Below are 122,258 nucleotides of genomic sequence, written 5' to 3'. Positions count from 1 at the left end.
GGAACGTACCGGCGATACAATGTGCACCTCGGTTGCGCCGGAATTCGTTTTCAAAGGTAGTGACGAAGTCACGCCACACCATCTTCCTTTTGATCAAACTATTGCATTATTCATTCTATTATTCGTATCCTTTGAAACACATATTTTACAACACTTAGTGTATGTGTATGAAAGTTATCCATACTAGTTTTCTCTAAATTAATGATCTTTGGATTAATCGACTTAACTTGACTTTGATTATAAGTTAATATCGATAGAATATGATGTCGTTATATTCCCCTTGTATATCTTTAAGTAGATCTTTCTTTTTACACTCTATCCTTAGTTAATTAACTATAAAATAAGAAAGTCAAAGTTTGTTTCCATAATGTCAGGGATAGATGTTGTATCTAATCTTTTTAGTATTGATTTTACTAATTATGAATTATTTATTGGCTAATGTTTATAATTGTATTTCAATAAATAGTTAGAAATTTTGGAAAAATCACACACGATTGTTTAAATATGGATTTGAGAACAATCTCTTACTTTGTTACTTAGATGAGGACGGAAGATCGAGTTGATTCATGAATATAATTTTAGTTTGTTATGATGATGATGAATATTTCATGAGATATTTATTCTTTCCTATGAAATAGATAAGATGAGTAGCGTGCTATTGATAACTTAAAGGTTTATACTCTATAACTGCATTTTTTCCAATTATTATTATTATTATTATTATTATTATTATTATTATTATTATTATTATTATTATTATTATTATTATTTGTACTATAAGTTTCAGTTTTTTTTTCTTTTCACATACATGAATTAAAATTACAATTGACATGAACTTAGTATCATGGTCAAATTATTAGTTAAGTTGATAGTGTATTTTGAATCACATTGTCATGCTGATTGATGTACCATTGAATCCAATTGTATATACTTCCTCCGTTCTTTTATTATTGCACCACTTGCCTTTTTAGGAAGTTTCACAAATATTGCACCATTTCCTCTTTAGGAAAAAAATTATTTGTGTTCACACTACAAATACCCTACATACCCTTGTTTTTTCACACTTACTTTTTAATTTATCAATATGTCAGATGGGCAATTTTGTAATTTTACCTTTCTCTCTCTTACTTTTTTCCACAACCAAAATATTTGTATCCAACCCCTATGGTGCAATAATAAAGAAACGGAGGAAGTATTTAATACTGTACATCTACTTGAAATCAAATCAGATTATTTGAATAATATTTCAATTGAACATAAAATCCTTGTATATATATGGACTTGAAGTCCCTTAAATTTTAGACGGACCAAAAACCACCATTGATAAAACTAATGTGTTCCTATATACACAATGTTATGTATAATATATGAATTTTTTTTTTCTTTAGTTGTAGATATATTGTCTTTTGGGTGGAAATTCTTGATACCATAGGGTGAGATTTGATTATTCGTAACTAATTAATTAAATTTACTAACTCATTTCCAGAAGTGAATGACAAAGTACATAGTTGAAATAACAACAAACTAACACTTTACATGATGTTTTCTTAATTATATAATATTCCTCGAAAATTTATAAGAATTGTAAACATTCATAAGATTAAAATTATGAGTTAAAGAGATTCTTAGTTGAAATATGTATTTATTATGCCCATAGTTTTAAAAATTTTCAATACAAGGATTAATATAATTGGGCAAGAGTTACGAGTACAAGTTTATAAAAAATTATTATGTTTGATACATGTATTGTTAAAAGAATTTATGGCTTAAAAGGAGCAAGAGATTTAAAGATTGTTGGACTATTTTTATACCCCCATATGCAAGGATTAAGGGGAGATAGTGTTTATTCCATTGTTTTTATGTAATCCTTGCACATGAATAATTAAATATGTTGATGGTTAGTTTGGTACATACACTAGTAGCCTAAATATCAATAATTTATTTAATAGAGGTAGCCACATGATAATCAAATATGTAGAATGATACCATCCTGAATATGGATATGAATAAATGTCATTACCTATATACTAGCTATAAATATACATATTAAGTTGATGTCCTAGATGGACAAGATCATTTCCTATTGAAGTAGCACACCTGAAGTGTGGAATCCTTGGAAGAGGAAAGGTGCACTAATTGACAATGACAAATTTGAGAAAATGACACATTTTGATGTATCTGCTGTAGAGCTCATTTTTAATACATTAAAATGTGATATGATTATATAAAGTACTCCAGAAGAGTATAAAATGTTGTCCAACAAGGTTAGCATGTATCAAGATTACAATCAATGCTCCAGTGGAGTATGAGTAATTGAGTATTATTAGTTAATTGTCTTGCCAGTTGTAGAAAGAAACTCATTGGTGTACTTATATCACATCATATTCATGGCCATGCATAAAGTATATCTAATAAGGTGATCACCAATATTATACAACTGACCATAATTTAAATACTAAAGGAAATGTGATTGGATGTGATAATTAATAATTAGGCCATCCGGGGTTTAATAAATTCCCGTTATGATAACCTTAAGTTTCATTTGATATGAAAGAAATAATGTGCTGACGCTCTCTTATGTTAAATATATGAAATAAATTGAATGGCAAGACATAACATTGAGATTGAGCTATTGTGATTTTTAATAGTTTGTGTTAAAAGAAAAGTTCAAGAGATAATATATTGGCTTTTCTGAATAATTAGTTCGCTAGAATAAGGAAAATTTGTCAAAAATAACACCACCTTTAAGCGGTCTTCCCTAAATAACACCACATTTTGATTATTCCACAATAACACCACCTTTGACACACATCTGCCAAAAATGAAACAAAAAATCGGTCACCTATTTTATAGGTTACCCTGGGACACGTGTCCTAGTATGATTTGTTAGTTTTATTTTTAATTTTTGATTTAAAAAAATAAAAAAAAAAAACTAAAAACTAAAAAAAAAAATAAATAAAACCCTCTTCCCACCCCCTTGCACCGGCCTCCACCACCCCCCACCAAGACCACCCACCTGAAACCACCCTCTCCCCGGCCCACTTCCCAATTTCCGGCACCCCTCCCCTTCCTGACCCCTTTTCCGATACCCCTTTCCTTCCAGACCCCATTTTCGACAACAATTTGGGGTTAAAGTTTGATGGGGGTGGTGATTCGGGAAACAAAAACCACCACAACAATTTGGGGTTAAAGTTTCGGGTGGTGATTCAAGGGGGAAAGGGGTGGAGACGGTTGTTGGAAGGGCGAAATTGGTTCGCCGGAATAGTGGAGGTGGTTTGGCGCCGACCGGTGAGGAGAGGAGCGTTTTCGAGGGAAGGGAGGAGGGGTTTTGAGGTGAATGAGGAGGGTTTTAGGGCGGGGGGAAGGTGGTTCAGTGGAAGGAGTCGGTGGTCGGGGTTAGGAGAGGTGTCGCCGACGCCGGGGTAGGATGTTGGGGCTCTGGCCGCCGGCGGTTATGGGGAGGCCCAACGGTGGGGTGGCTGCCAAGCCGGAGGTTTTTTTTTTATATATTATTTTTTTTTTTTAATTTTAAGTAATGTTTTTTTTAGGTTTTTTTGTTTTAAAAAAAATATCTTAAAAAAATTGACTAATGATATTGTGACACGTGTCACTAGTAACCTTTTTAACAGGTTACCAACAGGTTACGTTTCATTTTTGGCAGATGTGTGTCAAAGGTGGTGTTATTGTGGAATAATCAAAAGGTGGTGTTATTTAGGGAAGACCGCTTAAAGGTGGTGTTATTTTTGACAAATTTTCCCTAGAATAATTTATATGTTGACAAATATTAGGTGACCAGAAACTCACCACGTACAAGTTATATGTGGAAATTTTATGTAACTAATATCATACTATCAATATTTCTAGTGATCCCGAAGATCACAACCTAGTGAAATTACAAGAAAGTTTATGTTTGTTTAACAATTCTCTTGGTTTGGGCTATTGTATGTCAGCACATAATAATTTGAATAAGAAATTAGACAACTGCACAATTTATTATCACCCCTCTATTAATATTGATATCTAGAAGAGAACAAAAATTTAATTATTCTCCAGAAGAGATAGAAATTTATTGAATATATATTATTATCCTACGAGATGAAATTTGTTGCACATGAAATTAAATTCTAAGTTGGTGAAGAATGAATTCCCCCAATATTTGAGATATTTTACCAACTTAGGGGGGAAGAATTGAAGTAAGTTGGCAAAATTATAAAATTATAATTAGTTGATCTCTCTAATGATACTTTGTAAAGTTATATATATGCCAATTTTTTTTATCAACATATGTTGCACATTTATGATTTGTTTTGTATACCGTTATGACCCATTTAGAGGCATAAAGAGATATATATTGATTATAGTGATAACGATATTATGTGCATACATTAAGATAGATCTTGCCAATTTTTCATTAAATCACTACACCTGAAGTGTAGTTTATATGATCGGTTCCAATATAAGTATTCGATATATGGCAAGATAGTGCAGTTGATACTTGTAAAGTATAATAATAGTATATTAATACCATAGTGTGAGAAATACCCTTGATATGTGGTATAAATATCTGAATTATTATAATAGATGGCCTATTATGAAAGAAATGTTATGATGCTACCAACAATGAGAAATATATTCAGATATCATTATAAAGTAGTATGCGAAATGTATATTAAAGTAATTTTATGATACCGGTACACAATGGAACCGATGAATAATATGCTTATGCATGATAGAATGAACTATTTAATAAGGGATCTAAAAAATATGTCCATTATGATGTCGACATAATGATAATCATTAAAAGTTTATCATGGCCAGAAGTCCAATGAAATATGGATTTTTTAATCTACACTGTAAGTGTCTTGTATTAATTTGAGTCTTATACCCATGTGCATGTGTGTGTCATAGGTTAATGGATCGCTTATTGCATGTTTAGGAAGTTATTAGATGCATTACTCATTGTATATTTTGTTCAATATTTTATCATGATTCCTATATCTCATATTTTATGCACTAGCTAGTTTCTATATAATAATTGTGGTATGTATAAATGTCTACCCAATATATAGTAAGGCGTACATATAACATTGATGGGAGCTTACAAAGAAATATTTATATTCTAATGGGCTTACATTAGTGATGAAATTATTGATGACGTTGTTTTAATAATAGCTTGTTATGATTCATGTAAGAATAGTTCCTGAAGAACTTATATACGACGTATTTAAATACACAGCCCTACATATTTTATATCTTGAATAATGCAATTATTATCAAACTCATGAAAAGTCAATATGACTACATCATCGATATCTCAACCTGAGGTTTGAGTATGTGAGATTTAACAAGTCTATGTATTCATTGGCGAATTTTCATATAAAACATGAAATGTCTAATTAAAGAATAGAGTTGAGATACCATCACTAGTAGAAAATAAGTGATAGGAAGCCCCAAATGGCAAGCGGTTTTTAAAATCCGCTTGCCAATAACCTTTTTTTTTAAAAAAAAATCCTGTAATTTTAAATGGCAAGCGGTTTTGGCGCGAACCGCTTGCCAATATATATAATGACAAGCGGTTTGGGGTTGAACCGCTTGCCATTAGATATATTGGCAAGCGGTTCAACCCCAAACCGCTTGCCATTTAAAAAAAAAAAACCTAAATGCGCGCATTATTTCACCTTCCCCTTCTTTTATTTCTCTCTCTCCTCTTTCTTTACTCAGCTCTCTCTCTCCTCTTTCATTTCCGCCGAGTTCCATCTCTCTCCTCCTTCATTTTTACTCTCGTTTTTCCTCTCTCTCCTCTTCTCTTCCCTAATTCGCCCCTTTCTTCTCTTTCACTTTCTCTTTGTTCTTTCTCATCTCCTTAAATTCGAACCATAACCAGGTAATTTCGAGCAAAATCGAACAAAACCCCAAGTAAAATCGAGCAAATTTCGAACAAGATCGAGCAAATTTCGAACAAGATCGAGCGAATTTGTGCATGTGTTGGTGTTCAAGTTTTTTAGGTCAAATTCGACCATGAAAACCCTAGATCTAGAGTTTTTATGGTCGAATTTGACCTTTAAAACCATAATTTCAAGCCCAAATCAGCTTTTTCTGGTCGTTGTGGTTAGATGGTATGTTTTTTAAGGTGGGTCGAATTTTTTTTTGTCCAAATCGGCGTTTTCTAGTCGTTGTTTGGGTGGGGGTGTGGTCGTGGTGGGCGGGGGTTGTGGTTTGGGTTAGGGTCGTGGTGGCTGTTGTGGTTTGGGTTAGGGTCGTGGTGGGTGGGGGTTGTGGTTTGGGTTTGGGTCGTGGTGGCTGTTGTGGTTTGGGTTAGGGTCGTGGTGGGTGGGGGTTGGTTAGGGTCGTGGTGGGTAGGGGTTGTGGTTTGGGTCTAGTTGTGGGTGGGGGTCTTCTTTTCTACTAGTGTTGTGGTGGTTGTTGTTTGGTGGTGGCTGTTGTTGTGGGTGGTGGCTGGTGGTGTTTGGTGGCTGGTCGTATTTTTTTTTGTTGTTGGTGGTGTGGGGTGGTGGTTGGTGGCTGTTGTTGTTGTGGGTGGTGGCTGGTGGTGGCTGGTCGTATTTTTTTTTGTTGTTGGTGGTGTGGGGTGGTGGTTGATGGCTGTTGTTGTTGTGGGTGGTGGCTGGTGGTGTTTGGTGGCTGTTGTTGTGGGTGGTGACTGGTGGTGTAAATTAAATAATATTATAACAATTAATTAATAAAAATATTAATGTTTTTACATTTGGATTGATTATGTATCAATTTAATTGAAAGAAACCCAATTTTTTTTTTTAAAATTTTTAATACCCCTAATGGGCAGCGGTTTGGCGCCAAAACTGCTGCCCTTTCTTTACAATTGGCAAGCGGTTCTGAACCGCTTGCCATTTTAAAGGCCAATTGGCAAGCCCCCTAAAAGCATGCGGTTCATAACCGCTTGTCATTAGGGGGTTTGAACCGCTTGCCATTATGTATTTTCTACTAGTGCATTGAGTGAGAATAATATTCTTATGGTCCAGAAGAGCCATGAGCAAAATATGTAATTAGTTTAAATTCTTAATTCATATGATACTGGAAAATAAAATATATATAATGATATCAAGTGTTTCCATGCAATTATGTTTGGATAATGTGATCAATTATTGATCATCACTTTGTAGTATATATGACCTCCAGAAGAAGGCATACATCTAATTGTTATGATAATTCGAAACAAACTATCGAATGAAATAGTGGTAAACACTTGTATTATTTCCACAAGTATGAAGAAATGAAGACGCCTCAATAAGTCCATGTGAAGATTTGAAGATTCAAGTTCAATTTGAAAGGATCAATCATCAAGAAATGGTGTTTAGCTACATGGAAGAAGTTACCCAACCATATCGCATGAGATTTATTGCACTGGAAGATTTCACGTTAATACGTTATGCATTCATCGGGGAGAGCAAATACGCGCTGCACTCTTTTTCCCTTAAATGGTTTTGTTCCACATTGGGTTTTCCTGGTAAGGTTTTTAACGAGGCAGCATCCCAAGCGTATTACGAAGAATGTTGTACTCTTTTTCCTTCATTAGGTTTTTATCCCACATGTTTTTCCTAATAAGGTTTTAACGAGGCACATTCTTAGATAATGGACATTCAAGGGGGAGTGTTATGAAATATATATTTGTGGATGCCCATTATACTCTTGTATCATTCCAGAACTTTCTAGATTTTAGGGTTTATTATTCTTCCGGCAAACCCTATCAATTGTATTGTATCTATATATATCTATACCTCCACTATATGAAAGACAAGTAGAACACACAGATTAATTCTCTCTATCTCTTATATTTTCACCTTATTTTATAACAATCTGATAATATTATATTGTAATAACTAAAAAAAAAAACTAAGATATATTTGTTTTGAGCTAAAAACATATGTTTGCGTCAATAATTTTGCTTACAGTAGAGAGGTTTTGATTAATTTGTTTAATTGAAATGATTGATATTGTTATTTTTTAAGTGATCATGCATTGATATTGCAAAATGTTTTAAAACTTACTAGTATATTATTATGATTATATATCTATATTCGATAAAGAAAATTAGAGGGAAAATTTTTAATTAGAGTGCGCCATGTGACACTTCTAACTTGTTAGGAAATTAGGGTGTAATTGTGTTTGATTAATGCGGAACAAGTCAATGAAATTAAGAACGAGAAAAAAAACAATAAAGAAGATAAACAAAGAACACAAGGATTTACATGGTTCGGTCAAAATAGACCTACATCCACGGGTGGGGGATTCGAGAGCTTCTTCACTATAATGGAGAAAGAACGAGAGAATAATACAAGGAGTCTTAAATCTAATGGCTCAATAAGGTATGATCTAATTGATCAACTAAAGGGTCTTTTTATAACACAAGAAAACCCTAATAAAACCCTAAGATTGTTCCCCAAGTATATTCAAATAGCCGCCATAGAAAAGATATAATTTTAGGAAATATTCCATCAATTATCCTAGAATAACCTAACTACCGAGCTATAGCTCGGCAACTAGCTCATGCCTGCCGCAAGTCCTCATAGGGCCGAGCTATAGCTCACTCGCATAGAGCTATAGCTCGCAGCCTCGTTGCAAATTTCCAGCTTCGTCAGGTTTTTGTAAAACAGTCATAACATTCTCGTTTCTTATCGGAATTGGGCATATGACCGGTCGTTGGAAAGCTCTTGAACCAAGCTATCACCTCCAACTTGAATCATCTCAAAATCAATTGTAGTTTGAGAGATATAAGCATTCAAAGTCAGCCCTACTAGATTTCGAGTCACAATTTAACATAACTTTTATTTCCGTTTCACAATAATGGCTACACTTATAGTCGGAACGGGCGCCTAGGAGAAATTTGAGTGGGATGATTAAATGGATATAAGGGTAAGTAATTAAGTGATATATTGAGTCTCATGTGAGGTATTTATTCTCTTAGTAAGGGTAAAATGTTAACTTCACACTCAAAAACTAACTAGACTAAAAAAAAATATGGAGTGTAGCGAGTAATGAAACATACCAAAAGAAAAAAGTGTAGTCAGTATTATGAAACGAAGGAATTACTGTAGTTTAGATTGATGAACATCTGTTACCCTTTAAAAATAGTTTCAATTATCGAGAATACCTTTGGTCCCCTCACACAGTGCTTTTTTTCCCCTTATTAAAGGGAAAGACGATACTAGTAGAAATCTTCAAAGAGTTCAAAGTTCAAACCATCCATTACAAGCAAGGAATTATACATAAATAAAGCAAAGAAAAAGCCAAAAGTACCTAAAGCTAACAACAATACACTTCCTCCGTTTATTTAAGCACATATGAAGTAGATGTTACACTGTACTAGTATGTTCTTCTTTTTATCTTTCTCCAATTGCATGGATTGCATTTAATTTTTTCTCCCTATCTCTTTTATACCCTTAAATTATATAAGAGTCTGCAATTAAAAAACTGTAACATCTAATAAACAACAGAGGAATTTTTTTTTGAAATACAGAGTACTCCATATCAAAAATTATTTATTACAACTTTTTAAAAACTGAAGAAGTATTTTTTATAATATTATCTTAACCATGATATTTGGGGTGAAAGGGAGTAAAATTTTAAAGAGGCAAAAAAATTCAAAAGTGAATAAAATTTAAAATAAACGAAGGGATCGAATATATATACAACGGCCCTTGAACTTTAGAGGATCCCACCTGCAACACGAGGGTCCATAGAAGGGTCCCATGACAAGAGTCTATGAGGCAAGCCTTCCATTGTCATTTTTGACAAGAGGCCGAAACTCACCTTATTTCTGAGTTGCAAACTAACTTCTGATCCTAATAGTGTGGACAAACTTAATACCCCAAAATCGACACTGGAATTTGGCAAATCAATGGGAGATGTTCAATACACCTTATTCAAAGCAGCAGTGAAAGGCGATATGAATGAAGACTTTGTTGCCATATATGAGAACGAAATGTTGTGGTTCAAAACACCTGATGCTGGCAATAGCATTGTCCACATCGCAGCTCGACACAGGCAGTTGGAGGTTGTCAAGAAAGCGGTTAGCTTATTCCCTGTTCTTCTCCGACAGAAGAACAACTTGGACAACACCCCTCTTCACGAGGCTGCTGCTTTCGGAACTGAGGAGACTGTGCAACTCCTCATTTCCCTGCTTCAGAATAATAGCAGTAGTACCACTCCTGTGTCGCATTTGTTGGAGGTGAATCACGATGGTGACACCCCGTTCCATGTCGCATTTCGATACCGTAACATGGCTATAGCCCAAGAGTTGTTTTCATATGTAATTAAAGACCACCCAGAGATCTTGGTCATGAAGACCAATCTGCACAAGGAGACTCCTCTGCATCTTTATGTTCGGTGTTGTCCAGGTAATTGCTCCATTTTTTTTAAAGTCATTTGATTGAGTATATTCTCGGGCCTCAAACATCAGCTTAAGCTTTTGGTTGAGACCTGGGAATAATACCTTATGTGAGAGGCCCTTGGGCTTGAAATGACGATGAAACAGGGGCTCTCAGGCTCTCATACTCATACTCATACTCATACTCAACAGTTATGTTTACAGATGATGATTTCCTAACCAACAAAGAAGTGATCAACACAGGCAGCAGTGAAATTTCCAATAAACAAGCACTTGTATTTAAATTAATTGAAGCGAATTTCTTTTGCATATTTGAACTTGATTCCGAGGGATTTAACCCTCTGATGAGGGCAGCCCAATATGGCCGGGTCTTGTTCCTTTATGGGTTGTTCCTTAAACACCCACTTTCAATGGAATGTCGAGACTCGAAAGGAAAGAGTTTTTTGGACCACTTGAGCCTGAGGATGACTAACAAAGCACAAGACAGTAAGGATAATACAATGCATGTTTGCAAAAAGATACTACAACTACAACCAGTTGATGATATCCTAACATGCTCTCGAGACCAAGATGGGAATACCCCATTACATTGGGCTATATTGAATAAAGATTTCGATCTCGCTTCCTTGATCCTTGAACGGCATGCTGCGGCACACTCAAGTGCAAGGAAGGAGTTGCTCATCAGCGTTAAGAATTTACAAGGGAATACTGTTCACGATTTGATTACATCCAAGCCTGGAATTCCTCAAGTCCTTGTAAGTACTTTTAGTTATTGTCTACAAGACTATAATTGATTCATAAACAAGTTTTTTTTTTTTTTTTACCCGACCATTACATCGGGTTAATTGACACATAAATTATATTCCTTCCGCACCACAAAAATTCGGTCAGTTACTATTCATATGCTTTCCAATGCATGTTTTATATCGTTTATACGATCTTCAGTTACATATTTGTTCTTCAGTTACATATTTGTATAAATTGTAACAATCCTTTTTGTTTTGCAGTTAACCTGTTTCACTTTATTTTTCACAGAGTAATAACTGTTACTCTAAATATGTCCAATCACAGAGGATATAATTGTAAATATAATAAAAGCTACGAAGTATATTTTAAAAAGGAAAATTTGTCAAGAATAAGCCAACCTTTACATGATTAGCTCAAAATAAGTCAACTTTTTGATTAACTAAAAATAAGTCAACCTTTATAGGGTATCTTCTCAAAATAAGTCATGACCCGTTGAATTTTAATTTGAAATTACCGGTTGTTCGGGTTAATTATGCCACATGTCATTATGTAATTGGTCCTTTTATATAAAAAAAATTGATTAACATTTAGTTTTGATTAGTTATGTCAAAAAAAACTTTTTATTCAGTTAACAATAATATCAATAAAAATAAACTAAAAAAAAATTTCAGCCACCTACCCACTGCCAGCCTCACTCCCCAGCATCTCCCTCACCACCGGTCGCTGCACGGCGGTCAACCCCCTTCCCTGGCCCACGCGACCAACCCCTTTCCCTTCCCCCACCCACAAACACACCTATCCCTCCCAGCCTCTCATTCCCCTTTCCCCTTTCCCCTTACCCAAACCCAAACCCAAACCCCGACACCTAATCTTCTTTCGCTCTGCAGTTCACCAGAAATTCGCCGCACAAAATGTCAGGGGGTTAACTCACGGTAGGGGAAGCGAGAAAGGGGAAAGAGGAAAGGGAGGCTGGGAGGGATAGGTGTTTGGGTTTGGGTGGGGTGTTGACATGGATGGGGAAAGGGAGGGGATACAAGCACCATGCCGGCAGACAGTGGTAGAGGGGAGCTGGTGGAGATGGGGTTGCTGAGATTTTTTATTTTATTTTTTTAATTATCGTAATTATAATTAACATTTAATAAAATAATAAGTTATTTTAATTAAAGAATGACTTGTTTAATAGGTTTTAGGTCATTGGACCTATTAAAAGAAAATACCTCTGAAAGTCGACTATTTTGAATTAATTGAAAAGTTGACTTATTTTGAGTTAATCATGTAAAGGTTGGCTTATTCTTGACAAATTTTCCTTTTAAAAAAATATGTACCAAGTAATATAATATACTTACATAAGTCAATTACTCCTTGTCCTTGCTCATAATATGCATCTATGCAAGCACTGAGTGTTATTAGTAGATATGTCAATAAACTCTTGATCCTACCTAAATCCTACCCTTCCCTACCATAATTTTAGTGCATGCATCTTAAAGGAGTAATTAGTATGTACTATTTTGGACTGAATTGAACTAAATATAATTCAACTAAAATCAACAGAAATGAATTGTAATTAGGATTGAGCTGCAATCAGCTGATCTGAACTGAAGTCATCTAAAGTGAATTGAAGTCGATTAAACTAAACAGAAATTGGTTGAACCAAATTGAGAACATAAGGCTATATCCTAATAATGAAGTACCCCATGTAGGTTTAGAGTGATTTTGTGCAAACACATTAAATAACACCCACAGTAACTCCATAACTCCCAATTTTTCATTGGGTTGGTTTGGGCCCTCATTGATCGACCATGTGCCTAACTGTTGCGCATTAAAAATCCCTCAATTATTGAAAACACCTTATCATCTCTTTAGTCTTGTTTCCTCACTCATTACTTCCTTACTCCTTAGGCCTTGTCTGAATTTGGTGAAAAATTAAGGAGGTTGATTTTATGGGTGGAATCATTATTAGGGGACTAATTTAGGAGGAAACTTTTTACAAGAGTATATTTTAATGGGGTTTGAAAAAAGTAAGACCATCTCCAATGATGAGACTCAAGTGAGTATTTTTAGGATAGAGAGAGTATTTTTTGTAATGTATACCAATAAGTTGGTATCTAAACTACAACTCCAAAAGAAAGTTGCTAAGTATAAATACTCAACTTTGAGTCTCATTTGACAAAATGTGTGAGCCATTGTCAATATTCTATTATATTTTGTAATTTATTTAAGTTACCTTTTTTTTTTTTTTTTTTTTTTTTTTTTTTTTTTTAAATTATTGATGGGTCATAAATTGAAAATGACAATTGTATATTCTAGAGAGTCTCACAATTGAGAATTTAGACTTCATATGAGTTGCTAAATTGAGAAGTGAGTATGGTATCACCATTAGAGAGGTAAAAAACTAATTCATTTTGTATTTCACTATTCAAACCCGAGTCTCACCATTGGAAATGGTCTAAAGATTGCGATTTTTTTTATATTAAAAAAAAAAATAATTAAGAAGCAAAAGACAAAGTCATGGGCCATAGATGAGTGTCGGTATTTATTGGCAGAAAAAAGATGAGAGAAAGGAGGTAGAAAAGGGTTGCCTTGTTGGATGAAAAATAAACTGGGTAATAGGTGTGGGGTAGAGCTGTTTTGGGCGGGGTTTGGGTAGAATTTTCCGGCCCGGTTCGATTTTAAAAAAAGTTTGGACGGGTTTGAGAAATGGATTTGCATTTTAAGTTGTTTTTTTGGCCCGGCCTGAAAAACCCGTATAGCACGACTAGTTTGGGCGGGATTGGGCACACGTTTTCCGACCCGAAGCTTGGCCCAACCCGGCCCAACCCGAGAAATGACAATTTTTTTCCTCGACCTGGCCCGACCCGCCCATTGATCACCTTTAGTGCGGGGTTGGGTAATGTATTACTTTTTTTTTTTTTTTTTTTTTTTTTTGAGGAATAGTCATAGGCTTGAAAAAGTCTCTCCAATCCAGGCACGCCCAGAACACCTAAATTTATTACCATCCTAACTTTTACAGTTTTACCCCTTTACCCCAAAACAGACGGGCTCTTAGTCTTCACAGTGGGAAGAGCAAAATTAGATATTGTCCAGGAGAGGGGAAGTTTATTTTATTGACATTGAAGAATTCTCAAATACAATGATATGCTAGGTTACAAAAAATAGGATTTTATATAATACCCATCATGGGTTATACAAAGGGGACCGGCCACAAAGAAAATTAAAGGCACAAAGTAACAATAAAAAAGAGTGACCTTAAACCTATTTTTCAGTTCAGTCACCAGTGCTTTTAGAATGGATATTTTGATTTCCTATTTCGGATTTTTAAATTGTTTCAACGGCCCTACTTTGTATTTCCTATGTTTGAAAAATCCTAGTACTAGTTGATTAATCCCAATGTCCTAACTACCCTTCATGAATTTAAAAATGAAGTAAATGATTTCCATTTGTTAAATATGAGTGAAAGTTATACAACCCTTTCTCAATAATATTTAGTAGTGGTAACAAGTGTGATTAAACATGATTTGTAGAAGAACCTGTTGGAAGAAGCTACTAGGGGAATAATAATGAATGAGCAACTATACAATGCAGCTAAAAACTTAGATGTGGGTGTGTTTATACAACAAGCAAATGATGATGACGACGATGATTTTTTTTCTCATCAAGATGTGGATGGAAAGAACATACTTCACATACCCTTACATCTTCAATCCGCTTACAATTTTACGGCCGGCAATTTAGGAAGTTACCGAAGGTTTTTCAAGGAAGCGATTAAAAGATGTCCGAAATTGATGTACCAAAGAGACTGTAATGGTGACACACCACTACACATAGCTGCTAGGACTACATTGCCTGAAGCAAAGTCATTGTGGACAATATCTTTCCGAACATGGAACGGCATGAAAGAGGATGATGAATGGCTAGCTGATCATCAAATTCCTCCATGGAGGATGAAAGATTCGAGAGGTCATATGCCGATTCATGAATCTGCACGCAACCAAAATTTGGGTGTCTTTCATGCAAATATTGAACACTTGAACAGCAGGTATAGAACGGAAGCAGTAGAAGCACTTTTGGACGTTAATGATCATGGCGAGACCGCTTATCACTTAATTGCTAGATACGCACAGCCGCAATTGGATACTGGTCAGTTTCCATCTCTTCTTTAATTACATACTTCCTCCGTTTTTTTAATTGTTGTTCCACTTCTCTTTTCGGGATGTTTTTAATTAGTCCTTCCTCTCCTTCTGACATGATTTACGTATAAAAATTACAAACATAACCTTACTTTTTAGGGATCACATTATTCTTTCACTTACTTTTTGAGGGGTTAAGATCCTCATAAGTTATGACAAAACTCTAGAGGGTACATGTACGAGGAAAAAAATATAACTTGTGATGCTTCACTTGTAGGCTACATATTTAATCCGGATTCGAAAACTGCTGCATACAAACGTGACTTAGAAGGCTTAACCCCTATCATAAGAGCGGCACACTATGGTCGGAGCATACTAGTTAGGAAATTTAGTGAATGGTGTCCTAAATCAATAAACATGATGGATTACAAAGGTAGAAATGTGTTGCACCATCTTTGTACTTCACCCTCAACTAAGGTGGACGAGTTGGAAAACTTGTTACAACATTGGGAAAGCAATCGCACACAGTATCCTGAATCGATACTGTTAGTATTATCGAAAGATGAAGATGGTAACACGCCTTTACATCTTGCCGTCTTGCATCAGAACTTTAAGGTTGCTGATTCTTTGTTCACTCATTTTGATGTGGGCGATAGATTATACACAAAACACTTAATGGACCTCAACAACAACCAGGGGGAGTCATTCAAAGACTTGATTACATGTGGATCAGGCATTCCTCCAAAACTTGTATGTATCGTACGACTTTATCGATTGCTTACTTCTAAATTTCTTTCTACAACTACTAATAATGCTTTTCATCTTTTCTATTCTGTTCTGTTCGCAGAAGGAACTAATACAACAAGCAGATACTCGACATCTGCTAACCACAATGGATGACCATCTTTATGAGGCAGCAACAAAAGGAGATGTGGATTATATTGAGCGTGAAAGTGGTTCTTCAGTATTGTTTTCTCAATCAAATGACGGAAGTAATGTCCTTCACTTAGCCCTCCGGCATCATCAATTACCCCTCATCGAGTTTCTACTCAATGATGATATGTATTTTATGCTTATCTACGGGAATGACTACAAAGGAGACACGCCTTTGCATCTTGCTGTTAGCCTTCAAACAGATGAACCATCGACCTTAACTTTCTTACAACTTTGTCTCCATCGTTGGAAGACGTCTCAATCTTTTAAAGGTAAAAATTACCCTCCGCCATGGACAGTGAGAAATTCCAAAGGAAATACATACCTTCATGAAGCTGCACGCGTGTGTAGCTACAAAGTTATATTTTCAGATTTTCTAATTGATAAAGACATTAAGGATGTGAATGACCATGGTGAGACTGTTTTTCATGTCATGGTCAAATATGCCACTGAAACAGGTCAGTTTTTATTTTAATTCTATTCGGGATTCTTTATTGATAGAGTATAAAACACCTGGGCCTCAACCATCAGCTTAAGCTTTTGGTTGAATTGGTGCTATCTATAACATTTATCTTCCACTACAGTTTGTACTTATTTTGCTATGTTATATAACACTGCAGCAAAAAATTACCTAGAGAATTTGACAAAACAGATGCAATCGCTTGTCTATATTCAAGATTCTGAGGGCTTCACTCCGGTATTAAGAGCACTGCAATATGGTCGGCTTGGAATGGCTTTGCTTCTTATCCAACAATGCCCTCGTTCAGTTGAGATTCCAGATAATAAAGGTAGAACAGTTTTGCACCATTTAAGGGCTTTGGTTGTAGATCTTGTTGATCAAGTAAAAGATATACTGCCGGTGTGGAACGAATTTTTCAAACGTCCCGGTGTTGATGAGCTTCGAATTGCACAAAATGAAGATGGAAACACACCGTTGCATCTAGCCATCATTGAAGGTGATTTTACCAAATCAAAATTTCTCATGGAAAAATGTCTCCAATCGGAGAACAGACGAGAATTGATTATTGTCAACAACGATGGTCACTTGGTTTTTGAACTAGTCTCTTCACAAGCGCATATACTTGCCATGGTGTGTACCCCTTCTGCTCTCTAATCCTTTAATTTTTGCCTCATAATTGTTTGAAAATTGGCTTGGTTGTGTCGATTTATATATTTTTCAAAAGTGAATTTCCTATTTCCTCTGTTGTCACTAAAATAAAAAGGGTGAGTTTGGGTAACTAAATGGATCTCATTTCCCTTTTTGAATACTTTAATAGAAGGAGCTGCAATCAATGGTTAGCAGAAGCTATGTTAAAGAGACAAATTTGATTGACAAAGCGATGGATGACGAGCTTTATCGAGCAGCAATAGAAGGAGACATAAAAATATTTGATTCTATGATAGTTGATGATGTTGCAGTCGTAAATGATACTGAAAGTAGGCCACCAAATCTTCCTGAAGCGTACTTTTGTAGTCAAACACCAGGCGGAAGCAATATAATACACATAGCCCTCCGACATGGCAAAGAAAACAAGCGAGTAGAGAAATTTAAATTCATTGAAATTGCTCTGGAAAGATACCCAATTTTAAGCATGCAATTGGAAAATAACGGAGACACGCCGCTTCATCTTGCTGTTAAGTGGAAAAGTGGGCTATCAATAGTGAAATTACTTATAAAAGCATCCCAAAATTTTCTACTCGATGAGAGCAAGAAAGCTTTTTATGTCGCCCCATGGGCTATGAAAAACTACAAGGGCTGTTTCCCGATTCATGAGGCTTTACAAAATGGCAACTTGAAAGCTGCTGAGGCTTTATTCGATTGTGACACCGAGGCTACTATTCGTGTTAGCAACCTTGGTGACACTGCACTTCATTCTTTTGCCAAAAATGGTCTTCCTATAGGTATGTCTCTTAGGCCTCTTCTTTTCAACTTCGATCAATTAGCATTTTGTATTGCTCAGTTTAATGTTTTACTGATTTTTGTTCATATTACTTGTAACATATATGTATATAGGCGACCATGATGCACATAACTTTGTGAAAACAATGTTTGAAAGAAGCAACCGAGCAGCGTATATGCGAGATGATGAAGGTCTCACACCGTTACTAAGCGCTGCAAGATTGGGTCGTGTTCAGGTTGCACGAGCTATACTCAAGTATCGTCCACAATCAGCATACCTCCAAGACCCCAATGGTCGGACATTTTTGCACCTCTTGCGATTTACAGGTGAAGATGTTGATGAGAGTTTGGATGGAAATTTTAAGAAAACAGGGAAACAGTTATTTGAAATCCCTGAAGCAGATGCACAGAGATTGGTTCAAGATATTGACGGAAACACACCCCTCCATTATGCTATTATAAATAAGAATTCTATTGCTGCAATTGTGTTAACTCACAAGTGTCTAGAAGATGATGAACAAAGAGAGCTTGGATTGGTGAATAAAGAGGGTCAAACAATTCCAGATTTACTCGCATTGCATGACGTCCCATACGAGGTACATTCTGGATCTATTATGTGCAACATAATTCAATCAAGTTCGATTCATTCTTTCAATTAGTTAGGTACAATATAGAAAAAAAAAAAAAAAACCCAATGAATTCCAATAAATTAAATCTAATAAGGTCTTATCTAGTGGAATTTGAAATCATAGTTCTAACAAGTTGAGGAGCTTCAAGGGAAGAGTTTATATGCATTATACGGACTATAATACTAAGATTTCGTTTGAATTTATATGCATTATACGTACTATAATACTAAGATTTCAAATTCTAGTTAATTAAGTTAGTTATTGATGTAAAGAATAATGAAGTTGTTGCTTAGCTTATATATGTTTTAATTTTTTGATTAAATGCAACAGATTATAGAGCTAATTAAAAAGAAAGTACCGAAGGCAGTTTACTTAGCTAGAAGCTCATATGGTATCCGGAAGACAGAAATGAAAGAGTCGGCGAATGCTCTATCTGTGGTTGCAGCTTTGTTGGCAACCATAACCTTTGCAGTCGCATTTCAGGTACCAGGTGGATTTGGTGATGACGGATTCCCTATCCTATTGCAAAAGCCAACATTCATAATATTCTCAGTGGCAAACACGGTAGCAATGTGCAGCTCAATGCTTTGTCTGTTCTTACTCCTTTGGGTGATGGGAATTGGCAAAATTCACGGATCCCTCAAGGTATTAGATATCTCTATAATCCTGCTTCGTTTGTCCTTCTATCTCACCGTGCTCACATTCACAACCGGTGTGTTTGTGGTTACTGTCGAAAAGAGTTTATGGTTGGGCATCTCCGTTTGTGTTCTTGGCTTCCTTACTTTCCTTCTCACATTCAAAATGTCAATCAAGGTTGTTGCCAAATATGGGGGATATGTTAATAGTAGCATGAACAAGTTTAAAAAGAGCGTCAAGTCCCATTGTGAGCATGCTACTCATTTTCTACCTAATACAAAAAGGACTACTCATCATACAAATTCTCAAACAACCGAACAAAACGATTGACTGATCAATACATCTTAATTAGCCTACATATATATGTTGTTTTATTACTAGGTTTTGCAAATGATTTGGACTTTGTGTAGTGGTAACATAATTAACAATGTACTCATTATATTTAACTTCGTGCACGTAAGAGCTTGCTCCAAAAGTCCATGTATTTGATATTTCTATTTTTAATACTCCCTCCGTATCATAATGTCTTGTGTGTTGTGTTTTATTTTATTTTATACTCCCTCCGTTTTTAAATACTTGCTCCATTTCTCCATGCGCGGAGTTTTAGGAGAAATTAGAGAAAGTAATAAAATATGGAGGTAGTGAGGGAAGTTGAGAAAATAAAAATTATAAAAAAAAAAACAAAAGTAGTGGAAGAATATGAGAAGAGATTGTATTATGTTAGGTCCACTAAGTATGAGAAATGAATTAAATATTGTAAAAGCTTTCCAAAATAGAAAATGAAACAAGTATTTAAAAACGGCCGGAAAAAAGAAAGTGGAGCAAGTATTTAAAAACGGAGGGAGTACTAGTTTCATCCTGTGCAAATGCACGATTATTGCACGAATTATAATAATCTAATATAAATTGAACTTTTTTTTTAAGCCAATATACATTAAACTTTAACTATTAATTAGTATTTAAAACATAAATATGCTTCTTTTAATGAACCTTGACCTGTTGGTGACCGAGTTTTAGTAGGTAATATGCCACGTGTCAAATCATAATTGGTGCATTTCATTTAAAAAAAAAATACAAAAAACAAAAAGCAAAAAAAAAATTAAAAATAAAAAGAAAAAACTCCAGCCACCGTGAAACTAAACCCTAGCCTTTACTCCATCCACCACCAAAACTGGCCGGCCTCCCTCCTTAACCTCTGAAAACGGTCGGCCGTCACCTGTCCACCAGGGAAACCGAGGATCTTCGAGGGTTTCGGTGTTTTTAGGGTGTTAAAGAGAGATTTCGGGGTGGTTAGGGAGGTAAGGTAGCGTCTTTCAAGGTGGTTAGGGAGGTTGGGTGGTGTTTTTCGGTGCTGGGATGGAGGTTTTGGGGGTTTCCGACGGTTAGACAAGGGTTTTCGGTGACTGTGATGGTTTTAAGGGTGGCGGTTGTGGTGGTTTATGGTGGTTTCGGGGGTAGAATGTAAGTAAGGAGTGAATTCTGGGGTGGCTTTGGTAAAAGGGGGTTCCGGCCGGCCGTTTTCGGGGGTTTAGGGTGGCGGCCGACCGGTTTTTGCTGGGGCTAGGGAAAAGGTTGGGGTTTTGCGGCGGTGGCTTACTTGGGGGGTGGCTATTGGGTGGTGGGTTTTTTTCTATTTTTTTAGGATTTTTTTGAAATAACATCACAAATTTTACAAAAAAATGGATTATAACACCCCAAATTCTCAAATTTTAATATAACACAACCAAAAAAAAAAAAAAAAAAAAATTGATTTCACCACCATCTAACGGATTCTCGGATGGAATCCGTTAGTGGGGCTCACTATAAACACGTATCACTCAGCAATTTGTTTAAAAAATTAAAGAAAAAACCCAAAATTCTTACCCAACCTGTTTGGGGTAATTTTACCCTGGCACGTGGTCCAGTAAGAAGGTGACACGTGTCACCTTAGGGTTAGTCAAAATTAGACCAACCCTTGTTTGACACGTGTCATCCCAAAGAAATGGAAAAAAAGGCAGCCTTAATGGCCCATATCCCGAGAAAGCCGCAATGCGGCGCAACCCATAAATGATTAGGGCTTGATGACCTAATCAGGGGCACAATTCACGAGGACCCTATAAATAGGGCGATTTCCTCCTTTTGGAGACACGTTTTACCATTTATTACACAATTTACTCTTTGAAAGAGACATCTCGAGCTTGGAATCCGAGCAGATACCCACCTAAATTTCTGCACCTTTTTACTCCTATTCAAGTTACTAACTTGATCGTCGGAGGCGGAGCTCCAATCACCCAGAGTCTCCGTTATTTTGCAGGTACAGCTCACGCCGGACCAGACTTTGTGACGTAACTCTCCCGAGGGACAAAAACACCCAAAGCATTTGGCGCCGTCTGTGGGGAGAGTACCTCAAAGATGGTTCAAGAGTCTATACCACCTCCTGATCCAAAAAATCCTCAATCTATTACCCAACCGGGTAATACAAGCATTTCTCAACCCGTCAATAAACCGGGTAGTTCAACCGTTCCTCCACCGGTACGTCAGCCGGAGGTCTTCACTGACCATGATGACGATGATGATGTGGAGACGTATGTGGCCAAAGACGGTTCATTTATCTCCAAATACACCCGTTCCAAAGATCAGCTGGAACGTGAAGAAAACCAGGCGGGTCGAGCCCGACCCACTGGGAGGCCAGAAGGGGAAACCCGGAAGGCCAGAGGATCAGCTCTGGTCACCCGGGAAGAGCTCATGACTTTCATGAACACCTTCAAGGGTGAAATCAAGGAGATGATCAGCAAAAACAAGGCTAGCTCCAGCAAGGGTCAGCCAGCTAAGAAGACACCTCCCTCTGGGAGGAAGAAGCCGGTCAAGGACAGGCAGCCTACTCCTCATCCCAAGGAGAAGGAGAAGGAGAAGGAAACCGCAAGAATTGACTGGACCAAGATCCTTATGCCTAAGGGTCCTCAGAGGCACACCCAGCAAGAACAACCGGGGGCCACAAAAAAGACTGTTTCTGATGCTCGATTGATCTTTGAGCGAAGGAGACACCAGCAACTGTCTGAGTTAGCCTCCACCTCGAGCTTTCCAGACAGCTTCAAACAAACTTTTGTGCGAAACTCACTCTCCATACATGAGAGTGGGACAGGCGGCAAGTCCGTCAACACTGATCCTCAAATGATGATAGGATCTGTCCCGTTTGCACCTCAGGCGCAATACGGACAATATGGTTTTCCATACATGCAGCCGTTTTCCTTTGGGGGACAGGCGACATTCAACAGTGTCCAACCTTTGGACTAGCAACTCCGACTGCTCAAACTTGGTGAACAACCCTCTGCGATCACCAGGAATATAACCGAGGCAGCTTAGCTGACCAAGGTTAAGAATGTGTTGGTAGGTACTTACAATTAGGGCTGTGCACAGGTCCAAAATCGGACCGAACCGGACCGGGACCCCTTGGACCTGAAGACCTGAATATGGAAATTTTGAGGACCGAGGACCGGACCTGAAAAGTCAGGTCCAGACCTGTTAGACCTGTTTGAGCAATTTTCAGGTTTGGTCCGGTTTTTAGACCTGTTAGACCTGTTTGAGCAATTTTGTTGTTTTTACCCTTGAAAAAATTATTAAATAACAACCTGTTAAAAAGGCATATATATTAAGTTATAAATAAATTACAAGTCAAAGGTCTATAAGTATTACAAGTCAACATGTCTTACTACACGTTTAGAAATATCAAAGCTTATTATATAATCATATCCTCAGATCTAATATATTTTAATGCAAAGATGATAATTGTATGATGCTTTGTATTATTTACTTAACCAATTGAAGAATTAGCAGCAAACAAAAACAATTCGAGCCTTAATAATGAAAAATCCATGTATTTCTTCTCTGAATTCACCATTAATGGGCCGTTTAATAGGTACTTTGTATATTTAACTTGTAAAATTGCAATGCAAAAAGTAATTGAACACAATAGATGTCAAACAACGAGATTTAAAGTCCAACAATTCAATACATACCTTTAACTCAACTTTCAGAGTTCCGATGTCGAAGCGGCGGCACACGGTGAATCGGAGATGCTCAAAGTCGCCGGATTAAATGGATTATGTGTTACAGTGTGAGGGTGTATGTGTTACAGTGTGTGACTGCGTGAGAGTGGAGAGAATTTGTTTGAGTTTGGAATAATATTAGGGTTAGGGTAATAATGGGTAAGTCAGTAAGTGAGAAAATTCCCAAAAAATTTATAATTAAATTGCTTTTTTTTTTTTATTAAAATTCGGGTTTCATGTCCAGACCTGATTATTCCGGGTTTAGACCGGACCGGACCTGAAACCCGGAATCCACTTTTTCCTTGGACCGAAGACCGGACTTGAATCAGCAGGTTCGGTCTGGGCTGATCCAGGTCCAGTCCGGTTCAGGTCCAAATTACGGTCTGGACCGATTTTTGCACAGCCCTACTTACGATGGTACCTCCAACCTAGAAGACCACCTGATGGCATACACCAACCTCATGTGTTTACAGGGGTGGGACGATGCCACTTGGTGTCGATGCTTCCCGGCTACATTGAAGGGTATTGCCCAATAATGGTTTGGCAACCTGCCAGCCGGTTCCATTAATTGCTTCAAGAAGCTAGCCTTCTTGTTTGCCACAAACTTCTCAATGAACATCTCTGCTAAGAAAACGAGCCTTGATTTGAGCATCGTTAAGTAGGGTGAGAGAGAAGGGCTACGATCATACGTCAGGCGGTTCAACCTGGTCAAAATCCAAATCCAGGGGATGTCTGACGAGGTAGCATTCACAGACTTCTTCAAGGGTCTGAGAGACGGGTCGAACTTTAAGTTTGACCTCGTCAGAAAAGGGGCATTTACGCTACAGGCGGCCCTGAGGGAGGCGGAATGCTAAATTCAAGCTATCAACCTTTGCACGCCTAGAAGCCAGTCATACTCCAAAAAGTCTGACAAACAAAAAGAAAACCGGACTGCTCAGCCGGCGAAAAAGAAGGAAGAGAGCAAAAAGAGAAAAGAAGTCTGGGAGGTTAGTGATTTTGACCAGCCGTCTCAAAAGAAAAAAAAAGAGTTTAAACCGTACGTCCCCAGGTACGAGTTTAACAAGGACTCTAACTCCATCCTCATGGAAATAAAGGACTGGCTGACCATTGAGAAGTCGAATCCAATGAAGAGTTTCGTCCAGTCACGGAACAAGAGCAAATTTTGTCAGTACCATGAGGAAGTTGGCCATGACACCAACGACTGATTTAGCCTACAGCGGGCGTTGGACCGTTTGGCTGATAAGGGGATGCTTAAGTCCTACATTTCTAAGTCCAAAGGGACTAAGAGCAACAAGGGGCAGTCGTCCAAGACTCCCCAGCCTACTAGTAGTTCGGACACCGATAAGGAGCCGGTCTACACCATAGCAGGCAGTTTCTCATGTGGTGGCCCCACCATCCGGGGCACCAAGAGCCATCTTCGAAAGATGGATAGTGATGATGATGAGCAGGCGTCTGCTAGCTCCACCTTCCCAGACGTTCTAATCATTGAGAAGGACAGGGGCAGCGTTCGCTGTCCGTATGACGAGCCGGTCGTCATTGAATGTAAGGTTTCCAATCAGCTGGTTGGACGAATCCTTATTGACACCGGCAGCTCATCGGACATCATCAGTCTCCGGTGCCTGCAAAAGCTGAAATACAACGTCAGCAGCATGCATCCGGTTACCCACCCCTGGTTGGTTTTGGGGGTGGAATGGTTTACCCAGTCGGAAGGGTTGATTTACCAATCCGGCTGGTGAAAAAGGAAAAGGACGACACCTGGTCGTCAAGCTATTGGTCGTCGAGGAACTGACCGCCTATAACATTATCCTAGGCCGGCCAACCCTCAACGAAGCCAAGGCTGTAATCATCCCTTCTCTCATGCTTATCAAGTATGAGAGGGATGACGGCTCTGTTGATTCCTTGAATGGGGATCAAAAGACGGCCCGGGAGTGCTACCTCTCAGCCGTCAAAGATACTGTGACCCCAGGCGACCAAGGCCCAGAACCAATAGACCTTGAAAATGTCAAGGAGGCCGCCTCAGCCCCAGCCTCACCAGCAGCCGGGAATAAAAGAAAGGCCCCTCTGCTAGTGGAGGTGAAGAAAGAGAAAAAATAGCAATCACTGATCGGGGAACGGTCAGATGAGCTCCGTCCCTAACCGACTGGAGAACATATTGATATACCTCTGGATGACAGCTGTCCAGAGCGTACTGTAAAGGTTGGGACGGTTGCTTATGCTAAGTTGGATGCAGATTTGCACCTTCTGCCGAAAGAATTCAAAGACATTTTTGCCTTTGAAGAGGAAGAGATGCCAGGCGTCAGCCTGGATCTTGCTGTCCACAAGCTCACCGTGGATCCTAAAAAGAAGTCCGTCCGGCAAAAGAAAAGAAATCACGGCGAGGAAAGAAGTCAGGCCGCAGATGCCGAAGTAAAAAAGCTGTTGGACGCTAGGTTCATTCGGCCATGTAATTTTCCTGACTAGGTGGCCAATGTTGTGCTTGTAAAGAAGCCGAATGGGACTTGGCGTATGTGTGTTGATTACACAGACCTCAACAAGGCGTGTCCCAAGCCTGGTCGACTCTACAGCCGGCCACGCCTAGATGAGCTTTATGGATGCCTATTCCGGCTTCCATCAGATTCACCTATGGAAAAAAGATCAAGAGAAGACGGCCTTCGTCACTGATCAAGGGTTATTCTGCTATACCGTGATGCCGTTTGGCTTGAAAAATGCGCCTGTCACTTTCCAACGGATGATTAATACGATCTTCATCAATCAAATCGGGAGGAATGTGGAGGCGTAAATTGATGACATGATAGTCAAATCCACGCTACAGACGGATCATCTTGATGATCTCCGAGAAACATTCACCACCCTTAGGCGGCACAAGGTCATGTTGAATCCTAAGAAATGCGTCTTTGGTGTTGAGTTTGGGAAGTTTCTCGGATTCCTGATTGATCAAAGGGGGATAGAGCCTAACCCCGAGAAGATACATGCGGTAATTGACATGAAGTCACCCCGTATTGTCAAGGAAGTTCAGAGATTAACTGGTTGTCTGGAGGCATTGGGGAGATTCCTCATCCGGTCAGGCGACAAATGCCTTTACTTCTTCCAAGCAATCAGGAAGAAGACCAGATTTGAATGGGGGGATGATGCTGAGGTGGCCTTTCAAAAGCTGAAAGAGCACTTGCACTCCTTGTCGAGGCTTGTTAGTCCTTTTCCCAGAGAGACGTTGTACATGTACTTAGCCGTGTCAGATCATGCCCTCAGTGCCGTTCTCCTTGCTGAAAGAGACGGCGTTCAGATCCTAGTCTATTTCATTAGCCATGTCCTCAAAAATGCTGAACTCCGGTACCCCATGGTTGAAAAATTTGGCCTTGCTTTGTATATGGCATTCAAGAAGTTGAAGCATTATTTTCTGGCACATCCGGTGGTGATATACACCGACCAGCCACTCAAACGGCCAATGTCTACCTTGGAATCATCCGGTAGAATGTTGAAATGGGCTACAGAAATGCAAAGTCTTGAAATCACTTTCGAACCAAGAAAGGCAGTGAAAGGTCAGGCGTTTGCTGACTTCATTGTTGAAATGACCCGTCCGGTGGCTCCGGATAATCTTGATCAGGTTTGGAAAGTGTATGTAGACGGGAGCTCAACAAATAACGGCTCTGGTGCAGGCATAATCTATGAATCTCCGTAAGGAGACAAATATGAGTATGCACTACGGTTCAAATTTCAGACCTCAAACAATGAGGCGGAGTACGAAGCCCTGCTGGCTGGAATCCGCATGTGTAAGGCAGCAGGGGAAATCAAAGTTGACGCCTACTCTGATTCTCAATTGGTCGTTAGCCAGTACGAAGGTACATATGAGGCTACCCATCCGGTAATGATCAAATATCTTCAGGCGGTCAAAGAAGAGGTTGGGACACTCGAAGGGTTCACTCTGAGCCAAGTGCCCAGGTTCGGTAACAACCAGGTGGATGCCTTGTCCAAATTAGCATCTTCCGCCTGTTGTGATACGCTTCGGTCAGTCTTTTGGGAAGTTATGGAAAAAAGAAGCATTTTTTAAGAGCCCATTGGAATTCCGGACCGAAGCTCTTCAAGGCGGGATTTTTGAAGCCCCTCCTAAAGTGTGTGACCCCAAAAAAGGGGAAGGAAGTTCTCGAAGAATTACATGCGGGGTACTACGTCTCTCACATATGCGGCAGATCCCTAGCCGTCAGAGCCAGACGACACTACTTTTGGCCTACCCTTGAGGTAGACGCCAAAGAGCTGGTGAAGAAATGTGACAAATGTCAGAAATTTGGCAAACTCATTCACCGCCCAGCTACTGATCTGACGGCCATCCACAACCCAGTCTCGTTTGCAAAATGGGGCATGGACATTTTAGGCCCTTATACGCCTGATCCAGGCGAAAAACGTTACATTCTAGTGGCTGTGGATTACTTCACCAAGTGGGTGGAGGCGGAGGCGGTCAGGAACATCAAGACTAAGGATGTCATCTCTTTCATTTGGAAGAACATCATCACCCGGTTTGGGGTACCTATGTCTATGGTGTTTGATAATGACCCTCAGTTTGAGACGCCTCAGCTCAAGACTTGGTTGTGGGATCAAGGGATCTCCAACTGTTTTGCATCAGTCGGCCGACCCCAATCAAAAGGCCAGGTTGAAGCCTTCAACAAACTCATCTCAGACGGCATAAAAAAGAAAATTGAAAGAGCCGGTGGTTTATAGGCAGAAGAATTGATTCATGTCCTATGGGCCATCCGGACAACAGCCAAGGGGCAACCGGTGAAACCCCATTTCTCATGGTTTATGGTGCTGAAGCCGTCTTGCCCATCGAACATTATGAGCCTACCCTCAGAGTAATGCTTTATGATGAGGAGACAAATTGGGAGGCCATGCGCCTGGCTTTGGACTCTCTCCCAGAACGCAGGGGCAATGCCGTCTTGCGTCATGAGATATATTGTCTGAGAATGACAAGAGCCTACAACAAGAAAGTGCACAAGCGCCCGTTGAAAGTTGGCGACTTCGTGTTACGAAAAATGGAGGCAACCGGTAGGGCCAATGAACTTGGAAAGCTGACTCCAAATTGGGAAGGTGTCTACCGGATCTATGAGGAAGTTAGAAGCGACACCTACCGCGTGGAAACCCCAGACGGCAGGCGCCTGCCTAGGACTTGAAATGTAGACAATTTGAAAAAGTACTACTTCTGAGCTGTAAAATTTTGTAAGCAAAAAGTCTATTAATGAGAAATCGCTCTTTGTTTTCAATTATGCATGTTTCCCTTTTTTCAAGCTTTAAGGCTGCCTGAGGAACTCTCAGACGACCCAATTGTTGAACTCTCTAAGTTTGAAACTTAGTAAACAATTCAGCGTTCATTTTACATGAGGCCGCTGGCTGGATAACTAAACTAGGCACAAAACCTCTTAGTGGCTATACAGCCAGTCTCTACCTAGACAAGAGGCCGAAGGCCGGATGGCTGTCTGTTTTATAAAATCGCCTGTCCCAACATGGACAAAGGCGTCCGGCGACACCCCTCCGGGTGCGATCATCGCAGAGGGAAGCCTACCTTTTTGCTCTACGTACTTATGCAGACGACAAAGATTGAACGACTAAATTGGTCAACTCATAGCAGTCTGACCAGAAAAGTTGAAAGAACAATTAAGTCTTCGAAATACCAGATGTCCTCAGACAACAGCCGGTGACCGACCGAAGTTCCTAAGCTTTTCATTCCAAAGTTGCACCAACCCCCCCTACCGGGGCAACAAAAGTTATGCAACAGCTACGCAACCTTCAAAAGGACATGAGGCCAATGGCCGGATGATTATTCGAATTTCGTCTACTCCAATGAGTAATAAGGCGACCAGCAACACCCCTCCGGGTGCAATCATCACAAGCACTACCAAAGAGTGCACTTGTACATACAGGCGGCATGGTCCAACTCATTGCCGCTTGGCCTGGGTGAAATGAATCACCCTTCGAAATTACACGTTTTCCCAAGCCGGAAAAGCATAATTGGGTTGCAAACCCCCCAAGCGGCCATTTTCCTCCTGACTCATGACAGGACAGACGGCTGTAGACACCCATTTGTGTCTCCCCAAAACCAAACCCAGTGATGAGTACCTTTCACGTCGAATCATAATCGAATGAAGCGAAAGTGTGGAAAGTCTAGTGTTGCGGAAAGTTTTATTTTCTTTTCTCTTCTCTCTGTTTTTGAAAACTTATTTTAAGAAAACAGACAATCCAGTTCGTTGGTCCATGATATGGGTCCAATAGTAGTGTAGTTGGATGGGGCTTTCAAATACCTTTCCAACGATATATTATAAGCCCAATTCCGATGAATATTGAGGAAGTTATGGCCAATTTACCAAACTGGGCCCGGTTTGAGCTTTATATGCGGCCCAATGATCTAGGGGAGGGCCTAATATGATTTATCATTCCTAATGCAATTAGGAATGGTTTTAGTCTTCTAGAATCTTCTAGAAGGTTCTTTTCATTCCTAATCCAATTAGCATTGATAAATTGACTTTTGTTGACTTTTCAGAGTTTTAATCAAAATCAAATAGCATTTTTGAGGAAATTATATTATTTTATCCTCCAGTACGGTAAACTTATCGGATTTTCGAAAACGCGTTGGAATCAGGCTTGGCGCCTAACCCCAGGCCTTGGCGCCTGGAACCAGGCCTGGCGCCTGGCGCTAGTGCTGGTATCTGGCGCCAGCTAGCCAGGGTTGGCGCCAGCCCTGTTTTCTGAGCGTCAGACTCTGTTTTGTTAATTTATCTTTTTTGGCTGATTTTCTCTATAAATATCCTATTAAAAATTCCGTTTTCATTCACCATTAATCATCTACATCCATCAATCATCTACAATCATTAATTCTTTAGCATTCTCTAAATCATTCATCTCTCTTAAAACATTCAATTCTTTCTAAACCTTTGTTTTCTCAAATACAAAATTCCGCATTCGCAAGATCTAGAAACACCTAGCCATATTCGAAGTTGCCTTCGCCCTAGACGTGAAAGGTTTTAATTTTTGAGGGTTTGGTCCCAAATCTCTATTTCCATTATTTAACTTGATTGTTTTGTTTATTATTTTCCTTGAAGTTACTAACGTGTGTATTTTGTTATTAGAAAGAGGTACGAGGCATCAAAGTAAGTACTTTTATGGTTTTTATTGATGTTATGATGTAGACATCATGTTTATATTGTTATTATGATATTCCTAGTATCATGTCTAGGGTAATTTTAATATTAAATATGATTGTTACGATGCTTCCTACGTTCTTCCTAATATTTATGATTGTTAGTATCATGTTAGGGTTAAAGATTTGATTTTTATTGCTTAGTGACATGCTAGGGTTTGTTATTAATCTTATTAGTATCATGCCTAGGATCTTGCTATTTTTATTATGCTTTAATATTAATATGAACATGATCATGAATATTATTATTGTTGTTATAATTATAATTATTATGATTTTATTATTATGTTGCTTGATGCTTATTTATTATTTATTGCTTGATCACACATTTTATTGCATGTTTAAAGGGAATCTATACTTGTAATCACGCTTAATAAGATATTTAATAATCTTGTTAGGGTTAATATTGATTATAATTCAAGTGATCGCCAATAATAGATTTATTTGTGCATTAATATTCAACCAACATAAATAAACAGGTTTAGGGTTAATCCTATTGATTGCATGTTAATTAGAAAGCGCACATGAATACGAGCAGAATAAAGTAGAGGCCTATTATTAGGGCAGGTTCGATCTCTTTTAGGTTGGATTTGTACCTTCATCCCCGAACCCTTATTTGGTTCTAGACCTTATGAAGTTGACGATCTCTTGGATTGTTAAGGGGTGTAACCTTCACCTCGTGAACGGTTTACAAGTTCCTAAAAAACTTGTTGGCGACTTTTTTGCTCTATCTTCTTCCCTTTTGGACGCCACCGTACTTTAGTGTATGATCACAGTGGGGTTAAAGCTAGTGGGATTAAGGCTTGAAATTATTCCCTACAACGACCCTTCGCCTTTTGTCTGATATCCAAACGGCCTTTTTCCGTCTGATCCTCAGCGCTTGAGGGGCTGATCGGCCTTTTTCCTGGAGCGCCTGTCATATGAGCGGTTGCGTACTTGGTTTGGGGCAATCATTGTTGTGATTGATTGACTAGCAAAAATATCATGCTCTTTAAAGCATCAGACGTTTCCAAGTCAATCAATCGATTTAAAGGTGAAACCAACCACACAACCACCCAGGGGCAAGAGCAGCTGGATTATCAGTTGCCGCATGCTTTTCATAATTTAGGCAAAAGCAAAAATTTCAAGCATACAACCAAGTGATAAAAACCGACTCAGTCGGCGCATTCATTAAAAAACTACCCAGCCAAACGGCTATGGTAGAAAATTGTTAACCGGACCCCGTCCAGGAAAGTGAAGCAAACTGTTAATTAACTCGGCTCCTCAGCTGGTAAAAACAACATATACTCTGCACGCAGGCCGGAAAGAAAGTAATCTGGCATACAGCCGCTGAAACAGAAAAGTAATAAAAATGGCATACTACCGCAGAAATTCATTGTTGAGCCGCAGACGGGTCCACCTGGTCATTGCCTCCTTCATCTTCTTCGTCAGAAGGAACCTCGTGCTCCTGAGTTGGGACGGGGTGACCAGGTTCTGGCAGCTCAGCATGCGCCCAGGCTTCGAACGATTCCGGCTCTGGCTCGCCCTTCTCCCTGAAATATACAACTTCTTCTGCATATTTGTGAGCCAGTGCCCATACGCCATACTCTTTGTTTGGATACAAGGTGTTCCAGGCAATCCTTATACGGGTGTCGTTGTCAGCCTCACTCTCGGCAACCAGGCGCTCTTGTTCTGCCTCCAAGGTTGCTTTAAAGTTCAGCTGTGCCTGGGTCGCCGCCTCCTCCAGCTCCTTGACCTTGGCCTTGAGGTCGCTATTCTCTTGGGAGACTCCCTTGAGAGAGTACAACTCCGTCTTAGCCTTGTGAAGCTCCTCTTTAGCCTTTTTGAGCGTCGTCTCAGCATCCCCGGTTTTCTGCTTGAACGCCTCCAGGTCCTTCTCGAGCTGTTCAATCTTGGACGCCTGCGTCATTACTGTGGCTTTAGTCTCAAGTTCATTTATTATACAAGAGTATAGAGCAACGTTTTCAGCGTCTCTGGCTAATTTGTTGGATCTCTTTACTTCTTCCCGCTTGCGGGAGTATGGACGTTTGAGGTCGTCTACCCGCAGAAGAGCCTGCATAGAACGAATCAGGTTAGATCTGCAGGCGGGACAGTACTTAAAGTTTACTTCTGTTACTTTTTTTACACCTTACCTCAGCCAGAAGGGATAGGATGCGTTCTAGATTGAACGTCTCTATCCCAGGAATGTTGTCTCTATCCCTCTTCCAGACGTCGTCAAACATGGCCTTGGCATTCTTCTGGACGTCTGGCCAGCGGGGAGAGACATCTGCACCACAATCAACATTTGATGAGTGCGAAATACAGGCGACACCAATCTGTTGCCGGCCGTCTGAGGAAGAAGTTTGTTGGGAGTGGGATTTCACTCACAAAGGCTACCCTAACTCAGGCGGGGACTCAAATGGGTTAGCCTTAACTTCAGAGACAGCGTGGCGAGAGCCACCCGCAGGCGCTGTAACCCCTCCTCCAAAGTCGCCGTCTACCTCCTGCATCCTTCCCCCGATGCGCATTTGATTTTTCCCGGCTTTGGCTCCAAGAGTCAAGGAGGAGACAGCCCTTTTCTTGGGGGGGTAGAGGCGGAGTCATCCCTAGCCCGTTTGAGAGTCTTCTCAAACATTTTTGGGATTTTGCCTCCCTGCAAAGCGGATGCTAGTTAGTCATGCATCCGGAAATAAAGCTTGCAAAGTTAAAGTAAAGGGGGGTCAGGCGTCTTACCTTGGCCGTGATAGCAGCCGCCTGCTTTTTTGCAATATCTTTGCGGATGGCGGCGGAGGACCGCTTGGGTGTCTTCTCGTCTGGGAGCATGGCTAAAGCTTCCTCTGCAAAAATAAAGAGCATAAAACATCAGTAATTGCCAATTTGACACAGAAGTACCCCAGACGGTCTTAAGGTCAGGCGCATACGTTTGGTAAACATTGTGCTGAGCCCGCAGGCGGATAAAAAGGCCTCGTCTCTAAACCAGGCGCTTTTTGGAATCCAGTTCTTTGGAACCTTTATTGTTTCCCCGGTTGACAGGGTAGCATCTTCAAGACCAAAAATGTTGGTCTCAACTATTCTGTCGTAGTCCTCATCCGGAATTTGAGGAAGACAACACTTCCAGACCAGAAGGTTGGGCTTCTTATTGTACCGGCGCAGTTCAAAATTTTCTCGTCGGCTAGGCGCAGACAGCAAGTAGAAGCGGTGCTTCCAGCCTTTGAATTTGGACACCTTGTCCAAAGTCATCATGTACTGAGGGAGGGTGGTCAATGTGTACCACGCCCTCCAGCCGCCTGGGTTACGACTCAAGTAATGCATATGGGCAAAGGCCTCCCAGCCGGGATGCAGCCCTTGGAACTCACAAGCGGCAACATACCCCAGAATGTTAGCCCAAGAATTAGGGGTAAGTTTCCAGACTCCTAGGCCATAGGCTCTTAGAATTGCCTTCACCGCCTCGTGAAGTGGAAATCTTAGCCCAACCAGGAACGCCGCCTCATAACAGCCGAAGTAGGCATTGGCGTTCCTATCGTCATCTTTCCAAGAGACGGTGCCTTCTGCATGCGGAACCCGGATGGTATAATTTCCGGCTAGGGGGCGCATGAGTTTGAAGTTTTCCAAGTCTTTGTCCATGTTTGCCCTGTCTTTGGCAGAGACATGGATTTGGAAGGGGTCGTCCTTCTCACTCCAGTTTTTCCTCTCCTCCACCTCACTATCCTCAAGCGGCGACATAGGCTCGTCACTGCTCTCGGAGCTGGAGGCGGAGCTTTCCCAGATGACTCCTCATCTTGCAAGCAGGGCATAGAGACGACCTCCTTACCGTCTCCCTGATCGCACTCATCAAGGAATGAATCCCTAGGGGTTGAAGGGGCACCCGGGGAAGACCTCTCAGCAGCCGTCTGGTTTTCCCTACCTGACGTCTCCCCGTCAGGCGATTGCCCGCTGAGCCCTCGCTCCTATAGTTGGGATCTCTTGTCGTCTGCATTGTCCGAGCCATTGTGTCCTGCACAGACACATAGACGGTCGGATTCCAAGCATAAGGGTGGTCCCAACACCCCGAGGCGGCACTCCCAGTCCTAGATTTAGCCGTACCAGGTGACCGGCTGGACTTTAACCTAGGTTGTGCCATGTGTGTTAATGATGCATCCATTTATTGCAAAGAATATATACAAGCGGGAAAAAATGAAAAGAGCTGAGAGAGACAGATGCGGTACCTTTAAGAGTTGATATCTGAAAGTTAGGCGGAACCGTCTGGGGCAGGCGGAAATGAGCTTGATTGCGTACGCTTGACTCAGACGTGAAAGCAGACTCTCTCTCTCTCTAAGTTTATCTCTCTTAAAATTTTTTGTAAACGTACAAAAAATGAGGGTAAACGGCTACATATAGGGGGTAAATTCAGGGGTACCTCCATAATTTCCGCAGAAGGTGAACAGTAAAAAAATTGGCGGTCAAATCACCCCCAATGGAAGAGTCACATCTGTGAGGGGCAAATGTTTGGGGTAATTTTACCCTAACACGTGGTCCAGTCAGAAGGTGACACGTATCACCTTAGGGTTAGTCCAAATTGGACCAACCCCTGTTTGACACGTGTTATCCCAAAGAAATGGGAAAAAAGGCGGCCTTAATGGCCCATATCCCGAGAAAGCCGCAATGCGGCGCAACCCACAAATGATTAGGGCTTGATGAACTAATCAGAGGCACAATTCCCGAGGACCCTATAAATAGGGCGATTTTCTTCTTTTGGAGACACGTTTTACCATTTATTACACAATTTATTCTTTGAAAGAGACATCTCGAGCTTGGAATCCGAGCAGATACCCACCTAAATTTCCGCACCTTTTTACTCCTATTCAAGTTACTAACTTGATCGTCGGAGGCGGAGCTCCAATCACCCGGAATCTTCGTTATTTTGCAAGTACAACTCACGCCGGACCAGACTTTGTGACGTAACTCTCCCGAGGGACAAAAACACCCAAAACACAACCCAGCCCCACCACCAGAACAACCTGCCATCCGCCGGAACATCCAGACCCCACCAATAACCGCCGGCTCCACCACCTTCCCCCCTCCCCCTTCCCCCTCCCCGAAAACCACCCTAACCACCTCGTGCATTGGCACTAACCCACCAACCGAAAGTAACTGCTGCAACCACCGAAAACTCGATCCTACCCATTTCTTCCTCCCGAAAACCACACTAGCCACCAGCTTCACACGTAAAACAACCGAAATCAACAAACTTAAACCCAGATTTGCTGATTCAAGGACGGAGAAAGTGCGTGATCTATAATCCCTCGTATTTTTAAATATGTTATAAATGAAATTTAATTTTATTTATAATATTGATTTGTATTTTTCCGTAATTTAATTTCAAAATATTCAAATTATTAATTTGGGTCAAAAATTATTTTGGCACAAATTATTTTATGAACCTTCATTGTATAATTTATTTCAATACAACTAAAGCTTAGTCTATTTCATTCATTTGGCCCATTAATTTTATGAGGCCCAATCTTTCTATTTACCCTACAACATTCCCCCCTATAAATATCCCGTTAATCTCCAAAATTTTCCCACAATAAAAGGTTAGTCTTATTTTCTACTTTATTTTATTAATTTGTATAATTATAATTATTGATTTATGGGTTTTGATTTTATTGTTTGTAATTAATTCAATTAGTATCAAATTGTATTTTGATGATTAAACTTTATAATTTCAGATTTTATAAATGTCATAATTTTCAGATTTTGTAAATTTTATAACCTAGGGTTTTTAATTATTGAAAATCATGATTTTTAGGGTTTTTATGAACAATTGATTTAGGGCTTTTATAGTAATGATGTTTTGAAATTTTGGTGATTATAACTACTGATTAGTTTAACTTAATTCCATATTATTTTGAACACGTAAATTCGTGTTTTAATTTTTAGATTTCCGTTCGTTAATATTAATCCCGTTTTAATCCCGATCAGGTTTTGAACTCATCCGATTTTGATAAAAAATAGTAGTGTTTTCCATGTGGAAATAACATTTTAAGAAAGAATCAGCTCACTACCTTTGGTAATGAGCACCACCCTCTCGTGGCCAAATTCAGCCTCTAAAATATGATTTTCGGGCAGTTTTTGATTTTTAACGAAGTTTTTTTTTATGCTTAAAATTTTATCCTTGAGTTTGATTGATAAAATTAATTATGTTTAAAGTTTATCAAGCATAAATATATGTTTTTATTGAAGTTTAAAGCGGTTTAATTTTTCATCATATTATATTGTTGGGAAATACTTGGGTTAGTAATATTAATTGTTGGTTGTTTTTTTTTAGGAAGTGATTATTTCCTAGGAGACTTTTAATTGAGTATTAAAGTGATGTGTTGATAAAGTTTTGAACGGTTTTTAATTAATCTAAAGTGCTGGAAATAGTTTCCAAGTACTATTTTTGATGTTTTATAAAGAGGGTTTAATCACCCATTAAAAAGGGAGTTTATTAGAGTTTTTAAATAATTTTCAGATTGTTATTAAACTTTAAATTTGCTGTAATTTCATGTATAAGAGTGTATTTTAAGGTTTTTATGAAGAAAATTTAAAGAACTATATATAAGCCTTTAATTTTAACTAAAGGGAAGGTTTTAAAGTGTTGTTTGATTTGGATTTTGAAGGTTTTAAAGTAAGTTAGTATTGCTGTAAATTTGATTGATTGGGTATTGATTGAGATATTATTGTTTGGTTTAGGAGAGGAGTTTATTGAAGGTGATTTCTAGATAGTAAAGTGGCCTACCAATTCTTTTATTCAAGGTACGTACTGTAGACACCTATTTGTGTCTCCCTGTAGGGAATATTTCAAGCCTTAATCCCACTAGCTTGAACCCCACTGTGATCATACACTAAAGTACGGTGGCGTCCAAAAGGGAAGAAGATAGAGCAAAAGAGTCGTCAACAAGTTTTTTTTAGGAACTTGTAAACCGTTCATAGGATGAAGGTTACACCCCTCAACGATCCAAGAGATCGTCAACTCCATAAGGTCATGAACCAAATAAGGGTTCGGGGATGATGGTACAAATCCAACCTAAAAGAGATTGAACCTACCCTAATAATAGGCCTCTACTTTATTCTGATCGTATTCATGTGCGCTTTCTGATTAACATGCAATCAATAGAATTAATCCTAAACCTGTTTATCTATGTTGGTTGAATTTAATGCACAAATAAACTACTATTGGCGATCACTTGAAATTATAATCATAATTAACCCTAACAAGATTATTAATTATCTTATCAAGCGTGATTACAAGTACCAATTCCCTTTAAACATGCATAAAAGGCGTGATCAAGCAATAAATAATAAATATCAAGCAACAATAATAAATAATAATCATGATAATAAAATTATAATCATCAAAATAATAATCATAATAAATTATAACAAATATAATAATAATCATGTTCATGTTAATATTAAAGCATAATAATAATAGCAAGATCCTAGGCATGATACTAACAAGATTAATAACAAACCCTAGCATGTCACTAAGCAATAAAGATCAAATCTTTAACCCTAACATGATACTAACAATCATAAATATTAGGAAGAACATAGGAAGCATCGTAACAATCATATTTAATATTAAAAATACCCTAGACATGATACTAGGAATATCATAATAACAATATAAACATGATTTCTACATCACAAATCAATAAATCAATTAAAGTACTTACTTTGATGCCTCGTACCTCTTTCTAATGACAAAATACACACGTTAGTAACTTCAAGGAAAATAATAAACAAAACAATCAAATTAAATAATTGAAAGAGAGATTTGGGACCAAACCCTCATAAATTAAACCTTTCACGTCTAGGGCGAAGGCAACTTCGAATATGGCTAGGTGTTTCCAGATCTTATGAACGCGGAATTTTGAATTTGAGAAAAGGCTAGTTTAGAAAGAGAGAGAGAGAGAGAGAGAGAATAATCAAGAAAATCTTGATGAGAGTTGGTGAATATTGATGTAGATGATCCATGGTCCATGAAAACGAAGTTTTTAATACGTTATTTATAGAGAAAATCAGCCAAAAAAGATAAATTAACAGAACAGATTCTGACGTTCAGAAAACAGGGTTGACGCCAACCCTGGCTAGCTCGCGCCAGACACCAGCACTAGCGCCAGCCGCCAATGGCTAGCGCCAGGCCTGGTTCCAGGCGCCAAGGCCTGGGGTCAGACGCCAAGCTTAAATTTAACGCGTTTTTGAAAATCCGATAAGTTTACCGTACTGGAGGATAAAATAATATAATTTCCTCGAAAATGCTATTTGATTTTGATAAAAACTCTGAAAAGTCTAGTGTAGACACCCATTTATGTCTCCCCAAAAAACCAAACCCAGTGATGAGTACCTTTCACGTCAAATCATAATCGAATGAAACGAAAGTGTGGAAAGTCTAGTGTTGCGGAAAGTTTTATTTTCTTTTCTCTTTTCTCTGTTTTTGAAAACTTATTTTAAGAAAACAGCCAATCCAGTTTGGTTGGTCCATGATATGGGTCCAATAGTAGTGTAGTTGGATGGGGCTTGCAAAGACCTTTCCAACGATATATTATAAGCCCCATTCCGATGAATATTGAGGAAGTTATGGCCAAATTACCGAACTGGACCTGGTTTGAGCCTTATATACGGCCCAATGATCTAGAGGAGGGCCTAATATGGATTTATCATTCCTAATGCAATTAGGAATGGTTTTAGTCTTCTAGATTCTTCTAGAAGGTTCTTTTCATTCCTAATTTAATTAGCATTGATAAATTGACTTTTGTTGACTTTTTAGAGTTTTAATCAGAATAAATGAACGTTTTTGAGGAAAATACGATTTTATCCTCCTGTACGGCAATTTCTATCTGATTTAAGAAAACGCGTCAATTTCTTAGTCAGCGCCAAACGCCAGCTGTAGCGCCTGACGCTACGCTTGGCGCCTGGCGCCTGGCGCTAGCCTTAGCGTCTGGCGCTAAGGTCAGCGTTTGGCGCTAATCTGGCTTTTTGCGTCAGAACTCTGTTTTTGATGTTTTATCTTTTTGGCTAATTTTCTCTATAAATAGCTTCCTAAAAACCCCGTTTTGATTCACCAACTCTCATTAAGATTTTCTTGATTACTCTCTCTTTCTCTCTTTTCTAAACTAGCCTTCTCTCAAATATAAAAATTCCGCATTCACTAGATCTAGATACACCTAGCCATATTCGAAGTTGCCTTTGCCCTAGACATGAAAGGTTTTAATTTCTGAGGGTTTGGTCCCAAATCTCTCTTTAAATTATTTAATTTAATTGTTTGTTTATTATTTTCCTTGAAGTTACTAACGTGTGTATGTTGTTATTAGAAAGAGGTACGAGGCATCCAAGTAAGTACTTTAATGGTTTAATTGATGTTATGATATAGAGTTCATGCTTAGGTTGTTATTATGATATTCCTATTATCATGTCTAGGGTAACTTTAATATTAAGTATGATTAAAAGTATGATGCCTTTTATGTTCTTCCTAATATTTATGATTGTTAGTATCATGTTAGGGCTAAATATATGATTTTTATTGTTTAGTAACATGCTAGGCTTTGTTATTAATCTTGTTAGTATCATGCCTAGGATCTTGCTATTATTGTGCTTTAATATGATCATGATTATTTCAAATATTGTTTTAATTATTATTATTATGATTATTGTTATGATTTATTATGTTGCTTGATTATTTATTGTTATTGCTTGATCACACCTTTTATACATGTTTAAAGGGAATTGGTACTTGTAATCACGCTTAATAAGATAATTAATAATCTTGTTTAGGGTTAATTTGATTATAATTCAAGTGATCGCCAATAATAGTTTATTTGTGCATTAATATTCAACCAACATAGATTAAACAGGTTTAGGGTAATCCTATTGATTGCATGTTAGTCAGAAAGCGCACATGAATACGATCAGAATAAAGTAGAGGCCTATTATTAGGGCAGGTTCAATCTCTTTTAGGTTGAATTTGTACCTTCATCCCCAAACCCTATTTAGTTCAAGACCTTATGGAGTTGACGATCTCTTGGGTCGTTAAGGGGTGTAACCTTCACCTCGTGAACGGTTTACAAGTTCCTAAAAAACTTGTTGGCAACTCTTTTGCTCTAGCTTCTTTCCCTTTAGACGCCACCGTACTTTAGTGTATGATCACACTAATACATTACCCCTATCTTGAACCTCACTGTGATCATACACTAAAGTACGGTGGCGTCCAAAGGGAAAGAAGATAGAGCAAAAGAGTCGCCAACAAGTTTTAGAAACTTGTAAACCGTTCACGAGGTGAAGGTTACACCCCTTAACGATTCAGGAGATCGTAAACTCCAATAGGTCTTGAACCATGACTGGTAGTTCGGGGATGAAGGTATAAATCCAACCTAAAAGAGATTGAACCTGCCCTAATAATAGGCCTCTACTTTATTCTGATCGTATTCATGTGCGCTTTCTGACTAACATGCAATCAATAGGATTAACCCTAAACATGTTTATCTATATTGGTTGAATATTAATGCTCAAATAAAACTATTATTGGCGATCACTTGAATTATAATCATATTAAGCGTGATTACAAGTACAAATTCCCTTTAAACATGCATAAAAAGGTGTGATCAAGCAATAAGTAAAAATCATCAAGCAACATAATAATCATAATAACAATTATAAAAATAATCATAATAATCATATTTAAAATAATCATAATATTCATGTTAAAGTATAATATTAGCAAGATCCTAGGCATGATACTAACAAGATTAATAACAAACCCTAGCTAGCATGTCACTAAGCATTAAAAAATCAAAGCTTTAACCCTAACATGATACTAACATGCTATTAGGAAAGAAAATAGGAAGCATCACAGGAAACACAATTGTCATGTTTGATAATAGAAATTATAATTGTTACCCTAAACATGATACTAGGAATCATAACAACAATCTAGACATGATTTCTACATCATAATAACAATAAATCAATTAAAGCACTTACTTGGATGCCTTGTACCTCTTCCTAATAACAAAATACACGAGTTAGTAACTTCAAGGAAAATAATAAAAAATAATTAAATTAAATAATTGAAATAAAGATTTGGGACCAAACCCTCAGAAATTAAAACCTTTCACGTCTAGGGCGAAGACAACTTCGAATATGGCTAGGTGTATCTAAGTCTTGCGAATGCGGAATTTTGTATTTGAGAAAAGGCTAGTTTAGAAAAGAGAGAAAGAATAATCAAGAGATTCTTGATGAGAGTTGGTGAAAATTGGTGAGAATTGATGAATGAAAACGGAGTTTTTAGGAAGCTATTTGTAGAGAAAATCAGCCAAAAAGATAAAAAATCAAAACAGAGTTCTGACGCGAATAAAACCTGATTAGCGCCGACGCTGGCAATTAGCGCCTGGCGCTAACAGGCGCCAGGCTTAGCGCCAGGCGCTAATGTCTGGCGTTAGGCGTTAATCCTGTTTTTGACGCGTTTTCTAAAATCAGATAGAATTTAACCGTACAGGAGGATAAAATCGTATTTTCCTCAAAACATTCTTTTATTCTGATTAAAACTCTAAAAAGTCAACAAAAGTCAATTTATCAATGCTAATTGAATTAGGAATGAAAAGAACCTTCTAGAAGAATCTAGAGGACTAAAACCATTCCTAATTGCATTAGAAATGATAAATCTATATTAGGCCCTCCTCTAGATCATTGGGCCGCATATGAGGCTCAAACCGGGCCCAGTTCAGAAATTTGGCCATAACTTCCTCAATATTCATCGGAATTGGGCTCATAATATATCGTTGGAAAGCTCTTTTCAAGCCCTATCTAACCACACTATTATTGGACCCATATCATGGACCAACCAAACTGGATTGGATGTTTTCTTATAATAGGTTTTCAAAAACAGAGAGAAGAGAAAAGAAAACACTAAACTTTCCACACTTTCACTTCATTCGATTATGATTCGACATGAAAGGTACTCATCACTGGGTTTGGTTTCGGGGAGACACAAATGGGTGTCTACACCCCTTCTTGCAGCCCTAGCCTCAAACAAATTATCAATTTACGACCACTCCCTGCCCCACTTCCATTGAATCCGGCATCCCTTTCCTTTCCACGCCCTTTAATTTATTGCTCATCATTCCCCCGAACACCTTGAAACCCTTCCCCTTTCCCTCGATTCTTGATTTCCGACCAACCCCTCAAATAAATTATCAATTTTCAGTCAAATTTCATCCCACGCATCAAAAACCCTCGAAATCCCGCCCACCCTCCTTCGACCCCCTCAAAAACCAGATCTGCCTTCCTTTCCTTTCCTCAATTGAGGAAGTTATGATGTTGTTGCTTGAGGGTCGCGGAATTCCGGAGCGATTGAGGGCTTGTGTTGGATTCGATGGGGTGGAGGCGGTTTCAAGTGTGGTGGGGTTGGTTTTGGGATGCATGTGGGCGATTGTAAGGGAGTTTTGAGGTGGATTGAGGTGTTGTGGAGGTGGGGCGGTGGTGAAGATGGCGGCAATGCTGGTGGCGCATGCATAGAAAAAAAAATTAAGATCATGTGACCGGCACGTGGGTGGTCAACGCCGGAAAAGGGAGTCAACGGCCAGATTTCGGCAAGTGGTAGTCCCTTACAACATTTTTTAAAAAAGAGGTAGTCATTTACAACAATTTTTTTAAAAGGTAGTTTTTCACAAAAAGTTGTATATAAAATGTAGTTTTTCAAAAAAAATCCAAAAAAAAAAAAAAACGAGGGATCAAAGTATGCTCTCACTAATAATTTTGTCTTTCATCAATTGTACTCTACCTAAACAAAAATTGATAAATTAAAGACAATATAACATTATGGTGCAAATAAAAAAGGATGTGGATTTATTTATCTTTAATTGTGCATTCATGATTTGATTTGGTCACATTATTTGTTCTTTTAGTTGGAATTTTAGGAGTCTTAGCCTTAGCCTTAGGGTCTGTTCTCATACGTGTATTTTCCTTTTAGTTCAGTTCAGCTCAGTTCAGTTAAGTTCAGTTCCTAATTTCCTTCTCTTATAAAATATTCATTTCATTTCAGTTCATTTCAGCTGATTTCAGTCTATTAGAACGGGTCCTTATAATGCTTTTTTTTTTTTAGAAATTATAATGCTTCTATAAGTTAGGCAGGAGTACATCTTTTCATAATGGTGCTAATGATATGATGTCTACTGTCTAAGTGTCTAGTAGTGTTCATTTAATTTAGATTATATGAGGCTAGGTGCACTGTTAATTTGTTGTGTTAGTTTCAACTTAATTCAAGTTGAATCTTTAAAAGGGTTAGGCCATTAAATTAAATTAGGTGTTTTTATAAAAGTAATTACCGGTGATTTGTATTTGTGTTCATTGGAATTTTAATTTCTTAGAAATTGTTTGTAAGTACTTTTTGATTATTTTTTTATTAATGAAATTATTTTTTTTCTTATTAAAAAAAAATAGTACAATACTCAACACCTCTTTGGGCCTTTGGCGGATTAAGGTCATACAAGAGCTATGGTTACGAGTGCAAATGCAAAGGGGATGTGGATAATACAGATTAGTGAATTACACATACATTAAACTAGAGGGTATTTAATTTTGTTTACTAAAATCTATTCATAAGTACATCGTATATGATAATTTTCGTGGTGATAAATGAATAAATAATAAAATCTTTTGATATACGGAGTATTAATAAATAACAAGAGCTATCGTATTTAATTTTGTTTACTAAAATCTTTTTTTTGATATATACGGAGTATTATTCAAATATTATGGCATGACACATTTATCTTGTGAAAAGTTTCACTAGTATCATATCTTCTCAATTATAACCCCCACTTCTCGATGATGGAAAAAATCCTCTTCTCGAAGCCAATTCTTGTGAGGGAAAACCCCCACTCAACTCCCCCAAATCCTCCTGAAATGATAGACCAATTGGTCAGATCAAATAAAAAACCTAAAAGAAAAATCAATCATTTGATTTTTGGGAAGGATCCTTCGAATTCTGACCAAATCATGGAGTTTGAGAATGAGGGGGAAATTCAAGGTATTACCCCCCTACAACGGAGACAATTGGACGGTTTCAACCTCCTCATCAGAGTGGTTTGGCTGCAAACCAGAAGTCCTTTAGAGACTTGTTAAGAGACACTCAATTGGCAAACCAAAATGGAAATTCCATCCAGTTAGGTTTGGATGAGGAAGACGAAGTCTCGGATGATGATGAAGCGCCGGAGGGTGTTGAGGATAATGATAGATTCCCTATCATCCTTCTTACAAAGGAAGAAAAGAAGGCTATGCGGAAACCTTGGAGGAACACTCTAATCATTCGAATGTTTGATGGTAGCTTGGGTTATATGGGATTAATGAAGAGATTAAAGAAGAAGTGGCAACTGAAGGGTGACCTGAGTCTGACGGATATTGGATGTAAGTATTTTATTGCAAGATTCACAAATGCAGATGATTATAATTACGTGTTAACACAAGGACCATGGTTGATTGATGACAAGTACTTAACCATTAGAAAATGGATGCCAAATTTTATTCCTGAAGAGGCTTCATTAAATGTTCTTACTGTATGGGTTCGAATTCCAAATCTATCTGTTGAGTACTTTGATAAGGAATTTTTGAGGAAAATTGGTACAAAAATTGGCAAGGTTGTTAGAGTTGATAAATTTACAGCCTATGCCGAAAGAGGACAAATCACACGGTTAAGTGTGGAAATTGACTTGTCAAAACCACTGTTAGCAAAATTCTGGCTAAAAGGGAAGATATGGAGAATTCAATATGAAGGAATTAAGATGGTCTGTTACAAATGTGGTAAATTGGGACACTCTGAGGATCAATGTGCCTCAACCAATCAAGCTGGGGATATGGTCATTGATAGCATTAACAAGGAGTTAGATACTGTAATGTAGAATAAACCAATCCCTGTAATCCGACCTAAAGAAAAGGATGAATATGGGGACTGGATTTTGGTTAAAAAACCTGGCCGGAAGAAAAATCCAAGGCCGGAAAAAACAGGGCACACAGGGGGTAAGAGTGGTACTGGAAGTCAAAGAGAACAAAGTCAACGTCAACTAACTGGAAAGGAAAGTGGCGGGTCCCGTTTTGAAGCTTTAAACCAGGAAATTAATGAAGATTTTATTCTAAAAGATAGGGAGTTAGCAAAAACCTTGGAAGAGATTGATATCACAAAGGAGTCGGGGGGGTTTGTTAAGGAAGCAAAAGATAGCCTTTCCAAAGACCAATCTGGATATATGGCAACTATTAATCTTGGAGATAATTCTCAGAATCCCCTTGATATAATTCAAAAAAATATCCCTTTTGCTGTTGGAAAAGATAAGGAAAAGAAAAAAAACTGCCAATAATAATGATAGTAAAAAAAGAAAAAAAAAGATACGCAAAATATTTTCAAGCAAAAAGAAGTCCTTAATGCCCCTTTACAGCCTATAGTCAATATAGATGTAAGTGAAAAAGACTCTCAAAAACGCTCTTACCAAGGGAAAGAAAATCAGCAACCTTTTAGCAGCACACTTGAGAATTCAATCCATAAAGAAGCAACTCAAGAGGTTTCTATTCCAGTGAACATAAAGACAACACCAAATGACAATTCCGAATGTGATCAAACTGTTGATGCCACCGGAGAAGACCCTATGTGTTGGTCAGACAATGGAGGACCCGTACATGGGCATCTTAAACCCCCTGATCCATGTGATGGAAGTCAACATCGAGACATGGGTGGAACCAGTCCCGGAGCCGATGGAGTTAGTGGTAACTCTAAGAATTCCCAATGAAGTCAACAGAATCTTGAAGTTACTTCGAGAAGCTTATGTAAGTTCTCTACCTCAAATACCTATTTCTATGGAGGATAGTATACCAAATTTAGCCCCGAATTGCTCGCCTATAACTTGTATGGTCTGGAACGTAAAAGGGGCGGGAAGTAAAGAATTTATTTCAATTCTAAAGGAAGTAATTCGAGTTAATAAACTTAATGTTGTCGCTCTAGTTGAAACTCATATGGGTGGACAACAAGCAATAAAAATTGCAAATATTTTGGGGTATGCAGGACATACTAGAGTAGATGCCCAAGGTTTCAGTGGGGTTATTTGGATTTATTGGAGACCGGAACTTGTTACGGTTGAACCGATTATTAAACACAGGCAATACATAACGATGGATATCAAAAGGGTAGGAGCGACTCCATGGTATTTCACGGCAGTATATGCTAGCCTAGAACCTACAAAAAGAAATGAGCTTTGGCAAGAACTGAAGGATTTTGCAAATACTAATAATAAACCGTGGTTAGTTGCGGGGGATTTTAATGAAACGAGGTTCTCGTGGGAGAGAAGCTCTAGCTCTTCTGAAACCCATCGTCGGGCAACTTTATTTAATGAATGGGTTCAAGACATTGGACTCTTAGAGATTGAGTTTAGAGGCCCAGCTCATACGTGGTCAAGAGGGAAAAATATTCACACATACACAAGTGCAAGACTGGATCGTGCTTTTTGTAATGGGGACTGGAGTCTACAGTTTGCTAATGCTGCTTCAAAAAACCTCCCAGCTATAGGATCAGACCATTGCCCGGTTTTAATTGCTCCTAATGGCTTTGCCCCGATTTCAAATGTTAATAAACCTTTTAAATTCCAAGCCGCATGGTTGACCCATGAAAATTTTCGGAGCTTTATTGAGGAAAAGTGGGATAAGAATGCACCGTTGATCCCTCACCTAGAAAAAATAGCCAATGATCTCCAAGATTGGAATAAAAAAATATTCCATAATATTTTTAGAAAGAAGAGGATCCTTCTTGCGCGTATTGGGGGTGTACAGAAATGTTTGGCACAACAAAAGTCTAGAGACACGATTAAATTGGAAGCAAAGTTAAGGAAAGAACTGGATGAAGTGCTAGAGCAAGAAGAACTTCTTTGGTACCAAAAATCCCGGGTGGAGTGGATTCAAGATGGAGATAGAAATACTACTTTTTTCCACTTGAGCATGATTTCAAGGAGGTGGAGGAACAAAATTAGTGCCATTAAAGAAGAACCGTAGAGTGATTGGATTCATGATAAAAACCGAGTGCAAGAAGTAATCGTTAAATATTTTCAAGACTTATTTTCGGCAGAAGGGGAGTTGGAACAAGGATCCCTGCCAACTGATATATTTCCTGAGTTCACCTCTCGTGACTGGAATAATTTATTAAGACCATTCACAAGGTGTGAAGTTGATAAAGCTTTGAATGAAATGGGGGCACTCAAAGCCCCGGGACCTGACGGTTTCCAAGTGCTCTTCTTCCAAAAGCATTGGGACTTAGTGGCAAACAATGTTTATGAAGTAGTACTGAAATCTTTGGCAGGAAAGGGTCTTCCTGAACATCTGAATGATACTTTTTTGGTACTTATACCGAAAGTCGAGTCTCCGGAATTAGCTTCGCAATTCCGGCCTATTAGCCTTTGCAATGTCATATATAAAGTAATTACAAAAACTATTGTTAATAGAATTAAACCAATGATGCCTCACTTGACGTCATGTACTCAAACAAGTTTCGTCCCGGGGAGGCAAATTACAGATAACATAGTAATTGTACAAGAGGTGCTTCACACAATGAAAAACAAACAAGGAGCAAGGGGTTTAATGGCTATTAAAATTGACTTCGAGAAGGCGTACGATAGGCTGCGTTGGGAGTTTATACACGATACACTCCTTGAGATTCGTTTCCCTCCAGTAATTATTGAAGTTATTATGGAGTGCATTTCAACGTCTTCGATGAAAGTGCTTTGGAATGGGGAACCAACTCATGCTTTTAGCCCGGGTAGAGGAATTAGGCAAGGTGACCCTCTATCACCTTACCTCTTTGTCCTATGTATGGAACGGTTAAACCAAGTTATTGAAGAGTCTATTATCAATAATAAATGGCAGCCTATTAGAGCAAGCAGGAATGGACCAAAGCTATCAAATTTGTGCTTCGCGGATGACATAATTTTATTTGCGGAGGCAAATATTGATCAAGCAATGATTATTCAGGGATGTCTAAACACCTTTTGTGCAGCTTTTGGCCAAAAGGTTAGCCACGCCAAGTCTAGAGTCTTTTTTTCTCAGAACATGGAGCAAAGTTCGAAGGCTGCCATTGCAAATGCGTTACGCATGGATATGACTGATGATTTGGGGAACTATATGGGTATGCCCACTTTGTCAAGCAGAGTGACTAAAAACACTTTTGCTTACTTGTGTGACAAGGTGGATAGACGACTTGCGGGGTGGAAGTCAAAATACATTTCACTTGCTGGAAGGATCACTCTAGCTAAATCCTCTATTGAGTCTATAAGCACATACGCAATGCAAACGGCTAAAATCCCAAGAACCATCTATGAGGAGTTGGATAAAAAGACGAGAAGGTTTGTTTGGGGTGGGAATGAAGAAAAAAGAAGAATTCACTTGATATCCTGGGAAACGCTTCAGCTTCCAAAACAGCAAGGGGGATTGGGAATGAGATCAGCGAGAGATGCCAATGCTGCTTTCCTCACAAAATTGGGATGGCGAGTTCTAACGGAACCTAACTCCTTGTGGTCTAGTGTTCTTCGTACAAAATACTACAAAGGACGGTGTGATGTAGATATGTTTGAACCTAAGTCAAATATGTCGAATGTGTGGCGTGGTATAACCGAAAATGCTAGAGTCTTGTGTACGGGAACTCGTGTTGCCATTGGTGATGGAAGACACACTCTGTTTTGGGACCATAAGTGGGCTACCTCTTCCACCCTTAGAGAGCTAGCCACGACCCCTATCCCTCAAGAGATTGACGGTGCAACTGTTGAAGAATTATGGGATGCTGTTACTGGATGGAGATGGAATTTATTTGGTGATCTCCTTCCTGGAAACATTCTTCAAGAAATAGCTGCTCACAATCTGAAGAATGAAGATTCAGTGGGAGACCTATTATATTGGGGGGGTGGCTCTAAAGGGAGATTCTCAATTAAATCTGCCCTTAGTATTATCCGTAATGAGCAACCTGATCAAATTGATGGTAGCTGGGAATTAATTTGGAAAATCAGAGTGCAGCAAAGAATTAGAGTCCTACTTTGGCTGATTTTGCACGATAGACTAATGACAAATGTTAACCGTTTTAAGAGGAATTTGACGGAGGACCCAAAATGCAAGAATTGTCTAGAGCATGATGAGACAATGCTACATATGTTACGGGATTGTAAAGCAGCTAGGGAGGTTTGGAGAAAGGTGGGGGGACCAGCAAATGCGAGTAACTTTCGATCGAGGTCATTGAAACAATGGATTGTGAGGAATATAAAAGTGCAAGATCATAGTGACTTAATGTAATCCCCCATATTTTAATTAATTATAATTTATTTATATATTATTCTTACAATTATATTTATGGCAATTTCATTAAATAAATTATTTTTATGAAAGGATTTAAAATAAACTAGTGTATTTTTATTAATTTATAAGTAATTCTAACATAGCCCAAAACCCAAATACTACTCCTACTCTAATTAGAAAACCCAAAGCCCTATTAAAACCCTCAAAAACCCTCACTTTCCTCCTCCTTCTCACGTAAAAAAAAAAAAAGGGAAAAGCCTTCATATTTTTTTTCTCCTCCTTTCCTACTGTTTTCACGAAGAGAAGAAAAAGAAAAAAAAAAAAAAAAAACCTGCTGCCGTCCAGCACCACCGCCCTGCCGCGCCGCCCAGCACCACCGCTGCCGCCCCTGCAGTTTGCTTCCTCCCCCTCTCTTTTCCCTTATTTCTCCTTCTCTTATTCTTGTTATTTTTAATTAAAGCTTCAATTTTTATTTGTTTTCAATTATGAAATTATTGTTATTAGACTTTAATAGTATGTATAAATTACAAAAGATTATAAATTTATGGGTTTTGTATGTTTAAATTATTATGTTAATTTTCAGATTTGGTTATGTATAAATTTAGGGTTTAAAGTGTTGATTTTTCATGTTTTAAAGGCTTGATAACGTACTAAGCAAATTACTTAATCATTCTATGTTCAAAGTATGTCAAAATATGATTATTTTGGTTGTATATTAATTTTCAGATTTATAAAGTTTCAATTTTTATGGATTAGTAGTGTTAATTTCATGTTCTTATGCTTCTAAACCTATAAAATATTTATTGTGGGTATTTTGTGATTGAAAAACCTTTGAACTTTATATTCTAATCTTAATAAAAATTTTCAGATTTTATACCTTTTATTTTGAAGCCTCTAATTACATTGAATTGATATATTCTTGGGTTTTTAACACACTAACTTGCTATATAATGATTATTTCAAACAATTATGCTTATGGGGTTATTTTATATATTTAAAACAAAATTCCAGATTTAATTACCTATTTCAAAGTTGCTGTAATTTGATACAAAACACTATATTTTCATAATTCTAACATGTAAACTTAAAGTTGGGATGTTATATTACTAACTTTGATTTTTGGGGACAATCTAAAGACTTTGTTTTGGTAATTTAAGAGGTTTTAAAGTAGTTTAGTATTGCTGTAATTTTAATTGCTTTGGTATTGATTTCTTTTCCTAATTGTTTGGTTTAGGAGAGGACTTTGTAGAAGGCGACTTCTAGTTTTAAAGTGGCCAACCGGATTGTTTACACAAGGTACGTACAAGATACGAAACCTTGCTAGTAGGTGCATGTTTAAGGACGGATCGAGAACTTAGTATCATGTATAGGATTGACTGGGTTAAATTGTCTGGTTATACATTGTGAATTTCAAATGATGTGCACTAGTTTAAGATGCATGTATTATTTGTGCTTTATTTATGCAATGTGCGCTTAAAGGCAAAGGTATGTGTTTGGTGTAAAGATCAAATTATTACTCGTTCAGGATTATGTAAACAGGATGAGTAAAGGAGAAATTCAAGTCTTGTAAGACGAGGTTAAGTTTTTGGGGTGCCTTATGCACTCAAGGTGTTTATACACCGAGGTAGTAATGGAATAAATAATAAATGTTGCTTACCACTAATAAATCAAGAATTGAAATTGAAAAGTTGTTTTACTTGATTGTATAGTTATGCATATGAGTCATCACCAAGTTTAAACCTGTAAATCACGTAAAGCGCAAGATGGATGAGCAATAAAACTCTGGATTGGTGCACTTCTGGAGTAATGACAATCAGGGGTTGGGGTACATGGGGTATTAGCCGTGTACTTTTCTCGAGGCCGTCTGATCTACGAGTCTCTTCTTTCAAATATTATTTTTCTAAAACTAGGAGTTAGGTGAGATCTCATACTAACTACGGTCACGGAGTCGCGCCCGTGGTCGTTGGATGTTTATTGATGTTTCCGAAAGGAGGCATGGGGTTTTTCTTTATTGATGTCCCAAATGGGACATGGGTTGGACAACCTTGTCTATTGCTAAATCCAATGAAATAAATAAACGAGTCAGTTAATATTAAATAGTGAGGTCTTAATTAATTTGTGAATCGAGTCGTGAATTGAGTCTATATTTAATGGTGCTTGTGCTTGAATATTAGTAGCATGTTAGGTATTTTCTCAATTCGTTTTCGCAGCTTGTATGTACTCAGCTTTGCTGACTGCGTGCTTTTGTGTGTGTCTTTCTTTGGTCATGGCCTTCGCCTTTCAATGACCCTGTGACGATCCAATTTTTACACTTGTAATATTGGGGAGCAGAATAACCACAGGTTCTTACACATGCAGCATTCATCAGGGTTGTGGGATCTTAAGTAGAGAGTTGGTTGTTTCCATATTATTTATTTTGCAAAGCTTGAATTTAATTTAATTTGTTTTTAGATGACGCTAATTCTTTGAATTTGAAGTTATTAGGACTCTGAATTTAAACATTTACTACTTTTATTGGGTTTTGAATAAGGGCCTTAATGGTTCCAACTTGTAATACTTATTTTGATTTAATTCCTTTGTTTTGAGGTTTATTTAAAACTGTTTTGGTTTTCCGCTGCTAAATTCTGAGATAGCCTTAACGTTTGAACACGTGGCGGTAGCACACCAGTAATTCTCTTGAAATTGTTTAGGTTAGATACAGGTTTCTCACAGGTTTTTAAGAGAGAATTATTGGGGTGTTACACTTAACTCACGAGAGCTGGCCAACGTATTTTGCTATTGCTATTTGGTGGATTTGGAGGTGGCAAAATAATGTAGTGTATGGTAAAGGAGATGACAATCCCATTGATATAAGGCTTTTTCTCCTAGCAAAATTTGAGGAAACTTGGAAATCTTTGGGTGACCTTGATCAAAGTTCGAATCCAAGCAGGAGACAAAGGGTCGAGGCAAATGTGAGATGGTTAGCACCACCTTTTGGCTGGCTGGTTCTAAATACGGATGGTGCAGCGAGGGGTTCTCCTGGCCCTGCAGGGGGAGGAGGACTAATCAGGGATAGCACTGGTAAGTTTATGTATGCTTACTCACTGAAGTTGGGGTCTTGTAATGCTTTTGTTGCTGAAGCAAGAGCGTTAGAATATGGGCTGGAGCTAGCTGCCAGATTAGGCCCAAGTAAATTACAAGTACAAATGGATAGTCATGCAATAGTGCTAGTATTGAGGAATGATCAGGCGTATGTAGGAGAAGCTGTTCACATCATTTCGAGGTGTAAGAAGCTGCTAGAGGAATCAAATTGGCAAGTCGAGGTTCATCACATCTATAGGGAAGCAAATAGAGCTGCAGACTGGTTAGCAAACCAAGGAGTCGTTCAGAACAACAATATAGAGTTGATTCAAGTCCCCCCTTTAGCTTTAGGGAGAATTTTACATGATGATGTAGTGGGTGTGGCTATGCCGCGTTTCATCCCACCTTAATTTTTGTTTTTTTTTTATTTTTTCTCTCGGGGTCTAGCCCCTCATTTGCACCAAAAAAAAAAAAAAAAAAAAAAAAAAAAAAAAAAAAAATTGAGTCTTTTGAATTTATTTATATAAAAAAAAAAACAAAAAAAACAAAACAAAACTAGTCTTTTGAATTTTGTTTGGCGTGGGTTAATTACTTAGTCAATTCAACCATATTCAATTAAGATATTCCCTTGTTTTTATTGGCAAAATAAATAAATAAAAAACACATACACAAAAATGAGATTCAAATTTCATAAAAAAAGGTTTCGGACTTTAAATTGTATGGTAGCATGTATATATTTTTGTAATTTTAGAGAGAAAATGCAATTTTAGGGTTTGTAGTAGGGAGAGAAAATTTATCAGTTTAGAAACTAATATACCAACTATGAATTTCAAAACAATTGTGAAGTCAATTTTGTCATTCCAATAAATCTAGTAATAGAGAGACGAAATTGACAAATTCATCAGTGAAAGAAAATAAATTTCTAGATTTGATTCATTAAGAGAAAGCTCCAGTTAATCAATTTGATAAACAAAATTTGTTTATCAAATGGCAAAATGGTAAATAAGACAACATAAATGCCTTGTCATCATGGCATTTTCAAAAATATATCAATAACAGTGGGATCCATATTTTCTAAGAAGTTGTTGATTTATTTACAATTTTTCCATTTGATAAACAAATTTTGTTTATCATATTGATAAACTTGTATTTTCTCATTCTTGTCAAAAAAAAAAAAAAAAAAAAAAAAAAAAAAAAAAAAACCTTGTATTTTCTCATTAATTTCTAGTGTTTGTATTTTGTGTATTTTATGAGGTTGAAGATTATGTTTATCGGATTATGATATATGCTCTTTTTTCATCATCTGTACGTACTTCATACTCTGATCTATATTCTTTTTAAGAAAATTGGAATTGAACATGCTCTTTGAGATTGATCAACTTGCTCTTTAATTAATTACAAATTATGTTCTTAAAGGTAGCTATGCGGGTTTAAAAATTGTTTTTTTGGGTCTAAATATTATGTTCATGTTACATGAATACATAGTATATGTTCTTTTGGGTTCTTGTTCATTTGCTTTAACCCTATGTTATTTTGGGATTTATAATCTTCATATTATTTTCTTTTACCCCTTATGCACTTTAATTTCGAGTTCATGTTTATTTTGTTTAGCTAGCTTCTATGATCATAATGATCCATGTTCTTTGAATTTACCCTCATGTTCTTTAGGATAGGTATTGAGGGACGCGTGTTTATGTTTTAATTTATTGAGTGTCATTCTTAAACAGATGCATGAATTAATTTTTAATCAATCTATTGATGTTAGGTCTTTGATTTGGATTCAAACAATTAAATTGGGCATATTGTTAATTAGTTTATTTTGGAAATCAAATAAATTTGGTATTTGACATACAACATACATTTTTAACAAACATAGTGTTTTCAATCCGCTAATTAAGGGACTATTCTCTACACTAACTAAACCTTATAAACTCAATAGCCCTAATTTCCTTTTAAGATGAATTAATCGGTTTATGGATGGAATCCCTTAAGAGTGATGGTAAAATCCAACTTTTTAATTCATTTTTGGTGGTAAAATAAAAAATTTAGAAGATTATGGGGTGGTAAAAGACAATGCAATTTTTGTTTTTTTTAGAAGATTAAAATGGTCAAAGTTGAGAAAAAGTCAAATATGTCAATTATTTATCAATAAACGGAGTATTTATTTTTAAAAATAAAAGGTGTAATATACTACTTCCGTTAAATATTAGTTGCAATGTTAGGGTGTTTTTATGAGATATAAAATATTTTTAAAGTTTCGACTACGGAGACGGAGTAATATTTAACGGTAAGTAGTATCTAAATGACTAAATCTTACGTTCACAAACATAATTCTTCATAAGCTTGACTCACTGTTTCTCATTCAAATAATAGTCTATCTTGTACTTACTTACACACGCTATAGCTTGAATATTATTCTTTAACAAACCGTGTCATCTAAGAGTACATTCAATTTTTTTTTAACACATCATAACTTTTTTCTAAGAAATTTCCACACTTCTTCTCTGTTGCCCCTTTGATTGACTGATTGTGTTCCATTATTTATTCATTCTTATCATCATCATTATTTCACTTGATCTTCGTCTATTTTTATTTGCTTACATTTTGGTCATTTGTTGTTTATTTTTATTTAAAAAAAAAAAAGTGAAGTTGATGAAATAATATATAATTATTTTTACAATGGAAGCACCAGGGTTTCGATTTTATCCTACAGAAGAAGAGTTAATATCATTTTATCTTCAACAAAAGCTTCAAGGACGAGCAACACAAGATATCGATGGTGTTATACCTGTGGTTTATATTTACGACTATAATCCATGGGATCTTCCACGTATGTTATCTTCGATCTCAGCTCAACCCTTCGATTTTAATTTACTTCGTACATTTTAATTTGTTTCAAGTCACTTAATTAACTCCCGTTTTTATATACTTCGTTCTATCATTTGGAATTGTTAGTCACATTGTAATCGTGATTTAGTCAAATCACATTAACATTTTTTGTTACATAATACATATATGAGCATTGCATACCAACAAGTTGGAAATAATATAAACTTTTAAGTAATACGGAATGGATAATCACAACTAAAAATAAAATGTACCGTATGTTAAGGTAGCTAGCTAGCAAGTAAGCTATCTCATCAAGTGACAATATATACGTAGTATATTAATTCCCTTTGTCCGGTACATAAATGTAGAGTCGGACCAATTTTATTGGGGTGGCTAGATACCTTTCTTAGCCATTGTTTTCATTCTGCTAAAAAAAAGTGAAAAAAAGTTTCTAAAGATCGATCATCAATATCATATTACACTCAATTTTGGAGGTATATATGTATATTTATTTGTATTAAAAGAGATATAGATAGAAAGTAGCAAAGCCTAAGGTTTTTTTTTTTTTTTTTTAATAAACTTATGATCGAGAAAAATTGTTAATTTAATCATCATTTTAAAATGGTTCTATTTTGTCAAAAAAAAAATAAAAAAATAAAAAGGTTCTAAAAAATGGTCCGTATACCACCTACCTTAAATTTTAAATTTCTAACGTTTAACAAAATTGAACACAATATCACACCATTAGGTTAAACCTATGACCCCTAAGGTTAAACCTATGACCCCTACACATTTTTTTCCTATTTAAAAAAATTGTAATTTTTTTTTTGGCAACTTTAATATATTATCTGTGAGATATAAAATATTTCAAAGTTCAAAAAAATATGAAACGGATGTAGTATATATAAAACCTAACAACTTGTTTTATGTAAAATAAGTTATATATTTTGAATAATTTTTTAAAAAAATTTAAATATGTAAAGCCCGACTGGTCAAGGGTATCCGATCGGTTAGGGGTACCCTTTAATAAGTAACCATGCATCAATGCATGGTTGGTCATGGATTACTCGATTGATCAGGCCAGTCGGCCACAACCACACATAAAACTTTGTGAAAACCTAATTTATATCTTCGTTTGGCATTGCTGTGGTTTTCTGTTTTTTGGTTTTTTTGTTTTCTAAAAGTATATGATATGAGTCATATAATGAATCAAAAATTATATAAACTTATTAAAATTATGATAATTTTGAAAACTGACAACAGAAAAGTAGAAACATTTTTTTCTTGTTTCGTGTTTTTGGTTTTAAAAAAAAAGGAAACTGAAAATCAAAACTGATGCCAAACAAGCCCTTAATTATATTATTCTGCATGCATTGCAGAATTATCAGGGGAGCGATGTAGGAATGATCCACAGCTACAAGAATGGTTCTTCTTCATACCAAAGCAAGAGCGAGAGGCTAATGGAGGACGGCCGAACCGCCTCACCACCCTTGGTTACTGGAAAGCCACCGGGTCTCCTAGTTACGTCTACTCCTCAAATAAAATCATAGGAATTAAGAGGACAATGGTTTTCTACCGTGGCCGAGCTCGCAGTCGATCAGGCTCTAAGACTGACTGGAAGATGAATGAGTACATAGCCATTGATGGTCAATCCTCATCTTCTACTAATCCTGTTCCATCTGTAAGTATATTTCTTTTTTTAAACTATAATAGACTTTTTTTTTTTTTTTTTTTTTTTTTTGTAATAGACTTTTTTTTTTTTTTTTTTTAAAAAAAAAAAAAAAAAAAAAAAAAAAAAAAGACTACGGAGTAATTAACAAGCATATGTCATTTAGATTTCAATTCCTCTCATTAGTCATTAGGGATTTATCACGCCATGATTAGCTCCACAAGTTTTTTTTTTTTTTTTTTTTTTTTTTTTTTTGAGATGTGTCGTTAATTTAAATAATTTGTGTAAGGTCAACTCAAATTAATTTCCATAATTTAAAATACATATAATAATAATAATAATAATAATAATAATAATAATAATTTTTATTATTATTAATTTTATAACTTTTGTAATGTCAAATCCTAATAATTTATAGAAAATTTTAGAAAATAACACCATACTTTTTTCAAAAATGAATTATAATATAACACCATATATTTTCAAACTTTTATAATAACAATAAGTTTTTATTTTCTTTTATTGAAATTAATTAAGTGTCATCCTAGAATATCAGAGAGTACGTACTTAATTATTTTGTAAATTTAATAAGTTAAACATGTCAATAATAATCCTTAAATATAATTCATTATTATTCTTTTGGCGCTATCCTTAGCCTAAAATTTTTAATAGAGAATTTCACTGATGCATGGAACATTTTTTTTCTTCAAATATTGATATATTAATTAGAAAATAATTTTAAAAAATGAAAAATTAGAGAGATAAATTATAGAAGTGAATTTGTTGAAAAATAGATCTCCAAAGTATCATCACATACAAGTCTCCTACATTGGTCAAAAGTTAATCATTTTATAAGCTAAGGCTAAGGGGTTACTTCTCTTATTGTCGTATGGTTTTTGGATGAAACCTCATTTGGACTTCTAATGTTGACTCTCTCTTTTGGTTTGCGGGTGCAACCCAATCTCGTGTTTAATAGAATGTTAAAGTATCCCAAAGATATTGCTCATAAATCATTAGAAATGTGAACAAGCCTAACATCATTACATTCATTAGACAAATATATATCGTTGATGGTTTGTGTTTATATACTGTTGTTAGTTATTTTATTTTTTTAATCAAATTAAGCACAATATAGAATGAAGGTCATTTTCAAAAGTGTAAGATCTTGTTATAGATTAATTTGAATATTTTAGTAATACTTTTGAAATGGTGGTCCGAATATATATTACTGGTATATTATAATCAACCTCTTTAATGAAATAAATTAATCTAATACGAAGTACGTAATTACCTATATTAAAGATAATTTTTGAAGGAGATGGCACATAAAACGTGAAAATTTATAAATTGAATTTTAAATTGCAACATCATAATCATAAGATAAAAATAAATAATTGTTTAAAAGTATAAATTCTATAGGTCTAGTTGTATGAAAAGACAAGCAAAAACAAATTTGCCTACTCTCAGCACGACCGGAAGGCGAGCATAATTTTTTTGTACGAAACTTGAACGTTAGTCGAGATAGAATTATGGAAATTCTATTGAAATCAGTGGCGGATTCAGGATTTCCGACTTGGTGAGTCACTATCAATTATTGATTACTTGTGAAAGTACAAATAATTTTTCCAAATCTTGTTCATAATTAATTTCAATCCAAAAATTATATATATATATAAAAAAAAAATTATATTTCACCAAATCGATTTCAATCTAAAATAGGACACAAAAATCCATAATACAACCAAATACTCCGTACTACTTAAAAATTCAATCTTACAAGTTGAAAATATTACAAATAACATGTTACAAACAAATAGTAATATAAAACTATTACATTAACTTTATGATTTTTTACTTAGATTTGTGGAAAAATATTAAAATTGGTTGTACAAATATAGGATATAAAATTATAAATAGAAGTAAAAATTATTAATAATTGTTAAGTAAAAAAATGAGATAACTTAAGAGACCTGTTATTAAGTATAACCGGTCTCTTTAATGAAGAAAGAAAGCAACTCCAAAATGTGAAATGCAATAGCAGCATCAAAGAGACCACTTACATTAATAGTTGGTCTCTTTGATATTTTTATAAAAGGAAACCTGCGGTAGTCTGTTAGCAGCATCAAAGAGACCGCCTCTCTATAAGAAGAGGTCTCTTTGATATTGTGCTGCGAGTGCACCAACACAGATCCGCCATTGATTGAAATTGGTCGGGGTCGTTTTTGTTTTTATTCGACTTTTAGCAAGAACCCACCTTTGTAATTACTCCAAGATTCCAAATATTTTTTTGGCTTCTTTTGTCAACTTACTAATCTGATTAGTCTCCTACACTTTAGGAGTTGTTCGGTTCACCTATTTTTATTTGTTTCAGTTCTAATAAATTCAGATAAGTTAATATAGGTTCACATAAGTTAAGTTTAGGAAAAATATGTTTAGACAAATTAAGTTCAGGAAAAATAAGTTCTAATAAAGGTTTTTCAAGTTCAAATTACAACTATAATAAGTTTTAATAAAGTTCAGATAAGCTCCTCAAAAAAAAAAAAAAAAAAGTTCAAATAAGTTAAGTTAAATATAGATAAGTGAAAATCAGGTGAATAGAATACACCTTATTCCCTCTATTTATAATAATCACAATACTTTAACCAATATACAAGTCAATATATAAGTTGGACCACTAATGTTTATAATTCTATAATACTCAGAAGCATAAATTAATATAATGAAAAAAAAACTTAAAAACTAATCCAAAAATAATTTAGATGTCAACATGTGTTTTTGTATATTTGTAAAAAAAAATATAGTCAAAGTTAGCATATAAATAGTGTAAAAATCAAAGTATTGTGATTATTCCGAGACGAAAGAAGTAATTTATTTTTGGAAAAAGAATAATCTTCACTTTTTATTTCAAAAATGTATAGTCACAATCTTAATTTTTTTTTTTTTATTGTAATATTTGTATAGTTTTGGAATTTGAGAAGATAAAAAATTGGGAAAAAATATAAGTCATTCTCTTCCAAAGATGACACATGCTGATCAAAAGTGATTTTTTCCCTACATTTTATCTAAAAATTTTATAATGATCATTACGTAACATTTCTGCATAAAAACATGCATTATCTTGCATGCTCATCTTCGAGCTTACATTCGTAATGTGCAATCTCATCATTTTTATTTATATATATATACGAAAAAATAATAACTATCTATTGACAAACAATTGATACATACAGCAAAAGGGAGAGTTTACGGTATGCCGAGTTTACATTAAATCAAAGTGCTTACGAGCATTCGATAGGCGGCCGGCTGCACCACCACCACCACCACCACCACCCATGAATAGACCGGTATTAGGTCATCAAGTTGATAATGACCAACCAAGTTCATCGGAACAAGCTCGATCGAGGGTCGAGAATAGAAGGTGGAGATCAAGTGAGAGTTCTTCATCCTCAGGGGATCATCATCATCATCAAGCTGCAGGCAATAATAACACCAATAATGATCCTTCTCAAGGAATTAATAATCATGAATTCAACATTTTATTGGACATGGAAATTGATGATCAGCATTTGTGGGAATTGGATGATTCATGGATGAACAACTTTTGATCTCAATTAAAGTTACTCCGGCCCACCTGCTAATCTCCGTTTCAAATTATTTGCAATAATTAAACATAATTTAAATAGTTTTTTTTTTTTTTTTTTTTTTTTTTTTTTTTTTTTTTTTTTTTTTTTTTTTTTTTTTTGTGAGTAGAAAGTCAAGAAACGGAGTAGTATCTGATTTGAGCACATTGACATTGGCAATTACTCCGTACTTCACGTGCATTATGGTGGATGAGAACGAAAGATGTGGATCGATTTCTAACCTAAGATTTTAATTAGTAGCATTGTCAAAAAATTCAATTCACTAGTTGGTCTAAATCAATTAATTCAGAATTTTTTTCAACATTCCCTATTTGTATATCCTATGAACTTTTTGTTATATCACTTAGCTAACTAGCTAAGTTTGATTATATATATATATTTTTTTTTTAATCAATTTAAAATTATTTTAATTAATATTTTTATCATTTAAATGGAGAGAACATGGTTTAATTCGTCTTTATTGAAAATTTTTGTTCCTTAAATATTTTGTATTAAAAATTTTTAGGGTAAAAAGAACATAACAGCTAGTTGAATGAATTGAAACTTATTGAGATCGCCTCTTCATTTTTTTTTTCTATACCTCTGATTAAGCAATACAAGGTTAAGGAAAATCATTTACACAAATCTTGGCATAGTATTGGAGCTCTAGCAGCCTAGCAAACCTATACAATCTCAGTTTTTTTTTTCCCCTCTCTGTGGGCATTATACTTCCTCCATTCCTTTTTAATTAACAAATTTAAAATTTTGACACTATTCATAAACTTACTTTGACAGGCTTTATTTTGTGATTATTTGATATAGTAAAACATACTCGTTAATATTTGTTACTTGTTAGAACCTTTTCAAAATGTATTTTTTAATATTATCAACTTTTTTTTTTTAAAAAAAAAAGAGTTTTTCTAAGCTATACCCCTAAGGTATTCGAGTTTCTAAGGTCGGTGTACCCATACTTTTTCAAGTTTTTAAGTTGTGCCCTTCAACTTCTTATCAATACTAAAATGTATCCTTATTAGTTGTTTAAAAGTTATTTGAGAGAGTGATTTCATGGCTTCAGTTTTCATTATTAGGGTTGCGGTGGCTAAGATTTCTTTCTCCTACCATTTCCTTACCTTTTATCATCTTTTTATTAAATTTATAGTTAACTTTAGGTGACATGGAAGTCCCAAGGAGGGTACCATTCATTAATGGTAGTGAGTTGAGGGGCATAACTTAGAAACTTTAAAAAGCATGGGTACACCTTAGAAACTCGAATAGCTTAGGGGTATAGCTTAGAAAACCCCAAAAAAAAATTTATTTATTGGCAAACATAATAATAAAAAAACGTACAATATCAACTAAAAAAAACAAAGAATGTACAGAATACTGTATAAGCTAAAAATCCCGCGCTCCCCCTATCTTCTTCATTGCATGCATTCTCAACCACGCATCATTTAAGAAATGGCTATCCGTTGAAGCCTTGAAGGTGAATTGTCTTTGGTCATAAGGGTGTTCTTGAAGGTGTTCGAAAAAGAAAGAAAAGTAAAACGTGACATTACAGAAGAATTTAGGATAGATTTAGGTATCTAAGTATCTTTTTCATGCATGTGAAAATGAAAACTTGGAGTCTTGGACCATCTATCACTCAAAAGAATAGCCGACAATGTAATCCGAGAAAATCTAACTAAATTCTAGTTCTAGTAAATATTCAAGAGTACACCATTTCTCAATCAAGCGATTATGCATTGTAGAATTGCACAAACATACGGCTTGATCTTTCATTCATTGAGGCAAAAGTATATATACAAAGCTAATTCCTAGAGTTACCTTAATTAGGTTACTAGAAATTAGGAAACACAATAAAAGATAATATCAAATATTCCCAAAATATATCCTACCAAAATATATCCTTAATACCCCCTCTCAAGTTGGAGCACTAGGATCATAAGTGCCCAACTTGGACAGAACATGGTCAAATTGTGACTTTCCAAGAGCCTTCGTGAAAATGTCAGCCAATTGAGTAGTCGTAGGAACATAAGATGGAGAAATCAAGCCTTCAATAATTGCATCTCGAACAAAATGACAATCGACTTCAATATGTTTGGTCCGTTCATGAAAGACCGGATTCTGAGCGATGTGCAAAGCTGATTGCCTGTCACAAAATAACTTGATAGCCTTAGGATGATGCACACCCAAACTCAACAACAAGCCCTTAAGCCATTTGAGCTCACAAGTAGCTGCATACATAGCCCTGTACTCGGCATCACAAGAAGACGTAGCCACAGTTGGTTGCTTTTTAGTCTTCCAAGAGATAGGCGAATAACCTAAAAATACCAACCAACCTGTGACAAAACGGCGAGTTAATGGACAAGCCGCCCAATCCGAATCACACCAACCTTCCAAGGTGAGGTCACTAGTAGCACTCAACAAGCTACCCTGACCCGCAGTACCTTTCAAATAACAGACAACACGAAGAGTTGCTTCCCAATGCTCAATGCGCGGCTCTTGCATAAACTGAGACAAGATATGAACGGAGTATGCTAGATCAGGTCTAGTTACCCCTAGGTAAATCAAACGACCAACCAACCTACGATACCCTTCCGGATCTGCAAGAAACTCACCTGTGGCACGACCAAGCTTGTGGTTTTGCTCCATGGGAAAACCACTTGGCTTAGCCCCTAACAAACCTGCTTCAGAAATAATGTCCAACGTATATTTTCGTTGACATAAAAATAAACCTGAAGCACTACGAGCAACTTCTATGCCCAAAAAATACTTCAAAAAACCTAGATCCTTCATCTTGAAACAATCACTGAGATAAGCCTTGAAACCAACAAGTGCAGCGGAATGATTCCCAGAAATAATAAGATCATCAACATATACTAAGACATTAATTTGAATTGTGCCTTTGGTATACGTGAAAAGAGAATAATCAGAGTAAGATTGAATGAAGTCATACCCTTTTAAAGCCGTAGTTAGCTTTACAAACCAACACCTTGGTGCTTGCTTCAACCCATACAAGAACTTCCTCAAGCGACATACTAAAGAAGGATCTTCACCTTCAAACCCGGGAGGTAATTTCATGTATACCTCCTTAGCAAGATCACCGTGCAAGAAAGCATTATGCACATCCATTTGATGGAGTTCCCAGTTCTTTGATGCTGCAATTGCAAGAAAGGTCCGAACCGTTGTCATCTTTGCAACTGGAGCAAACGTTTCACCATAATCTATGCCTTCCTGCTGATGATTACCAAAAACAACCAATCGAGATTTAAGTCATTCAATATCACCAATAGACAAATATTTTGTCTTATACACCCATTGACTCCCTAGAGCACGTTTACCAGGGGGAAGGTGCTCTAAGGTCCAAGTACCATTATCTTCCAAGGCTCGTATTTCCTCTTGCATGGATTTCCTCCAACCTTCATGTTTCATGGCCTCTTTAAAGGATTTCAGATCATGACCACCAACAATAGCTGCCAGAAACTTACAATAATTCACAGAAAACTTGTCACAATTTATATAATGTGCTAAAGGGTAAGGAGTACCTGAAGGAGTGTTGGAGGACAGAGAGGAGGGAGACGGACTATTAGCAAAAACGGAGTGAGTCACATAATCTCGATGTCGTACATTTGGAATTTTTTCTCGAAAACCGCGCCCCAAGAGATGAGGAGCTGCTGCCCCGGCACTACTGTTGTCATCACGAGAAGGAGACGGCTGCTCTGGACGTTGGCAGCTAGCAGAATCAACCCCAGACTCGGCTGCTGTCCCCGCACTCGCGGGTTCTTCCTGCGGGGAGGCAATAGCTCCGTGCTGCTGGGCTACCTGCGATCCCGTGCCCGCAGGTTTCCCCTGCGTCTCTAACCCCGTGCCACCCTCAATGGCACCATTAGACACCACATCAACTTAAGAGCCCTCAAACTCAACAAAATCATCATGTACATCATAACCCGACTCAAAAACGTAAGGCTCAATGTTAACATCTTCCGGAGTAGCAAATGGAAACACATCCTCAACAAATTTAACATCACGAGACACAAAAAACACCTTAGAGTCAAGGTCATACAAACGCCACCCTTTTTTCCCAAAAGGGTAGCCCACAAAAATACACTTCCGACTTCTACTTGCAAACTTATCTCCGTTAGTCCTCTGATTATGTGCAAAGCATAAACACCCAAAAGTACGAATGGCATTAAACATAGGGGGTTTATTAAAGAGTATTTCAAATGGGGTTTTATTTTGTAGCAACGGAGTAGGAGTACGGTTAATTAGGTGAGCAGCGGCAAGTACACACTCACCCCAAAAATAAATAGGTAACTTGGCTTGGAATCTTAAAGCCCTCCCAACAGACAAAATATGTTTGTGTTTTCTCTCAACCCTCTCGTTTTATTGCGGAGTACCCACAAAAGAGGTTTGGAAAATAATACCCGTAGTATCAAAAAAATCACGCAAACAATTAAACTCCGTACCATTATCGCTTTGCACAATTTTTATGGTTTGTGAAAACTGTCTTTCCACCAAAGCAACAAACATCAAAAATAAACGAAACACCTCCGTTTTATCATTCATTAAATAAATCCAAACGGCTCTAGAATAATCATCAACTATTGTCTAAAAATAACGAGCTCCGCATGACGAAACATGTCTATACGGGCCCCACAAATCACAGTGAATTTTCTCAAAAATTCTAGATGCATTATTGTCACTCAAAGGAAAACTATCTCTAGGATGCTTAGCACGCATACATACTTCACATCCTTTATTTAAACAAGCTTTATTACTAACTGTGGGAAGCAACTTAACTACTTTCTCGGAAGGATGACCCATACGACGATGCCACAACTCCAACTCTGAATCTGCAGTACTCACATGATGTAGAGAACCCGTTTTGCTAAAGTAATACAATATGTCCCTCCTAGTGCCCGTTCCAATCAGCTCCTTCGTTTGGTCCTGTATAGCACAAATATAAGAGTTAAATTGGACAGTGCAATTAATATCATCGTTTAGTTGCGAAACAGAAATCAAGTTGCAACTCAAATTAGGGACATAGAGTACTCCGGTGAGAGTAATCTTGTCCGATAAACAAACAGAGCCAATAAGAGATGCCGACACATTGTCTCCATTAGGCAATCCAACTGGGCACTCAAAGCTTTTTGTGTCAAAAAGCCAATGTTTTTCTCCTGTTACATGATGCGTAGCTCCTGTATCAATAATCCAAGAGGTATCATCGAACTTACCACTCAAACGATTATCAGAAATTGTAGCATTACCCATCAATCCCGTAATCGCCTTCCACTGTTCACTAGAAAATAACCGACCCGAAGCAAAAGAACTTGTGTCGGCTGTACTTGAGCCACTGCCTGTGACCGCATTGGCCTTCACCGGACCACCGCGACCACGGCCTGCCGAAGGTTGCCCCCCCTGACTGCCGGCAGCCCCTTCTGGCCAGCCATATTTGTCATAGCAACGGTTCTCTTCATGCCCCCGTTTTTTACAAAAAGTGCATATTTTATCTGACCAACATTTGGTGGTCTCGTGTCCCACCTTCTTGCACTTCTCACACATCGGAACCTGCTGCCTATCTAAACCGCCACGACCCCTCCCTGCACCAGTCCGTACAGCAAAGCCCAGTGCCGGAGGAAGGTCCTCTTTGAGGCGGGCAATGCCTCGTACTTTCTCATCTTGTGAAACCTGTTGATATGCCCTGTTTAAAGATGGCAGAGGGTCTTGGGATAGCAAAGTAGATCGAAGTGAGGCATAATAGTCAGAGTATAAGCCTAACAAAAATTGTTGGAGACGATCCCCGTCACGTCGATCGGCATGCTGTTTCCCCACATTACAAGAACAATTTCCACACTTGCAAGGAATTAAAGGTTCGAGTCTATCAAGTTCATCCCACAAAACACATAATTTACTATAATACACCGCAACAGATATACTCTTCAATTGCTCACATCGATTTATGTCAGATTTTATTTGTTGAATTCTTGGTCCATTAACAAGACAAAAACGTTCATGTAAATCATCCCAAAGTTTCTTTGCATCATCATATTGAGAAAGCATATATTTTACCTCTAGGTCAATAGTGTTCATTAACCAAGAAACAAGCATACAGTGAATGGTAATCTAATCATCCTTCGTACACGGTGGTGAGAAGGTGGTAATACTGCCATCAAGAAAACCGAATTTCCTTCGAGAAGACAACGCAATACGTACGGCATGAGACCAATCATGAAAGTTATCGAGTTTGAGGCGTTGAGAGGTGATGTAATCCCCGGGCCGATCTTGCGGTCCGAGGTAGAAAGGTGAATTGGGTTCTATTTTTTGAGGTGGCGGAGGTGGTGTCTCATCACCGCCGGCCATTGTTTATCACAGGAAAGAAAAAAAAAATCAAACCTGCTCCGATACCATGTAGAATTGCACAAACATACGGCTTGATCTTTCATTCATTGAGGCAAAAGTATATATACAAAGCTAATTCCTAGAGTTACCTTAATTAGGTTACTAGAAATTAGGAAACACAATAAAAGATAATATCAAATATTCCCAAAATATATCCTACCAAAATATATCCTTAATATGCATGCACTCAAAATTGAATTGGGACCAACAATTTCACTTATTTTCTATCCCTTTTCGTAGAGAGCTGGTAGTCTGGTACGGTATGTTAGTTTCTCCGTTTCACTAAAATTGCAAACATTCTAATTAATTCCATTTTACGTCCTTTGTGTTGGTTTTTGCCTTTTCATTAAGTGTTGGTAGTCTGATATCGTCTGTTATTTTCTCCGTTTCACTAAAATTGCAAACGTTCTAATTAACTTCATTTTACGTCCTTTATGTTGGTTTTTGCCTCTATGGGAACTTTTGTATGCTGATGTTTCAAACTTACATTTTGGATACTTGCATTGAGTCATTGTCAATACTCAACATCATCACTTTACCTCACTAATACACTTTTTTTTTTTTTTACTTCACTAATGCTAGATATAGTAGTTGGTTTCAAAACAAAAAAAAAAAAAAAAAAAAAAAAGTAAAGTAGTTTTTATTTATTATCCCTATCTACTATATTTTGTTATTCTAAAGCTTAGGGCTTGTTCTGTTTATTGAACTGAGCTCAACTAAATTGAATATTTTATGAGAGAAGGAAATTATAAACTGAACAGAACTGCAATAAAAATAAGCCGAAGAGAACAGGCCCTTAGTCTTTATGAAAATTAATTTGTTGGGATTATGAATTTAGAATTTATGAGTAATATTTAGCGTGAATCCTTGTATGAACTTGTAGGATTTGGATAGATCAATAAATTAAATATCACTATGTCAAAAAGATATACTTATATAGAGGTAATTATTGTTTCGTTCATGGTAAAATATATTTTCTCAGTTTTTTTAGTTGACACCGTTTGACTTTTACATTATTCACATAACATGCTTTGACTCACTTTTGTGGTTTATAGATACGATAAAACATATTCATGTGGGATCTTGTTTGAACATCTCCCGCTTATATCGCTAGAAAATACAGCTTTGTTAGAGAGACAATCTAACGATTCTTTGTCGTCGTCAGGATGTGATGATAAGTCGTGTATAATACGTGTTTTTAGAGTCTTTTTAGGTAGTTTTCGAGTCTAGATTAGTTGTTCATGGCTTATTTTGGCTTGATTTGGTTTAGTTGTGATCATACGATGCTTTTATGGGTAGATTCGTTGTTTTTGACGTATTTCAGGATTTAACGAAGATTTTTGGAAGTTTTACGGAGTTGCGGATCGTGATCATATAGCTTGCAATTCACCTAGAAAGCCAAAGTTTGAAGTTGAATTCACTTAAGGGTAATTTCCATCCAGACACGCCCATGTCACTCAAAGACATGGGCATGTCAATGTACGTATTTTGAGAAGGCAGAAAGTTGGAAGTTGAAGTTTCATATGAGGCACGCCCATGTTCATTTGAGGCACGCCCATGTCGAGTCGAGTGTTTCGAGCTAGCAGCAGCTACGTGCTAAGGGAAGCATGGCCATGTTGAATACGGGCATGCCCATGCCTCGTCGAGTGAAGTTGGCCCAGCGAGACATGCCCATGTCAAATTTTGACATGCCCATGTCTCGCTGGAGATTGAAGAAAAATTAATTTTGACTTTAGGCACGGGCATGTCTTGTGTGACATGCCCATGCCTGGACGAATTTAGTCGGTTTTAATCCGATTTCTTTCCTTATTCTATCCTATATTTTAGCCTTCTTATAAATACTCTTTAGCATTATAATTTCATTATCTATCATCTTAGAACCCTAGTTTTCTCTCTAAACTTTATTTTCATTGTAATTCAAGATTATGCACTCAAGTTTCTTCATGTATCTCTCATAATTCAAGATTTGGTATTTTCTTATTCTTTTTAATTCCTTTTATTATCAATTATGTTTTCTGTAATTCTTGTTATTGTTTTCATTAATATGTGCGAGTAGTTTCCCTATTCCAAGATCTAGCAGAACCCGAATATGATTGATGCATGAATTAATTCTTTAAATTCTCTAATGATAATTGCAATTAATTTGCTTAATTGATTGTGCTCATGCCAATACTAGATTAGGGATAATTGATATTGTTATTAATCCATGGTTTTAATCGCAACAAGAGTTGGGTTTTGACGAATTTGAATAAATCAATTAAGGGTTTGAAGTTCATCACGAGAGTAGTTGAATGGATGATTAAGAAGTTAGAGTAATGTGCTTAAGGTTTTTAATTTACATGATTCCACTGAAGTAGGCTTGATTGTAATTAGAGAATTGAAGCCATTGATAACTCGGGAGAGACCATTGGTACTATTCAGGGATTACTTTTCCTCTTTAATCAATTGAATTATGTGTTAGGGGTAGAACGACTATTGCATTAATTGTATTCGTGGTGATGCTTGATCTTGGATGTTTTTAGCATTGATTTGTCATATTGTTTAGATTTAATCGTTTTAATTAGTTCTTTAGAAATTGATTCTTACTTATTTGAATTCGTTACTTGCTTAGTAATTGCTTGAGTTGATTTAATTAGTTGAACCATAGTCTCTTGGGATCCGACTCTTGCTTGCCTGTCTACATAGTAGTGGTATAGTTAGGTTTATTTTTGTTAGGCACGCGACACCCCTATCAGGATGTTTTCCTTCTAATTCATCTATCTGTATTCGAAAACTTGATAACTTTTTCACCAACGAAATAATTTCACGACAATCCATTAGATCTAATATCATGGATTCAAAACTAGGATTTTTTTCCTTCGAAAAGAGGAGATAATCCTTGTCTTTCGAAGGAGGTCGAAAAACCCTTGTCTTTCGAAGGACATCGGAAACTCTTTCTTTCGAGGGAGAAAAGTTCCTCCTTTTTAGGAGGAAGCATTATTATAAACCTAAAAAAAACTTTAAAGAAACAAGAATTGGGGCTTTCCACCGGTTAAAACCGATGGAAGCCCGTTCAAAATTCAATAATGGAGGCTAGGGTTTTGGAGAGAGGGGGAAGGAGAGAGGAGAGAGAATTTTTACTCTATTCTACATCTTGTAGGCGTACTACTTGTTTTTATTGGTTGACTTTATCATAAATTTTAATTTTAAATAATAGATCAAATTTCATTATATACGAGTAATAATCAATGCAAAAGAAGTGGCACGCATATGGTACACAAATGGTAAGAATGAAAATTCACCCTTCAAAATAGGAAAAATGGAAATAAATAATCTCACCTTTGCGTGGTCCGACAATAATATCCTACCTTTTGATTATTACGAGACAATATGTCATTTTCTTTTTACATACCATGACTTGTTGGTAACCGTTTTTTTGTAGGCTATATGCATGCCACGTGACAATTTTTAATAGGTTTATTTCATTTTTTTAATAAAAAAAACAGTCAACAAGCCCCACCGTGAAACCCTTGTCCTACCCCAGCCACCACCAAAACCGGTCGGCCACCCTCTTCAACCTCCGAAAATGGTCGGCCGGCAGCAGGGTTGAGTTTATAGGGTGTTTAAGGGGGGTTTTCGGGGTGGTTAGGGAGGTTGGGATGGAGTTTTCGGCGGCTGGGATGGAGCTTTCGACTGGTTTTCGGCGGCTGGGTGGAGTTTTTGGCGGTTTTTCGACGTCTGGGTGGTGTTTCGGCAGGTTCACGGCTACTAGGTGGGGTTTTCGGGGTGGTGGATTTGGCCTATGGTGGTTATGGTGGTTTTGGGGGTGATTTCGGAGGTGGGTTTTGTTCGAAGGGGTGGTTTTTGATATTAGGGGGTTTCGGCCAACCGTTTTCAGCGGTTTAGGGCGGCCATCAGTCGGTTTTGGGTGGAGCTAAGGTTAGGGTTTCACGATGGCTGGTGGTGGTGGGCTTTTTCTTTTTTAAAAAAAAATTACATGTTTTTTTTATTTTATTTTAAACTTTTTATTTATTTTTACCAATTATTGTGCAACACGTGGCTTTAAAATAATAATTAAAAAAATATATATTTTAACATGTTTAACAGGTTATTAGTAAAAAGGTTTGTTAAAAGAAGATGATGTACAAAGGTGAGATTGTTATTGTTCGACCATGCAAAGGTGGAATTATTTATATTCATTTTTACCTTCAAAATATACAAATCTTAAAAATATTTGACTTGCCTATATCTTGCTTGATTTTTCTAACTATTGTGGATTTATTTTCTGGAGAAAAAAAGTTCCTTTTTTTTTTGGTGTGCTCTCTTCTTGTGTCATTGTTGTAGATTCAAGACCTTATATCTTCCATAACGTCTAATAATAATTAATTGCTCCATATTAAAGATTCAAACTTAGAGCCTGTTCTTTTCAGTTTAATTGCAGTTCGGTTCAGTTTCCAATTTCCTTCTCTCATAAACAATTCATTTCAGCTCTATTCAATTCAATTCAATTCAGTTCAATCCCAATCAGTTCAGTTCAATAAATCAGAACAACCCTTTAATTGCTCCTTATTTAAGATTCAAACTTGTACGTGAAAATAATAAAGCAAGTGAACACTGACTTGTCTCTTAGTTAGTTACTCCCTTCGGCTTTTTTTTTATTATTATTTGCATCTCTTTCCTTTTATGGGTGTTTTTTTATTTGCATCACTTCTATATATAGTAACTTTACACTATATTTTATTATTTCTCTCTCTTATTTTAAACCCTACTCAAATTAATTTATCATTTGTCAATCTCATGGTCCCCACTACTCTCTCACATACTTTTACTTTCATGGTCCCCACATTACTTTTACCATAATAAATTATTCATCTACTTACATTATTAATTCATTCTCCTAAAACTCCGCGCACTTGCAAGTGATGCAAATAAAAAAAAATAATAAAAAAATAAAAAATAAAAAAAAAACAAAACAAAACGGAGGGAGTATTTAATAATCATGATTAATTGATTTTTAATAATTTGCATCTCTTATAGTCACTTATTTTTCTATATTTATTGTGTATGAATTATACTTTGTATGAAATAGTGCAACAATGTCTAAAATAATCTTATTAAAGATTATGAACTAGATAAATACGTCTAAAATAATCTTATCAAAGATTATAAACAAGATAAATATTGTTGGAGATTGTTTGAAACTTTTAATAATGACCCCATTTCTTTAAGAAAAAATTACAGTAGTTTAAATGACGGTATTTCACCAATTTACCTTCACAAATCTTAAATAGAGTTTAACCCCATTTAATTTAAACTTTTGGAAACTACTACCTCCGGTTCATTTTACTTGCAACAATTTTCATTTTGGGGTGGTTCAAATTACTTGCAACAATTTTTTTTTCCTTATTTGGTAACTTGTGGCCTATAAAATGACATATATGCCCTTACTTTTTTTCTTAAACACCCTTATTAAATTACAAATCTGATTTCATTAAATTAAACCCCAACCTTAATTAATTAAACTCTCATCCCATTTAATATTCTCTCTCCTCCCCCAACCCCATTTTCATGGTGGCTTCATGGTGTTACGAGCGGCGGGGGGTTGTAGTGGGTCGGGTAGATCGGCGGGTTTCGTGGGTTAGTTTTGTGGGTTTGGTTTCATGGGTTTGCTGGGTTGGTGAATCGACAGTGCTGGGTTCGTGGTTGCAGATCGGCGGCGGGGGGTTGCAGAGCGGCGGCGTCGTGGGTTTGATTCGTGGGTCAGGTTTCGTGGTTTCAGATCGGCGGGTTTCGTGGGTTGGTTTCGTGGGTTTGGTTTCATTGGTTTGGTGGGTTGGTGGATCGGCAATGCTGGGTGCATGGGGTGGTGGTGGTGGGTCGGCAGGTCGCTGGGTTCGTGGGGTGCTGGGGTTCGTGGGTTGCTGGGTACTGCCTGGGTTCGTGGGGTGGTGGTGGTGCGTCGGCGGGTTGCTGGGTGCGTGAGGTGGTGGGGTGCGTTCAACGGTTTATTGGGTGTGTGAGGTGGTGGTGGTGCGTCGGGGTTTGCTGGGTGATGCTTGATGGTGTTGGTGGTGGTGGGCTATTTAATTTATTTAAGTTTGATTTTTTTTTTTTTTTTTTTTGGTTAGATTAATATTTAATCACATACCCTTATTTTTCCATAATCATGTTTTCAATCTTTTGCCTTGGTTTCCGAAAACTTGTACTTTATTGCAAGTAAAATGAATCGAAGGTAGTATCAGAAAATATGTAAGAACTTCAGAAATTAAGTTAAGTTGACTAGTTCAAAAAAAAAAAAAAAAAAAAAAAAAAAAAGGTTAAGTTGACTAGTTCAATCTTGGTAGAATGAGAAATCTTACTTCAATTAAATACCACAACATTGAATTGATACATTAGTTGAACTTAACAACTGAAAAAGGTAGGAAATAAGTTTATACATGAATTAGTATGTTACTTTAATAAACACCACAACCCAAAATATACATTTGCTTGACATGATAGCGTAAATTACTAAAGCTTTTTATGTACTAGTGTACAGTCATATCACACCATTTTTTCCAACAGCTACCGACGGATACCAAAAGCCTCCTGCTTCTATCAACTCCAGACAGCTCAATATTTCATTCATTCCTACCAATCGTCATCAAGACTAGCACGGTGAAAACACAAGACAGTACAGACAAATAAAAAGAAAGATGCTAATTCAATGAGCATCGCTCCAGTCTCTATCAGATGGGCATGTCTAAGAATCATAGGAATTGCAATGCTTCCCACGGCGGAAGCTCCCGTCAAGAACTTGGCAGCATCTATCCAACTGCAAATAAACACACATAGAGAATAAAAATGGAACTCTAGCAAAGAGTCAAACAATATGCAATATGCTGCCAGGCATCTAGCATGTACCCACATATAGTGAAAACGTAGACAACTGAATAACCAACAATAATTCATGAAATATACATAATGCTCACAAAAACATTTACCTATGGGTCATATAGGCACATAGCAATGTAAAACCTATCATATTTAAGGCTAGCTATAAATTTCATTCCGAGAACAATAAAGGCTAAAGGAAAATAACATTGGCTTCAACATAATTGCGGTAAAATATTACGAAGCTATTCCCTCACTTAATTCTAAATATCGACACCTTAAAGAATAGGGCATGCTTGATTTCTTCTTATCAAAACAAAAATACACATTATTCACCCTCATCATCTTAATTACTCTCCATACATAATTGCAAAGCATCGAATCTTATTGAGTCCAATTCTTCTATTCACAGTGCAAAGGTGTTCTAGGCGGATTATAGTGATACAATTACCAAAGTGTATAACATAACATTTTTTGTAAATATTGTGAAATTGGAAATAATACCATTAAGAAGTCAAAATATAACTTTCCCTCTATCTCTCTCTCTCCTCATGTACCTTTCCGTCAATTGATTTTCTCTCTATCTCTATCTTCCCTATGCCTTTCCTTCTGCCGAGGCGCCAATGAGTCCCATCTTCTCCATTGTCTCACACCCACATAGTTAATAGTGTTTACAAAGTATCTGACATGATTTACTAGTTTGCCCATTGGTTTACATGTGCAAGTAATGAATAACTGTAATCAATCCAGGTTTTTTCATAGTGTAAACTAAATAGGGCTTTACAAGGACAATATACGTTATCAATTTAATTCTGAAAAGGGGACAGACAGACAGCTCATTATAAACACAGCAGACTCAATTTAGTCTTTCATTACAAGATGAAGACATTCAAAAGTTCTGTAAAAGTCATCTTGCACACCATGAAACCACCAATGTCTACAGGCTACAAGGCTCTGGTAAAATATCTACATATCATCAATAACATATTAAGCTATCAAAAACAATATGCTACATGAGCTGAAGTTAGTCAATTCACCATATATTCTAGGCTTGCCATACTTTCACACATACTTTCACCTAACACAGATACAGGTATCCCAAACCACCACTATCTGAGCAGGCATATATTGGACACCATTACTACAAAATGCCAATTGATGATTTGATGTAATATAAAGTGATAGTCAGTCTTACCCTCCACCATCTCGACTTACTAAGAATTGCGTGGAGCCACCTCCAAAGAACATGCATGGCATAGGAACTACCACATACATTAGAGCTACAAGAAACATAACAACCTAGTCATCAAAATGCAATGCAAGTATAATCAAATTCTGTTCTATAATGTACAGACACCAGAACATACCTGACAACAAAGGCCACCAGTTACTGTAAATTGCACAAGCCTGCAACAAATAAACATTAGTCAAAGAATTTTAATATATCAAGCAGAGACTGGACAAAGTGCAGTTGCACAAGACAGATCTGGAAAACGTGTATAAACTATCAGAATAGAGCCGTCCAGTCAAAATTAAAAAGCTTATCAAATCATGACTAGTATCAGTGGAACTGATATAGTAGCTAATCAGCATCCTCTCAATTTATAATACAATGGACCAAACCAAACACCCCACTAATAATATTCCAATTCATCTCGTGATGAAGTGACCTTTTCAACCGAGGGTCAAATAAACTCCCAATAAAAGCTGAATATTTATTAGTAGAAAATCCCAAATAATATGGGATACCTTAATGAAATGGTACTAACACCACAAAAGGGCATCCCTAAAGCACAATTTGGATGGACAAATCTAATGATAAGAATTTGAACACTTTTAAGAACTGCATCATTGTTGAGACTTTGTAACTATCCAGATCGCTGAAATCTAATGATAGAGAAATCACTCTTAGTTTTAAGATAATAATATCATACAATTACAATAACACAGCTAAAGAGGCTTTACAAAATATTCTAAATTGACCTTTATATTTTTTATTTATTAAAAGAATAATGATAAATTGAAAAATATATTCTTAGATCAATCTGTGGCATTCAATAAGATGAATGCAATAGACAGCTCATATTCACTTGTATGGAAATGTTGCTCCCAAATTTGAACACAGAAGATATAAGCATTGTATACTGTAGACGTAGCAAATTCATTTTTCCCTTAAAAACGATCAACGGGGCATAAAAAATGAATCCAAAAGCAGCGACCCCCCCCCCCTCCCACAAGAGAAGAACACGTTCTAGGTGAGGCATAATTGGGGACGTACTATTGATCTTTGAAGATGAAAGATGACCCATTCTGACCTCATGAAGAAGTAATACTTATTTTTCATAGGCACGATGCATCATACCTAAGCGTGTTTAGCATCTTAATGTATTTGGCAAACAATGTTAGATCTAAGTCGAAATATCTAAACTTTATTGTGAACTTCTTAGCAATTCAACAAAAAATTTATTTTTGTTATCTTCAAGGAACACAAGATGTATAGTTGTTCATTTATAAAAATAATAATATATTAAACAGATTCCGCTACATCATCAAACCATACAAAAATGAGCCTTTTATGAAGCTGGACAAGAGTATGTATGTCTCAAGTCAATAAAGAAAAATATACATGAGGATTAAGGGATAAACAAAGTAATAGAATATATGTTTATGGAGATGATATTGGTTGTATAAAGTAAATAAAGGGTATATCACAGGGATAAAACCAAAAACCTATAACAAAAACTCTTGTTCACACATAACTTTCACATAAGACAAACTTCCAATATTTTCAATCAAGTGAATATAGTTAATTAGGTTCATTTCATCAAACTAAGTAATTGGTACAGAAAACTGGGATGTGTCGTCATCATGATCTATGTTAACTTCAAAGGAAATATTATACGTATTTTGCACTCACTAAACTCTTTCCCTTTTCTCTAGACAAAATTTAGGCAATATACAAGAGCATAAAATAGATAATAGCACTTTTTTCCCAGCTATGGCTTTATATCATAAGGTTTTACCTAGCAAGGATTTTAATAAGCAACTAGTTTTAAAGGACCCAATGGTCGGACCACCTAAGCCGCCAATACGCTTCCAATATCAGAGAAAGGGAAAGCACGGCAAGCAAGTCTTTCAAAAAGCCACATCACAAGCAGTGGAGGCAAAAGTGGCGCAACTGCGCAAGAGGACAATCCAATTAATGTCTGATTTTCTGAAATGGGAGGATGAGTGGAGCAGTGTAGTAGCATTGTAATGTTGAATGAGACGAAAACAATCAAATGTAAGTTGCTTTTGGTAGTTTTGCATTGGATATATATTGAAAGTTGGGTAGTAAGAAAGGCATGTGACTAGACTTGTGTATTTGAGATTTGTATCCTCAAGAGTCAAGATACTTAATTAGAGAGTTGTAACCTAAAGTTACTATAAACCATTCAATCAAACTATTATCTTTTGCTAGCTGATTTTCTTTGTTCTATCTTAAACTCGTGTGTTTGTGATGTGGATTGTTGAATCTATCACACCACTAGTACCTTATTAAGGATGGACATTCAAGAGGGAGCACTTTTGATAAATTGGACAGTGAAGTGAATGTCAAATATAGCACAATAGTGTGAGATGTTTTACATAGCATAACAATAATTGAATACGCTAGTGATGCATAGTAGTTTATTTACTTTTTGGAAAACTATTTGAAGAAGGTATACAGCCTACCTAAGATTCATAACTTGAAAAGGCAATCTCCCAAGGATAAGAAATTATATTTAAATCATAAAACTCCTTGTAGCCCTTTCACAAGTACTCCATTCCAAGATAAGATCTCAACAATTGCAACACCTAACCTGACTAAAGTTATTGACATCAAAGGACATTTTTTTTTTCCATTTTTAAAATTAACTTTTAGTTTGCTCATCAATGTCAGTATCTCTTTATCTATATTGCACTAAAAGAAATGAGTCCAAATTCCACACATTCTTCTATATGTCACCAAGAGATTTCCTTAGGATAGGAGTTGCTTTTAATTTAAAAAAGAAAACCTACAATCTCCTATAATATTTCATACTCCTTATGCTTTATTCCCTATGATAATTTCGATGTTCTCAAAGTCTCAAGAGTTTCCTCCCTCCCCTACACACTTCCCTATCTATATAGTCCTTTAGCCATGCTTTTGCTTACCAATCCATAAAGCTCTTCCCATATTTACTTCGTTTCCCTTTTTTTTTTATTATTATTATTTTCTCAAAAAAAAAAAAATATTAGGGATAAACTATTATTTTACCCCGACTTGACCAACCTTGTAAGGGAAAATTTATTATTAAATGCAATCTGTCTCCTCAAAAAGTAGTTACAAGTATTATTTAATATTACTTTTTCCGAGGTATGTGGATCATAGAAGGTGAGAAGAGACTTCATGGTATAGAGGAATACATTTAGAATGCAAAAAAAAAAAAAAAAAAAAAAAATCTTTAAATAATAAATTCCAATATTAAAGAAAGACCTATAAAAGATTTTTTTCTCACTTTTTTTTTTATAGGGACGACTTTTGAAAGTAAAAAAATATAAAGTTGAAGTTGATTTACCCTCCCATTACAAGTAATCGATCTCCCCATGGCTTGCCTACTTAACCCACCTTTGACATCATTTCAACTCACAAAGTTGGTGTCATAACTCAAAACTCAATTTCCAAATCCTGGGAGCACATGCTATTCTCTTTTTACCTTCCAATTTTTCATTGTTTTTCTGATAGGGTTGTATGATAACATAGTTTTTTTTTTAAAAAAAAAAGGCACATCCATATTCCGCTTATTTGTACAAACTAATCAATTTAATCTTCAAAGCACCAAATAATAGCTCTCAAGTCTCAACACGCAGTGGATTTTCATAATACGAAACCACAAAAGAAAAGTACAAAGGTAAAACTATGCGGAAATGATAGTTCAACTCTACATTTTAACTCAAGAACCCTCAAAACTCCTCTCTAGGTATGACACTTAAACACATTATTTTGGACCAAAAACAAGCAAAATTTTATAAATATGGACACACGTGACACTTGGACACAGACATGTGTGATGTGTTGAACTTGTATGGTCGCATACTATTTGCTTACAATATCTTACTAGGATGAGCAATTCTTAAAATTGCAATCTCATATTAGTAAAAAAACTGTGGCATATGCACCAAAGGATACATTGGATCCATCCAAACTGAAAATTGATCACCCAAAACTAGAAGAAATAAAGCAAAATTACTTAAGACAGAAACATCAATTTGAAGCAAGAAGCGAGAACTAAGTAATGTCCACAAAGCACTCATCTAAACCCAAAACACAACTAAATAGAAACTAGTCATGAAGCCATACCAGTATCTGCAACATGATACTGACGGAGAACGTAAAGGCAAGCCCACAAAGCCTGCAATTACGCAAACTAAGTCAAAATCTTCGCTTTAAACAAATACAGATAATACAAAACAAGCTCCTAATAAATTGGCACTTACACTGCAGGAGAACGCAATGATCAATAGCCAGCAAGCCCACAATAATGCACCAAACAAGAAACAGTCAGCACAATAATCATCAGCTTTTTTTTTTTTTGGAAATATCATCAAGATAACATAGTACAGTAGTACAGTACAATATTTCTCTAATTTCAATCGAAACAATCAAGAAAATATATTCAAAATCTACCACCAAACTCTTGAAATTCGATGAAGAAAGAGAAACCCTAACTTTCTTCACCACCAAACTATGAACAATTCACAACTCCAACATTATGGTTCAACAATTCAGAAACGAAATAGCAAGCATATATGACCGAAATTTGAATTAATCATGCAAAAAATTTAAAATTGGATCAAATTCAAAAGAATTAAACAGGAATTTAGGAGATAGAAAACGATTATAAAGGAAAAGAAATGAACCTTCAACTGTCATCGCCATAATTGAAAGAATCTGATCAAATTATCAAATTGAAATTCCGTAAATTGTGAATTAAAAGGAGATCAAATTGTTTCAAGATTGTAATCGGGAAATTGTTGCGGAGTGAACTGTGACATGGAAAGGTAAAGTCACCCCCAGCTTTGTTTGGTTCAATTTTAGTCGTGAAAGGAAAGGGCATGGAGATGGAGAAAATAAAGGTTTAACACTTTAAAGTTTGTTTCTTGAAAGGGTATTCTTGTCTTTTTGGTCAAACAAGTAGGGTTACTTGTGTCATTTCAGTAAAACAGAAGTAGGGGTGTTCATAATTTTGATTAAAACCGAAATTCAATTCAATCCAATCCGAATCATCAATTCATATCGGATTCGAACATTAAATCGAATCGGATTGAATTGAAATTTTTTTGAAAATTTCAAATAATTGATAATTAAATACATGAAAATAATGAATCAAGAAAACATTTATTTATCTCTTAATTACTTAATAATCATGAGTAAATGATTTTTTAATCATTTACATGTCTTTTAGTTACTTATTAGTCTTTATTGTGTTGTTTATATGTGAATTATTGTATGAAGTATAAGTGCAACAATGTGTAATCTTATCAAAGATTAGGAATGAGATGAATATAGTTCATATCTAGGCCTTGCCTGGAATGAGGGTAATGGAGCTGAAAGATTAAAGGAGAAAATGTTACGGGGTTGCAACAGGTGCCTGGAATGGGGTTAAATATTTGGGCCTAGACTTCCCCCCCCCCCCCCCTCCCCCTTTTGGGGGTAATACATTACCCATGAGATTTTTTTCCATGGAGGCGGATGCACAATGCTCCGTGCATTCGTTTTCTTTTAAAAATGCGGAATGAACATTTAATTGTTCAGTAAAGAATATACAGTTATTTTTATAAAGAACACCTTGTTATTTATTTATTTATTTATTTTTTGAAAGAAAGAACACCTAGTTATTTTATAAAGAACATCACATATAGTTGTATTGTAATGATTAATGAACATATAGTTGTTTTGTAAAAAACATATAGCTATTTTGTAAATAAAAAACAAATTTTATATTCTTTATATATATCTAAAGAACATCGGTAATATTAATAAAGAACATGATAATTAGAGGTGGTCAACTTCAGCCCGACCCGATACGACTCGAAAATAAAGCGGATTTGGGCAACCCTAAAAATGCATTTTTAGTTAAAAATCCAAACCCGGCCTAAAAAAAGCCCAAAAAGCCCGCTATATTTTTCGGGTTTGGGCACGAGATATTATGTTAAGGCCCGACTCGACCCGAATTTTTGATTACCTATAGTGATAATTTAATGTAATGAACATTATTTTTTTATTCGACCACCATAATCTAAAGACAAAATTCAAAGAACATTTCAAAATAAACAATTAACATTATGTCACAAATAAAATTACAACAATAAAAGAACATGAAGATAAAGAACATTATTTAACATTGTAAAACATGTTCTTTTCACTTTAACTAAATGTTCTTTACATTTCTATACAATGTTCTTTACAATTCTATAACATGTTCTTTTCACTTTAACTAAATGTTCTTTACATTTCAATACAATGTTTTTTCTAGTAAATAGGTTAGATTTTTCTCAAAACTCTTTGATAACAAAAAAGATGCTTCTCTCTCTAGTTTGCAAAAACGCTCTCAAGGGTCATCAAGGACTCCCCTCCTTGCTTTGGCAAGGGGGCCTTGGGAACCTTTGTTAGTAATTTTGTAAGCTTTCTTTCTCAAATTGTTTTTCTTTTTACAGGTATTCAGTCGTCGAGTTTCGTTCGTTGTCCTGTCCTATTACCATTCTTTTCTTTTCTTTTGTTCTTTTTCCCTTTCATTCTGCAATATGGATGGCTCTATCCATAATGTCCGAATTCAAAGTTCAGATAACCTTGATGTTGAAATATTGGAGGATAAGGGAGAGCAAGGTTCGCTCTCTAATCATGCTATTCTCCCTATGGAGGTGCACGATCCTGTTAATCGTGAAGGTCTCATTAGTGATCTAATGATCCCTACTAACTCAAACTTGAGAGTTTCTCAAGAAGCGTCTCAAGAGGTGTCTCAAAGGGTGTCTCAAGAGGTATCCAAAGACAAAGATGTAGGGACACCTATGGAAGATGTTATTATGCTTGAGGAGGACAAGCTTACCTCTCCTCCTCTTTTGATCAAAAAGTCCTTTTGTGAGGCTGTTACTGCCTCATCTCAATGGTTTTCGGAGGCACAGAAAATTATCATTACTTCTTCTGAATGGGAGGATGAAGATTTACCTCCTCCTGATCCTTTAAAAGTTGTTTCTTTCCAAAAGGATACTTTAGCAAAATTAAGAAAGCCAAGGAAATTAACCTTAATGGGAAAATGCTTGGGCATATCGGTTAGACCTTCATTTATCACACAAAGGGTTCGAGCAATGTGGAGACCAAAAGGTTCTCTTGAAATTATTGATCTCGAAAAGGATGTTTATTTATTTAGATTTTCTATCCAAGATGATTATGAAAGAGCTATGTTAGGAGGTCCTTGGTTTATTCTAGATCATTATCTAATGTTAACCAAGTGGAAACCTAATTTTCGACCTTCGATGAACCCCTTTGATAGAATGACTGTTTGGATACGCTTTCCGGAATTGCCGGTGGAATATTACGACAAGGAAGCTCTCTTTGGCATAGCAAAATTGGCAGGTAATCCTCTCCGTGTTGATTATGCTACAGATCATCTAACTCGTGCTAGATATGCTAGAGTTTGCCTAGATATTGATTTAACAGTTCCTTTAGTTACCAATGTTTGGGTGGGTAATGGATGGCAAGCTATCGAATATGAGAACATACAGTGTTCATGTTTCTCTTGTGGAAAAATTGGGCATACTAAAGAAAAATGTAACCAAAAGGTGATTTTAGTTGATAAAGGGAAAGGGGTTCTTACTACCTCTATTTCTTCAGACAAAGAATTTTTAAGCATTGAAAAGTCTTCATCCCCCATTTCCCATGACAATTCTTTATCTCCCACTACCCATGGAAAGTCTTCTTCTCCCACTAACCATGAATTAGGGGTCTTGGTTCCCCAAACTTCTTCGGAATATGGTCTTTGGACTATTGTCACCAATAAGAAAAAAATCAATCAAGCTAAATCCACATTGAAAAAAAATCAATCTACTTCTCAATCTTCTAAACCAAACCCAATCTCAAAGCCTATTTCTGGCCCTAGGCCCAATCCCATTAAGCCCAATCCGACCTCCTCTATTAAGCCTAGTGCTCTTATTTCTAAAGCCACACCCTCTCAAAGTGTTGGCAATCCAAACAAACAGACTACTTCTCTTAATTCTTTTGCCCTTCTAGATTCCTCTTCTACTAGTGCTCCATTAAATAAATTAGCCATTAAAATAATGAATGGAAATGATGAGCATTTACTCAGAAATAATCAAAATAATCCCAGCAATCTTTCCCCCAAATTTCTATCCCCACACGCTTCACCTTCTTCTTCTATTGATCCAACCAAAATTCAGAATTGCCATTTGGCAACCTTCAACTCGGCTTCAACCATGGAAACACATGCAAACCCTTCGACTTCCCCTATATTAATTCATAACTCAGACTCCATGATCATCACCGAAACACAACTCACTGAAAAACAACACAAAGAAAACAATTCACATGGAGAAGAACAAAGCCAAATTAACCCCAATCCGACCACCCCGACGGACTGTCAAGATCTCACGAAGGGAGAGCTTAACTCCGCCGCCTCAACAACCTTTACCTCCGACTACCCTATCCCTCCCATCGTCAACCACCATAAGTCACTAGAGACTTCCAATCACTCCAACCCAACCAATCTCAATGCGCATTGTAATCCCCCGTATTTTTAAATATTTTATAAATGAAATTTTATTTTATTTATAATATTTATTTGTACTTTTCCGGAATTTAATTACAAAAGTTTCAAATTATTAATATTGGTCAAAAATTATTTTAGCACAAACTATTTTATGAACCTATGTTCTACAATTCATGATCATACAAACAAAGCCTAGTCCATTTCATTTACCTAATTGGCCCAATAATTTTATGAGGCCCAATCTTCTTACTTACCCTACAACATTCTCTCCTATAAATACCCCATTAATCCCCAAAAATTTCCCACACCAAAAGGTTAGTCATATTTTCTCTCTCCTTTGTTTTATTAATTTGTATAATTATAATTATTGATTTATGGATTTTGATTTTATTGTTTGAAAGTAATTTAATTAGTATCAAGTTGTATTTTGATGACTAAACTTTATAATTTCAGATTTTATAAGTATCATAATTTTCAGATTTTGTAAATTTTATAACCTAGGGTTTTTAATTATTGAAAATCATGATTTTAGGGTTTTTATGAACAATTGATTTAGGGCTTTTATAGTAATGATGTTTTGAAATTTTGGTGATTATAACTAATGATTAGTTTAACTTAATTCCAGATTATTTTGAACATGTAAATTCGTGTTTTAGTTTTTAGATTTTCGTTCGTTAATATTAATCACGTTTTAATCCCGATCAGATTCTGAACTCATCCGATTTTGATGAAAAAATAGTGTTTTCCATGTGGAAACAACATTTTAAGAAAGACTCACTACCTTTGGTAGTGAACACCACCCTCTCGTGGCCAAATTCAGCCTCTAAATATGATTTTCGGGCAGTTTTTGATTTTAACGAAGTTTTTTTTTTTACTTAAAATATTATCCTTGAGTTTGATTAATAAAATTAATTATGTTTAAAGTTAATTAAACATAAATATATGTTTTTATTGAAGTTTTAAGTGTTGGAAATAGTTTCTAAGTACTACTTTTAATGTTTTATAAAGAGGGTTTAATCACCCATTAAAAAGGGAGATTTTTAGGGGTTTTTATATAATTTTCAGATTTTTATTAGACTTTGAACTTGCTGTAATTTCATGTATAAGAGTGTATTTTAAGGTTTTTATGAAGAAAATTTAAAGAACTATATATAAGCCTTTAATTTTAACTAAAGGGAAGGTTTTAAAGTGTTGTTTGATTTGGATTTTGAAGGTTTTAAAGTAAGTTAGTATTGCTGTAAATTTGATTGATTGGGTATTGATTGAGATGTTATTATTTGGCTTAGGAGAGGAGTTTATTGAAGGTGATTTCTAGTTAGTAAAGTGGCATACCAATTCGTTTGCTCAAGGTACGTACAAGTTACGAAACCTTTCTTTTAGGTGCATGTTTAAGGACGACGGATCGAGAACTTAGTATCATGTATAGGGATGACTGAGTTAAATTGTTTGGTTATACATTGTGAATTTCGTATAACGTGCACTATTTTATATTGCAAGTATTATTTGTGCTCTAATTATGCAAGGTGCGCTTAGAGGCAAAGGTATATTATTGGTGTAATGATTAATTTATTACTCATTCATGATTATGCAAGCAGGATGAGTAAAGGAAGGATTTAAGTCTTCTAAGACGAGGTTAAGGTTTTGGGGTGCCTTATGCACTCAAGGTGTTTATACACCGAGGTAGTAAAGGAATAAATAATAAATGTTGCTTGCCACTAATAAATCAAGAATTGAAATTGAAAAGTTGTTTTACTTGATTGAATTGATATTGGATTGATTGTATTGTTATGCATATGAGTCATCACCAAGTCTAAACCTGTAAATCACGTAAAGTGCAAGATGGATGAGCAATAAAACTCTGGATTGGTGCACTTCTGGAGTAATGACAATCAGGGGTTGGGGTACATGGGGTATTAGCCGTGTACTTTTCTCGAGGCCGTCTGATCTACGAGTCTCTTATTTCAAATATTTTTCAAAACTAGGAGTTAGGTGAGATCTCATACTAACTACGGTCACGGAGTCGCGCCCGTGGTCGTTGGATGTTTATTGATGTTTCCGAAAGGAGGCATGGGGTTTTTCTTTTATTGATGTTCCAAATGGAGCATGGGTTGGACAACCTTGTCTATTGCGTAATCCAATGAATAAAAATAATGATTTACCTATTATTAATTAATGGAGTCTTAGTAATATAAATAGTTGAGTCGTGTGTTGAGTCTATAATTTAATGATGCATGATGATTGATTATTAGTAGCATGTTATGGATTTCTTAATTTATTTTGCAGCTTGTATGTACTCAGCTTTGCTGATTGCGTGCTTTGTGTGTCTTTCTTTGGTCATGGCCTTCGCCTTTCAATGACCCTGTGACGATCCAATTTTTACACTTGTAATATTGGGGAGCAGAATTACCACAGGTTCTTACACATGCAGCATTCATCGGGTTGGGGGATCTTGAGTAGAGAGTTGATTGTTTGCATTTTATTTCTTTTGCAAGTTTGAATTTATTTTAATTCGATTTTATTTGACACTAATTCTTTTGGGTTTGAATTTATTCGAACACTGGAATTAATCACTTACTACTTTTATTGGGTTTTGAATAAGGGCCTTAATGGTTCCAAGTTGTATGACTTAATTTGGTTTCATTCGTTGGTTTTGAAACTTATTTATAACTGATTTAGTTTTTCCGCTGCTATTTTCTGATAAAGCCTTAACGTTTGAACACGTGGTGGTAGCACGCCAGTAATTCTCTTGAATGTTGTTCAGGGTCCTCACAAATTTAAAGAGAGAATTATTGGGGTGTTACACGCATGCCTTTCCCTCCACTACTTCAAAATCACCACCCATTTCCGACTCAAACACCACCCCAATTTCCATTCCAGCCCACTCTCTCGTCGGCACAAATAACCAGCCTTGTTTTGACTCCTCCAACCCCTCCAATTCCTCTGCTATGGTCATCGATAGAGTCATCTCCGACCCCGGCCAAGATAGAGATGAGTTATAATACCTTACTACAAATTACCAGCCTGATGAATTCTCAATCCCACCCCAACCCTCCACCTCTTCCGCAATCAGCTCGGCCCTGGTTTCGACAGCAAGTGTCGTGGCCGAATTACCTGAATCACGACCTCGTTCCACCTCCTCCCAACCCCTAAATAATCGATCTTTCTTTGGGAAACAACGAGCAAAACCTAGAAAACCCAGAAAACCTTATGAAAATTTTCAAGATGAGAAAAGGGATAGTGGGTTTACAGATAGAGGTGAATTTCTAGGAAACACTGAACACAATCAGGGAGTTGGACTCCATGGTAATTCCGCTGAAAATGCACGACGTAGTTCGGATGACTCGTGCCATGCAATGGAAGGAATGGGATCGTTTTGGTATCCTTTTTTGCAAAGGCAAGCCGGTTCCGGAACTTCCTAGTCTTAACATGAAGATAGTTCTGTGGAATGTAAGGGGAGCAACAAGGAATGAATTTATTCCTCACGCTTGGGAGGTAATTGCAACTCATAAGCCTAGCATTTTTATCATTTTAGAAACTAAGAGTGATGGTTTACGTGCTGATAAAGTTGCTAATTTGCTTGGATTTACTGATTTCCAATTCATTAATCCAAATGGTCTAAGAGGTGGTATTTGGTTAATGTATAACAAAAATGTCGAATTAATTGATTATGTTGAAGGCCACACAAAAAATTATTTCCACGCTTTGTTCAAATTTAGTCCTGACAGTAAAGAAGTGCTCTTAAATGCGGTTCACGCTCCTTCTACTCCTGCTCAAAGGCATAAATTTTGGAATGACTTAAGAGCTTCTCTCCCTCCTAATAATACTCCCTGGTTATTTTTGGGCAAGTCGGGTGGCTTGAAATTTAGGCAAAGTCAGTGTGTCGATCTTAGTAAACTTGCTGAGGCTGCATGCATGGTGGACCTAGGCTTCTCTGGAAACCCTTTCACTTGGCATAATGCTAGGGAAGGTCTCGATCTCATTCAAGAACGGCTGGACAGGGCTTTGGGAAGCCCGAGTTGGCTGAATACCTACCCTAATACTCAGGTATCACATCTTGCTCGAACTTATTCTGATCATTGCCCTATTTTAATATCTATATTTGATAATCGTAAAGGTGGTCCATATCCGTTTAGGTGTAAAGCAGCTTGGTTGGAACATTATGATTTCTCTAAATTTTTTGTTCAAAATTGGGATTTTCCTTAAAGGCAGAACTGAGTTTCTTGGTAATATTAAATCTTGGAATCAAAATATATTTGGAAATATGACCAATAAAAAAAGGAGACTGGTGGCTAGGATTGATGGTATTCAAATTGCTCTATCAAAAAAAATTTCTCCTTTTCTTGTCAACTTGGAAAAAGATTTGCCTTTTGAATTAAATTAAATTTATAAAATTGAACGAATTATTTATGCTCAAAAATCGGGTTTAGATTGGAGGAAAAATGCTGATTGTAATACCAAATACTTTCATTTACTTGCTAATATTAAAAAAACAAGAGGAAAAATTTTAACTTTGCAGGATAGTGATGGTATTTGGATAAAAGATTTGGTTTCTCTTAAAGATATGGCAAGATCTTATTTTCAGAATATTTTTAAAAGTATTAGTATTAATTCTGATATGATGAATAGCTATCATTATCCTAAAAATAATCCAGCTTGTTCTGATCCTAGTTTTAGCCTGCCTCCTTCTAAGGATGAGATTAAATCTATCCTTTTTCAAATGGCCCCATTTAAGTCTCCTGGCCCGGATGGCTTACAGCCTATCTTTCTGCAAAAGCATTGGCATGCTCTTAGTTCCTCTATCACTAATTTCATTTCTGACTGTTTTATTAAGGGCTCTATCCCTAATGCTATTAATGATTCTTATATTTCCCATATCCGTAAGTGTGATTGCCCTAGTACTATGAAAGACTTTAGACCTATAGGATTGTGTAACTCTATTTATAAGCTTATCACCAAATGTATTTCTAATAGATTAAAGCCCATAATGGATAACCTTATAAGTCCCTTTCAAGCCAGTTTCATTCCTAATAGGTCTATTGAGGAAAACATTATTATCATAAAAGAAGTAGCTCATCATTTTAACAAAGCTTCTAATAAAACTAACCTTATGGCTCTTAAGATAGATCTCTCAAAGGCTTTTAATTGCTTGGAATGGGGATTTATTAAGGACACCCTTCTTAGTATTAATCTCCCTCCTAACATGGTCAATCTTATTCTTAGTTGTATTTGCACTCCTAGGATTTCTCTCCTTTGGAATGGGGAAATCACTGAGTCTTTCTCTCCTTCGAGGGGAATAAGACAAGGAGATCCTCTCTCTCCCTAAATTTTTGTTCTTTGCCTTGATCGGCTTTTTAGCATGATTCAAGATAAGGTTGACAATGGCTCTTGGAAACCTATTAGAATTGCTAAAGATATTAATATTTCTCACCTTTTTTATGCCGATGATGTCTTCCTTTTTGGTAAAGCTACCACTTCTAATATTAAAACCATGATGGATGTCCTTGATCACTTTAAAAGTATCTCAGGTCTCTCAATTAATATCCTTAAATCCTCGGCCATTTTCCCTAGGAAAATGAACCATAATGTCAGAAAATCCATTTGTGATGTTTGTAACATTACCAACACTACTAACTTTGGTAAATACTTAGGTATTATTATATCTCACAAAAGGTTAAACAATTTCTTTGGAATAGAGTTAATCGTTCTAAATATATTCCTAGGACCAATTGGAGGGTGGTTTGTGACCCGATGGCTAAAGAGGGCTTAGGTATTAGAGACTTAAAAAGATGGAATATTTCTTTCATGGCTAAGCTTGGATGGAAAATTCTTTCTCAAAATAATAAGTTGTGGATTAATATTCTAAAAAATAAATACCTCAAATATTCTAACTTCCTAGATTACATTCCTAAGGCCTCAGACTCGATTATTTGGAAAGATATTTTGGCGGGAAGAGATGTGCTCAAAAAAGGAATTATTGTGAATATTGGAGATGGTAAAGATACTTCCCTTTGGTATCATCATTGGATAGGTGATTGCCCTCTATATCTCATTCCTAACATTCATATTTCGGATTCTAAAGGTCATTGGCGTGTTTGTGATATTATCAGAAATAATAAATGGTATTTAGACAACATTATTCACATTATTCCCCCTAACCTAATTCCTTTAATTTTAGGATATCACTTGTCTAAGCTTGTGTCTGTTTCGGATAGATTAAAATGGACTTTACACAATTCTGGCCAATTTACTATTAAATCAGCCTATAATTCCACTTCTCCCCCCTTTAACCTTAATACTTCTTTTCTTTCCTCTTTTGGTTGGAAAAACTTGTGGAAACTTAGGGTCCCTTACAAGTATAAAATGCTCCTTTGGAACCTTATTAGAGACATTCTTCCTGTTGCTAGCACCCTTAAAAGAAAAATGAATTTCCTAGATCCCATGTGCATGAGATGTGAAGCTCCTATTGAGGATACTATTCATGTTTTCAGAGATTGTCCTAATTCAACTGCTTTTTGGTCATTGGTTTTTATTAAATTTAAATCTTTGAATATTGATTTGCATCTTTTTTACAACACTAATCTTTTAGATTGGTTGGATTTTAATCTCTCTAATAATACTTCATGGAAAAAGGTTTTCACAGTAGCTATTTGGCACATTTGGAACACTAGAAATATAGCTATTTTCGAACAAAAAATGACCTTTATTCAATCTACTTTTAACAAATTCTATGTTGACTATATTTGTTGTTTGAGAATAAACCAGGCTGCTCCCATCGATTCTCCATCTTCTTCTACTTCTCAGATTCCACGGCTGTGGGCCCCTCCGCAAAAGGGGTATCACAAGCTCAACACAGATGGTTCATGGATTAGTATTGATAATGCTGGTGGAGGAGGGGTAATTAGGTGTGATAAGGGTCTCTGGATTGCTGGTTTTTCTTTGAAATATAATGCTCTTACAGCTGCCTCTGCTGAGCTCTTAGCTATAAGAGAAGGATTGCTACTAGCTTGGGATAAGAATATCAAGTTTGTGGAGCTAGAAACTGATGCGGACAGCCTTAGCAAGATGTTGAAAGACCCCAAGTCCTTTGAGGATGGCGATTTGGGCAACATTATTTGAGATGTTGCTTCACTCTTGGAAAGGGATTGGGAAGTGTGTGTTTTTCATGCTAATAGATGCGTTAATTTTGTTGCAGACAGATTAGCTGTTATGGGCAGGACTAAGTACAAAGTTGGGGAAAAGGTTCCTTTCTCCTACCCACCTCCTGGAGTCTTCCAAACCTATGCTTTGGAAATCCCTGAAATGCAGAATCCATAGTCTTCTTATGCATCTTATCAGTCCCAATGCTGCTCTCAACAAAAACTATCTTTATCTTGCTTTCTTATATTTCATCTTCTTATGTAATAGGATTATCTTTTGATGTAGGATAAACTTGGATAATCTAGTGTGGCTTGCTATGCCCTCTAATTATCAATCTTTTGGTCTGTTGATTTCCTTCGACAGTTACTATCCTACTTTTGTGCTGATAGTTTCTATTAGTAACTTTATCATGATATAATATAAGCTTTTCCCTTTTGTGTAAAAAAAAATACAATGTTTTTTTCGCTTTTTTTTAAGGGTGCACCATGCGGATTGTGCATCCGCCTGTAGAAACCACGCATTGCATTACCCATGCCCCCTAGGGTAACAAATTACCATGTAATTTCTCAATCCTTCCGTCATCACCTTCTTCTACTGTAGCCTCGCCGTCAACCTATGATTCTACTGTTGTTGTCTTTCTCGCCCACCGCCACTGTACCCTCGCCATCAATCATCATGCTTTCGCCATCTATGATTCTATTGTCGTCGTATTTCTCTCACCGGGTATTTGTTTTGCTGCCGTCGATTCAAGTGTTTAGACTACTTTTGACGGTTAAAATTCGGCCCTAGCTAACAACTCCATATCTAGAGCTTTAATGGCAAAATTCCACTATTTTGAGCAAACATATGTGCTTTAACATTCGATTCATAGCATGTCTCTCTCATTCTTTTTATCAAATCTTCTCTTACTTTATTGGAGGTGATGGCTATTGGAAGTTAGTACAATAGAGTTGAGGCAGTTGAGTGTGGTGGTGGTTGGTGGTGGGAACAATCGATTTTAGTGAATGTGAGGTAGTTTGTGGGATTGGAGGTTGTTTCTGAGCTTGTGGTTCGGTTTGGTGGGGATATTTACCCATGATCCAAACCTCAAAATAAATTACTCCTAAAAAATCTCACTCCATGAATTTATGTCATGTAATAGTTTACAACCAAATATCTATCCCTCTAATTATTACACCTATTCCTAGCAAGGCCCTAGTGGCGAATATATCATTTTATACAACAGAGTTCAAGTTAAATCAAAATTAAATAAATTATATTATAAATGTTTATAAATTAACAAATTACATGAAACTGCGTATATATTAGGACATTATTGACATATATATAGTTGTTGACTTTGATAAATTAATCATAATTTTATATCACTTTTCTCTGAACCCCATTATTTAGAAATCAAATACTCGACTATAATAAAAAAGAAAGACAATAAGAATTTTTTTTTAAAAAAGTTATTATGTGGTTTCCATATATATAATGAGATATATAATGAGATTATATAAAACTTTTAATAATTACCTCATTTCTATACAAAAAAAAAAAGTAAAATAAAATAGTTTCAATGACGTATTCAATATTTCACAAAGTTAAAACATGTAAGAACTTAATAAATGAAGTATACAACTTTGGTAAAATGAGAAATTTTGCTTCACGTAAACACCACAACCTTGATTTCATACATTAGATTTAAGAATAAACTCAATAAGAAATCTAGAAAAATAAGTTTATATAAGAATTAGTATGTTGCTTCAATAAATGCCACAACCCAAAATATACATTTGTTGGATACGAGAACATAAATTGCTAAAGCTTCTTATGTACCAGTTGGATGCACACCAATGGAACCAGACTTATGAGGTAATGATGAGTTTCACGTGCTCTAAGCCTAGCCAAGCCCGCGCGAAGATGTTAGAATCCGATTCCTTTTGATATATTAGATTCCCTTTAGATGTTTTCTTATAGTTGTTGAAGCATAATGGTTTTGATGATGAGGAACTTGAACTAAAAGCAAACTCAACTAATAAATATTCTCTAGTGTGTGATTAGTCAAGGTGCAGAATAATCTTGGTGATTGAAGAACCATCTGAATCTAAGAAGACATGAAGAAGATCTTTATTGAAGAAGTTAAACAAATCAGAGGAAGAGTTCTCTAACAAGAACTAAGTTCCCTAACAGGAACGTTCCCTAACAGGAACTTGAAGACTAGCAGTTAAGTTCTTTGGTGGAACTTAATATGCTTGGAGCCCAAGTAATTCATCTGATCAGAGTGCGGCGCAACAATAATAGTTAAGGTTTTATTCTTAGAAATTATTGTTAATATGGTAAGTAGGGTAGTGCACGAAATTTATTAGAAACGTGATAAGTTTGCTTGGTAAATAAAATAAATATGGAAAATAATAAAAGATAGATTTTAGGAAAAGATTTTCTAAAAAGATTATTTTTCTCTAAAGTCGGTTTATTAAGAAAGATAAGTCTTCTTAATAAATATCTTTTATACTTATTTTCGGAAAAGATTTTATTCCACTTGATTTGCTAAAACCGTGTTTAAAAGATAAGTTAAGTTAACATATTTATCTTTTTAGAAAACCTACTGTCTATACAAGTGTTACTTGTATAAATAGTAGAGAGCAAAATGATTTAGGTTTTTGTAAGTTTATGCGTGGAGAAATCACAATGATTTAATTGAGTAAGTTTACCAAACTTTTAACTTATCATATTAGTTTCGGATTTCGTGCATTGCTTACCTATCATAATAGGCGTCTTATATTTGTATTGGTTGGGTTATTTGGGTGATATTTATATTTTGAATTACATACAGTTTTGTGTAAGCTTCTTGGTGAGGCTGTGAGTTTGGTACTGGGGTGGTACGAGTGTTTTGTACTTTGGCAGTACGTGTAGTACTTTGGTGGTACGAGTGAATCTAAGTGTGGTGCTTAGATTGGGTAGGATAGGGTCCTATCAAGTAGCAAGTCCAGTGAGGAACTTGTGAAATAAAGGTCTGTGTCTAATAGGTTGTAACTCGGTATTTGCCCTATTATAGTGAAGTGTTTTGTGTTTGAAATCCCTAAGGTAGGGTCGAGGTTTTACTTCCAGTTGGGCCCTGGAAGGTTTCCTCGTAAAATCTGTGTGCTTTCTTAAGTTCCTATACGCATTGTTTATTTATCCGCAAAAAGTAGTCATTAGGAACTCTATACAATTCACCCCCCCTCTTGTATTAATCGTCTCAACTAACAATAATTTACTTTATGTTTTCTAAACCCGAGGTCCCATTATTGTGTTACTGCCAGTTCAGTGTTCACTAGGGATTCTCTTTGTAATCAAATTAAAGCTCTTTAGAGGGTGAATGATTAATGAAATCTTAAGCCTTCTACCAAGTGTTGCCTTGCTTTTATGCTTGTTTATTGTTAGACCTTTATAGATATTGTGTCTTACTTGCATAATAGCTCCCCTCCAATCCAAACCAACTTAACGCACTAATAACTCGTGGTTTGGACCTGCTTGTGCCCGCCTTGAAGTATCAGCTGTCACAAGCCCCAACCACCCGCACTCCGTCGCCCAAATAGACGAGAGTGTGCTTGTGATTTAATTGCCCGCTTTGTGTTGCTTTGTGCTCACAAGCCCCTCTTCCGCTATCACACAGTTTACTTCCAGCGGCTACCAATAGATACTGAAAGCCTCTTGCTTCTATCAACTCCAAAAACCTCAATACTTAATTCCTTCCAACCATTTGTCATCAAGGCTAGCACAATGAAAGCACAAGACAATACATTTATTTTTATTGAAAATTTGGATTTTCAAATTGGATCAGATTGATCCCAATCGGATCCAAACAAAACCGAAAACTGAATTTTAGAATTAAGCATGTATAATACGGAATTTGATGTTGTCCTAAGCGTTAAACTACTAGAAGTTGTTGCTTCTTATTGATATTTAATGCATGGAGTAATTGTTGTAATGGACTAAGGCCCTGTTCTTTTTAGCTGCTTTGCTATGCTAAGTTTTGCTCTACTCTGCTTAAAAATAATAATAATTAATTATAAAAATAATTAATATTTAATAATAATTATTATTAGTATTTGAAGATAATAATAATAATAATAATAATAATAATAATAATAATAATAATAACAATAATAATAATAATGATAATAATAATAAATATTTAATAATAATAATAATAAAATAATAATAATAATTAATATTAAATAATGATGTTATAATAATTAATATTTAATAATAATAACATTAATTAATATTTAATAATTAATACTACCTCCATTTTTTATTAGTTGACACGTCTTGACTTTAGCACTATTCACACACCTCCCTTTGACCATATTTTTTTTTTATTATATATAAGGAAAAAATATAGTCAAGTGGAATCTTGTTAGATTCGTCACAATGTATATTTCAAAATACCAACTGTTTATAATTTTTGCTTATCGGTAATTAAAGATATTAATGATTTAATTAATGCATTGGAAAACGTAACTAAAGAAACGTGTCAACTAAAAAAACGGAGGAAGTATTTAATAATTAACATTTGATAATATTAATAATAATAATAATAATAATAATAATTTATATTTAATAATTAACATTTAATAAGATAATAATTATTATTAGGAAAAATACACTTTTATAATCCTAACTTTGCCGGATTTACTTTAAATAATCCCAATTTTTGATTATTATGTAATAATCCCAACTTTTACCCGTGTTTTCATTCTTCAATCCTGTTTACCGGTAACTTGGAGAAAAGGTTAAATTTTTTGTTAAAAATATGTTGCCACTTGTTGCTTGTTTATTGGTTAAAAAAATTAATAATTTATTTTTTAAAGGAATAAATAAGTTTTTTTTATTAAAAGAAAGTTATTAAAAACTAAAATAAAAATAGACTCAATGCCCAGCCAGCCATGAACCACCGCCAGTAGCCACGACCTCCCATTCCCAGCCCAATTTCCTACCTCGATTCCCAATTTCCGGCTCTAATCACCAATTTCTGACACCTCACTTGCTTCCCCCCACCCCAACCTAGCCCCAAAACCTAATTCAACGAGAGCTTGGGACCGTTTTCGAAGATGGGAAGGGAAAAGGTCGGTTTTTGGTTGAGGGAAAGGAGGGGGGTCTGTTTCGGCAGTGTTGGAAGGGAGGAGGCGTCGATTTCGGCGGTGTAGGAAGAGAGGGGGCGCCGGTTTCTGCGGTGTAGTAAGGGAGGAGGTCCATTTAAGGGGGTAGCGTTGCAGAGGGGAATGGTACTTTGGCAGCTTTGTGAAGGGTGATGGCGGTTTTTGAGGATGGTTTAGGGTGGAAGAGCCAATTTCCGGTGTAAGGGGTGGTTCGGCGGCGAGAATTGATGGCTGGTGGCTGGTTGGTTCAGGGGTAGAAAGGGGAGAAAGCCACCGTTGGTGGCTAGAGGCGGGTGGTTTAGGATTTTACAATTTTTTTTTTCTTTTTCTCCCTTTTTTTAATTTATTTATTTTCTCTATTTTTGTTTTTTTTTAAATTAAAATTATTTTTTAGCCACTCACATATCAACACGTGTCATGTAACCTACAATAATAGTTTGTTGACTGGTTTGGGATTGTTGGAGAAAAACGGAGTTGAAAGTTGGGATCATTGCAGAATAATCAAAAGTTGGGATTATTTAAAGTAAATCCGGCAAAGTTGGGATTATTAAAGTGTATTTTTCCTTATTATTATTTAATAATAATAATAAATAATATTTAAAGATAAATATATTAATAATTAATATTTATTAATAATGATTATAATTAATATTTAATATTGATAATTAATATTTAAAGATAATAATATTAATTAGTATTGAATAATAATAATATTTAATAATAATAATGTGATAATAATAATAATAATAATAATAATAATAATAATAATAATAATAATAATAATAATAATAATAATAATAATAATAATGTTATTGCGTTGCTGAAGCGGGTACAGGCGTTTGTTAAGACTCAGGATATTGGTGCTCGTGTAGCTGCTCACATTTTCAGCAGGATCAGGTTTGCTATAACTAGAGAGGCGGGGTCCTAGATTGTATCTCGGATTCCCACTAATTTCTTGTAAATTGATTGACTATGTAGGTTTATTGATATAATAATAATAATAATAATAATAATAATAATAATAATAATAATAATAATAATAATAATAATAATAATAATAATAATAATAATAATAATAATAATGAAATTTGCTCTACTATGCTTGAATCTGCTCTGCATTTCTCTCTGATTGAATCTGCTCTGCATTGCTGAAATTTTCTTTGCTTTGCTCTGCTCTGTTGAAATTTGCTCTGCTATACTCTGTTGATCCTTGCTCTGTTGTGCCCAGGAGCTCAAAAGAACAGGGGCTAATGGTGTTGCCTTTTACTACGGAGTAGTTACTTTGAACAATTTATTTTGACTTGATGTTAAACAATTTATGTTAATCATGACGTACTATTTTCAAGATTTGTATTAATCTTAGGATTTTTTAGAAAATAACACCACAAATTATGAAAGTTTTTTTTTATTGTAACACCACATTTTCTCAAAGTTTTATTATAACACCACATAAAAAATTAAACTTTTGATATCACCACTAATTAACAATTTTTATGACGGAAAAAGAGTGTGGGTCCCACAGTTTACTTAACCCTCCAATTTTTTAACTTCTTGAATTCGATTCTCCCTCTCTCTCATTCATTACTCAAACATTCAATACACTCGGATGAGATTCAACCACCAAAATTTGAGATGGAGAATCAAACCCTAGAGTAGTTTGTGTGGTTGGGAAAGTTAATTGGAAGGAGAGGTGTCATTTTTCAGTGAAACAACTCAGCGCTAAGTCGTTAGCCATCTTCATCAAAGCAAAAGCTTGGATTTTTTCTAGGTTACTGACAGCGACAGGATGAAGATTCCAATAGAGGTACCAATAGAACCTTTTTATAGTACTTTTTTATGTCAATTTTGCAATTTTGGTGTTGATATTAGGGTTAGTTTGGGGGTAGTTGTCGCTGACTATAAAGTAGTCAAACTTAATTGCGAAATAATGTGATTTAGGGTTAATTAGGGTTTACTTTGGTAAAATGATGTAGTTAGTGCTTAATTGTTGTTAATTGTTGTGTGATTGTTTTATTAAAAGTATTAGTTTGTGCATTGTTAACTGTATTGTGATGGGAATTGGATGTTTTTTTTATTCTTTGTTAATTGAGTTGGAATTTGTGCTTGGCTGTATGATTTGGGATATAATATGTGCAATTGCAAGTTGTGTTGACTGTTATTCCATTTATTTATTGTCTAGATAATGGCAACCACAGATAGATTGATGGATATAGTTTTTCGAGTGGGGGGGGGGGGGGCTTTTGTTAGAAAGAGAGTGCACAAAAACAGGAGTTTACTTTGCTACTGTGGTGGGATGTGTTACTGGAGAAGGGGAGTGAAAGTACCTAAGCTTAATGTGCATTACATTTGGGAAGCTACTGTTGTAACACCCTAGAAATTCCTTCCTTTTAAAATACCTGTTTTGCCCTGTTTAAAACTTTAAATAGGAATATCTAAGACATTACCGCCACCGTGATAACGGTTAAGGCAACTATAAAAGACACACAATGGAGACTAATTTCAAAACTGTTCAAATCAAGTCAACTTTAAAAAGTCAAACAACGAGAGTAAAGTCAAACCAAAGTCAAACGAAAAGTAAAATAAAATCAACCTACAACTTGGAACCATTGTAGGCCCTTATTAATCAAAACCGAAATCCAAAACCCTTTTCGTTAGTCACAAGAAATAAATAAAGTCATAAACAATTAAAGCAATAACACATTCATATACTTATGGAAACTAGCATGATTCGTTCTTCACTCATGCCCATTCATGAAAATGCTTCATCACCTGAAAAGCTTATCTCTACTTGCTTCCACTACTCTCCATTAAAAATGGGTCATCATATAGGGCCAAGGTAAAGACAAGGCCAACAAACATACAAAACACACAATCAGCAAAGCTAAGTACATTAGCATAATTAACACACTAACATATAATTTTCCTATCAACACACAACTTACCTTGTTGCATCTGTGTTTCAAGCATACAACATTCAATAAAAGTCCTCACTAGACACTACATAATTTATTTAGTATTGACTACGCATCGAACGGGTTTCCCCCTCAATCTCCCCCAAATAAATTTGAGGTTACTAACACGAGAGCTAACCGCACCAGCATCAATAACCACTCGTAAGTGGCGGAATTCTTGCACATAATAATAATAAAAGGAATGTACAACGTCCTATACTCCAGTAGAAGTTATGATCAAATATAAAGTCACATAACTCCTCCCATATGTTCATACTCAAGGTGTATACGTTCCAAGAGTTTTGGTGCGTAATCTATTTCACTTTACGTTATTTATAGATTATTAAACTTGGTGATGACTCTCAAACTATAATTATTCAATCAACCAAATATACCAATTTAATTCTTGAATAATTAGTGACCACATAATATTTAATGTTGAATCCTTTTTAATTCTACCTCGATGCCAATGACACCTTAAACGCATAAAGCGCCACAAAACCTATCCCTCGGTGTTAAGAACACCTTAAGTGCACTAAGGCACCAACATACAATTTATTCCTCGTGTACATAGACACTTATATAGCTCTTTCCTCATGCTTATAGCATTGATAAAAATTATATGAACCATAATAAAATTCCATTTTAATATTCCAAACCAAATTAAACATTTAGTTTAATTAAACTTGCTCTCTAACATGACATAAATAAATATATGGTTCATAAATAATATTCCAAACTATTATTTTCCCTTCATTAATCCATCACAAATAAATCATGCTTCATAATCCAATCACCAATAACATCCAAATCATAATTTCCAATCCAAACCTAGCATGATACTACTTCTAATCAACCAAACACATTTAGCATGCTATTTTATCAACATAATTATGCTAAGTACGCGAACGTACCTTACTACCTTGTATACGATCTTAGAATCGCCACGACTAGTAAAAATCACTCACTTCAAAGTCTCTTACAATTTAAAATTATAGAAAAGTATTAAAATCCACTTTACACAAATTTCCAGCAATATATACTATTATAAAACCCCTCATAATTTAATTAAAACATGTTGAAATTATACTTAACACATCATAATTTAGTCCCAATTAATGGATAATTAAAATTCCTTAAAGAAACTTGATTTTAAGTGTTCTACTAAAAATTCCAACACTATATTTCAATTAAAACTTGTTGTAAATAAGCCTTAAAACACTTTAATCAAAGATCTAAAGCATTATACTACCTCCGTTACATATTATTTGCAACGATTAGACATGTTTCCTCTCTACTTTATGTCAAATCGTTGCAAATAATATGTAACGGAGGTAGTACAACATAACCCTTCAATAATTTACAAATCAAGAACCTAGGGTTTCAAAAATTGGGGCTTTTTAATTAAAAACATAATCTAAAAATTAATTAACATATTGTGTCAAAAAAAAAAAGAACATAATACTTATAATCAAACATCAAAATCAAATCCCAAAATGCATAATTAACAATTTGATTTAGGAATAACTTAGTTTTAAGAAATAAAGATTAATTTTTTTTTATAATCGAAAAAGGGGGAGAGGGAGTGCAGCGGCAGCCACCACGCACCAGCTGCCAGCGCCGGTGGCTGCCTGCTGCTGGCGGTGGCGGCCACTTGCTGCCGACGGCTGGCAGTGGAGGAGGGGGAAGAGCAGCCGAAAAAAAAGGGAAGGGGAAAAAGGAGAAAGAAAAAGAAAGAAAAATAAGGAGAGAGGAGAGAGAAGTTTACCTTGGGTTTTCTCCACTCTAGACAAAGTTTGATTTGCCTCATATGTGGGATATTTATACCCCTTCTCTACAAACCCTTTTTCCCTAACTTTCCTCTTATAATTTTCCTAATCCCATCCCTAATAAAACTTTACTAAATTAAAACTTTCCTTAAATTAAAAGCCAACTTAATTAAATTAATTAATCAAATAAACTTTCTTTTTATAAATATTTTCAACTTATTTTAAATAATTAATTAAACTCTTTAAATAAAGTAATTCAATTTGATTAAATACTTCTCAAAATACTTATTTTATTTAAAATATGTATAAAAATACGAGGTATTACAACTGTGCATGGTTATAATAATTACAATGTGGAAGTGACCACCCCTTTTAGCTGTTTGTATAGGCAAAAAGGAAAAACCTTTAACACCAGGAAGAGGGAAATAGTCGATGAATTTGATATTAGTGGACTTTTAGAGACAATAAATGGGCAAGGGTATGTAGAAGTGTTTGTTAGTGCAAGTGAAACAGTGAGACCCATTATTAATGAGGCCCAACAAACTCCGCAGAGGACTACTTCAATAGAGGGTAAGACTAGAGTGAAGATGGTTTCAGTTAGGAGAAGCCCTAGACTACATAAAATAGAAAAACAGAATAGTCAAAAGGAAGATTCCTCACCCAAACCTAGATCTAGTTTGCATACCAAAAACAACACTGGAAAAGGGAAGATACAGAGTGAGGGGGTTTGTGAAGCTTCTGCAGTATGAAGGACAAGGGGAAGGGAAAAGAGAAAGCAGTTGCAAAGGGGTTGGTGTTTGACTATGATAAAGATGATGATAGATTTGGGCTTGAATTAGGTTATTCAAGTGATGAGCTTAGTATTGATGACATTAACTAGGAACCTACTAAAGAGGAGTATGATGATGGTGATGAGCAGTGGTTTTATTCAAGATTCAGCTGAGATTCTTGAGGAGGTTTATAGGAAACTTAGGAAGGGTTTAAAGAAAGAAGGTGAACCTGGGGTGGAGAAGGAGAACAGTTCAAAGTTGATTGAGAACTTGGATTTATCTGAAGTTCAGATTCAAGAGGAAGTTGAAAGGACATTCAGATGATCTCAGAAGCCTACATGAGTCATCTGATGAAGAGGATAACAGATTAACAACCCTTGGTTTAATGAGAAGGTAGATTTTTCTAAACCTATGTTGTTTGTTCCAAAGCTGCAGTTCAAGAATGCTTTGGTGTTGAGGAAAGCTTTAAGAGTACGTGCCATTGAAAACAGGTATCACTCGTATGAGTATTATTTCTTACACAATGACAGCACTAGGATTACTATTCGGTGTAGGAATAGATGTGCTTGCGAGTTTAGTACAAAGACCAGCAAAATGCCTTCATGTATATGTGTCGGGGGAGTGAAGTGTAACTTTAAGGTGTATGCTAGGAAATTGCTTAGATAAAATACTTGGCAAATTAGGATCGGAGTTTGAGGCTTAAGCATAACTTTATGAGGCAAAAGGGTAACAAAAGGGTTACTGCAGAGTTCATTGCAGATAAATACCTTGAGGATTTCAGGAGCAATCTAGGTTGGAAGGTTAAACAAATTAGGAACAGGGTGCTCAATGACTTAGGAATTCAGGTAACCTATTTCAAATCATGGATGGAAAGATGCATCTTGCTCCATGCTTAACAGATTTATGTATGGCTGCAGACAATGATTTAGCTGATTATGTGACACTTTGGGTAATGAATGAACAAGTTTCTGGTGGGTATTTTTGAACAATGGAACAATGACAGTCTTTTGTATGGTTTTTTTGTTATCCAAACTTTAATGCAAGTTGTGAACAAATTTCCATGATAATAATATTGCAATGTTGCTTTTTGTTATTGTGTATTTGCTTAGCTTATTTAATGAACATAGTCGTTGTTTTGCAAATAAATGGCAAACCATAAACAACAAATGTGGATCAAAATAGGTCCACTTAAGTTACATTTACATAAAAAAAACAAGTGATTCCATGTTTATTACAACTTACATAATTCAACTACTAACCTAAGGATAATACCTAACAAACCACATACTTGAGCATCACACACACTCCCATAACTGCTACAAAGAAACTAATAGCAAGAACAACCCAAATTACAAAGTGATGATCCATGCCTCCCCTGCCTTTAACATCTCTGCTCTTCCTCTTTCTGTCAAATTTGAAAGCCTTGCATTTAAGCATTAAATTATCAACCTCATTCAGCAAACACCTCATTTGCCCACCAAGGACTTCAACTTCCTTTTTGTAGTCACTTCACCCTTTAATAACGTCTTATCCAACAGTAAGTTGTTGATAACCTCAATTTGCCATGTTATTCCATGAGGTTGATCATGTAACACCCTAGAGATTCTTTTCCTTTAAAATACCTATTTTGCTCTTTTAAAATTCAAAGTAGGAAAATTTAAGACATTACCGCCATCGTGAAAACGGCTAAGACAATTATCAAAGACACACAACGGAAGACTATCTTTAAAAACATTCAAAACAAGTCAACTTTAAAATCAACCAAAACAAAAGTAAAGTCAAACCAAAGTCACACAAAGTCAACCTACAACTTGGAACCATTGTAGGACCTTATTAAAACCAAACGATACTTGGAAACCTTGCGTTAGTCTCACAAATAAAATAGTAAAATATTTAAAGCAATAATCCACATTGTAAACTTATGAAAACTAAGCATGATTCGCTCTTCACTCATGCCCCATCATGAAAATGCTTCATCCCCTGAAAAGCTTCTCTTTACTTGTCCCCACTACTCGCCATTAGAAGATTGGTCGTCGTAGGGCCAAAAATTAAAGACAAGGCCAAACACACAATCAGCAAAGCTGAGTACATAAGCGTATTTAAACACACTAACATGCTTGTACCTATCAACACACAACTTACCTCGTTGCACTTGTTTTCAAGCACGCATCATACAACAAAACTTCTCAACTAAGTAACTAAATAATTTATTTAGTTTTGATTACGCATCGAACGGGTTTCCCCCCTAACCTGCCCCAATAAAGGGGTACTAACACGGGAGCTAATTTAACCGTGCCAGTATAAAGGAACCACTCGTAAGTGGCGGAATTCCTGCGCATAATAAAATGGAAAGTACAAAGTCCTGTACCCCCAGTAAAAGTTATGGTTAAATATAAAACCCCATAACTCCCCCCATATGTTCATACTTAAGGTATATACGTTCCAAGAGTTTTGGTGCGTAATCTCTTCCACTTTACGTTATTTACATATTATTAAACTTGGTGATGACTCTCAAACCATAATCATTCAATCATAATAATTATTCAAACAATTAAACATACCAATTTAATTCTTGAATAATTAGTGACCACATAATATTTAATGTTGAACCCTTTATAAATCTACCTCGGTGTCAAAGATACCTTAAACACATAATGCGCCACAAATCCTATCCCTCGATATTGAAAACACCTTAAGTGCACGACACCAAAATATAATTTATTCCTCGTGTACAAAGACACTTAAATAGCCCCTTCCTCATGCTTATAGCATCAATAAAAATTATATGAACCATAATAAAATTCTTTTTCAATATTCCAAACCAAATTAAACATTTAGTTTAATTAAACATGTTTCCTATCATGCCATAAATAAAAGTGTGGTTCATATTCAACATTCCAAACTATTATTTTCCAACCATTAATCCATCACAAATAAATCATGCTTCATAATTCAATCACCAATAACAACCAAATCACAATTTTCATTCCAATTCTAGCATGATACTTCTTGTAATTTATTAATCACATCTAGCATGCTACTACATCATCAAAAATATGCTAAGTACGCGAACATACCTCAAATAAGCTATTAAAATAGTCGAGTACACTACAACAATTTATAAACTAAGTCTCCTACATAAAGGGACAATAATACTATATTAATTACCCTTGTATACACAATTTTCAGTAACTTAAACTCACTTTAAACAACTTTTAATAATCTGAAAATTATTTTAAAACCCTTAATTAGTTTCTCTTTTAATGAGTAATTAAACCCTTTCCTTAAAATAACAATACCACTACTATAACTAAAATTCCAGCAATATTACTTTGTTAAAAACTCCTTAAAAACATAAAAATCATATCTTTATACTTGGTTAATAATCAAAATCAATGGGTATTCAAAACCCCCAAATTAATTGATAAAAGAACCCCTAAAAATCAAGTCTTTATGAACTTTAAAACCCTAACTTAAAGAATTATAAAATCTGAAAATTAAAACCCAACTAAATAATATGAAATTACACTTTTTAATCATTAAAACATGATTTTGATACCAATTAAAACAATTTTGAACAATAAATACCAAGATCAATCTAAATAACAGAGTAAGAGAACAAAGAGGGGATAGAGAAGGAGGGTGTCACGGTGGTGGCCGGTTTGTGGACGCCTGCTGCCGGCTGGAGGTCGCTAGCGTGGTGACGTGGCAGTAGTAGGCGGTGGGGGCGACAAAAACAAGTCCTCCTTGAAATCCACCCTTTGGCTCCTTCACGTAAAATGAAAAAAAGGAAAAGATAAGTAAGGGGAAAAAAATAAGAAAAGAAAAGGAAAAAAATAAGTAGATTTACCTCTTTAACTTTTTGGGTGGCAAATTTTGGGGATTGGAAGAGTATTTATAGTATAGAGTAGGTTTGGATAGGTTTGGGCTTATGGAGTTGAATAATAAAATAGTTAGCCCAATTATAAAAAATAGGATGATTGAGTTTATTATGAAGATGGGCTACAATTGGATTAAATACTTATTGACCTAAGTATTAGTACTTGTTTTATTTATAATCTAATAATTAAAATAGTTTGATCCAAACAAAAAAATATATATTTTACAAATAAATAAATAATTTATAAAATACATTAAAAATACGGGGTATTACAAATCAACCTGTAGACACCCATTTGTGTCTCCCCAAAACAAAACCCAGTGATGAGTACCTTTCGCGTCGAATCATAATCGAATGAAGTGAAAGTGTGGAAAGTCTAGTGTTGCGGATAGTTTTAATTTATTTTCTCTTCTCTCTGTTTTTGAAAACTTATTTTAAGAAAACAGCCAATCCAGTTTGGTTGGTCCATGATATGGGTCCAATAGTAGTGTAGTTGGATGGGGCTTGAAAAGACCTTTCCAACGATATATTATAAGCCCAATTCCGATGAATATTGAGGAAGTTATGGCCAATTTACTAAACTGGGCCCGGTTTGAGCTTTATGTACGACCCAATGATCTAGGGGAGGGCCTAATATGGTTTATCATTCCTAATGTAATTAGCAATGGTTTTAGTCTTCTAGATTCTTTTAGAAGGTTATTTTCATTCCTAATTCAATTAGCATTGATAAATTGACTTTTGTTGACTTTTCAGAGTTTTAATCAAAATCAAATAGCATTTTCAAGGAAATTATATGATTTTATCCTCCAGTACGGCAAACTTATCTGATTTTCGAAAACGCGTTAAAATTAGGCTTGGCGCCTGACCCCAGGCTTTGGCGCCTAGAACCAGGCCTGGCGCTAGCCATTGGCGCCTGGCGCTAGTGTTGGTGCCTAGCGCCAATTAGCCAGGGTTTGCGCCAGATCTGTTTTTGTGCGTCAGACTCTGTTTTGTTTATTTTATCTTTTTGGCTGATTTTCTCTATAAATAACGTATTAAAAACTCCGTTTTCATTCACCAATTCTCACGATCATTCATCTACAATCAATTTTCAAATTCTCTCACCTCTCTCTCTTTCCTTAATTCTAACTTTGCTTTTTCATACAAAATTTCGCATTCGCAAGACTTAGATACACCTAGCCATATTCGAAGTTGCCTTCGCCCTAGACGTGAAAGGTTTAATTTATGAGGGTTTGGTCCCAAATCTCTATTTCAATTATTTAATTTAATTGTTTGTTTATTATTTTCCTTGAAGTTACTAACGTGTGTATTTTGTTATTAGAAAGAGGTACGAGGCATCAAAGTAAGTACTTTAATTGGTTTTAATTGATTTATAATGTAGAAATCATGTTTATATTGTTATTATGATATTCCTAGTATCATGTCTAGGGTATTTTTCATATTTATTATGATTGTTACGATGCTTCCTATGTTCTTCCTAATATTTATGATTGTTAGTATCATGTTAGGGTTAAAGATTTGATTTTTATTGCTTAGTGACATGCTAGAGTTTGTTATTAATCTTGTTAGTATCATGCCTATGATCTTGCTATTATTATTATGCTTTAATATTAACATGAACATGATTATGATTATAATTGTTATAATTGGTGATGATTATGAATATTATGAATATTATTTTATTTATGATAATTATTTTATTATTAATAATATGATGATTATTATTTTTATGATTATTATCATGATATTCATTATTTTTTTTTTGCTTGATATTTATTGTTATTGCTTGATCACGCCTTTATGCATGTTTAAAGGGAATTGGTACTTATAATCACGCTTAATAAGATAATTAATAATCTTGTTAGGGTTAATTTTGATTATAATTCAAGTGATCGCCAATAATAGATTTATTTGTGCATTTATATTCAACCAACATAGATAAACAGGTTTAGGGTTAATCCTAATGATTGCATGTTAATTAGAAAGCGCACATGAATACGATCAGAATAAAGTAGAGGCCTATTATTAGGGCAGGTTCAATCTCTTTTAGGTTGGATTTGTACGTTCATCCCCGAACCCTTATTTGGTTCTAGACCTTATGGAGTTGACGATCTCTCGGATCGTTAAAGATCGTTAAGGGGTGTAACCTTCACCTCGTGAACAGTTTACAAGTTCCTAAAAAACTTGTTGGCGACTCTTTTGCTCTATCTTCTTCCCTTTTGAACGCCACCGTACTTTAGTGTATGATCACAGTGGGGTTCAAGCTAGTGGGATTAAAGCTTGAAATATTCCCTACAGTTTGTGGCGACTCCACTGGGGAGGATTTCTATTTTAATTCCTGAATTTGTTTCGGCAATGATTTAGAATGAGTGGATGAGACTCGAAACGTTCTAAGTATTTCATGTGCATAATTTTGATTAACATTATTGTCATATGCATAAAAAAGATCTCATTGGAAAGACCGTCCGTAATGAGTTTAAAACATAGGATTTTACACGTAGGAAATTTGAGAAATATCTTTCACAACTAGGACCGAAATAACACCGCGCGAAACTGGAAAATTTTATCGAGCACAGAAAGCTGCTGAGGCATGTGGGAAGTAGCGTCGGGGGCTAGAGCTTGGCGCCAGAATTTTAGTCGTAGCGCCAGACGCCAGAATTGGCGCCAGGCGCTACAGTTAAAATCTGGCGCCAGTCCCTGATTGCTGGCGCCAATTTCCCCCAATACCGAGCCAGAAATATGCGTTCTAATTTCGACCGGTTTTTCGTATTGTTTGCTCGATCCTACTTCCTGATTGAATTTTTTCTCACTTTTCTGAAACCCATATGTGTTCTACATATGGACATAACTCTCTGGGAATTCATGCTCCATCTACCCGATTGAACGCTCCGTGCAACAAAGGGTACATCCGAGATTGTTGAATTCACCAAACCATGGAAGCGAGTTTTTTCTAAAACTCGCAGTGTCCCATCCACTCGCGCCAACCCTTCATGGTTAGGCTTCCACGCGGTGCATCCGGACAATTAACCATGGACCCTCTATTGACTAAACCATATCCCAAACTTTAGAGAACTAGAGCCATGGTTAGGTTGCAAACTCATTGCATCATATTGTGCCTACTTAACTAATTGTGCATTGTTGTGATTTTTCCTAACCGTTTGTTTGACTTGTGTTAAGACTAAATAAACTAATTAATGACTAAAGGACTTTGTTTAATTAATTAATTAATTAATTTGAGCTAATAAATAAATAAATATAAAATCGAGTCATAGTTCCTTTAAGTCAACCCGGATTTTTATTCCCGTATACTGCACAAGCGTCAACTTGTTTTGGTCATAGCTGGAGTTCTAGGAAGAACTACGAGTAGTACAACCTATGGATCTGTAGCCCCGAGTTTTATCTTTAATTTGGCGTTGGTTTCATCCAAATCAGAGTCACAGATAAAAAGTTATGACTAAAATACCACAGTCTGTCCAGTTTAATGCATATACGTGAAGTCTTAACTTAGTCTTTGCTTGAGTCTAGTCACATAGTCTAGGCACATGGTCATGACACGAGTCTTAACATGTCACCTACACTCACTAGTCTTAGCACACACTTTGAGTATATGTCACCATGACCATGTCTTAGGTTCATGCATGAGTCGGTCTTTTTCCGTCATTTGAGTTGGGGGGTACATTCTATTCCTAATTCTTCATATCCCTCCATCTACATCATTTTCCTTCACATTCTATTACAATATTTCTTCACATCCTCCTTCCATTGCATGTTGAATAAAGTTTGAGTCAAATAATTAACAATGAATATCCCCAAATTCCTTTTCCACAGTACTTGGTCGAGGATAGAAGGGCTATTAATCAAGGACAACCTCTTTATTCAAGTTTCACTTTTCGATAAACCGATTCGTCAAAAGAGGAAGGCTAAAAAGATAATGGCAACTCAAGAAGAAGTCAATGAGCTTAATTAGGAACCAATTGGTCACCATGACCGAGACACTAAAGCTCCTCACACTTAAGGTCGATGACCCTGTGAAGCAACAACAAATGAACCTCATGCAAGAAAGCTTGAGCAAGCTATCTAGCGATTATAAGTTTCAGGGCATGAGTTCACAAGGGGTCTCGCTGGACAAGGAACTTCTTCCGCATAAGTTCAACGCCACTGGCATCCCTAAATTCAAGGCAACAGATAACCCATACTTCCATCTAAGAGCTTTCGAAACTATAATGAGTATTAAGAGTATCGATAAGAAGGTTTTCCCCTCTCTGTTCTCTCTATCTCTTGAAACCGTTTGCCAACAATGGTACTTCTCCCTTGAAAAGAGAAAATCTCTACCTGGGAATCGATAGTAAACGCTTTCATTGATAGGTACAAGTGCAATATTCAAGTTGAAACCGATCATAGACAACTTGAGATGATAAGACAAAAAGAGAATGAAGGTTTTACTTCTTTCTTTAATAAATGGAGGGAAACTTCCGCTAAGATGATTGAGGTCCCCACCGAAAAGGAGTCTGTGAGGATGTTTATCAAGAATCTTTAAGAGAAGTATTCGAAGCATTTAAAATATCAACACAATCTGAATACTTTCAAGGCCGTCTATGACATTGGAATCGAAATCGAAGATGACCTCGCAAAGCTAAAAGCTACTAACAATAGTAACCACGGTGGCTGGAAAGGAAAAAAGAACGACAATCCTTCTTCTTCCGAAAACGCCCATTCTAGTAATAATGTTAGTACCTTTGACCATAATGGTGTCTTAGCCATGGACAATCAAGGATCTAAAAGGAAACCCAGGCGAGAGTTCACACCCATCGGAATGACCTACGATGCTGCTTTCGACCGTCTTTACGATTGAGGATTAATCAAACCTATTGGCCCTACCGAGGATCCAACACCGGAAAATCGATCTTCGAGATGGAATCCAAACTCCTATTGCAAGTACCATCGAGGAAACGGTCATACTACTGATGAATGCTATAGGTTTCAAAATCTCATTCAAGATCTCATAGAAGCAAACAAGGTCCCATTGCCTCTAGCTAGCGAGAAGACTGGGTGATGATGAAGCGAATGACACCAGACAAGAGGCAAGCTTCAACGACAAGATTTCGTGACCTCTTTTTTCTATTTATTTTTTATTTACTCTTTCCCCAATAAGTCTAGCATAGGCACCTTTTCTTTTCCCTTAGATTAATTTTGTAGATTAATTCTTTTTCTTTTGTAATAAAATGAGCATTTATTTCCTTGCATATGATCATCGCATTGCATTGCATTAAAAAAAAAAAGATTCGAACTAAGCACAAGGCATACCAATGATTTAAGGCACCCCTTGTAGCCACATCATATCTTCTTTCACCTTTCAAATATGCAATTCTTTCTTCATAAACCACTTTGAGCCTCGTCTAACGATAAACCTTTCTTTTTTCAACCTACATCTATCTATCCTTGGGATGGGATGGTGTGCAACTTTTGAAATTCTAAAGAAAGCTTGAGCAAATTCAAAAGATTAAAATAGCAAAAATAGCAAATAAATAAATAAAAGTGTACAAAAGGGCAAGTGTTCCAATGTCTTTGATATGAAAATGTCTTCGATATGAACACGTCTCAGATTGCGTCTCTTATCGAGTGCTCGGTATCGTGCCTGAGAAACATGAATGCCAAGTGAGTGATAGACCGCATGATCGAGATTGCTCACACTTATAAAAATGAAATAAATAGAAAGAGCTAAAAAAAGAGTAGAAAACCTCAAGCATGAAAATACAAATATTCAAAAGCAAGGTTGCACACCTTGGGGGCTTATCTAGGGTCTTGAGCCTTTATCCCCTTCTTCCTCAAACCTTTAGCCTAACCACGTTACAACCCTTAAAAAGACCTTTTTGAGGTATATACACACTTGTGCGAGGTTCGTCTAGAGCTACGTTCGGCCTGATTCCTAACGGATACGTAGGCAACCTCACATCAAGGTGCGGCCGTAATAAAAATGCATTCATATTCACATTCACACACTCACACCATGATCATATCAAGGGATTCCCTATGCTCATCTCTATTCATTTAGAGCTAGACTTGGGGGCTTGATCCCTATATCATTAGCTTACCTAGCCTAAGAGTCACCATCATTTGACTCTTCTAAAAATAATATTTTCCCACACACTTAGCTCTTGCGGCCTAACTTTAGTGTCACTTTCACGCACTGCACAGATACATGACCAAATATACTTCCCTTAGGAACCCTTTGTCATGAAATCTTAACACAACATTGAAGCATGCCTTGTCATATCAACATCATTCATCAATCATAATCGTCATTGCATCACGAAGTATGAAGTACTTAGCCTCCGTGCCTAAGTTACCCAAATACTTTCATCATGGAGTCAACAGTTGAGATAGCCTAGGATGGATTAATCCTTGCACCTTGAGAGATAGTATCAAAAAACATTTGACTAAGCTCATTCAACATGCACCTTCAAAAACTTCGATTCTTTTTTCGCGTCTTTCTTTTTAGGGAGAAAGTCGGTACCCTTCACAAAAATGACGGAAAATTTTTGCTTTTTTGCATTTTCGAGTCACATAATCAACACTATGCACACACGGGTCATGAGTCACACGTGTCATTTCACTTCGAGTCGAGTCAACCTCTAGTCAGTCGATCACGGAGAGTCAATTTTATGCCTTGAGTCGTGTTAAGTCAATGAGTTAAGCAATGCTAAACCTTAGGTCAACCCTAAGATAATTAAAAAGATTAGCAAAGTTCTATAGTCAAAATAAATACAGGTGCAGCAGAATAGGGAGGACCTTACTCCAATTCTTGGCGCCAGAGATATTTCAGCAGCGACAGAGCTCGAAGCCTCTCAGAAAGGTGATTTCGAACTCAAACAACAATTTCGGGTTCCTTGGTACGTCAGTTAGCCCCTATAAGAAATTTGATATGATTAAGTAGTCAGTTTGATTACAACAACAAATAAGTGATCGACCTGATGAAAGATCGTCTCACTTAGCTTAAAGCGCCTAAGCATTGGCTCAAAAGCAGAAAAGGCACCGACGTATAGGTTCAAAGCAACGAAAGCGTCGACGTATAGGCATAGCAGAAGCAAAGTTCGAGCGAACTTTAAAGATCGACAAGTGTTGGTCTTCGGTAATTTTCTTCGGAATATTATCGCAACAACTAAGGATGACTTCAAGTAAAGTTATTTTCGACGGCATTCGCTAAGATTGTGGAAGTTGTCACCAAAGATTTGAGAAGGTAGCACGAGATGGGCGGTCTTCGACGGCATTCGCTAAGATTGTGGAGGTTGTCACCCAAGATTTGAGAAGATAGCACGAGATGGGCGGTCTTCGACGACATTCGCTAAGATTGTGGAGGTTGTCACCCAAGATTTGAGAAGATAGCACGAGATGGGCGGTCTTCGACGGCGTTCGCTAAGATTGTGGAGGTTGTCACCAAGATTTGAGAAGATAGCACGAGATGGGCGGTCTTCGATGACTTTTGCTATGATTGGAAAGGCTATCACTATGATTCAAGAAAAGGCTCGAGATGTAGCAACATTGATCGACGGCGTTCCCTAGATTGCGGAAGATCGTCAAAACAAACAGCAAGATGGCGTTCCCTAGATTGTGGAGGGTTGTCACAAACAACTGAGGATTGTTTCAAGAGAAACAATCTTCGATAGTATTCCCTTGGACGCGGAATATTATCAATGCGGATGGAGATTGTTTCAAGAGAAGCAATCTTCAATAGTATTCCCTTGGACGTGGAATATTATCAATGCGGGTGAGGATTTGTTTCAAGAGAAGCAATCTTCGATAGTATTCCCTTGGACGTGGAATATTATCATAGCGGAGGAGGATAGTTTCAGGCGAAGCAATCTTCTATATTGGAAGCAGTTACGGGCGTAGCGGTTTTCAAAGCGGGATGGCATTCTCTAGCTTGCAGGAGGTCATTAAAACAAGGATACAGCAACAATCGGTTACTTTCAGAGACGTGTGCTCGACGGTGCAAGATACGCGTTTCTTAACTCTTTTATCTGTTTAACTAATGTTAGTTTGCAGGTATCGGCGTTACAAGATTGGTTTAGGATAGCAGAACATTCTGAATCATTCTCCGTCCCTATCGCTACTTTGACTTTTGTTTTCGAAACTCGCGTTTCTCCAAACTCAGTCAAAGTGGGGGCTTCTGTAGACACCCATTTGTGTCTCCCCAAAACCAAACCCAGTGATGAGTACCTTTCGCGTCGAATCATAATCGAATGAAGTGAAAGTGTGGAAAGTCTAGTGTTGCGGATAGTTTTAATTTTATTTTCTCTTCTCTCTGTTTTTGAAAACTTATTTTAAGAAAACAGCCAATCCAGTTTGGTTGGTCCATGATATGGGTCCAATAGTAGTGTAGTTGGATAGGGCTTGCAAAGACCTTTCCAACGATATATTATAAGCCCAATTCCGATGAATATTGAGGAAGTTATGGCCAATTTACTAAACTGGGCCCGGTTTGAGCTTTATGTACGGCCCAATGATCTAGGGGAGGGCCTAATATGGTTTATCATTCCTAATGTAATTAGCAATGGTTTTAGTCTTCTAGATTCTTCTAGAAGGTTATTTTCATTCCTAATTCAATTAGCATTGATAAATTGACTTTTGTTGACTTTTCAGAGTTTTAATCAAAATCAAATAGCATTTTCAAGGAAATTATATGATTTTATCCTCCAGTACGGCAAACTTATCTGATTTTCGAAAACGCGTTAAAATTAGGCTTGGCGCCTGACCCCAGGCTTTGGCGCCTAGAACCAGGCCTGGCGCTAGCCATTGGCGCCTGGCGCTAGTGTTGGTGCCTGGCGCCAGTTAGCCAGGGTTTGCGCCAGATCTGTTTTTGTGCGTCAGACTCTGTTTTGTTTATTTTATCTTTTTGGCTGATTTTCTCTATAAATAACGTATTAAAAACTCCGTTTTCATTCACCAATTCTCACGATCATTCATCTACAATCAGTTTTCTAATTCTCTCACCTCTCTCTCTTTCCTTAACTAGGGTGGCTAGAGCGCGCTTCGCGCGCTTTTGGTTTGTAAATTTATTTGTTCAACGTATATAGAAATGTGGAAATTTCGGGGGTTTTAAAAATTTGATATTTAAGTATGTTGTGAGTTTGAATTGAAATGCAAAATGTCTAATTTAGTTTATGTTGTGTATTGTAATGTAAGAAATGAGTTCTTGTTAGAAAACTAAATATTGTTTGGGTGTTAGTTAAAAATAAATGTATAAAATAAATAATGCTAATACTATTATTCATAATATAATTTAGGTGTTAGGCCCTTTTTTTTTTATAAGTATTAGTTTACTAATGTAGAAGTGGTGTTGTGAGATCAAAGTAAAAAATTGGTTTTACAATTTTTTTGATTAGTAATAATAAAGGATGTTATAATACTTGATTAAGCTAGAGAAATGTCGCGTGTAAAAGGACTTATGTAAAATATTATATATGAGAACTACATACATTGAGGCTATACTTGATATGTGTAGAAGTTTAGGTTATTTTAAGTTATGTTATTTCATATCCCAGATGAAAATTCACTAATCATTAATTCAATGATCCTTAAGTTTAACGACAATCATACTTATTGTGTTGATGCTAAAAGCTCGTGTATTTGATACATAAAAAGCACACTTTAAATTAGTGGAAAAACACCAAAGCCACTTATAATGGCATTGGCTTAAAAAGTGCACGTATTTGATACTTTAAAATCACATCTAAGCTATAGTATTTGATGAATTCAATAAACTAATCATACAAACGGAGGTCTCTCTCTCTCTCTCTCTCTCTCTCTTTCTTTCTCTCTCCTAAGTTAACTGCCTCGATATTTGTATGTGATCTTTCTTAATTGGTGTCTCACCTCTCTTACGCCAATTGACCTTATTTTAATAAATGATTTTCTTTAGTGGATGTTTTCTCTTTTTCTCTCTTAAGATAGTTGCCTTGATTTTCTTAAGTGATCTTTTATGTAGTCTCTTTTTTCTCTAGCATTTTAGTAAATCTTTTTCCTAACCTAATTGTATTTTCATAAGCTAATCGCCCTATCTTTCTTAAGTGATTGACTTTTCTTAAGTTGTCTCTCTAACGCATGGTTTCTTCTCTCCCTTTCCTAGGCTAATTGCCCTAAGTTTTTCTCCTAAACTAATTGTTTATAATTGCCCTAGTTTCTTAAGTTATCTTTCTTTATTTAGTGACCTTTTTTCTTGAGTGATCTTTTTTTTTCTTGAGTCATTTTTCTTTCTTAAGTGGTCTCTCTCACTAATGGTTTCTTTCTTTTACTCTCCTAAGCTAATTGCCCTAAGATTAACACCTAAGCGTACTAAATTCCTGAGTTCTAAGCTATCTTTTGTTCCTTTAGTGATCTTTCTTCTCAAGTCATTTTTCTTTTTATTTGATATTTCTTAAGCGGCTCTCTTACTTTTTAGCAATTTAGTAAAAAAAATTCCTAAGCAAATTTTTCTTATTTTCATAAGTAATCTTTCAAGTGGTTTCCCTCTTTTTGTTAAGAGAGAATTCTAAAGTTGTTGTCCCTCTTAAATGATTTTTCTTAAATGGTCTTTCTCTATCTCTTTCTCTGGTAGGTAAATTCCTAAGCTAATGGCCCTAACTTTAATTTCTTAAGTGTGTTTTCCTTATTGGTCTCTCTCTCTATCTTTTTTTTTTCTCTCTCTCTCTCTCTTTCTCTCTAATTTTAGTAACCCTTTTTCTAAGCTAATTTTTTTTCTTAAGCTAATTGCCTCAATTTTCTCAAGTAATCTTTATTATAAGTGCCCCATTTTTTCTCGCTAAGTTAATTGCCTCGATTTTTGTATGTGGTCTGTCTTAATTGGTGTCTCACCTCTCCAAAGCCAATAGGCATTATTTTCATAAACGATTTTTCTTAAGTGGATGTTTTCTCTTTTACTCTCTTAAGATAGTTGCCTTAATTTTCTTAAGTGATCTTTTATGCAGTCTCTTTTTTCTCTAGCATTTGAGTAAATCTTTTTCCTAAGCTAATCGTATTTTCATAAGCTAATTGCCCCTTTCTTAGGTGATTTTTGTAACACCCCAATAATTCTCCCTTTTCCAAACCACTTACTTTAAATAAAAATAGAGGAGAACCATTGGCATGTTACCGCCACGTGTTAAAACGTTAAGGCTTTGTCAAAGTATTGCAGCGGAAATCCAACTTAAATATTAAAATAATATAATTTAGAAAACCAATAAGTCAAAGCTTACAAATTGGAACCATAAAGGCCCTTATTAAAAACCAAACCAATAATCAAAGTCCCAAAACATAATTAAAGTAGTAAAACATAAATAAGTTCAACACAAAGAACGAATACTCTCAATCACACCAATCCCTTGACAATGCGTATGTCAAATCCCCGAACTTCACATCATCAAGCTAACCTGTGCAATACTGCTCCCCAATAATACAAGTGTAATAATTGGATCATCACAGGGTCATTGAAAGGCGAAGGCCATGACCAAAATAAAACACACAAAAGCACGCAATCAGCAAAGCTGAGTACATACAAGCTACAACGTACCAAGCCTAGCATGCTCAACTAATTAAAGTAAATAAACATACAACATAAATTCATTAATCAAGACTCCACACTTAAACAATTCAATCGACTCAACATACTTGCTAATCAATTCCAAACACTTGACTCTTTATATTTAATTTAATTAATTTAGTTGGACATAAATTATAGAAGGAAGGTTCATAAAAAGTTCTTTGTAATAAAATTGTTTATCAACCCCAAAAATAATTTGAAACTTTTGAAATTAAATTCCGGAAAAATACAAATAAATATTATAAATAATATATAATTTCATTTATCATATATTTAAAAATATGGGGGATTACAATTGACCTTTCTTAAGTTGTCTCTCTAACTCATTGTTTCTTCTCTCCCTTTCCTAGGCTAATTGCCCTATGTTTTTATCATAAACTAATTGTTTATAATTGCCCTAGTTTCTTAAGTTATCATTCTTTATTTAGTGACCTTTTTTCTTGAGTGATCTTTCTTTTTCTTGAGTGATTTTTTTCTTTCTTAAGTGGTCTCTCTCACTAATGATTTCTTTCTTTTACCCTCCTAAGCTAATTGTCCTAAGATTCCCACCTAAACTAATTGCCCTAAGTTCTAAGCTATCTTTTTTTCCTTTAGTGATCTTTCTTCTTGAGTCATTTTTCTTCTTAAGTGGCTCTCTTACTTTTTTGCACTTTATTAACAATTTTTTCCTAAGCTAATTTTTCTTATTTTCATAAGTAATCTTTCAAGTGATTTCCCTCTTTTCGTTAAGTGAGATTTCTAAAGTGGTCTCTCTCAAATGATTTTTCCTAAATGGTCTCTCTCTTAAGTCACTTCCTAAGCTAGTTGCCCTGATTTTAATTTCTTAAGTGGGTTTTCTTTATTGGTCTCGCTCTTTCTCTTTTTCTCTCTCTATCTCTCTCTCTAATTTTAGTAACCCTTTTTCTAAGCTAATTTTTTTTTTCTTAAGCTAAGTGCCTCAATTTTCTCAAGTGATCTTTATTATAAGTGATCTTTTTTTCTCTCTCTCTCCTAAGTTAATTTTACTAAGTGATCTTTATTATAAGTGATCTTTAAGCTAACCTTTTTTTTTCCTAAGCTAATTTTACTTATTTTCATAAGTCATTTATTAAAGTGGTGTCCTCTTTGTTAAGGGATTTTTCTTTTGGTTTCCCTCAAATAATCTTTCTAATGTTCTCTCTCTCTTTCTTTCTAGTAGTATTTCTCTTTCTCACTCTCTCTCATGTGCTATTTCGTAATTAATCTCTCTCTTTCTCTCTCTCAAATGATCTTTCTTCAGAATTTAACTTTAAAAAATGTAATTAGCTAGCTTAAGTGGTCCAATGAGCCTTTTCCCAAGCTAAGTCTTTTTATTTTCTTAAGTGATCTTTCTCCCTTTGATAATAGTAATGATCACGGATTCCCATGCTACAGATGAATATTTAACTCAAAGTTTTACAACAACAACTTCCAAATAAAACAATTAATAAAGAGTTATTATTAATTTGGTGATCGATGCTCAGTGGGGATCACGCAATGTCTTCCCCCGTTTATAAGATTTCAGGTATTCTCCCATCAAGACCATACAATGTCACTACAAACCTTCCCTTGTATTTCATGAGGATATTCCTCAAGCCACACTTGAGTCTTAGTAAAAGTACTACTTAATTTGGCTAGACAATGTGCCACTACATTGCCTTTATATTTAACAAAAGAAAAAGAAACAAAATGGCAAAGTCTAGCTAAGTAGAGGATATTTTTAACAATGCTTCCAAAAGCTGATGGTGGAGTTTTACCATTCTTTAAATCATGAAACAAGCTGATATTGCCCGTATCCAACTCAAAGTTCCAAACCTCAGCTTTCATGGATACAATGAACGCATGCCTTAATAACTTAATTATAGCCAATGTTTCACCAATGACAAACCTGAACTTTAGTAAGACTGAACAGTTTGCACTCCATTGAAGTCAGACGCAATCAATGTATCATTCTCACCTCCTTCCTCGTCAATGGCAGGCCTCCAATTTGGGTCATACTCCAAGAAATTGAGAAAAGTACTCATTGGTCATTCAACTGCCAGAAAAACTTGTAATTACTTGAAAGCTACAGAGAATTATAAATTTATAATATAAATTACAAGGTCAACAATTGTTTTACAGGTTAACGGATGGTTTCCACATAAAATCAAACTCAAAACCTGAAAATCTACATTGCACACTCCATAAGAGGGTGAAGAGCTTGAACTCGTTCCTCCTCCTCAATCTCCTCTTTTGCTCTGAAATTTAACAAAGCATTTAGCAGACCAAAAATACGAATTATGATCATTTTCAATTACAGCTTACCTGTCGAAATCAGCTGTCCTTGCCTCAGGATCAAATCTCATGCCTGAATTTTTTTACTTTACTTTGCTTCAAAATGTCAAGCTAAAATGTAGCCAAACTCATCTTTCCAATTTTGTACATAATTCTAAAAAGGAAAAAAAAAACACAAATTCAGAACAGAATATTTATTTTGATGCCCCATGAGCATTGATTGTGTTCAATCAAAATACAAAGTAGCAAAAATCTTACAAAAATGAGAAAAGCATAAACACAGAAAGCAGCAGCTCATAATCCACGAATACTGTTTAAAGCCCCATGTACCCACACTGGAATTAACCAAAAAAATTAGTGCAGAGAGTACTAAATCATCTTAAAATACTTCTTATTACTACCATTTCCCGGAAGAAAGTCAGACTAATCACATAAAGTATCGATTTAGTGACATTTTTCATAGTGATAAGCTTATGGGTGATCACGTCACTATTGCTCAAGGAGGACAAAGCTAAGCAAGGTTCCTAGTTAATAGAATTTTCGCCAATAATGAACATCAAACACGTCTTAAAAAGCACATGGCTTCCAGTTGGAAGCGCGACCATAAGGATCTTCCCACAGCCCTTTCGGTTCCGGCTTATTCTGTCCCTACAAATTGTGAAGGATTTGAACATTTAACACTGAAAGACTGGATAGAAAATGCACATACTCGCATAGATACAAACACTTAACTAAGTGGTTAATGCAAGAAAGAAGACATAACTCTACTAATGCATGGGCAGCTAACTTCAACAACCTTCCAAATGGTGTCTTTAGAGGCTTATTCACTTTAATTATTTTTCTCAGGTCTTCCTGCATCCAGTGACAAATATCAGTACATATATAAAATTTGCCTTCAAATGGCTCAAGCATTTGTCAGACTTGTCTACACCAACAATGAACAAATAATTGATATTGTTCTGGAATCATCCATTATTTGCAGCCGCTTAAAGAAAGTTACCGTGAATTCACAAAAGATTAAATAAATAAACACAAGCTGAGCCAAACTTCTCCTTCACTACAAGAGAAATATACCTAGTTTGTTTCACAAAAACTAAATTTTCTACTCCCTTGGTTCCAAAATTGAAAAAACAATTCCAAAATCAAAGAACAGCAAAAATCCAAAAATATAAGGATTATAGATGGGTTTAATTATTTGGCAGTTTTATTTCATTTTCTCACTACTTTGGGTAGAATGTACGGTGGGGTTTTTTGATTTCTTTGTTTATGACTTTTTAAATTTACTCAAGGAAATACATGATTAAAATGTGTTAATTAAAAATACTTCGTAGTACATTAATGCAATCTCATGTTCAAGTACTTCAAAAGACAGTAAAATGCTTAATTGTTTGAATTATATGTCATTACTATGCAAATAGTATAATCTAAGTATATTTCCATTCCTATCGGACTAAAAATACATACGCAATGATTTAAATTGCCTCACGCAACATGATCACAACAACCTCGTTTATATTACAAATTCAGCAAGTCTAAGGCATTCATACAATTATGTCAACTAATTGGCAATAAGTGATAAACGTGATAAACAAAGATGACTATAAATGATGTTAGCATAATCAAGGAATTAGGAAGGAATTAGGATTTAGGAAGGATATGAAGTATATAGATTTGCATGAGGATAAGGCATTGGATAGTAAGGGATGGCGAAGGAAGATCCTTGTCGATAACTCCACGAAATAATCACTTTTGGTTCGTTAAGTCGACCCCACTTATGGGATTAAGACTTTGATTGGTTGACTGATTCCTAACAAGATTAATGGAGCAAGCACTCCAAATTCCAAAAATCTACCCTTGAAACTCTAAAAACATAATCACTTTTAAGAGCCTTGTGCACTACGGTGACTATTTTTATTGTAGAACCATAATGAAATAACAATCACTTTTAAGAGTTTTTATTTTTCGAACTGATAGTAAATTATACCTTAATCCCACTTCCCAAAACTTGAGCAGAAGCTGCAAGAAGAGAAACACTCTTACATTAACAATTCTACAATTAGAGCCATACTTATTTGAGAAATAACAGCCAATTGATTTTGTTTTGATTTGAAACCAAACAGCAGATTAATCTTTTTAAAATTAAAACCTTAACCGTACTTCCCAACACTTGAGCAAACCAAACAGTAGATTAATCTTTTTTAAAACCTTAATCCCACTTCCCAAAACTTGAGCAGAAGCTGTAAAAGAGAAACACTCTTACACAGCATGCAAAAAAATAGATCTACAGATAACTAAGCGGTTCATCATAAAAAGGAACAAACAATTTAGTCCTCCCAAATCCTTATACTACATCTTATATACCACTCCAATAAAACTAAAAACAAAATTTAAACAAGAAAAATCAACGAAAGTGGAGTACCAGATTCATCCAAACGATCGAGAAGTTAGCCCTCTCGAGACGAAGATTTCCATCGGTTGATGAAGTCAGATTTTGATGAGTTACTCCCCTAAAAAACAAAAAGATGATAAAAAAGAAAAAAAAATCAAAATCAGAGGATCTGAGAAAAAGGAATTGAGCAAGTTCTATACAAATTGAGCATGGATACTCAAGGAATCAAAAGGTTTTCGATTGTGTAAAACTCATGTTTTTATTTCCCAATTTACATTTCCCCTGTTTCTTTGATAATTTACATCAGCAAAATCAGCCATGG

General features: G+C 35.9%; 6 protein-coding genes and 1 long non-coding RNA gene across 14 annotated transcripts in view; 4 read left to right on the top strand and 3 right to left on the bottom strand.

Annotated features, from left to right (window-relative positions):
• Window positions 1-9,522: 9,522 nt before the first annotated feature.
• Window positions 9,523-19,839, top strand: LOC145610821 (uncharacterized). The gene is made up of 9 exons (XM_081666107.1): window positions 9,523-10,373; window positions 10,568-11,118; window positions 14,632-15,247; window positions 15,515-15,987; window positions 16,085-16,628; window positions 16,791-17,260; window positions 17,448-18,072; window positions 18,185-18,666; window positions 19,030-19,839. The coding sequence occupies exons 1-9, from the start codon at window positions 9,875-9,877 to the stop codon at window positions 19,663-19,665; spliced, it is 4,896 nt and encodes a 1,631-aa protein (XP_081522233.1). The 5' UTR covers window positions 9,523-9,874; the 3' UTR covers window positions 19,666-19,839.
• Window positions 19,840-46,383: 26,544 nt separating this feature from the next.
• On the top strand, window positions 46,384-47,568 carry LOC145624751 (uncharacterized). The gene has a single exon (XM_081677844.1). It carries the CDS (start codon window positions 46,384-46,386, stop codon window positions 47,566-47,568), a length of 1,185 nt encoding a protein of 394 aa, XP_081533970.1.
• An 8,022-nt stretch (window positions 47,569-55,590) lies between these two features.
• Window positions 55,591-61,525, top strand: LOC145610812 (NAC domain-containing protein 90-like). The gene is made up of 3 exons (XM_081666102.1): window positions 55,591-55,741; window positions 57,120-57,421; window positions 60,640-61,525. Exons 1-3 carry the CDS (start codon window positions 55,591-55,593, stop codon window positions 61,012-61,014), a joined length of 828 nt encoding a protein of 275 aa, XP_081522228.1. The 3' UTR covers window positions 61,015-61,525.
• Window positions 61,526-64,302: 2,777 nt separating this feature from the next.
• Window positions 64,303-67,389, bottom strand: LOC145624750 (uncharacterized). The gene is made up of 4 exons (XM_081677842.1): window positions 67,194-67,389; window positions 65,896-67,100; window positions 64,977-65,175; window positions 64,303-64,931 (listed from the first exon to the last, which is right to left on the bottom strand). Exons 1-4 carry the CDS (start codon window positions 67,387-67,389, stop codon window positions 64,303-64,305), a joined length of 2,229 nt encoding a protein of 742 aa, XP_081533968.1.
• A 6,364-nt stretch (window positions 67,390-73,753) lies between these two features.
• On the bottom strand, window positions 73,754-79,865 carry LOC145623739 (vacuolar protein sorting-associated protein 55 homolog). The gene is made up of 5 exons (XM_081676604.1): window positions 79,780-79,865; window positions 79,643-79,694; window positions 75,648-75,687; window positions 75,476-75,560; window positions 73,754-74,221 (listed from the first exon to the last, which is right to left on the bottom strand). Exons 2-5 carry the CDS (start codon window positions 79,655-79,657, stop codon window positions 74,038-74,040), a joined length of 324 nt encoding a protein of 107 aa, XP_081532730.1. The 5' UTR covers window positions 79,658-79,694; window positions 79,780-79,865; the 3' UTR covers window positions 73,754-74,037.
• Window positions 79,866-87,383: 7,518 nt separating this feature from the next.
• Window positions 87,384-88,268, top strand: LOC145624749 (uncharacterized). The gene has a single exon (XM_081677841.1). The coding sequence runs from the start codon at window positions 87,384-87,386 to the stop codon at window positions 88,266-88,268; it is 885 nt and encodes a 294-aa protein (XP_081533967.1).
• Window positions 88,269-118,709: 30,441 nt separating this feature from the next.
• The window catches only part of LOC145623738 (uncharacterized), a 6,439-nt gene continuing 2,890 nt past the window's right edge, over window positions 118,710-122,258 (bottom strand). Inside the window, exons 3-6 of one of the 8 annotated variants that reach the window (XR_014110216.1) lie at window positions 121,967-122,054; window positions 121,532-121,563; window positions 119,578-119,701; window positions 118,710-119,510 (exon numbers count right to left, since the gene is read on the bottom strand). This is a non-coding gene — a long non-coding RNA (uncharacterized LOC145623738). Of the gene's footprint in view, window positions 120,400-121,531; window positions 121,564-121,966; window positions 122,055-122,258 lie in introns of all 8 variants that reach the window. The other 7 variants (XR_014110215.1, XR_014110210.1, XR_014110212.1 and 4 more) reach the window with 7 other exon arrangements.

The sequence above is a fragment of the Chenopodium album genome, chromosome 3 (genome assembly GCF_948465745.1).
Source record: "Chenopodium album chromosome 3, dcCheAlbu1.1, whole genome shotgun sequence".
NCBI classification, from domain to species: domain Eukaryota; kingdom Viridiplantae; phylum Streptophyta; class Magnoliopsida; order Caryophyllales; family Amaranthaceae; genus Chenopodium; species Chenopodium album.
The sequence above is the reverse complement of the archived record's forward strand: the minus strand, read 5'-3'. Positions and strand labels throughout refer to the sequence as shown.

What these genes read in the sequence shown, in the direction of transcription:
- LOC145623739 (XM_081676604.1), bottom strand. An exon ending in CTGGTGGCCTTTGTTGTCAG is followed by an intron (nt 75,561 to 75,647) that starts GTATGTTCTGGT and finishes TGTTTCTTGTAG; the next exon opens with CTCTAATGTATGTGGTAGTT. An exon ending in GTAAGTCGAGATGGTGGAGG is followed by an intron (nt 74,222 to 75,475) that starts GTAAGACTGACT and finishes GTTTATTTGCAG; the next exon opens with TTGGATAGATGCTGCCAAGT.
- LOC145624750 (XM_081677842.1), bottom strand. Translation starts at nt 67,389, where the DNA reads ATGGCCGGCGGTGATGAGACACCACCTCCGCCACCTCAAAAAATAGAA. An exon ending in ATTCGGTTTTCTTGATGGCA is followed by an intron (nt 67,101 to 67,193) that starts GTATTACCACCT and finishes CTATTGACCTAG; the next exon opens with AGGTAAAATATATGCTTTCT. An exon ending in GCCTTACGTTTTTGAGTCGG is followed by an intron (nt 64,932 to 64,976) that starts GTTATGATGTAC and finishes AGGGCTCTTAAG; the next exon opens with TTGATGTGGTGTCTAATGGT.
- LOC145610821 (XM_081666107.1), top strand. Translation starts at nt 9,875, where the DNA reads ATGGGAGATGTTCAATACACCTTATTCAAAGCAGCAGTGAAAGGCGAT. An exon ending in CAAATATGCCACTGAAACAG is followed by an intron (nt 16,629 to 16,790) that starts GTCAGTTTTTAT and finishes ATAACACTGCAG; the next exon opens with CAAAAAATTACCTAGAGAAT. An exon ending in CAAAAATGGTCTTCCTATAG is followed by an intron (nt 18,073 to 18,184) that starts GTATGTCTCTTA and finishes ATATGTATATAG; the next exon opens with GCGACCATGATGCACATAAC.
- LOC145624751 (XM_081677844.1), top strand. Translation starts at nt 46,384, where the DNA reads ATGGAGGATAGTATACCAAATTTAGCCCCGAATTGCTCGCCTATAACT.
- LOC145624749 (XM_081677841.1), top strand. Translation starts at nt 87,384, where the DNA reads ATGCACGACGTAGTTCGGATGACTCGTGCCATGCAATGGAAGGAATGG.
- LOC145610812 (XM_081666102.1), top strand. Translation starts at nt 55,591, where the DNA reads ATGGAAGCACCAGGGTTTCGATTTTATCCTACAGAAGAAGAGTTAATA. An exon ending in TAATCCATGGGATCTTCCAC is followed by an intron (nt 55,742 to 57,119) that starts GTATGTTATCTT and finishes CATGCATTGCAG; the next exon opens with AATTATCAGGGGAGCGATGT. An exon ending in CTACTAATCCTGTTCCATCT is followed by an intron (nt 57,422 to 60,639) that starts GTAAGTATATTT and finishes TGATACATACAG; the next exon opens with CAAAAGGGAGAGTTTACGGT.